Source organism: Pongo abelii, chromosome 13 (genome assembly GCF_028885655.2).
Source record: "Pongo abelii isolate AG06213 chromosome 13, NHGRI_mPonAbe1-v2.0_pri, whole genome shotgun sequence".
NCBI lineage: Eukaryota > Metazoa > Chordata > Mammalia > Primates > Hominidae > Pongo > Pongo abelii.
The window spans coordinates 87435367-87572654 of NC_071998.2; the positions used below are offsets into that span (position 1 = coordinate 87435367).

Genomic DNA, 137288 nt, shown 5'->3' on the forward strand with positions numbered 1-137288 from the left:
AAAAAGCACTATTGAATGATGTGTTTGAGTAGCTATTCAGGGAATGCTTCAAAGAGGGTGTTCAGGAAGGAAGTCCATGAAGAGGTGGTATTTTTAGTTGAAATTTGAATGAAAAGGAGCCAGCTCCACAAAGATGAGTTTCCCCCTCCAGGCTAATGGAACAGATAGTACAATGCCCCAGGTGAGAAAAATTCATGTATTTGAGGAATAAGAACTAGGACAGGCCGGGCGTGGTGGCTCACACCTGTAATCCCAGCACTTTGGAAGGCTGAGGCAGGAGGATCACGAGGTCAGGAGATTGAGACTTACTAAAAATACAATAATTATCTGGGTGTGGTGGAGCACGCCTGTAATCTTAGCTACTTGGGAGGCTGAGGCAGAAGAATCGCTTGAACCCAGGAGGCGGAAGTTGCAGTGAGCTGAGATTGTGCCACTGCACTCCAGTCTGGGCAACAGAGCAAGACTCCATCTCAAAAAAAAAAAAAAAAAAAAACAACTAGGACAACACAGCAGAGGGACTGGCCACAGAGAGCAAGGGAGGAAAAGGCCAGAGCAGGAGGGAGGAGCCATGCCCTACTGGTGAGTGTGGACTTTCAGAGCAACCAGAAGCCATTGCACAGATTTAGGAAACAGAGTTCTATACTCTGAATTATGCTTTTAAAAGGCCACTGGATGCTGAAGGAAGATGTCCTTCTAGGGGTGGGATGGAGGGTGGGTGTGACAACTGAAGCAAGGGCAGCCAGGATGCTGAAGTCATCCATGTAGAGGCCACAGGATCAGTCCTTGGCCTTCTCTCATTTCTGCCTGTGCTCACTCTCAGCTCACTCTGTGCTGCAATCAACAGCCTTGCGCTCACCCTAGAAGCAGAATTGCTGGCCAGAACATAGATTCATACGTCTTTATGCTAGATATTGTCAGATTTGCCTTCATTTTGCGTTCACGCCAACAACGCGTGAGCGTGTTGGTTTTCCCACTGCCTTAGCAGTAAAGCATGTTGTCAAGCTTTGGGACTTTTGCCACCCAGTAGGTAAGAAGTAGCATCCAATGTTGTTTTAAGTTTAAATTATCTTATCAGCCAGGTTGGAGAGATTTTTCATAAGCCTAGGGGCTATTTTCACTGTTTTCTTTGTGAATTTTCTCTCTCCTGCCCGTTTTTCTATGTGGTTTTTGGTCTTTCCCTTCTCTGTATTTAGAGATGGTTTCAGGAATCTATTAGTCAGAAATTCGAGCTGCTCGCTCTGTCCTTCATGGTCATTGATTATCCCTTCAGGTGTGTCTGATCATTGTTAAATCAGCCCATTGTGGTTTTTATTTTAATGACCTTAACTTCATTTCTGAAAGTTCCTTTTCTTTTTTGCAAAACTGAGGCTTTTCTTCTTATGGTTTTCTGCTCCATGCAGATATTTTTAATTTTGACTTTCTTTACCTCAGCATAATTGTCTTATGATCTGGCTTTAACAATTCCAGTACCTACATCAGCCTTTCTGTTTCTGTCTCCTCTCTCTGGTAAGTCTCACTCATGGTGCCCTGTTTCCTTGCGTGCTTGATAATTTTCACCTGTGCACATCCCATTTTGCTTGGAAATTTCTCTGTGAGGTTTTCTGATGAAGCTGTATTCCTCCGTAGAGGAGGTGATTTTGCTTCTACCAGATACCTAGAGGAACTTCCAATTTGGAAAATTAAATTCATGGCTAAATTCATAGTTTTTTAAACCATGCAGGTGAAGTGAATTTGGTCTGCCATGACACCCCACCCTGGCCTGTGTTGACAAACCCATAGGACGGTTCTCTGGCCATCTCCACCCACCACCACCTCCTCTGCTCAGTGCCAAGGTGCATTTCCTTGTAGTCCAGGAGCATGTTTCTTCTGGACCACGGTTACCCTGAGGATGTAGAAATCTTTTGGGACCCCGGCCTTATGGAATGTTCATCTATTAGACTCTTCCTGACCTTCATTTCTGTCCCATACCATCACCACTGAAGCTCCCCATCACCCCATCCGGCAAATGCAGGGCTTATGTGGCTTCAGTGCTCAATTTACTTCTCTGTATTGCTGCTTTCTCTTATACTGAAATTTTTGACTATCTTAATAGGTTTTATGCTTTTAATAAGCTCTTTGAGAATATCTCTTCTTCTACCCACAAAAACATGGATAAATCATATTTTGTCAAGCAAAAGAAGTCACAGAAAAGTACTGCGTTAGTTATCTATTCTGTATAACAAATTAACCCAAAACTTAGTCGCCTAAACAATGCCATTTATTATCTCATGATTTCTGTGGGTCAGGAATCCAGGCATGGATCAGCTGGATCCTCTGGCTCAAGGTCTTTCACAGGCGGCAATAAAGTCCAGCCAGGTGGCCGTCATCTCCAGGCTCACCTGGGGAAACAGCAGCCCAGTCACTTGTTTGTTGCAGGATCTGGTTGCTCCTCCTTTGTTCCTTGCTCTGTGGGCCTCCTCACAGGGCAGCTCCCAAGAGCAGCTTACTTCATCAGATCTAGCCAGTGAGAAGAATCAGAGAGACAGAGAGAGACGGCAGAAGCCACACTCTTGTAATCTGATCTCAGAAGGGCCATTCCATCACTTTAGCTGCATTCTGTGCATTAGAAGCAAGTTCCTAGATCCACTCCATATTCAAAGGGAAAAGATCACACAAGGGAGTGAACATAGTGGGCGGGGATCATTGAGATCCATTATAGAAACTGCCTTCTACATATACATACTATAGGATGTTATTTATAGGAAGTTAAAGAACAGGTAAACATAATCTTTTTTAATAGAATCTTTTTTAATAAAATCAGAACACTGGTTGCCTGGTAGAGGTGAAGGGATTGGCTGGAAGGATCATAGGGAACTTTTCTGGTTGATTAAGATGTTCTATATTTTGATAAGCAATGTGTTCGGAAGGGCATGCCTTAATCAAAACTCACTGGACTGTATACTTTTAAGCTCTGTGCAATTTATTGCATGTAAACTATCTGGAAACTTCAAACAAATTTTATCCTGCAGTTATTCTTTGGATGGTGGATAATTTAGACTTCCATTACCAGAATCGTAAGCAGCAATTCATTTGTGTGCTTGGTCATAGACCAAGATTTCCCCACTTTTACTTTTCAGCATCAAAAACTATATCCAACCCCATGTAATAGATTGAGAAATTACATACCAATATCTGACTGAATTCAGCAAAGCTTTTAAATAAATGTGTATTTTTCTATTTGCAAGATGCTATGACTTGTATCCCCTACCCCCTGGCCGCAGCCAAAATTCATGTATTGAAGGCCTAACCCCCAGTGTGATGATATTTGGAGATAGAGCATTTTGGGGGTGATGAGATCATGAGAGTGGGGCCTTCATGGTAAGATTAATGCCCTTAAATGAAGAGACACAAGGCTGGGTGCGGTGGCTCACACCTGTAATCCCAGCACTTCGGGAGGCCAGGGTGGGTGGATCACCTGAGGTCAGGAGTTCTAGAGGAGCCTGGCCAACATGGTGAAACCCCGTCTCTACTAAAAATACAAAAATAAGCCAGGCATGGTGGCGCCCGCTTGTAATCCCAGCTACTCGGGAGGCTGAGGCATGAGAATTGCTTGAACCCAGGAGGCGGAGGTTGCAGTGAGCCGAGATCGCACCACTGCTCTCCCAGCATGGGTGACAGAACAAGACTCCATCTTAAAAAAAAAAAAAAGAAGAGACACAAGAGATCTCCCTCTCTCGCTCCACCACATGAGGGCACAGCAAGCAGACCAGCAGACCACTGTCTATAAGCCGGCAAGAGAGCCCTCACCAGGAACCAAGCGGGCCACCACCTTGATCTTGGACTTCTCAGCCTCCACAACTGTGAGAACAAAAATTCTGCCATTTAAACCACTCGGTCTGTGGTATTTTGCTATAGCAGCCCGACCTGACACAGAGTACATGGGAGCATTTAAAAATTAAATTCTTCAACGTGGAGACATGTTATTTCCCCAGCATATGTTTGCTGTTGTTTTCTGCTCCACTTGAGAAATGCAACTGAATGACTGATATTATTATAGCAATAACATTAATACCAATGTAAAACTTCTAAATACATGATTTTCAAAACTCAATAAATAGTAACCAGAAAAAAAAATTATTACCATACATCTAGCAACTCTGCATAGTTGCTAGGCAGAGAAAAACAGTTTGAGAACTGGGTCTCTGAAACAGGGATCATAAACTGAGATGCTCACAGTGGTGGAAGGCAGGTGATATAAGTCCATGAAACAGGGCAGGGACTTTGTGCTGTACTTTTTTTTTTTTCTTTTCAAGACAGAGTCTTGCTCTGTCACCCAGGCTGGAGTGCAGTGGCGTGATCTCGGCTCACTGCAACTTCTGCCTCCCGGGTTCAGGCAATTCTCTTGCCTCAGCCTCCTGAGTAGCTGCGATTACAGGTGCCCGTCATCGCGCCTGGCTAATTTTTGTATTTTTAGTAGAGACGGGGTTTCACCATGTTGGCCAGGCTGGTCTCAAACTCCTGACCTCATGATCCGCCACCTCGGCCTCCCAAGGTGCTGGGATTACAGGCGTGAGCCACCGTGCCTGGCCTTGTGCTACACTTTTCCCTACAGACACAGAGCAGGTATGATGTTCACTTCCACAGACAAATGCACTCTCTTTCATTGTCTTTGAAATCTTGTCTCTCTTGATTTAGCTTTTATTTTCTTGTTTTCCTCTCAACTCTACTTTAGGAAATGACACTACAAACACCCTGAAGGATAGAGACTGACCCTAAGCCTCCACTCGTGGGACGGAGAGAACAGGGAACGTGGAGAACATGAAACAGAAACTGTCCACTCCACCCAGCTCCAGCTGTCCTGTGGAACTGTGGCCTAGTTGGCAAATTGTGATTTTTTTTTAAGTGATAAAAAAATCGTTTCTAATATGACATTTCTCCATTTTTATAAAAAATATTATGAAAATAACAACTGGAATATAAAGCAACAAACTCCAAAACCATGTTAACACGGCATAGACAAAATAAAACACATCTGCAGCCCTCCAAGGGCCCGTGGATGAAAGGTCTGAGGCTTCAGATTAAGGAGGTGAATTAACTTAGTTAAGTGCAGTGTGCATGTACTTGGTGGGGCAGTGGGGCTGGGATTGAAGCGGGTGAGGAGACAGTGAACAGAACGCAATAACCAAGTTCACTGAGTACCCTCTCCACAACATTACAGTAAAGCTAGGAGGAGCAGAGGCAAGAACAAATATGGAAAAGCTGGTAGCACTGAAAAAACACATAAAGTCAGTAAACCAAGCTTGATATGGGTCCAAACAAGGCCTGAGATGCAGGACATAAGGGAGCAACTCAAAGGTCAAAGAACATCTTGAAGTAACAGACATGAGCAGAAAATTGGCCAGGCGCAGTGGCTCACGCCTGTAATCCCAGTACTTTGGGAGGCCGAGGCAGGCGAATCATGAGGTCAGGAGTTCAAGACCAGCCTGGCCAACATGGTGAAACCCCATCTCTAATAAAAATACAAAAGATTAGCCGGGCATAGTGGCGGACACCTGTACTACTCGGGAGGCTGAGGCAGGAGAATCGCTTGAACACGGGAGGCAGAGGTTGCAGTGAGCCGAGATCGCGCCACTGCACTCCAGCCAGGCGACAGAGTGAGATCCCATCTCAAAAAAGAAAAAAAGACATGGGCAGAAAATTAAATGAATAAATACAACTAGTATGCAAATGTGTGGAATGTTTAACCTCATACGTTATTAGAAATGTCAACTGAATGAGTAAAATACTACATACACATAAGCTAGTAAATAGAGCATCAGGCTCGCGTGCAGTGCTCATGACGTTGCAATGGAACTGAGACTCTCCTCTGTGCCTCCGTGGTGTAGATTAAACAGCAGAGGCTTTCTGAGATACACTCTGTACACAGCTTCCCAGGGGAAGGGGAATCTTTTGGGGGTCGTGGAAATGTTCTAAAACTGTATTGGGGTGATGGTTGCACAGCTCTATAAATTAACCCCCAAATCATTAAACTGTACACTTACAATTGCTGGTCTTTAAGATATTTAAATAATACCTCGATCAAGCTGTTTTTTAAAACTGGCAGAGCTAGGATGTGGCCCCAGGCCATCTGATTCCAGAGGCTGTCATCACACAACTTCTGCCCACCTCCACCATCACAACAGGAGAATAAGGCACCTTTAGAAAGTCCAGCCATCCCGATGTCAGCAGCTTCCTTGGTTGGTTTCCTTGATAAAATGCACAAGGACTGGATGATCTTATTCAACTCTCAAGGTGACCCCATCCACCCTGCTCTTCAAGCCAGTACCCCAAGTTTGAGATGAAAATGCAAGAACAACTCAGTCTAGAAGAATTGTTGTGAACTAAGGTTCCCAAATCACTAGAGAGTTCCTGAAAACAAGAATGGCCATCCTCAAGTCATTTGCAGTATCCCCCAAAAGTCAAATTTTCAGAAGACTTTTCTATCACAAAGCTGTAAGGATTAAGACAGTCATCAGCTTTCCGTGCTTTTGGCTAGAATTAACTCCAGTCAGCTGGTTAGTAACATCAGCTATCTCATGTCAACCAGAAATTCTAATTGGGAATCACACAGTTTTGGCAAATACAAAATACAGATTGTGCACAAGTACAATTTTATGTTTTGAAAGTTTTTTCAAAGTGTTGGCCTGAGGGAGCACTAACCAGGGGGTGCTGGGGTTGAAAGAGTGGGAAACCCCCTGGAGGAGAGCACTAAGGGATTGGTTCCTACTTTTGGATCTCACAGAATGGGTACTCGGTAAATAGTAGTTGTCATTAACAGTATTGCTATTGCAGATGTGATCACATTTAACAAAACCTGGAGGAGCAAGCATTTCTATAATTGTGAGTGGCTAGCAATGGCAGAAAGGGTGTGCAGTCTCAGCCCATCAATAAAAAGGGTCCTTCTACCAGCTGATCAAGAACACCCTGGGAGTCTAGAATATTGGGTAAATACTCGCTTCTTGTTCCCATCCAACTACCTTTCAAGGCCTGGTTGGCCTCCGTGCAGCTCACCATTGCTAGCTGTCCCTATCCTACGAAGTCCCCGTTCGTAAACATCCTACACAGAAACCCAACTCTATCTTGCTAATATGCAGGCTCTCTCATGCCAGGGGTGAGCATGTGGAAGGACAAAGAAGAAGACAGCAGGGAACCACACCCTGTCAAATAAACTCTCATGAATGTTCCAAGTTTAGTTTACTTAAGAAGAGAGAACTTCGCCTTCATTTACATTTTACGTTAAGAGAAATTCATGGAAGAAAAACAACATCCTGAAGCCCTTTGATTGTATGGTCTATTCATTCATTCAACAAGGATCTTTCTGTACGCACCGTGTACCAGGCCTTGTTCTACTCAATTTAGAGTTTTTAGAGCCAGCTTTATGGGCATAAACTCCACTTCAGGAATCACAGTGTCTTTCTGTCCCAGAATCAGTGAAAAGCCAAATAGCAACAAGCTTTTTTAGCAAGTGCTTACTAATGTTTCTTTCTATTCTTTTTCAGGGTAATTTATTCTTACCTATATTGAAAATGTTTATTAAACTAAAGCTCACCACACAAAGTAAGCTACATAGTTTACTCGAGAAAGATAACCAGGGGAAAAGAAAGAGGTTTTGGAGCTGCCAGAGCTGTGTTATCCAAATCACTAACCACTGGCCATATGTGGTTATTTAAAGTTTAATTTGATTTCATTTAATTTAAAATTCAGCTCTTCAGTTGCACTAGCCATTCCAGGAGGTCAATAACCACATGTATTGAACAGCACAGATTTAAACACATCCCTCAGTGCAGAAAGTTTTACCGAACAGTGCCGATCAGACCTTTGTGAGCCATTTTGCTTCCAAATGCATACAGTTACCAGAGCTTATAAACCTCATCACTAAAACTAAAATATATAAGAGGAATATTTATGTTTAGAACAAGGTTTCTAGAACTTTATTGATATCACTGGGTTAATAACAGGGTTTTCTCAGATCCTGGGGTAGAGGGAGGAGATGAATATGACTGTGTTCCTTATGTAACTCTTTGTCTACTCTTCTATATGAGGGCATGCCAGATACAGCAGTATTCCTAAGTGTATTAGTCTGTTCTCATGCTGCTAATAAAGACATACCCAAGACTGGGTAATTTATAAAGGAAAGAAGTTTAATTGACTCACAGTTCCACATGGCTGGGGAGGCCTCACAATCGTGGCAGAAGGCAAAGGAGGAGCAAAGTCACATCTTACATGGCGGCAGGCAAGAGAGCGCGTGCAGGGGGATCTCTGCTTTATAAAACCATCACATCTTGTGAGACTTATTCACTATCATGAGAACAGCACGAGAAAGACCTACCCCCATGATTCAATTACTTCCCACCAGGTCCCTCCCATGACACGTGCGAATTATAGGAGCTATAATTCAAGATGAGATTTGGGTGGGGACACAGCCAAACCATATCACTAAATATGCATAATGAAGTCAGTTAGACTTAATGTCATGCCAATAAAACACTCTATTCTTTTTCATGGACTTTCTTTTCAGTACTTTGAATGTTATTCCACTGCCTTCTGGACTCCACTGCTTCTGATGAGAAGTCAGCTGTTAGGCCGGGCACTGTGGCTTAACGCCTGTAATCCTACCACTTTGGGAGGCCGAGGCAGGTGGATCACGAGGTCAGGAGATCGAGACTATCCTGGCTAACACAGTGAAACCCCGTCTCTACTAAAAATACAAAAAATTAGCCGGGCATGGTGGCGGGCGCCTGTAGTCCCAGCTACTTGGGAGGCTGAGGCAGGAGAATGGCGTGAACCTGGGAGGCGGAGGTTGCAGTGAGCAGAGATTGCACCACTGCACTCCAGCCTGGGTGACAGAGCGAGACTTGTCTCAAAAAAAAAAAAAGAAGAAGAAGAAGTCTGCTGTTAATCTTATTGGGGTTCCTTTGTGAGTGATGAGTAGTTTCTCTCTTGCTGTTCCCAAGATTTTCCTTGTGTATTTGGCTTTTAGTATTTTTACATCAATGTCTGGATGTGGATCTCTTTGCATTTGTCTGTGGAGTTTGTTGAGTTTCTTGGATGTGTGAATTCATGTTTCTCAACAGATTTAGGAAGTTTTTACCCATTATTCAATTTTTTTAACTCTTTTCTCATTTTCTTCTCCTTCTGCCCCTCCAATTATGCAAATGTTGATTGCTTTCTTTTCATTTTTCTTCATTCTATTTTCTCCGATCTTTAAATTGAATAATCTCTATTGATCGCTCTTCAAATTTACAGATTCTTTCTTCTGTAGGTTCAAATTTACTGTTAAGCCCCCGAATAAATGCTTGATTTTGGTTTTTACTTTTCGACTCCAGAATATCTATTTGGTTCTTTTTTAATACTTTCACTTTTTGATTTCCCTGTTTGATGAAACATTGTCTTCATACCTTCCTTCACTTATTTAATCATGTGTACTTTGGTTCTTTGAACTTATTTATAATGAAGTCTTTATCTGTTAAATATACCTGGTCCCTCTTATACGCTGTTTCTGTTGTCTGCTTTTATGGGTCACACTTTCATGTTTCTCTGAATGTCTTATACTTTTTTGCTGAATCTGGACATTTTAGGTAATATATTGCAGGAACTCTGGATACTGATTCCCCTCCCTTCTCCCTGGAGCTTGGTTTTGTTGTTTTGTTTATTTTGTGACTTGGCTACACACTAGAATATTTTAGTAAAGTCCATTTTCCCCTTGGTGTCACTCCTTGGAGGCTGAGGCTTGATTGCACACTGTCTCCCTGCAGTGACACTGGGTTTAACGGGGTTCTCTTTGCCTCTTTCCCTGATTTATATTTTAAGCTGTCTGCTTGACTTGGTATTACCCAGGTCCATCAGGCCCCAATTACCAGTTGATTGCTCTATTGTTTTTGATAGTGCCCTGGGGCATAAATTGCCCAGCAGTCTGATCCAATTAAATTCTGGCAGGGGTAGTTATTGAGGCCAGTCTTTGAGGTCTGTTCTGACTCCACGAGAGCTCTTCTTTGCTGTCTCTTTCCTGGTTCTCCCTGGTGAACCAGTTGGTCTATGATTTAGCTTGTTGTTCTTAATTAAGAGAGGCGTCATCTTCAAGAGTCTCTTAGACATGCATTTTCCCCACATTCTGCTTCAAATAAGGTCAGTTCCTTTAAGGAGTGCCCTGGAGCTCTTTTTCTCAAGGACTTTGTGTTAATTTGGACAACTGCAATGTTTAAGGGCACACAGCCCCCATGGGACTACCCTCACTTCTGATACTAGCTGCAAGTTTGAGGAGTTCTCAAAAACAGCCTCAGTTTTGATCATTTGGTAGGACTCATAGACCTCACAGAAAGCTGTTATACTTGTGGTTACAGTTTATTATGAGGAAAGAATACAGATTAAAATAAGCCAAGAAAAGCATTGGATTGGACAGTGTGTGGGGAAGTGCCAAATGTAGAGCTTCCATTGTCTTCTCTCACAGAATCAAGACACATCATTACCTTTCCAGCAACAATGTGTGACAATATGCACGGAGTATTGCCAACCCAGGAAACTCAATCAAGCCTCAGTGTTCAGAGTTTTTATTAGGGCTCCATTACATAAACTTCACTGATTGCCCACATGGCTGATGTCTGTCTCCAAACTCCCCAGGTATCACCCAAAGCCTTCACCCTAAACCACACTGTTGGTCTTTCTGGTGTAGCCAGCCCCCATCTGAAATCACATTGTTAGACTATCTAATGTAACCCAAGGTCCTCAGACAAACACACTCCTCTTTGGCATGATATTCCAAGAAGCTTGGGGCAAAGACCAGACATCTTTTTGGGCAAGATTAAATTCTTTACTGCACAGGCTGTGTCTTCCCTGGGCAGCCTCTCTGAGCCACTCCTCTGGGTGCTGGACAGGATAGTGGCCTCTGGTCTTGTCAGATCATCTCCCCCCCATGTGGAACAGCCTTCCAAGTGAGCTGGGGCAAGGGTAATGGGGACCGCAGTATTTGTGGCCTGCTGTACTTGAGGTAGAGCCTGCATCTAATGGATAGGGGCTTGGTAGAGAGGGCCCTAGCCCCTCAACTGCACTCACCAGGAATTGAGCATCTCTGGCTGGGCATGGTAGTTCACACCTGTAATCCCAGCACTTTGGGAGGCCAAGGCAGGAGGATCACTTGAGGCCAGCCTAGGCAACATAGAAAGATCCCATCTCTACTAAAAATACAAAAATTAGCCAGGTGTAATGGTGTGTCCCTGTGGTCTCAGCTACTTAGGAGGCTGAGGAGGGCAGATCACTTGAGCCTGGGAGGCAGTGGTTGCAGTGAGCTGAGATAATGCCACTGTACTCCTGCCTGGGCAACAGAGCCAGACCCTGTCTTTTAAAAAAAATGATGTTTAACAATAAAGATACAAGCATGTGTATGTTCACTGCAGCACTATTCACAATAGCAAAAACACGGAATCAACCCAAATGCCCATCTATGATAGACTGGATAAAGAAAACATGGTGCATACACACCACGGAATACTATGCAGCCATCAAAAGGAACGAGATCATGTCCATTGCAGGGACATGGATGGAGCTAGAAGCCATTATCCTCAGCAAACTAACACAGGAACAGAAAACCAAACACAGAATGTTTTCACTTATAAGTGGGAGCTGAACAATGAGAATACATGGACACAGGGAGGGGAGAAACACACACTGGGGCCTGTCAGGGGGGTGGGGGGAGGGGGAGCATCAGGATAAATAGCTAATGCATGTGGAGCTTAATACCTAGGTGATAGGTTGATAGGTGCAGCAAACCACCAGGGCACACATTTACCTATGTAACAAACCTGCACATCCTGCACATGTATCCCAGAACTTAAAATTATAAATTAAAATTTTAAAAAATAGCATCTTCAACTTAGATGGGATGAGAAATTCAGGTGGTCTTCTCCTCCCAGTTGGATCCAGTTCCCCAGGAACCAAGAAGAGAATGACCCCTTTTTGGCTATGCACACCTGAGGCACAGCTTCCACCAAGTCGAGCTGGTAGAAGGAAAAGAGAGGGGTGGTAGAAGGAAGAGCTGGTAGAAGGAAAAGAAATGCCACAGCTGCCTATCATTCTTACCAAGTGTTAGTAGGTTTACCTGAATCAATGTTTCCTCATTTGCCCTTATAATGTCTGGAGACTAATTACTTGTCTTTTTATAGTTTTTGCCAGCTTTGCTTGTTTCACAGAAGGAGTCCACAGGACTCCTCATGCTGCCATCTGACCTTTTCATAGACTTTTTTTTTAAAGACAGGGTCTTACTTTGTCACCCAGGCTGAAGTGCAGTGGTGCAATCATGGCTCACTGCAGCCTCAACCTCCCAAGGTCAAGTTATCCTCCCACCTCAGCCTCCTAAGTAGGTAGGACTACAGGCATGCGCCACGAGGCCTGGCTAATGTTTGTACTTTATGGTAGAGATGGGGGTCTCACTATGTTGCCCAGGCTGGTCTCAAACTCCTGGGTTCAAGCAATCCATCCGCCTGCCTTGGCCTTCCAAAATGCTAGGATTACAGATATGAGCTACTGCTCCTGGCCTTCACAGACTTTTTTTTTTTGTTTTATTTGAGACAGAGTCTCGCTCTGTTGCCCAGGCTGGAGTGCAATGGCACAATCTCAGCTCACTGCAAGCTCCGCCTTGCAGGTTCACCCCATTCTCCTGCCTCAGCCTCCCGAGTAGCTGGGACTACAGGTGCCTGCCACCACGCCCAGCTAATTTTTTGTATTTTTAGTAGAGACAGGGTTTCACCATGTTAGCCAGGATGGTCTCCAACTCCTGACCTTGTGATCCACTCGCCTCGGCCTCCCAAAGTGCTGGGATTACAGGTGTGAGCCACTGCACCTGGCTAGATCCTTATTTTTCTTTTATGCCATGGACCACAATGGCAGTCTAGTCACAGCCTCCTTCTTTGAATATATTTTTAAATGCACAAAATTAAACACATAGAATTATAAAGGAAACCAATTACCAAAAACCAGATATACACTATTTTTAATGTGATGTACTAAAAATATGCCTCTTTATGAACATATTAAATAACAAGAACTAATGGAGAGTCTAACAACTAGTAAATGACAAGTAGGGTATAAATGGTTTTTCTGTGAAACCCATAATGCAATATGAAAATATCTTTAATTCTATTGGTAACAAAGTTACAGGTACAGCTAATACTACTGTGGTTTCTCCTACATTCAAATGGAAAGAAATGCTAAATGTTGGTTAGAGGTTAGGGAAAATCCGGATGTATTCTTTCCCCAGCTGTGTGCACCAGCTCACTAAATCTTGTCCATGAACTCCAGGTTAAGAATCCCTACTACTTAAAGGATGGTCCAGGCCGGGCACGGTGGCTCACAACTGTAATCTCAGCACTTTGGGAGGCTGAGGCAGGTGGATCATTTGAGGTCAGGAGTTCAAGACCAGCCTGGCCAACATGGTGAAACCCCATCTCTACTAAAAATACAAAAATTAGCTAGGCATGGTGGCACGCGCCTGTAATCCCAGCTACTCAGGAGGCTGAGGCAGGAGAATCCCTTGAACCCGGGAGGCAGAGATCATGCCACTGCACTCCAGCCTGGGCGACAGAGCAAGACTCCATCTCAAAAAAAAAGTGGGGGGAAGATGGTCTGGACCAACAGCCTGGGGTGGCTGGTGTTTTTCAAATCCCCTAGGATAAATGCAAGTTCTGATTCAGTGAATGTACCCTGACACTCTGCATTTCTAAGAGGCCCCAAGTTACCAATGCCACTTCTGGTGAAGGGACCACAAATTGCAGACAAAAGCCTCTGGGCTTATCCTGGTGACGACTTTAACCTGGAGGTGCCTTTTTTGTGTGTGTGCCTGAGGGCACAAAAAAATATATATTTAACTCTTCTCTAAACTAGGTCCTATTATTTAATCAACCTCAGCTGTGAAAAAACTCCAATGCTTGAGATATACTTAATATATATAAAGTATTAAAACAGGCCAGGTGTGGTGGCTCACGCCTGTAATCCCAGTACTTTAGGAGGCCGAGGCGGGTGGATCATGAGATCAGGAGATCGAGACCATCCTGGCTAACACGGTGAAACCCCGTCTCTACTAAAAATACAAAAAATTAGCCGGGCGTAGTGGCAGGCACCTGTAGTCCCAGCTACTGGGGAGGCTGAGGCAGGAGAATGGTGTGAAACCGGGAGGCGGAGCTTGCAGTGAGCCGAGATCCCACCACTGCATTCCAGCCTGGGAGACAGAGCAAGACTCCCTCTCAAAAAAAAAAAAAGTATTAAAACAGCAGGAAATAGTCCAAGTTAACAAATAGTGTAACTGTTATTTGTAGTACCATGGCAAGAAGTGTGCAAAATATCAAGGTAAGTAAACTAATGTTTGTGTCCCGTCCACTAGTGGTTTTAACAATGTTTTTACCAGGAAAAATTATATCTGGAGACCCGGGTCACTGGACCTACATTTTTTCTTCAGCCTCGATGGGGTTTGCAGAGCCTTTCCATATCACTTCTCCACCTCCAGCACCCCCAACTAGCCTTAGTTCAAAAGCCTGATTGGAGCTTCCTTCAACCTCCCTCCTCCCTTAAACCCAAGTTCTTTAGCTGTACAGCAAACATTTCAACTTTCAACCCAGCGCCTAGGGCGGCTGGGCTGCTCTTAGGGTGCCCTCTGCTGGCCACACATGGAAGCAGATGTAAAAATCTTAAAACACATCTTTAAGAATTCCAAGAATAAAAATTAAAGATTAAAAAAAAATTGGAAGAAGAAATTAGTTTTTGTTTGTTTTGCTTAGCATCTTTGGTCTCTGGGATTCAAAAAGTATGTTGATGCAACAGGAGGTAGTTAACAAAAGTTTGGATGGCCGGGTACAGTTGCTCAAGCCTGTAATTCCAGCACTTTGGGAGGCCGAGGAGGGTGGATCACCTGAGGCCAGGAGTTCGAGACCAACCTGGCCAACTGATGAAACCCAGTCGCTACTAAAAATACAAAAAAAAAAAAAATTAGCCAGGCGTGGTGGCATATGCCTATGATCCCAGCTACTCGGGAGGTTGAGACACGAGAATCACTTGAACCTGGGAGTTCGAGATTGTAGTGAGCCGAGATCATGCCACTGCACTCCAGCCTGGGAGACAGAGCAAGACCTTGTCTCAAAAAAAAAAGGTCTGGGAGCTCCAAGTTTACACTCCAGAAGGCTTTTAATTATTTTATCTTACTCTTTGTGCTTGTAGACACAGAATCTTGCCATGTTGCCATGCCCAGCCCTCCAGAAGCCTCTTAAAAGCACATTGAAGGCTGGGCACAGTGGCTCACACCTGTAATTCCTACACTTTAGGAGGCCAAGGTGGGAGGATCACTTGAGCTTGGGAGTTCGAGATCAGCCTGGGCGACAGGGCAAGAGTCCGTCTCTGCAAAAACTATTTAAAATTAGGCAGGCTAATTTTTTAGTAGTGGTCCCAGCTCCTCGGGAGGCTGAGGTGGGAGGATCGCTTAAGCCTGGAAGGTGGAGACTGCAGTGAGCCGAGATCATGCAACTGCACTTCAGCCTGGGAGACAGAGTAAGACTCTGTCTCAAAAATAATAATAATAAAATAAATTAAATATAAAAGCATATTGAAACAGTAAAGAATTCCTACAACTCAACAATAATAAAACAAACAACTTGATTAAGAAATGGGCAATGGACTTGAATAGACATTTATTTAAGAAGATAAACAAATGGCCAACAAGTACATGAAAAAATGCTCAACACCACTAATCGATTAATAGGGAAATACAAATCAAAACCAAAACACAGCCAGGCAGGTAAGCCTGTAGTCTCAGCTACTTCAGAGGCTGAGGCAGGAGGATCAGTTGTGCCCAGGAGTTGCAGACCATCCTGGGCAACATAGTGAGATCCCGTCTCTAAAAACAAAATAAAAATAAATTATTTTTTAAAACATCCATTATGATAGCTACTAGTAAAAATAGAAAATAACAAATGTTATTGAGGTTGTGGAGAAATTGGAACCCTTGATGGCGGGAATGTAAAATGGTGCAGCTACTATAGAAAACAGCATAGCAGGTCCTCAAAAAATTAAAAACAGAAAGACCATAGGATCCAGCTATTCCACTTCTAGGCATATATCTAAAAAAATTGAAAGCAGAGTCTTGAAGACATATTTGAACACCCATATTAATAGCAGCATTGTTCATAATAGCCAGATGGTGGAAGCAAGCCGAGTGTCCATCAGCAGATGACTGGATAAACAGAATGCGGCAAATCCACACCACACATTCAGACATAAGGAAGGACACTCTGCATGCTACAACATGGACGAACCTCAGTGATATGATGCTAAGTGAATAAACCTGTCACAAAAACACAAATACTACATGATTCTACTTATATAAGGTATCTTGAATAGTCAAACTCACAAAAGAGAGTAGAATGGGGGTTACCAGGGGCCGGAGGGATGGGGAAATGGGGAGTTCTTGTTTCATGGGTACAGAGTTTCGGTTCTGCAAGATGAAAAAGTTCTGGAGGTAGGTTGCACAATCAGTATGCTTACTCCTACTGGACTGGATACACTTAAAAATGGTTAGGATGGTAAATTCTGTTGTGTATTTTACCACAATTTAAAAAAAAAGTTTTTTTTTGAGACAGGGTCTCACCCTGTCACTGAGGCTGGAGTGCAGTGGCATGACCACAGCTCACTGCAGCCTCAACCTCCCAGGCTCAAGCAATCCTCCCACCTCAGCCTCCCCAGTAGCTGGGATCAGAGGTGTGCGCCACCATGCCTGGCTAATTTTTTTTGTAGAGATGATGTTTCGCCATGTTACCCAGGCTGGCCTCAAATTCCTAGGCTCAAGCGATTTTCCCACCTCAGCCTCCCAAAGTGTTGGGATTACAGGCATGAGCCACTGCACCCAGCCACATAAAAATCTACACAATGATTCCTTCCTGTGCTGGCCTGCTCCAGATCTGGCTCAGCTTCTCGAAACTCAGAAAGTTGCAGCTTGCAAGGATTTAGACATCTAGTTGAATTTTACAGATTAAAATACTAGAGGCCACGACGGGCAAAGTAACTTGGGAAAGGTCTCCCGAGTTTAATGGTAGAGACAAGATTAGTTAGTCTATGGCTCTATCCCGCACTCCAGTTCCAGTGGGGACACCCGTTTCCACACAGGGAGGGAAAAGGCACCCTATCCATTCGGGCTTCCTTCCCATACACCAGGGGTTGGCGGTAGGTGAGCATGTGAGGAAATGCACCTATGGTAAAAGCTCCTGAACAAACCTGGAGGGAGATGAGAAGAAACAAACAGGTGAGCGCTTAAATGCTAACAGGATTGGCCAGGCTCGGTGGCTCACGCCTGTGATCCCAGCACTTTAGGAGGCCAAGGTGGGCAGATCACCTGAGGTCAGGAGTTCAAGACTAGCCTGGCCAACATGACGGCCAAACCTCGTCTCTACTAAAAATAAAAAAATTAGCAGGGCGTGGTGGCAGATGCCTGTAATCCCAGCTACTCGGGAGGCTGAAGCAAGAGAATCACTTGAACCCGGGTGGCAGAGGCTGCAGTGAGCCGAGATTGCACCACTGCACTCCAGCCTGGGGGATAGAGTGAGACTCTGTCTCAAAAAAAAAAAAAAAAAAATAGCTAACAGGATAAAGCCTGAGTATTTTTTTTTTTCCCATTGAGTTACTTTGTAGCTTTCCCCAACCTCGAGTCATAAAGGAGTTTGGAATTGTCCCTTCAAGGTGACACATTGTTACATTGTGAATGACGGACACTGTTTTCTGCTTCCAATAATATCACGATGAGGCATACATAGAAATGATTTTTTATTTACTTTGATGATTAGGAAAAGATACCAACATAGCTTTCATCAAAGCTAACAAATAACTTTACTGGCAGTTAACTAATTTTATTAGAATAAAGACATGTCTGTTTAAACTGAAACAGCTGGCCCTTTGCTTTGGCTGGGACCTTGGGAATCACGGCCAAGGTGCTGATCAGAAAAGACTCACCATTACATCAACCTCCTCCCCAGCACACAGCACAGAGATGCCACGAAGGCCCCGTAGGTCCCTAGAAGAGCAGCTGGGGCTCCACCTACTGAGTACCAGTGGCTTATTTTGAAAAGATTTGCTTTCTACCAGTAAGGTGTGGCCCAAGTACATTTCTTGAGACTGCCATTGGCTCATCCTGCATATGAGGTAGTTCTCTTTGCATTTTGCAGATGCTCTCACTTGCCCAGGGGGTGGATGTCACGAATCTGAAACCTCTGGCTTCACATTCCTACTGGGAATGCCCCCCCAGACCGCAGTCACAAGTCAGTCTCCAATCCTGCTGCAGACTCTTTAGCTCTTCAAATCCAAACAGATATTTTCTTCATCCACAGGTTTAGGTTTTAACTGGCTGCTCAGTGTTAAAAAGGAATATCTCAAGCCCCCTGCCATGCTGAAAGGAGAAAAAAAAAGTGAAAATAAATGACTGGGAATTTCACAGGGGCTCCAGCAGCAGTTGCTGGCGTTTTCATCAATACACCTGCTTCATGCGGAGGGAATTATTCCAATATCTGTGTTTCTCCTCAAGTTTGTGGATTGCTTAATGAGAATTTCCCCTCTTATTTACAAGCCTTTAGAGGCAGAAAAAGAGTCATCAAATCTAATGCAGAACCTCAGAGAGAAAATAAGCACTTGGTTTCTACTGAATAAACTACATACCCTTAGCCTTAAATAGTATCCCACTGCTGAGACCCCAAATGCCTTTCAAAGCTGGCTTAGTCCACGCCCCCTGCATGCCGAGCCTAGTGGGCACAAAGGTTAACACCCTCCACTAGGAGGAGGGCAGAGAACGCAGGGGCCTGCTGTGAGGAAGACAGGTGAGTTAAATTCCGATCCCAGCCCCGCAAACTGTCATCACACGTGTCCCCATGGATCTGCATGAAGATGAACCCAGTGATGAAGTAAAATTATCTTAGAAATTAGAATGTCAAAACACCTCCTGGCTTAACATGAAAGACTTCTCCAGGCTCTTTTGCTTATTACATATTAATCAAAGTGTTTAAGGTTCTTGTCTTCCCAAAGCGAGTCCATTAAAAATTCCCACTCACCAAATATTTAACCCTACAAAGTTTAACAAAGAGAAAATGTAGTCTCCACCGATTAATATCCCAATGTAGGCAACGGATACATTCTGCAGAAAAAGAGAGAGGATTCGTCATTTTAAAAGTAAAATGTTTAGGGGAAAATATAAATAGTAAAACCTGAAACTAGACATTTTAGTTACTTTGCATAGAGACTTGTACATAGGGATATTCACAGGCGGCTGAACAAAATAAAAACCATTACAGGCCAGGAATGATGGCTCACGCCCGTAATTCCAATAGTTTAGGAGGCCAAAGTCAAAGGATCACTTGAGCCCAGGAGTTTAAGACCAGCCTGGGCAACATAGTGAGATCCCATCTCTACAAAAAAATTTTTTAAAACTAGCTGGGCATGGTGGCACATGCCTGTAATCCCAGCTACTCCACAGGGACTGAAGTGGGAGGACTGCTTGAGCCCAGGAAGTCAAGGCTGCAGTGAGCTATATGCCACTGTACTCCAGCCTGGGCAACAGAGCAAGACCCTGCCTCAGAAAAATAAATAAATAAGCCATTACATATGGGGCTTACTAAATAAATGCAGTAAATTATGGTATGATAACAACAGAAAATTGCATTATTCTCTCTCTTGATCCAGTTGGCATATAGGCAAAAGAGGAAGAGTGGGGCTGTCATCAGCTTGCCAGATTCCTCTTTACTATCATTGGGTAGTGAGGTTTTCTGTTTTTTGTTATTTTTTTTTTGAGACAGAGTCTCCCTCTGTTGCCCAGGCTGGAGTGCAGTGGCACAATCGCGGCTCACTGCAACCTTTGCCTCCCAGGTTCAACAGATTCTCCGGCCCAGCCTCCCAAGTAGCTGGGACTACAGGGCACTCACCACCACGCCTGGCTCATTTTTGTATTTTTAGTAGAGATGGGGTTTCGCCATACTGGCCACGCTGGTCTCTAATTCCTGACCTCAGGTGATCCGCCTGCCTCGGCCTCTCAAAGTGCTGGGATTACAGGCATAAGCCACTGTGCCTGGTTTTTCTTTTTTTTTTTTTTTTTCAACCTTGGGCTCCCACACTACACTGCAATCTGTGGACACACCAGGGCCAAGTAGTGAGCAGAGTGGAGACAGTCAACAAATTCCAGGCCGTGCTCTGCCCAGTGCATTCTAGGAGACCTCTGGGCACCCAGGGGACAGGTAAGCTCTTGAAGCAGGCAGTGTTTTCACACACTCTAGGACTTCATGTGAATAGAAAAATGAAGCAATTATGGAATAGAATCCAGAACACCTCTCCCCCTATTCATTCATGTGCATGTGTGTGTATTCAGATGCATCCACACAAGCAAACACCCACACACCAAACCACCAGCTCATGATCTCATCACACAGCATACACCTCCACAAGGGCTCCACTTCTCAGTGGGCAGGTTCTCCCAGAAAACCAAATTATGGATCACAAGGTATCTTGCTAATCATTGATACCTGGATTGGTTTTATTCTTTTTAGCTTTTTACTTCATTTTCCCAGACCCACCCCCTCCGAGCCACCCCCAACTTAAAAGTTATAATTAATCTCTCCTTTATAAATTAGCAATCTGTCCCTCTATTCTATGCAATAGATTAGAAGAATTAAGATGGGGCCGGGCTCGGTGGCTCACGCCTATAATCTCAGCACTTTGGGAGGCCGAGGTGGGTGGATCATGAGGTCAGGAGTTCAAGACCAGCCTGGCCAACATGGTGAAACCTGGTCTCTACCAAAAATATAAAAAATTAGCCAGGTGTGGTGGCAGGCGCCTATAATCCCAGCTACTCGGGAGGCTGAGGCAGGGGAACCGCTTGAACCAGGGAGGTGGAGGTTGCAGTGAGCCAAGATCGTGCCACTGAACTCCAGCCTGGACAACAGAACAAGACTCTGTCTCAAAAAAAAAAGAAGAAGTAAGATGGGATCACACAGGCCCAGCTGAAAAAGTCACAGCCCTCGTTCTTACACCACCACCAACAACAACAAAATCAAACCCGGCCTCCAATGGAAAATTTGGATTTCCATTCCTTGACTCAGTTGTTCCCTTCCAAGTTTCCATCCACTCACCTTGATGGCTCCAACCACTGCTGTCGTCAGGGCTGAATTGTAATAGCTGCACAGAACCGTGGAGTACATCAGCAGAAACCTGTGACAAGGAAGCAGACACTGGAGTGTGCGCCTCACTACGCTGGGTAATAACAAATAGGTTAAGGCCAGCGGTGACCCCCACACAAGCACTTTAAGCAAAGAAAAAAGAAACACATATCATAAAGGTTTTGTAACCCACACCTTAAGATATGTTGCCATTGGTCTTATGACAGGAAAATGGTCCAGCTGTGAATTAGCTAAACCTTCTACTTAAGGTATCCTTCTCATTTTCTCTGTACATTTCCGATGAATGTTTCCACAACATGGGGGTAAGGAGAACAAGGTTTAAAGACCTGAAATCTCTCATTTATCAGCATGTTAAATGAAGTTAAGAATTGGAATTTTTAATCCTCTGTGCCTCAGAATCACCTGCTGCACTTTTTTTTTTTTTTTTTTTTTGGCAGGGACGGAGTCTTGCTCTGTCACCCAGGCTGGAGTGCAGTGGGGCAATCTCAGCTCACTGCAACCTCTACCTCCTAGGTTCCAGAAATTCTCCTGCCTCAGCCTTCCAAGTAGCTGGGACTACAGGCTCAAGCCGCCATGCCCAGCTACTTTTTTTTGTATTTTAGTAGAGATGGGGTTTCACCATGTTGCCCAGGCTGGTCTTGAACTCCTGAGCTCAGGCAATCCGCCCGCCTTGGCCTCCCAAAGTGCTAGGATTACAAGCGTGAGCCACCGTGCCAGGCCCGCCTGCTGCACTTCCAACACACAACGAACGATGCCTGGCAGAGGTTCTGCTTCACATGGTTTGAGGTGAGGCCCTGACCGTGCACGATATGAATGATCCTCAGGTGATTCTGACCTGCAGCCAGAGCAGAGGACCTCTGGTGTCGGAAGAGAAAATCAGCTGAGCGATTGCTGCCTTCGGACAGAGGAGATTGAAATAGATTCCACTTGTGGATAATGCTCCTGTAACTGTTACCAAAGTTAACTCAGGCACTTAACATGACCGTAGGTATTGATACTTACTTGCCAATAAAATGACTACAGCCTTGTGAACGAGTACCAGACAAGAAAACACATACACAGGTAAAGAATGACAAATCCAGTCAGGTAAAGAAGTGACCTAATTCCAGTCAAGCAGTGATGGAAATTAGCTGCAACCTCACCTAAGCTGCAACTCAGATCAGATGATGGAATGTTGAAAGGAATTACAAACTGGCTGAGAAAGAAACATGGAAGGTACAAGGAGAGTACAAGATGTGTGAGATTTGAAAAGCTAAATCCCAGGTCAGGCTCGGCACGGTGGCTCATGCCCATAATCCCAGCACTTTAGGAGGCAGAGGTGGGCGAATCACCTGAGGTCAGGAGTTCGAGACCAGCCTGGCCAAAATGGTGAAACCCTGTCTCTACTAAAAATACAAAAATTAGTCAGGCGTGGCGGCACATGCCTGTAATCCCAGCTACTGGGGAGGATGAGGCAGGAGAATTGCTTGAACCCAGGAGGCGGAGCTGAGATCGTACCACTGCACTCCAGCCTGGGTGACAGGGCGAAACTCCATTTCAATTAATTAATTAATTAATTAGTCCCAGGTTAAAGGCAGGAGCTTGGATTCACCATTGACAGAGAGAAGTGAACTCAACTCTAGCAAAGGGGTTAGTGCACCTGTACTTGGGTAAGCACAGAATTTATTTAGTTCTAGAATCCTCCTAGAATTTAACACTCGGTCTTGGTCCTAGGCTCAAATCTCTGGTGGAGATCACAGTCACAAACCTTCAACACGATAACCTCTGTTGGCCTGAGTGTGTTTATTACTAGAGGTGGTAGAGGGAAAAAATCAGAATATCAAGCTTTACAAGTTGAAGAATAAACTTAACTTCAAGCTTAAATTTTGTAATCTTTGCAATACTGTGTGCATTGTAATTAAAACAATTTGAAAAGTTAAAGAAACTCTGTGGTTCTAATTTGAAATATATAATTGATATTAGACTTGCAATTTTAATTTGAAAGAAGAGCATCGAAGTCTGCATCAGGATTTGAATGTTTTTAAGAAGCTGATTTACCCCATTTCTAAATTTGGTTTATTAGATTTCAAAGAGTTGCTTAAGTACAGAAAGCAATCTACTAGCTTTGTTAATTGGCCTCGGGGGTTGGAATTGCTGAAGAAAAAGTAGGCAGCTCCCATTTGTAAAAACAGTTGAAAATGCTTAAATTCTTGTAATTCACTAAGTTGTAAATGGAACTGATTTACAGTACATTGTTTAGGGGATTTTAATCAGCTAAACTTGAGTTAATAAGCCATTTATCAAATAATGAAAGTAAATGTTCTTTTATAGAAAAATTGTTAGCCTTCTAAATAAGGCAATAATATTTGTAAGTTGAACTTTAAGGCTTAAGAAAAAATCTAAGTTTTGGCCAGGTGTGGTGGCTCACGCCTGCAATCCCAGCAGTTTGGGAGGCCAAGGCAGGCAGATCACAAGGTCAGGAGATTGAGACCATCCTGGCCAACATGGTGAAACCCTGTCTCTAATAAAAATACAAAAAAATTAGCCAGGCGTGGTGGCATGCACCTGTAATCCCAGCTACTCGGGGGTGCTGAGGCAGGAGAATCGCTTGAGCCCAAGAGGCGGAGGTTGCAGTGAGCCGGGATCGCACCACTGCACTTTCGCCTGGGCAACAGAGCAAGACTCCATCTCAAAAAAAAAAATTCAAGTTTCTCAAATTGTTATAATTTTAATAAATCTAACATTAATTTAGATTCCCAGGAGCTATAAATAATCCTATTTATGCATCAATGAAAAAATTAAAAAACTCAAACTGATGCCACTGAGTGCCTGCTCTGCCAGGCCCTGGCCGTTGGAGGGGACCATCCCATCCACAGCACCTGCCCCGGAGCTGCTCAGACCCAGATCAGAGGAGAGAGCTGCACAGCAGCGGGAGCACAGCACAGGGCCCAGCCCAACGCAGGGGCAGAGAGGAGCTTCCTGCAGGCCGCCTACGCACCAGCACAGCCTTAAACCAAGGACAGCATGGATGTTCTTTATTTCCACTTTTGCTTTAAAATTCCAACTCCAGGGTTCTAATCATGCAACATTTTCTCCATCCTCCATTTTTCTTTTCTTAAAAAAGGGTTGGGGGGAACCTCATCTCTTGACAAGATCTGGCTATATTACCCAGGCAGGACATGAATGCCTGGGTTCAAGTGATCCTCCCGCCTGTCTTCCAAGTAGCTGGGACTACAGATGTGTGTGGTCACACCCGGCTCCATCTTAGTGAAACCACCTCAGCCTGCATTCAGAATCAGAAGACATCACGGATCTAAGATCCCAGCACCCATCTATCATGAGTGTGGGTGACTAGGACATCACTCACCAGCTGGGCTGAGCCAGGGGAGAATCCCTTGCTAACATTCTGGAGTGAGCCTCAATGAGCAGCCATCCTCCTTAGCAACAGATGGCAGCTAGATAGAAGGGCTGTACTTCTTTTTTCTTTTTCTTTCTTTTTTTTTTTTTTTAAAGATGGGGTCTCACTCTTTCGCCCAGGCTGGAGTGCAGTGGTGTGATCATGGTTCACTGCAGCCTCCACCTCCCAGGCTCAAGCAATCCTCCCACCTCAGCCTCTGAAGAAGCTGGGACTACAGGTACACATCACTAAACTTGGCTAATTTTTAAATTTTTTCTAGATACAGAGTCTTGCTATCTTGCCCAGGCTGGTCTGGAACTCTGGGGCTCAAGCAATCCTCCCTACCCGGCCTCCCAAAGTGCTGGGACTATAGGAATTAGCCACCACTCCCAGCTCGCACTTCTTAATATACCCACTAGATGTCCCCAGAGAGGGCAAATATAGAACCATCGGGCTCAAAGTAGCAGTATATTACATTTTTTAAAAGAATCTATTTCTATATGCAAAAAAAATACTTGCATAGTTCTTTGGCCAAAACCAAGACTTTGAACTAAAAGAACCTTCGTTAACTCAGTACTCAGTGCAAGGGAAACCACACCACCTTTATTACTGAAAATATCAACCTCCACATGACTAGCTTTGATTTTACTATCTGTAGATTAATAAAATACAAAGATATTTAAAAGTATTGCTGAATTCTTAGTAACCTTTTTTACCATTCTGTATTTTTTTTAGATAGGGTCTCACTCTGTTGCTCAGGCTGGAGTACAGTGGCACAATCATGACTCACTGGGCTCACATGAGCTCAGCCTCCATCTTCTGGGCTCAGGTGGTCTTCCCACCTCAGCCTCCCAAAGTGCTGGGATTACAGGTGTGAGCCACCACACCCAGCGCGCTCTGTATTTTGAAGTCATGATATTATCTGTGTACATTTGAAATATAACAGCACATATATCTGATGCACATTTATTCAGACAACAGAGGCCAGCTGAGTGTTCTGCTTCTAGGGCCCCCAGGGTGGAGATGCCCAAGTAGAAACTCCTGGACCAGAGCCTCTGCTCAAAGCCTTCTTCTTCCTGTTCTAAAAACAGCACAAAAAGTGACTGCCTTACCCAGCATTGTGGCAGTCACAAACAGAACTCAAATGACCTAGTTTACACCTTGTCACTGGTTACCGTTCCCTGCCCCAACAAATATAGAAACTCAACAAACGTTCAAATATTCACAGGCCACTTTTGCATTCCTTCCACCATCCACAGTGGTACCCAAGCACATCACTCTCTTATAATTCCAGATTTCAAAGAATTCCAAGGAACCTCATCCTCACCATCTCTAGGAAGAACTCACTCCTAAGAACTCACAGAGTGCCAGCCTGGGCAACATGGTGAAACCCCGTCTCTACTAAAAATACAACAATTAGCTGGATTTGGTGGCTGGAACCTATAATCTCAGCTACTCAGGAGGCTGAGGCAGGAAAATCGCTTGAACCCAGGAGGCGGAGGTTGCAGTGAGATGAAATCACGTCACTGCATTCTAGCCTGGGCAAACAGAGTGAGACTCCATCTCAAAAAAAAAAAAAAAGACATTATTTATGTCTTTTAAAGGACAGAAATTCTACACGATTGAATAATTTGGCAGGAGAGATTTACATATATATACACACACATATACATATATATTTTTATATATATAAATACACACTTTTTTATATATATACTTTTTTTAGAGACAGGCTCTCCCTCTGTTGCCCAGGCTGGAGTGTAGTGGTGCCATCATAGCTCACTGCAGCCTCAAACTCCTGGGCTCAAGCAATCCTCCTGCCTCAACCTCCTGAGTAGCTGGAACTACAAGAACATGCCACCATATTTGCCTAACCTTTTTCTGTAGAAATGAGTTCTCATATGTTGCCCAGGCTGGTCTCAAACTCCTGGCCTCAAGTGATCCTCCCACCTCAGCCTCCCAAACAAAGCGTTGGGGCTACAGGCATGAGCCACTGTGTCCGGCCTAGATTTCTAGATTTCTCACCTGCATTTTCACATCTATGATCTTCAAAACACTCCTTCACTGGTACTTGGAGAGTGGCTGTGGCCCACGGATTTTGTAAGCATACGCTGTCCATTTGCAAGTTTGATAATTGCTCAGCCATTGCAATTAAGCAATGTTCTGCTTTTGCGGCACCAATAATAACTAGCTTTTAAACTTTTATCTTTCACAGCCCTTTTGTGAGAGAACATTTTCACGGATCTTTTCTGTTGTGTTGTTACGAATACAGTAAGAAGGAATGATATTTGGCTTCCTCAATAAAGGAATCTATATTAGTCAGGGTTCCCCAGAGGAACGGAACCAATAGAATACACAGGTATAGATATATGAGAGGGGATTTAATGGCAGATGGCCAAAAAGTCCCAAGACAGGCCATCTGCAAGCTGGAGACCCTGAGATGCCAGTAACGTGGCTTAGACCAAGTCCAAAGGCCTGAGAACGAGGGAAGCCTTTGGTGTAACTGTCAGTCCAAGGCCAAAGGCCTCCTGACCACAGACTGCTGGTGGAAGCCCTAGATTCCCAAGGCCAGCGAGGCGGGAGTTCTGATGTCCAAGGCAGCAGAAGAAAGTCTGTCCCGGATTTCAAAGAGGGATGGATTCGCCTCTCTATTTGATCTCTCCATGCCCATGGCCAATTGGCTGGTGCCTGCCAACCATGAGGGCAAATCCTCCCCACCTGGTCCACTCGACTCACAGGCCAATCTCCTGTGGAAACCCCCACACACATACACACACACAGACACACACCTAAAATAAAGCTTCACTGGGTTCCCAGGTATTCCTTAATCCAGTCGAGTTGATACCTGAATTTAACTCCACAACTCCCCCTGCTTGTCAGTTGGCACCCACAGGCGTCGCCTTAAACCATACTTAAGTTTCCGAATGAAGACAGGAACAAAGAAATTTTGTTATTTAGTTGCATCCATCTGACGTGATGCAACATGTATCCTGCATACAACCGAAATACACAATCCCTTCCCCAGAATTCAGCTTTCAAGATTTCAACATTGGAGATTCTACTCTTTCAGGATTATAACTTTTTGAAGTTAGATCTTTTGGGGGTTATGGCATTCAGGATAGTGTTGTAAAAGGAAAATTAAATCTCAGAACCCCAAACTCACGATGCCAAAGGGAGAAGTTAAGTCTGGAAACTGAGTCACACAAAAACTGCCTTCCATTCTGTTCCTCAATAGATAGCTGCAAAGAGAGAGGGCCACACATCTCCCCAGGTGGCCTCCCTCACAAATTGCTCACAAGGAAGTTCCTTGCAGTTCCCAAAATCTTCACCCTAAAACAGTTCCGCTGAACTTCACCCTGATTTTTTTTTTTGTCACCCAGGCTAGAGTGCAATGGCATAGTCTCGGCTCACTGCAACCTCCACCTTCCAGGTTCAAGAGATTCTTGTGCCTCAGCCTCCCAAGTACCTTGGATTACAGGGGCACACTACCACGCCCAGCTGATTTTTGTATATTTAGTAGAGACAGGGTTTCACCATGTTGGCCAGGCTGGTCTCGAACGCCTGACCTCAAGTGATCTGCCCACCTCGGCCTCCCAAAGTGCTGGGATTACAGGCTTGAGCCACCATGCCCATATGATGATGTAAATTAATAGCTTATCTTAAACAGGTACTGGACAAAGACAGAACTAGAAATCATCCCTCTGCCCCCTCCAAGACAAATGCGTGATTGCCTCCTTCTTCTCCTGTATGCTTGCTTTTATCTTATGTAAAATGCAGATTTGCTGAAAGCCAGACAAATGAATAATTATTCCTCAACCCCTCCTTTCACATGTAACATGTAGATTCAGTGAGCACTAATCAAAGTCTTGCAAGAATGTAGGACTCACTCACCTTAAAAGAATGTAACCACTCACTTCCTGACATACCCTCCCCCCCTTTTTTTTTTCTTTCCCTCTGCCCCTCCTGCCACCTTTTCCCCTTTAAATATTGAAGTCCTCAAAATTCTCCTTGGAAAAAGCACAGGCCACAGATCCTACTGTGACTTGTGTTTCTTTTTCCCCAAGTGCATCCTCAACCTTGGAAAAATGAACCTCTAAATAGATTTGAGACCTGTCTCAGACACTTTTTGGTTTACAGCAGGGGTCCCCAAGCCCCGGGCCGCAGACTGGTACCAGTCCACAGCCTGTTAGGAACCCAGGTGCACAGCAAAAGGTGAGCAAGCATGACCGCCTGAGCTCTGCCTCCTGTCAGATCAGTGGTGGTATTAGGTTCTCATAGGAGCGCAAACCCTATTGTGAACTGCGCATTTGAGGGATGTAGGTTGCGTGCTCCTTATGAGAATCCAATGCCTGATGATCTGAGGTGGAACAGTTTCATCCCAAAACCATCCTTATCCATCCTGCATCCATGGAAAAATTGTCTTCCAAGAAACCGGTCCCTGGTGCCAAAAAGGTTGGGGACTGCTGGTTTACAGTGTCTTTCAGGACTGTGGTTGGCACTGGCCCTTTCACCATTCTATTGGCTTCTTAACAAAACATTTCAAAGCGTAATAATTTTTAAATTATATTTTCAACTAGGAATAGAGGTTTGGTGGCTGAAAAGAGTAAGTCCGAAATGCAAACCTGAAAGCGATGAAAGCAGGTAAGAGGCTGAGTGGGCTCGCCTGGAGTCTGGAGTTGCGGTGTGCGTGTTAACCCTAAAACATCCCTTAGCACCGGTCAGGAGAGAAGAGACAGCCCAAGTCCAGCACCAGTCCCCAAAGCCAAGGATATGCTGGGAAGCTTACTCTGGAGATGCAGATGATCAGATCCTAGCATACTTTGACTGAGAAACTGCAAGAAAGCAGGATTCTGAAAAAGCCACCATGCCAAAATGGAAGTCTCCTTGCAGTGCGGTTTCCAACTTAAAACTTTACCATTAAAGGTAAAGTTCATGTTGGCCAGGCTCGGTGGCTCACGCCTGTAATCCCAGCACTTTGGGAGGCCAAGGCAGGCAGATCACCTGAGATCAGGAGTTCAAGACCAGCCTGGACAACAAGGTGAAACCCTGTCTCTGCTAAAAATACAAAAATTAGCCAGGCGCAGTGGTGGGTGCCTATAATCCCAGCTACTTGGGAGGCTGAGGCAGGAGAATCGCTTGAACTCAGGAGGCAGAGGTTGCAGTGAGCCGAGATCGCACCACTGCACTCCAGCCTGGGTGACAGAGCGAGACTCCATCTTAAAAAAAAAAAAAAAAAGACCCACTTTGGAAACTAACATCCACCTTGTTTCATCAAACTTGAGTAAACCTGAAATGTTAATGATTTCATCATTTTTACTGTTTTACTTATAATAACTACACCTTTATGAATTTTCTTTTTTTTTTTTTTTTTTTGAGACAGAGTCTCGCTCTGTCGCGAGGCTGTAGTACAGTGGCGCGATCTCGGCTCACTGCAACCTCCAACTCTGTGGTTCAAGTGATTCTCCTGCCTCAGCCTCCTGAGTAGCTGGGATTACAGGCACATGCCACCAGGCCCTGCTAATTTTTGTATTTTTAGTAGAGATGGGGTTTCACCATGTTGGCCAGGCTGGTCTCAATCTCCTGACCTCGTGATAAAATAATATATTAATAATTCTTATCAAAAGGGCATTTGTTTTTAGGAAACACATTATTAAATGGAGAAAAAAAGTATGGAATTGTAGGCTGGGCGCGGTGGCTCACACCTGTAATCCCAGCACTTTGGGAGGCCGAGGTGGGTGGACCATGAGGTCAGGAGATCGAGACCATCCTGGCTAACACGGTGAAACCCCGTCTCTACTAAAAAAAAATACAAAAAAATTAGCCGTGGTGGCAGGCGCCTGTAGTCCCAGCTACTCGGGAGGCTGAGGCAGGAGAATGGCATGAACCCAGGAGTCGGAGCTTGCAGTGAGCCAGGATCGCGCCACTGCACTCCAGCCTGGGCGACAGAGGGAGACTCCGTCTCAAAAAAAAAAAAAAAAAAAGTATGCAATTGTAGACAGATGGGGTCAAGCCTCTCATGGGCAAGCCCTGGAGGGTGACAGCTCACAGCGAGGCTGCCCGCCCTCACCCACTGAGGACAGCTGACCTCAGAGGGTCCACTTCTTGGTTTCCTTCATGGAATGGTTAAACGGTGAAGTGCATGTTAAAAACAAAACACAAACCAAAAAAGCCAATATCTCATCAAGTTTACAATGACATGAGAAGACTTCGAACCTCTGCTGAAGACTTCGAACCTCTGCTCTCCTGTTCACAGAGGAATATGGGCTTAGCCAGGGAAAGGTGCTAGTCTAAGTTTGTGTACTAAGGGTTGACTTCTTATTTTTCGATTAGAGAGAAAAATAAGAGATGGTTTGACAAAGGGTGACTCACAAGCATGGCTTAGATTTTTTTTTCCAGGTTAAATGTTCTCACTCAACAACTGGGAAAACTACAGGTATTTTACTAAACTTATGCTTCCAACAATGGCTAAGTGCTCTGAGGCAGCAGTCCCCAACCTTTTTGGCACCAGGGACCGGTTTTGTGGAAGACAATTTTTCCATGAATGGGGGGCGTGTTTGGCTTGGGGCCAAACTCTAGGGGGAGGAGGGAGTACTGAGCCCAGACTCCCAAAAGGCCTAAAGGGATCAAGGTCTGGGGCAACCCCTGGCTACCAGCAGAAGCAAATACAACTTGTCCCTATAGAAAAGTGTCTCAAATTCCCAATTTCAGCTCATGGGACTGATCAAGATTAAGCAAAATGGGCCGGGTGTGGCGGCTCATGCCTGTAATCCCAGCACTTTGGGAGGCCGAGGCAGGTGGATCACCTGAGGTCAGGAGTTTGAGACCACCCTGGCCAACATGATGAAACTGCGTCTCTACTAAAAATACAAAAATTAGCCAGGTGTGGTGGTGGGTGCCTGTAATCCCAGCTACTCAGGAGGCTGAGGCAGGAGAATCACTTGAATGCAAGAGGCGGAGGTTGCAGTGAGCCAAGATCGTGCCCCTGGACTCCAGCCTGGGCGACAAAGTGAGACTCCATCTCAAAAAAAAAAAAAATTTTTAAGCAAAATGCTCACAATCACAGGTCACCAAACACAGAAGAAAGCAAACCACAATGAACATCGCCTGAAACAAAAAAACTGCATGCTTAAACCCTTAAGAGCTCCAGATGCTGGGATTGTCAGATACAGAATATGGAATAGCTGTGTGTGACACCTAAAGAAATAAAAGGCACAGTCACAAGGATCACCAGTGAGAGTATTCTAAATGAACAGATACCTTTGGGAAAAAACTGTGGAACTTTTACAAATAAAATATAAAATTGTTAAAATCAAAAACTCCATCAACATTGAATCATTAAATCAGACACAGCTAAAGAGAGAACTAATGAATGGAAGATAGAAATGTTTTTACTGCATGTGAGTACATCGTTGCAATTGAAATCGAGTTTGAGAATTGAAGAGTGTTGATCAAAGAGGTCATGAGTTGTCTTTGTTCATTTACACAGAATGAAAAGTGTGGCAGGTGAGAGGGAATGCATCTTCCTTCACAGGAAAAATCATTTGATGAGTAATTCCCTGCTATAGGAATTCAAGGGCCCCTTCAGTATGGGAGAAGGTACCAATGCCTGTATTGGAATGAATGCCCGCTCAGGGAGGATATTCCCAAGATTTCCAACAGTGTTGCCTCTGGGGAAGAAAACTACAGTGCTGGAGGCGAGGAAGAATGGAGGGGAGTTGGTGTTCCCTATTTATTCTTTTTGTTTGTTTGTTTGTTTGTTTGAGATGGAGTCTCCTCTGTCACCCAGGCTGGAGTGCAGTGGCGCAATCTTGGTTCACTGCAACCTCCACCTCCTGGGTTCAAGCAATTCTTCTGCCTCAGACTCCTGAGTATCTGGGACAACAGGTGTGCATCACCACACCCAGCTAATTTTTGTATTTTTAGTAGAGATGGGGTTATGCCATGTTGGCCAGGTTGGTCTCAAACTCCTGACCTCAGGTGATCCACCTGCCTCAGCCTCCCTATTTATTCTTTTGTACCTTTGTTGCATGTATCACCTATTCATGCGAAGGGATTTTCAAGTCTTTAGAAGATTGAAATAGACACAAACTATATGGTCTCTCAACCAGAAGATATACCTAAAGAAAATTTCAAGAACGGGGCCGGGCACGGTGGCTCACGCCTGTAATCCCAGCACTTTGGGAGGCCGAGGTAGGCAGATCACAAGGTCAGGAGATTGAGACCATCCTGGCTAATACAGTGAAACCCCATCTCTACTAAAAATACAAAAAATTAGCCGAGTGTGGTGGTGCATGCTTGTAATCCCAGCTACTCGGGAGGCTGAGGCAGAAGAATTGCTTGAACCTGGGAGGCAGAGGTTGCAGTGAGCCAAGATCGTGCCACTACACTCTAGCCTGGGCAACAAAGCAAGACTCCATCTCCAAAAAAAAAAAAAAGAAAGAAAGAAAATTTCAAGAACAAAAAAGCCTAACTGTTGGACAATACAACAACCTGGACATCTCTCTTTAGAAGTTTTCCTGAATATAGCAGGTATAGCACTATAGGAAAAGGCTGTCATAGTCACATAATTACGTGAGGAAGGGATCTTGAAAAACTAAGGACATAGTGACAAAGATGAAAACATATTACTGCCAGGCCTGGAAGCAGGAGCCTGTAGTCCCAGCTAATCAGGAAGCTAAGGCAGGAAGATTGCTTGAGCCCAGGAGTTTGAGTCCAGGCTGGGCAACAGAGTGAGACCCCATCTCTTAAAAAACAAAAAACAAAAAATCCTCGGCATCGAACTTGAAATGTCAGCTGACTTCACTTCAGACAAACTTTCAGAAATCAATAGGCAACATCATATTTTGGAGAAGAACAGGACATTAGCATGACTTTCAAAAACAAGAGTTGTATGCTTGCTCCTGGTCTTTCAGGCTGGGTTTCCAGGTATCCTGGGTCCCTGCCACTTCCTTTGCTGCAGGGGTACTTTCCAGAGAAAGTCAGAGAAACACAAAGGAATTCTGACAGAATAGACAGAAGGCATATCTTGATTTGACTTGTCAAGAGATACTGTCGACCAATGCTTCTACTTATCTATGGTTTCTTACCCCAAAAAACAGGAAAGAAGAAACTGTAGGATAAACAGAACATTCTTCCATTGGTTGAATTCAGTAGCCTATTATTAAAAAGAAAAAAACTAATGATTAGGTTAATAATATTGCAGTTTAAATTTACTGGTTTTACCAAACTGCATTTTGATACAGGAACCATCTTCCCAAACAGAAAATATAATGCTAAAAATCCTAGGTGATACTAGTTGTGGGACACTGGGCAAATTTCTTTTCTTCCCTGAACTTCAGATTCATTTTACAAAATCTAGATTATTTAAAAAAAGGAAAGCCTTCCTCAAAACGTTGATATAAGGACTGAAAGAAATTGTTTAGGACTGTGCTGACGGCCAGCACAAAATCGCAATTGCTATTATCGCTGAGGCTACCATTGATTCACTGACTTTATACACCTTTACTAATTTAATTTGCGGTCCCAAATTCAAGGTTGGGTTTACTTTTTATAAATAGTTTTAGAAGAAAGTTGATTATCTCTCTCTTTTTTTCTTTCTTTTTTGAGACCAGATCTTGCCCTGTCACCCAGGCTGGAGTGCAGTGGTGTGATCATGGCTCACTGCAGCCTCTATCTCCTGGGATCAATCAATTCCTCCCACCTCAGTCTCCTGAGTAGCTGGGACTACAGGCACAGGCCACCATGCCTGGCTAATTTTTTTTTTTTTTTAAGTAGAGACAGGGTCTCACCATGTTGCCCAGGCTGGTCTCAAACTCCTGGGCTCAAGTCATCTGCCTGCCTTGGCCTCCCAAAGTACTGGGATTACAGGCATGAGCCACCACACCCAGCCAAAAAGTTTATTCTTCATTAATAATGTAGGCAAGAAAAGTTTAAGGTCATAAACAGTTTTCAGGAACTTGCACATGTTTAGGAAGTATTGTGAACAAATAAACTATTATTTGCTACTTATAAAGCAATCAAGTAATTGGGGTGGAGGAGATGGTAGACAAAGAAGTTTAAGACTTCATTTTTGGCCGAGCGCAATGGCTCACGCCTGTAATCCCAGCACTTTGGGAGGCCAAGGCGGGTAGATCACCTGAGGTCAGGAGTTTGAGACCAGCCTGGCCAACATGGTGAAACCCTATCTCTACGAAAAATACAAAAATTAGCCAGGCGCAGGTGCCTGTAATCCCAGCTACTACAAGGGCTGAGGCAGGAGAATCGCTTGAACCCGGGAGGCAGAGGTTGCAGTAAGCCAAGGCCGCACCATTGCACTCCAGCCTGGGCAACAAAAGCGAAACTCCACCTCAAAAAAAAAAAAAAAAAAAAAAAAGACTCAATTTCTGCTCTCCAGGAATTTAATCCCTAGCTGAGAAAATAAAATTAACCCTCTTGAGGTGACAGGTGACAATAAGGAGTATTTTATTCATGGTTGGCCCCTGCCTGTATCCAAAAACGATTTGAAGATGTCTGAAGACTGCCCATAAGTATGTGCTCAATAACATGATCGAATATAAGTTCTACTCACTTTCTATTAAGCAATACTTTGTTAGCCAAGTTTTAGAAACTCAATGTATTTAAAATGAAATCTTTTAAGTTTATAATTCAAATTTTTAAACAATTAAGGTAGAATTCTCTTCTCCAATCAGTACCATCTTGTCACATTTCACTGTCATTGTTTCGTGAGTAATGCTTTGCCCACTTCACTTATCAAAAGGATACACATGACAAAAATTAGCTGGGCATGGTGGTGTGCACACTTGTAGTCCCAGCTACTGGGAAGGCTGAGGTGGGAGGATCACCTGAGCCCAGGAGATGGAGGCTGCAGTGAGCTGTGATGGTACCACTGTACTCCAGCCTGGGCAACAGAGTGAGACCCTGTCTCAAAAAAAAAAAAAAAAGATACACATTAAACGTTCCTAATTGTTGAAACTGGCTGATGGGCATATATGTGGAGTTTGTCATGCCACTCCATCTCCTTCTGTATATGTTTGACAGTTTCCTTGCATCATAACACTTTTTGTTAAGTGTTCACTTATGAAAGAAAAATATAATAAATATAAATCTGTCTTTCCAGCAAGCCCCAAGCTAATCAAAGGAGCAGAAAACTTCCAATAGAATTAAAGCCAAAAAGTTTATGCTTAAGGCAGTCAAAGACCAAAACAAAACAAAACCACAAAAATCATGGGAAACACTTAGTGTCTGAAATTAAAATAAAATTGGGAATAAGAGAAATACGTAAGTTTTAAATTTCAAACCAAGGGTAGAAAACTCTATTCTCTCAAAGAGCTAAAAGTATTTATGCAAACAGTAAAATATCAATCAATCCATTAATAAGAAATAAATAAAAACTCTATATGTGTTCCTGATACTACAAAATCCATTGAGTGCTATTTTGTGACTCTCATAAAATATTTAGATTCTTCACCAACCTAAATTTTTTTTGTTTTTTTTTGAGACGGAGTCTCGCCCTGTCGCCCAGGCTGGAGTGCGGTGGCACGATCTCGGCTCACTGCAACCTCCACCTCTCGGGTTCAAGCGATTCTCCTGCCTCAGCCTCCCAAGTAGCTGGGACTACAGGCACTCGCCACCACACCCAGCTAATTTTTGTATTTTTAGTAGAGACAGGTTTTCACCATGTTGGCCAGGATGGTCTCCATCTCTTGACCTCATGATCCGCCCGCCTCAACCTCCCAGAGTGCCGGGATTACTGGCGTGAGCCACTGTGACCAGCCCCAACCTAAATTTTTATAGATTTTAGTTTTATTTCCTTAATAATGATGAGACTGTATTAGTGGCATTTTAAAAATAACGTAGCATGACATTTATTTTTAAAAAGAAATAATTAAAGGTAAATAACAATAAAGCCCTTCTTTCTTTAGACTTACTGTTGGAACGTGAGTCTTTTTCACTTTGCACTCAGGGTTTTTTAATCAGGGAAAAAAAAGTCCTATTACTTATCCCTATTCATCAACTGTAATATACTAGATGTACTTCGAACCTATTGCAGTGATTCAAATACTAAAGAAAGTTCACCCGCTGAGTATTTTCCAAGGGCCTAATTTGTTAACAAGAGAAGCTGTCATCTCTGACTTTGTTCATCAGAGAGAGAATTGAGGCACTGTTAATGATCTATTGACTGTGTAAGTCCAAAGTCTGGGCTTGAATTCCCAGAGGAATGAGTCACACACACACACACACACACACACACACACGTTTACCACAATCTCTGATCCTCTCCATTGCTCCTAGTCCCAGTTAACCAGGGAAAATGACTCATCAAGTTTCTTTCCATTAACAAGAGAAGTTAACGTTTTGCTCTAATTCATTAATCAGCTTTCAGAACACTCAAACCAAACTTGGTAAACAAAAAGCAATTTTATATTACAGGCTAACACACCTAATTACATAAATTCATTTCTTTCTCCTATTTGGTTTACAATCTAAAATGAATTCCGCCACAGTCAAAAGGGACCAATGGGAAGAAATCTGCCCTGATTCAGTGAATACAGAGCAATGTTAGTAGGGGAAATCTCACTGTTGTTTTTTGTTTTTTGTTTTTCTATGGGGTTGATGGCTTTTTTCTTGCAGATTACAGTGAGTGTCTCATATATTTTGGCATCTCTTGTCATACAATACTTTTAAAAACTAGTCAAACTTGGCCGGGCGCAGTGGCTCACGTCTGTAATTCTAGCATTTTGGAAGGCCAAGGAGGGCGGATCACGAGGTCAGGAGTTCAAGACCAGCCTGGCCAACATGGTGAAACCCTATCTTTACTAAAAATACAAAAATTAGCCGGGCATCATGGTGGTGGGCCCCTGTAGTCCCAGTTCTCAGGAGGCTGAGGCAGGAGAATCGCTTGAACCCAGAAGGCGGAGGTTGCAGTGAGCCGAGATCGTGCCATTGCACTCCAGCCTGAGTGACAGAGCAAGACTCCATCTCAAAAAAAAAAAAAAAAAAAAAAGTCAAACTTTTGGGGCCGGGTGCAGTGGCTCACACCTGTAATCCTGGCACTTTGGGAGGCCAAGGCAGGTGGATTACCTGAGGTCAGGAGTTCAAGACGGGCCTGGCCAACATGGTGAAACCCCATCTCTACTAAAAATACAAAAATTAACTGGGCATGGTGGCACGCACCTGTAATCCCAGCTACTCGGGAGGCTGAGGCAGGAGAATCACTTGAACCTGGGAGGTGGAGGCTGCAGTGAGCCGGTATCATGCCACTGCACTCTAGCCTGGGCAACAGAGGGAGATTCCATCTCAAAAAAAAAAAAAAAAAAAAAACACTAGTCAAATTTTTAACTCCATGACTTGAATCGTACTTTGTCATTTTATAGAAGGCCTTTTATTATGGTTATAACTATACTCTATATCTTCTAATTATAATTTTTCTTATAGGTTTTGAAAAACAAATCTATATAGTTAGCACTTTGGTCCATCTGGAATTTCAATGATTAGCAGTCACTCTGGCGGCTCGAAGGTACTTACAGACTTTCTAAAGGAACTTCTGTTTGAAATCTTTGAAGTCTGGTCAAATAGAAGAGGCTAAACAGGGTAAATATTGGGATATTCCAGTACCACAAGCCAGAACAGGAGGAGGATGTTCTCCTAGAGCATTAGGATTTAATAAAGTATATGTTAGCTGGGCGCAGTGGCTCACCCCTGTAATCCCAGCACTTTGGGAGGCTGAGGCAGGTGGATCACTTGAGGTCAGGAGTTTGAGACCAGTACGGCCAACATGGTGAAACCCTGTCTCTACTAAAAATACAAAAATTAGCTGGGTGTGGTGGTGTGCTCCTGTAATCCCAGCTACTCAGGAGGCTGAGGCAGGAGAATTGCTTGAATGTGGAAGACAGAAATTTCAGTGAGCCAAGATCACGCCACTGCACTCCAGCCTGGGTGACAGAGTGAGACGCTGTCTCAAAAATATAAAATAAAATAAATAAAAATAAAGTATATGTTAGGTCTCTTGTACTTTCTATAAGGGAGGGATATGTTTTCACACATGAAGGAGAAAACAAACACTTTTCATATACAAATAAAGTAAATGAGATGACAATGGAGGATGTGTTTCTAGAGTCAGAGTGCCTGGACTGACTACCTGCTATCCTTGGGAAGGTATTTAAGCGCGATGCCCTAGATGCTTTGCCTATACGATAGGGAATAGTAACAGGACCTTCTCTTCTGTTGTGGAAATGCAGTGAGATAGTTCATGAACAATGCTTTGAAAAATGTCTGACATAATAAGCCCTCAGCAAGTATTAGCTATTATTATTATTACATGAGAAAGCAGAAGATTCCGCATGATAATCATTACAGGCAGAGGGCAACTTCTGAAAACACCATGCTACAAGTTTACAAGTCAATGACTTTGATATAAGAACACATATTTCTTCTGAAACAATGTTATACATTATTAACATAATACACCTAATCTATTTTACTCATAAAGTACCTAAAATTCAGTTTCTGGTTACTATGCCTTTCATAGTGTTGTTGCCATGGGGAAATATGCTTTTAGCCCCAATGAGATGTTTTAACAATTTTTAGGAGTTTTAGATTTATATTTCTGGAAAAAATATATATATATCTAAAATACCAGAATTTCAGAACAGATAAACTCCGCTGATTTAAAAAAAAAAACAACCCTCGTTTCTATAATAATGAAAGGAGACAAGCCTCTAGGACCACTTCATTAAGAGTTCATAATTTTTCTTTTTTTCTTTTTTTTGAGACGGAGTCTCGCTCTGTCACCCAGGCTGGAGTGCAATAGCGCGATCTCGGCTCACTGCAACCTCTGCCTCCTGGGTTCAAGTGATTCTCCTGCCTCAGCCTCCTGAGAAGCAGGGATTACAGGCACCTGCCACCATGCCTGGCTAATTTTTGTGTTTTTACTACTAAGAATACTCTCTACAAACGGGGTTTCATCATGTTGGCCAGGCTGGTCTCAAACTCCTGACCTCAGGTGATCTGCCTGCCTCAGCCTCCCAAAGTGCTGGGATTACTGGCGTGAGCCACTGCGCCTGGCCAAGAGTTCATAATTTTGTTTTGTGTAATGTTGGGGCACTGACTCAGTTTAAAATTGATTGATGGTAGCTGAAAAACAAATACTGTGTTTTCAGATATCATGCCCTGCTCATTCTTACTAGAGAGGTGCAGGTGCCCGCTTTATCTTCCAACATGGAATTAACAGGGAGGCTCAGGTTCACAACGTTCTAAATAACCCGAAACAGTGAGCTCTTTATCGAGATTGGTGCCACATGGTAGTTTTCCATATAAACCCGTGGAAATGACTGTTTGTGCCCGGGGACGAGGTTGCTAAGCCCTTCTGCTGATCCCTCCTTCTGGGAAGAGAATTGGACAAGTGAGAAAGTCCAGCTGGAGAAAGAACAAGGAGCCGCCCAGGAGTCCACAGCAGCCTGCACCCTTTAAGAGTCACTCAGACCCTAAAAGAGCTGCAAATGGGATTGACTTTCAACTGGTGGGCAACATACACCCATGCTGATTGCTAAATATGGAAACACTGTCCTGTCCATGGGTAAATGGGTGCTGCCCCAGCCCCAGGCCAGCAATGACGGGGTTATCGCCTGGCTGGTCAGGGCTGTGTCCGGAGTCGAGTCTGTGGGTGGAGGTCCCGCTGAGGAGGGTTTTGCCCATCGCATCTCGTTTCTCACAGTCACTTACACATCAGCAAAGTTCTCAGAGGCTGTGTGGCCCGCGACTTCCTGAAGAAGTCTGGGCTTGCACCCTTCAGGGTGGCCACTGGAGCTCTCACCATGGAGAATGTCCACACTTCCTGAGAGACTTGGCCTCCACCGCTCCACTGGGCCTCAGATCTGACCACTAATTCACCATTTTATTTGCCTCTCACCAGCAGCAGATAGAGTTTCAGGGCAAATGCTGAAAGAACAACACCTTCCCAAAATTCAAATGTGGATCCTGGAATATTTAGAGGTAAAATGGCGTGATGGCTGGGATAGGTTTTAAAATACTCCAGAGGAACAAAAAACTGGGGGTGGATGAGGAAAGATAAAATAAGATGGCAAAATGCCAAAGTGTTGAAGCTAGGTGGTGGGTCCCTGACAACTCACTGAATTATTCTATTTTGTGCATGTTTCAAAATGTCCGTAATAGAAAGTAACAAATAAATAAATACACCTATGTTTTAAATTGATCAAAATCCCCTTCTAGGGTAAGTAGCTCTCCCAAGGTCCCCACATTATCAAAGGGGGATAAGGAACTCAAACTCAGATTTGTATTGTTGTTTTCCAAAAAGCACCAAGTCCAGAGTTCTTGGCTCTCCTTGATATGTGGCTAAGGATAAATGCCAATGCAAGGGTAGTGCCAAAAGGTGTTACTAGGGATATCAAACATCTTGTTATCATGTACCCTCCTGGTAGTCCTAGCTAACTTTACACTTTTTGTTTCAGTGCATAACAAATGTTAAATATTAAATTTTTTAAAGCCAGCTAAGGAAAACTGTAATGATAGTCATCAGCTCACCTGTCGCAGGTCTCCAGTGGAGACACTAATAATAAGAGTTGGGATAATCATGAAGCAGGCATTGTAGAAAAGCACTCCGTATTTCCCTAGCTCCTGCAAAAACAAAAACGTAAAAACCACTCAGTTTCAGAAACGTGAGGCACAGATTTCCTGGAGCCATTTATACAACTGCATATTCATGCGAAGTTAGAATGTGCATTCTGAGCAACCCTTTTGGGATATTTTCAGCAGATTTCTGACATAAAATGCTTTGGTTTGAGGATACTGAGATTTTGGAATAAACATTTGTTTTACACCAAAACTACAGAGAAAACGCATGGCAGTGGGAAGCCTCTAGGGTTCCATTCATCTCCAGCATTCTAATTATGTGGGGTTTTTTTTAAAGCATGTTATTCAAAATGGGAAATCTGGAACAAAATAAAGAACATTAAAAATGTTAATATAAACAAAACTCTTTTAAAACATCTGCTCTTTCCATTAAAGGACAGCAGCATTATATATTTACTTTCATTAAAGTGGCCACACCACTTCACCATTTTCAAAAAAGGATGACATATTGTGATTCTCAAAAGACAACAAACCTGTTTTTGTAAAACTGCTACTGTTAAAAAAAAAAAAAAAAAAAAAAAAGGCCATGCAGGGGCGAAAAAAAAAAAAAAAAAAAAAAAACAGTGCAGATAAAAAAAAAATAGCTCATGGAAATAAGCCTGTTGGTCAGAGTGAACTCCCTCATCCAGCACAAAGAGCTTGGAACAAAGAAACATATGCCTGACTCATCCTCAGGGCTTCCTGTAACAGCTGGGGGTGGGGGAGGGATGGGGCCTCCACGTGACAGGCAGCCACACAAAAGCAAAGCTCCTCTGCCCCAGCCCCTCATCATCAGAAGCAGCAGCTATTGCTGGACAAGACCTTACAAATTATCCATTGCAGTCATTTCATTCCACAGATAAGGAAATTGAAGTTTGGAGAAGTTAAGGTTCAAAGTCACAACAGTCAGTAAGTAGAAAAACTTGTGTCTGTAGCCCACATCTCCAGACTCCAAACTAGCGCTCTCTGAACAAATATCGTGACCCCTGACCTTGTCTTGGTCATTGATGATGCTGGTAAAAAAATTAATTTGCCTTTCAGAATAATCCCTTTTTATATGTTCTGTGTGTGCATCTAAACTAGTGGCTTTTCCCATCATATCTCATTTTCACCCAAAATTTTGCAAATAATAACTTATACAGACAAGATAATTGAAAATAAGTAATTTACAGGTCATATTATACAAATTAAATTACATGCCAACTGTACACATTCATTTTTGTTTTTCATATAATTCTAGGGGCCAGATGACAAAGCCAAAAAGCCATAGGCAAGGTCTGGTACCTTTGGGTCCATTTTCTGTTTGGTATAAACTCCATTTGCTGCTGTGAAGATATCATTCAGGAATACAAAAATATAGCCTTCTAAGTTAAAAGCAAGGTCGGACCTGGGAGGGAGACCACAAAGGGAAAATGATTACTCAAAAACTCAAAAACTCACAACTTGGCCTCCAAGCCCGCCTGATCTACCTTTCCCTAATCAAACCCACTTTTCTGTGGCACACTTTCCCCGCTTTGTGGTAGTGAATGGTTAGTTCCTCTGCTTTGCCTCCAGACAAAAACCAAACCAGCCCATCAGATGGCTTCAACTCAATCGTGAATGGCTTAAAACCAGAGCGACATTAAGCATCTTCCTTCAAGTGCAACTCCTTTCTTTCGCTAGCTGATGAATCCACATAATAACTGGTGAGCCCTGACTTTCCTAAGGGGAGTGATTCGCCCCGATCCACCCAGGGACTCTGCTTATTGTAGTGAACAGGGCCACCTCCAGGGTGCAGCCAGTGAGGGGCAGCTGGGCAGAGACTGGGTAAGAGGGGTCGCATGAGGCAGCCACACCTCCATCTGGTGCCCAAACCACAACCTGTCCATCAAAATGGCAAGGCAGGTATCCATCCTTCTATGTGACCCCTCTATGGCTCCTTTCTTTCCATTCTTTTGAAACAGCTTCTCTTCCATTTCCATTATAAATAGCACCAGCATAAAAACGTTTGGGGATCTATGACAGGAACAAGAGGAAGAGCAATAGCTGAGCCATGATGTGGCCCACCCACCTGCACTTGATCGTTGCAGACAGTGCTAGGCCATGTCATAATTCAGAAATACACATTGCCAGGGAGGAAAACCTTTTCCTGTACCCTCTTAGATTCAGTGTCTGGGGGCCTGCTAATTTAACTGATAAAAGACAGATTAACAGGAGAAAGAGAATACAAATCTTATTAATATGTTCCCTAAAGTTCACAGAAAAGAAGTGAAACTCAAAGAAACAGTTAGACTTGGGGACTTACGTTTTAAAAAGGAAAGAGGATTTGGGCTTCAAGGAACAAATAAATTGTGTAATTGTTAGAAAGTAATTAGGAAATCTATGGTGGAAATGATGAACGAGAAGGGTTATTTTAGGGTTTGTTTATGCAGACGCATCTCAGGGCCGACCCTCCGTCCAGTGATAGGAATTGCTCTCCTCTTCCTGGGATGGGAGAAGTGGTCCTCTTCACAATGGGAAATTGATTCCCTGTTTTTTAGGCAGAAAGGAGAAGGCAGCAAACTTCCTGATCTGTTGATTCTCAATCGTCCTTGGCTCAAAATAATCCTGATCTCACAGTGGCACAGTTTGCAGTGGCATACCCTGAATCTTCTTCAATGTCAAAATAAGATTATTTCTAACCAAACAGAATGAAACAGAGAGCAAAAATTCTACCAAAATCTGAATGCAAATTAAATTAGATTTTTACTTGACGCCTCCACACATTATTATCTACAAATATATTTGTGAGAAGGGAAATTAATTTTAGTCATCATAAGTCAGAATTCTCTCTCAGTCACAATTTTTAAAAAAAAAAAAGGATTTTTGGCCGGGCGTGGTGGCTCCTGCCTGTAATCCCAGCACTTTGGGAGGCCAAGGTGAGTGGATCACCTGAGGTCGGGAGTTGGAGACCTGCCTGACCAACATGGAGAAATCCTGTCTCTACTAAAAATACAAAATTAGCTGGGCATGGTGGCACATGCCTGTAATCCCAGCTACTCGGGAGGCTGAGGCAGGAGAATCACTTGAACCAGGGAGGCAGAGGTTGCGGTAAGCCAAGATCGTGCCTCCAGCCTGAGCAACAAGAGCGAAACTCTGTCTCAAAAGGATTTTCTTCAAAATAAGGGTCTTCCAAATTTCTTACCTACCCACATGTGATTCAGCGTGAAGAAGAGCAGAGTCTGCCGCCCCCTGAAACAGCAGAGCCGAGTAAATGGAAAGGGGATGAGGGGAGATGCTGCCCACCTCCTGGGAGAGCTGCAGGGGAACTCCTACTCAGGGGACCAAGAGTTCCCAGAAGTGCTGTTCCCACTCCCGGAAGCCTGGGCCACTGTCAGGCGGCTTACCCACTGTTTGTTTAGGCCAGTGGTGACAGCACTGACATTTCTGCAGAATTTACTTGTTTAATCAATTAGAGCAGATTCATGTAACCCTTGCAGTTGTTCAAGCGATCCTCCCATCTCAGTCTCCTGAGTAGCTGGGACTACAGGCATGTGCCACCATGCCCAGCTAATTTTTTTACTTTTATTTTTGTAGAGACAGGGTTTCATTATGTTGCCAGGGCTGGTCTTGAACTCCTGGGCTCAAGCAATCCCGTCACCTGGGCCTCCCAAAGTGCTGGGATTGTCAGAGGCATGTGAACCAGAGCAACTCCATCTTAAATAGGAGCTGGGTAAAATGAAGCTGAAACCTACTGGGCTGCATTCCCAGGCGGTTAAGGCATTCTAAGTCACAGGATGACATAGGAGGCTGGTACAAAATACAAGTCATAAAGACCTTGCTGATAGGCCAAAACCCACTGAAACTAAAATGGCCACAAAAGTGACCTGTGGTCATCCTCACTGCTACACTCCCGCCAGCGCCGTGACAGTTTCCAAATGCCAGGGCAATGTCAGGAAGTTACCCTATATGGTCTAACAGGGGAGGAATGAATAATCCACCCCGTGTTTAGCAAATCATCAAGAAATAACCATTAAAAATGGGCAACCAGCTGCTCTTTCTATGGAGTGGCCATTCTTTTATTCCTTTACTTTCTTAATAAACTTGCTTTCAGGCTGCACTGTGGACTCGCCCTGAATTCTTTCTTGCACAAGATCCAAGAACCCTCTCTTGGGGTCTGGATCAGGACCCTTTCCTGTAACAGGATTATAGGCATGAGCTACCACACCCAGCCTAGATGTTGTATTTTAACTTTTTCTGGCCATGTGACTTGTTTTTGAATAAAATGTAAGAGAACCTTTAAGAGCCAGTGCATAATTCCCCACATTCCCTTTTCCTGCTTGTTTGGCAAAGGAAGTACCCTCTGAGGCAGGGATTTCATCAGCCTGGATCTCTGAGTGACCACATGGAGCAGAGCCCTTGCACTAGCACTGCCTAGTGTTGGGCGGCATGTATGGCGTGGATCGGGTGCATCTGGTGAGTGAAGCTACTGCCGTGTGGAGGTTGTTTGTTACAGCAGCATCACCTGCTCATCCAACAGTCTGATCTGCCACTGCTTGCATCTGGATGCGCTAATGTAAGAGGAGAGCAGGATAGGGTCACTGCTGGTCTGTAGCTAAGCACTCACTGCTGATCTGTAGCTAAGCACTGTGGCTAAGCACTATGAATGCCAGCGGCCAGGTGGGGATCCATTCTGTCAGTGCCAGAGGAAGAGCCAGGCTGAGCATGGCTACTCCAGGCTGGCTCTTGGTTGAAAGTTAGATGCTTTTGGAACCCCGATTTACCCTTTCAGATTGTTTGTAGACTGTCCTTACATATGTGAAGCACGGGCTGGATTTCTGATCACTGGTTCTGGAAACACGCCTGCATACACATGGTAACTGAAGGGCCATTCCTCACCAAAGACTTACTACAGTTTTATAAACCATTTTTTGCAAAAGTCTTTAACTGGCTGTAAGTCAGTGGTTTTGAAAATGAGCCCTAAGGAAGCTAGAAGAGAGGGGCTGTGCTGGGGAGACCTCAGAGTGCCGTGGGAGAAGCCCAGGGAATTTCACCCCAAAAATATGGTACCCTGGCATACAGATTATTTTACATGGAAAGCCCTTGAAGGGCAGCAGATGCTGAAGAGGGTTTTCTTGGATACTCCCTTTTCAATCTTAAAAGACTGCGCCCACCCACAAGAACACACTTGCTTTCCATCCCCCTCTCTGAAATCTACTGCAGAGAAGAAGACGAGGAATGCAGCCACATCTGGGCAGACTTTAAAAATATAATGTCTGCCTCTCAGGTGCAAATTCCAAAGAGAATCAACCCTTTACAATTTCTGTCTCCCAGGTCCATTCATTCTCTCCAGGCATCATTTCTGACTTTCCAAAAGCATCGTCTCCATTCCCTGCCCTCCCGTGAAGGATATAGAAGCACCTGCACCCCACTGGGTCACTGGGTGGCCGCTCTCCTGTGATCTCTACCCCAGGCATGGGAAGGTAAATCTGTGTGTCTTTCTCTCCTCTCAATCTGCTCTTTTGTCAGTTCCTTTTTTTTTTTTTTTTGAGATGGAGTCTCACTCTGTCGTCCAGGCTGGAGTGCAATGGCACAATCTCAGCTCACAGCAACCTCCACTTCCCAGGTTCAAGCGATTCTCCTACCTCAGCCTCCTGAGTAGCTGTGATTACAGGCACCTGCCACCACACCTGGCTAATTTTTGTATTTTTAGTAGAGATGGGGTTTTGCCATGTTGGCCAGGCTGGTCTTTAACTCCTGACTTCAGGTGATACACCCGCCTGGGCCTCCCAATCGCTGGGATTACAGGCGTAAGCCACCACGCCCAGCCTGTCAGTTCCTTTTTTAATGAACCTTCAGAGAGTAGAAGGGGAAGCTGTCTCCCTTAGCCCCTGGAGCATCTTCCACAGAACTCCTCCATTTTTAAACTACTTTACTCATAAAATTTCATTCCAAAAAAAGCCTGTCATGACTAGACCAGGCTCTGAGAACTGCTGTCTAATGGGTGCTGGCACTATACCCGTGGTATGAATTGGAACACTGAGACCACAGAGCCAGCTTTCAAGGAGTAAAACTCAGCCCGTGGCTACGACCAGGGGAGAGAAAGGTACAGATGACACGTAAGTAATAAACCTTAGTCTACACAATGGACTAAATACATTTATAATAACAATAAGCATGATTTGTTTTTCTTAGAGACAGGATCTTACTCTGTTGCCCAGGCTGGAGTGCAGTGGTGCAATCATTGCTCACTGCAACCTCTAACTCCTGGGCCCAAGAGATCCTCTTTCCCCAGCCTCCTGAGTAGCTGAGACTCCAGGCACACACCACCACGCCAGGCTAATTTTCTTTCTTTTTTTTTTTTTTTTTTTGTAGAAATAGGTTCTCACTATGTTTCCCAGGCTTATCTCAAACTCATGGGCTCAAGTGATCTTCCCACCTAGGCCTCCTACAGTGCTGGGATTATAGGGGTGAGCCACCACACCCAGCCTGGAGCTAAGTTTTGAACCCAGGGAATGTAACTATTCACATGCACTATCCACCATGCTATAGCAGAAATCTGAGCACCTGCCTGCCCACGAAGACTTGGAGTCCTCGTTATTCCTTTTGCAAAATAATTATTAAAGTAGTAGTCGTGCACCAGTGTTGGCTCATATCCCAAACATACAAATATATTTAGCATTCTACCATCGGAAATAGCAACTGCTAAGGTATCATGGAATAATAAAATAAATCAGCACACAAAGGCTTTGTAATTCTGTTACTATTAATCAAATGCCTAAGAACTTCTCAACTAAAGTTGTTATAATGAAGACAAACATTCAGTAAGAAATGTAAACAGTTCACTGCTTTTTGTGAAGAAAAGCTATATTAATATCTTGCAATGCTCTCTTCATATATTCTCAGATATTTTCTGGCCAATGTGGGACCCACTTTGACTTTCACAGGAACACATGGGGATTCCACTAACTTCAACAGATTTGTCTCTTGGCTGCTCAATTCAACAGCAGCCAGATGGAAAATGAAAAACTGAGGATGGGGCTGGGCCTATTGTCAAAGACACAAAGAAGTTATTGAGTAGAAACAGTCCAAAGTCTTACCCAGCTGCTATGAAAGCCCCGAGAATAATGGCAAAGACACTGAGGATGATGTTGAGTGAATACTGCTTCCTGTAATAAATACACAAATAAGAAAGGAAAGGGAGTGGAGAGGAAACATTGAAATATGATTATATTTTTTAAACAAATTGAAAATAGACATCAGCAGTTTTATAGCTAAAATCTAGCAGACAATGCTTGATATAGAGAAAGCACTAAAAGTGTTTCTAAGTCAGACTAAATTTACATTATTTCTTAAGCAGTTTTCTTAATCTAATTACAAACTGATTTCTCTGTTCTCACTAGAGAGATACTGGGACAAAATACAGAAGCACTCCTGCTGGTGGATCTAGTTTGCATGGACTGATAGTGAGTATTCAAAGATTATGATAAAATTCAATACAAGCGCTTAAAACACTGAACCACCAACCAAAATTCATTTCTAAATAATCCCCCCGGCAAAATCAAGAATCAACTTTTTGGATATCAGACTAAACAGCCTTATGAAAAATTTTATACCAACAATATAAAAATTAATTTCTTCTGATATATTATAATCACTGTGTCAGAATTGATATCCCTCATACCCTGCACAACTATCCTATATGTATACGTAGACAGTTTCTCTTCTGTATTCCAAAATTGGTATATATTCCATCTGGCTCAGGAAACAGGTTTACATCCTTTTTGGAATGTTTCTTTTACTTTCTTACGATTTTCTACCACAAACATGCATTATTTGTCTATGGTAAAATTACGACTTTTTAAAAATCCCTCATTAAGTTCTTAGGGAATCACAGAAGCACAAAACTACTTTTAAATGAATAAACCATTTGTCCTTAAATTATTGCAACTAGCAATGGCTACTAGAATTTGCTGGGTAAAAGAAATGCAGTGGGTGGGAGACACACTGGAAGAATGGAGGAAAAACAAAATCACCCAAGTATGATGGTTTCCAGAAGTAAGGTAAGTGGAATGGTGAATTTCCTGAGCACGGTGAACATCGGTAGGCTGCCAGGAAAAGAGTGAAGCATGTCAGACACCAAGGGTTGGTTGATTGGTTTTATTTTTACATGTTTTACATTTTTAATTAAGCTTACTAATTTTCCAAATCAATTTTCACATTTACCATTAACAAATCACATTAAATAATAAAAATAAATGGAGATTAAATAATATCATACCACTTTCACTTAGCAATTTATTTACTTATTTTTTATTTATTTATTTATTTTTTTGGAGACAGAGTCTCGCTGTGTTGCCCAGGCTATAGTGCAGTGGTGCAATCTCGGCTCACTGTAACCTCTGCCTCCCGGGTTCAAGCGATTCTCCTGCCTCAGCCTCCCAAGTAGCTGGGATTACAGGCATGCGCCACAACACCCGGCTAATTTTTGTATTTTCAGAAGAGACAGAGTTTCGCCATGTTGGCCAGGTTGGTCTCAAACTGCTGACCTAAGGTAATCTGCCCGCCACAGCCTCCGGAAGTGTTGGGATTACAGGCGTGAGCCACTGCACCCAGGCTTCACTTGGCAATTTAAGACACCGTTCTGTCCATCCATTCTAAAGGTTGTGCTGAAACTACTTCATGATGTGAACCAATACATCCTTTGACAAATCAAGTCAGACCTATGCGTCATCATTAAATAGTCCTGACCGACTGGGCACGGTGGCTGTCGCCTGTAATCCCAGCAGTTTGGGAGGCCGAGGCGGGCGGATCACTTGAGGTCAGGAGTTTGACACCACACTGGCCAACATGGTGAAACCCTGTTTCTACTAAAAATACAAAAATTAGCCAGGCATGGTGATGTGCACCTGCAGTCCCAGCTACTCGGGAGGCTGAGGCAGGAGAATTGCTTGAACCCGTGAGGCGGAGGTTGCAGTGAGCCAGGATCGCACCACTGCAACCTCTGTCTCAAAAAAATAAAAAAAGGTTCTGACCTTGGACCTAATTACTTCTTCTTGGGAAACTTACATTTTAAGGTAATAATCGAAAGACAGAAAAAAAAACCACACACGTAAATGTGTTCACTGTAGTGTCTGTGGGAAAAACATCAGAAACAACCTAAATGTCAGACATCACAATAGTTAAATAAATTATGATACATTCAGTTGAGGTAACATGATACTATAACTCTGTAATACAAATACTATTAGAAAATGAATATTAAATAAAACAAATGGATACAAAACCATGTAGGATCTACAACTGTAACAAGATACATTCTGTATATAGAAAAGGGCTGCAAAGGATTATTTATTTATTTATTTATTTATTTATTTATTTATTTATTTTGAGATAGAGTCTCACTCTGTCACCCAGGCTGGAGTGCAGTGGCGCGATCTCAGCTCACTGCAATCCCCACCTCCCGGGTTCAAGCGGTTCTCCTGCCTCAGCCTCTCGGGTAGCTGGGATTACACCACCACGCCCAGCTAATTTTTGTATTTTTAGTAGAAATGAAGTTTTGCCATGTTGGCCAGGCTGGTCCCGAACTCCTGATCTCAGGCGATCCACCTGCCTCAGCCTCCCAAAGTGCTGGGATTATAGGCATGAGCCACCGCACGGGGCTGAAAATGAGTATTTAAAATTGTGTGTTAAAAGGTCGATTATGGGTGGTTTTCTTCCCCAAATGTTATGTAGTAAGGCTAAACTGCCTTAAAATATATAGTTAAGAACCTTCTACCCACTCCTAATACCCAGAGATTCCAGGATGCAGCTCAGTGCATAGTCAACAGACTGCCAGGGCTGCCAAATGCCATGCCAGCCCATCTCCACCTGCTTCTAGATGCGACCCTGAGCGGCCGATGAGCTAGGGAAACAAAGTCAGAGCTGGAACAGCAGCACAGGAGGAGAGTGGCAGCTCAGCCAACCATACCCCAGCACAGGCTTCACATCATCAACCACACTGCATCCAGAGAGCAGCTGCAGAAAGAATGTTCAGGAACTTTATATTCACACCTAAAGATGTCTTACGAGACTGGCTGGACCTACATTTTTCAAAGCTGCAACAACAACAAAACGTTTTATATTTTCAATTGCATTCGAAAAGTATTCTAGATTATGCCTTTTAAAAGCAAATAAGGTATACTTGATGGTTAAAAGGTGAATGTTTTCCCCCTATGATTAGGAACAAGACCAGGAGGTTCACTCTCACTATTGTATCTATTCAACACTGTATTTGAGGTTCTAGACAGTGCAGTTATTAAAAACAAACATCTCATTTGGAAAGGAAGAACTAACGCTATCTCTATTTGCAGAGAACATCTTCTATACAGAAAATCCTAAGGGATCCACTTAAAAATTATTAGAACCACAATAAGTGAATCAAGCAAATATGCAGGAAACAAAACGAATATACAAAAGTCAACTCTCAATATACGCTAGCAATGAGCAATCCAAAAATGAAATTAGGCTGGGCACAGTGGCTCACGCCTGTAATCCCAACATTTTGGGAGGCCAAGGTGGGTGGATGAATTGAGGTCAGGAGTTCAAGACCAGCCTGGCCAACATGGTGAAACCCCACCTATACTAAAAATACAAAAAATTAGCTGGACGTAGTGGTGCATGACTATAATCCCAGTTACTCGGGAGGCTAAGGCAGGAGAATTGCTTGAACCTAGGAAGCAGAGATTGCAGTAAGCCAAGATCGCACCACTACACTCCAGCCTGGGCAACAAAGCGAGACTCCATCTCAAAAAAAAAAAAAAAAAATTAAGTTACCAAAGCAATTTCATCTAAAATAGCATCAAAAAGAATAAAATTCTTAGACACAATTTTAACAAAAGAAGTGTAAGACTTGTGTGCAGAAAACTACAAAACATTGTTTAAAAAAATTTAAAAAACCAGGTGCAGTGGTTCATGCCTATAATCCCAGCACTTTGGGAGGCTGAAGCAGAAGAATTGCTTGAGGCCAAGAGGTTGAGAGCAGCCTGGGCAACAGAGCAAGACCCCGTCTTTACTTTGAGACAGGGTCTTGCTCTGTTGTCCAGGCTGGAGTGCAGTGGCATCATCTTGGCTCACTGCAACCTCCGCCTCCTGGCTCAAGCGATTCTTGTGCCTCAGCCACCTAAGTAGCTGGGATTATAGGCGTGCACTACCATGCCTGGCTAATTTTTGTATTTTTAGTATAGGTGGGGTTTCACCATGTTGACCAGGCTGGGTCTCAAACTCCTGACCTCAAGTGATCCACCTGCTTTGGCATCCCAAAGTGCTGGGACTACAGACGTAAGCCACCACGCCAAGCTAAAAAAAAATATGTTTTTTAAATTCACAGTAGTGAATGTCTGCAGTCTCAGCCACTTGGGAGGCTGAGACAAGAGGATGGCTTGAGCACAGGAGGTCGAGGCTACTGCAGTAAGCTATGATCATGCCACTTGTACTCCAGTCTGGGCAACAGAGTGAGATATTGTCTCTAAGAAAAAAAAAAAATTTTTTTTTTTTGAGACGGAGTTTTGCTCGTCACCCAGGCTGGAGTGCAATGGCGCGATCTTGGCTCACTGCAACTTCCACCTCTTGGGTTCAAGCAATTCTCCTGCCTCAGCCTCCCAAGTAGCTGGAATTACAGGTATCCACCACGACACCCAGCTAATTTTTGTATTTTTAGTAGACACGGGGTTTCACCATGTTGGTCAGGCTGGTCTCGAACTCCTGACCTCAGGTGATCCACCTGCCTCGGCCTCCAAAGTGCTGGGATTACAGGCGTTGAGCCACTGTGCCTGGCCTTCTAAGAAAATTTTTAAATTAAAAAAAGAAAGTAATGAAGACCTAAATAAACGGAAAGACACTCCATGTTCATGGATCAAAAGACCTTATGTTATTAAAACCTTACGTTATTAAAAATACTCTTCAAATAGATACACAGATTGCTACAGTTTGGATATTTGACCCTTTATGCCTCATGTTAAAATTGGATCCCCATGTTGAAGGTGGAGCCTGGTGGGCAATGTTTAAGCTGTGGGGGCTGATTCCTCATGGATAGATTAATCAACTGGGGCAGGGGGAGTGAGTTCTCACTCTGTTAATTCCCATGAAGGTTGATTGTTAAAGGAGCCTGATAGCATCCCCTCTCTTGCCACGGGATCTCTGCACGCACTAGCTCCCCTTCCCCTTCTGCCAGGAGGGCCTGAGGCCCTCACCAGATGCAGATGCTGGCGCCATGCTTCTTGCACAGCCTGCAGAATTGTGAAGCACACGAACCTTTTTTCTTCATAAATTACCCAGCCTCAGGTAGTCCTTTACAGCAACACTAACAAACTAAGTCACAGATTCAACACAATCCCTATCAAATCTTACCTGGCTTTATTTATTCTTTTTTTTTTTTTTTTTTGCAGAAATTGACAAGCTAATTTTAAAATTAACAAGGAAATGCAAGAGAATTAAAAAATCAAAACTATCTTGAAAAAGAAGAACAAAGTTGGTGTACTTACACTTTCCAATTTCAAAATTTAATACAAAGTTACAATAATCAAGACTAGCTAGTACTGGTTTAAAGATAGAAGATAGCTAGCTAGCTAGCTAGCTGGCTGGGCACGGTGGCTCACTCCAATAATCCCAGCAATTTAGGAGGCTGAGGCAGGCGGATCCCTTGGGCCCAGGAGTTCGAGACCAGCCTGGGCAACATGGTGAAATCCTATCTCTACAAAAAATTAAAACAATTATTAGCCAGGTGTGCTGGTGCTCACCTGTGGTCCCGGCTACTTGGGAGGCTGAGGTGGGAGGATCGCTTCAGCCTGGGAGGTCAAGGCTGCAGTGAGTGGTGACTGTGCCACCACACTCCAGCCTGGGTGACAGAGCAAGACCCTGTCTCAAAAAAATAATAATAAAGATAGATAGGCTGGACGTGGTGGCTCATGCTTGTAATCCCAGCACTTTGGGAGGCCAAAGCGGATGGATCACCTGAGGTCAGGAGTTCGAGACCAGCCTCAACATGCAGAAACCCCGTCTCTACTAAAAATACAAAATTAGCTGGGCGTGGTAGTGCATGCCTGTAATCCCAGCTACTCTGGAGGCTGAGGTAGGAGAACTGCTTGAACCTGGGAGGTGGAGGTTGCGGTGAGCCGAGATCGCGCCATTGCACTCCAGCCTGGGCAACAAGAGCGAAACTCCATCTCAAAAAGAAATAAATAAAAAATAAATAAAGATGACATACAATCAATAGAATACATTCTTAAAATTATGATCAATTGATTTTCTACCAGGATGCCAAGACAATACAATGGAAAAAGAACAGTCTTTTCAACAAATGGTGCTGGGACAACTGAACATCCACATGCAAAAAAAATGAATTTGAACTTCTATCTCATACCACATATAAAAAATTAACCCAAAAGCTGGGTACGGTCACATGTGCCTGCAGTCCCAGGTACTCGAGAGGCTGAGGTGGAGAATCATTTGAGCCCAGGAGTTTGAGGCCACAGTGAGCCATGATTGCACCAGTGAAAGCTACTGCATTTGAGTCTGGGTAACACAGCAACATAGAAAGACCCCATCACTTAAAAGAAAAAAATTTTTAATTAACTGAAATGTATTAAAGACCTGGACATAGGATCTAAAACTATAACATTCTTAGAAGAAAGTATAGAAGTAAATCTTTATGACCCTTCGGTTAGGCAAAGCCTTAGATAAAACATCAAAAGTACAAGCAACAAAAGAAAAACATAGAAAAACTGGAATTCATCAAAATTAAAACTTTTACAGGCTGGGTACAGTGGCTCATTTCTGTAATCCCAACACTTTGGGAGGCCGGAGCAGGCAGATTGCTTGAGCTCAGGAGTTCAAGATCAGCCTGGGCAACATGGTGAGACCTAGTCTCTACAAAAAATATAAAAATAAGCCAGGCGTGGTGGCACACACCTGTAGCCCCAGCTACTCAGGAGACCGAGACAGGAGAATCGCTTGAGCCCAGCAGGGTGAGGCTGCAGTGAGCTGTGATCGCACCACTGCACTCCAGCCTGGGTAATAAAACAAGACCCTGTCTCAAAAAATAAATAAATAAATAATATTTTTATAAATGGATAAACAAAACATTATATATATATATATACACACACACACACACACACACACACACACACACACATATATATACCTGCAATGGAATATTAATCAGCCTGAAAAAAGAATTAAATTCTGATACCTAATATAACATGGATAAACCTTGAAAATATGATGTAAGAGAATAAACCAGACAAAAAAGGCAAAAATATTGTACGATTCTACTTGTATGAGATGTCTAGAGTAGGCAAATTTGTAGAGACCTAAATGTAAAATGTAAACTATAAAAATTCTGGAAGATAGCATTTGGGTAATCTTGGTTTGATGATGAGTTTCAAATTCAAAACCAGAAGTATAATCCATGAAAGAAAAAAAATGATTGTGAACTTCATTAAAATTAAAAACTTCTGCTCTGTGAAAGACAGTGTTAAGAAAATAAAAAGATAAGCCACAAACTAGGAAAAAAATATTTGCAAAACACATATTTGATAAAGGACTTGTATCAAGTAAATGAAAAACCATGAATCCATGATAGGTAAAAACAACAACAAACAAATAAAAAACAACCCTTCCTGGTCACTATTGAAGGTGTCAGGACACTAATTTATTAGTCTGAACATTAATAAAGGAAGCTTTTATCCTGCTTTTCCTATATGAAGTGGTGAAAATTTGTCCTTATCGAAAAAGTTTAGGTTGGGTGTAGTGGCTCATGCCTGTAATCCAAGTACTTTGGGAGGCCAAGACAGGCAGACTACTTGAGGTCAAGAGTTCAAGACTAGCCTGGCCAACATGGTGAAACCCCGTCTTTACTAAAAATACAAAAATTAGCTGGGCATAGTGGCAGGTGCAGAATCCCAGCTACTTGGGAGGCAGGAGAATCGCTTGAACCCAAGAGGTGGAGGTTGCAGTGAGCCAAGATCACACCACTACACTCCAGCCTGGGTGATTGAGCAAGACTCCATCTCAAAAAAAAGATAAGATATCAACCCCTTAAAATCATTAACAGTGGCCGGGCATGGTAGCTCACGCCTGTAATCCCAGCACTTTGAGAGGCTGAGGCGGGCGGATCACGAGGTCAGGAGATCGAGACCATCCTGGCTAACATGGTGAAACCCTGTCTCTACTAAAAATACAAAAAATTAGCCGGGCGTAGTGGCGGGCGCCTGTAGTCCCAGCTACTGGGGAGGCTGAGGCTGGAGAATGGCTTGAACCTGGGAGGTGGAGCTTGCAGTGAGCCAAGATTGTGCCAACGCACTCTAGCCTGGGCGACAGAGCGAGACTCCGTCTCAAAAAAAAAAAAAAAAAATCATTAACAGTGAAACTGATCCATTTAATAGCATTCCAAGAAGGATAAGGTATTATGTGCCCCATAATCAAAAAACCCTGAAAGAGGCCAGGCGCAGTGGCTCACACCTGTAATCCCAGCACTTTGGGAGGCCGAAGCGGATGGATCACCTGAGGTCAGGAGTTCAAGACCAGCCTGGCCAACACGGTGAAACCCCGTCTCTACTAAAAATACAAAACTTAGCCAGGCGTGGTGGCAGGCGCCTATAATCCCAGCTACTTGGGAGGCTGAGGCAGGAGAATCGCTTGAACTCAGAAGGTGGAGGTTGCAGTGAGTCAAGATAATACCACTGCACTCCAACCTGGGAGACAGAGTGAGACTCCGTCTCAAAAAAAAAAAAAAAAAAGACCCTGAAATAAATGCAGATGCAAATTTCAGAAGTTTATAGCACACACTTGAAAATGTCTGTCATTATTTTTCCCTGCACCAAACCTGGTCTACACCAAGGCTGAGGGGATGTTCCTGCTCTTATAAAACTGAGATGAAACCAAAAGTCACACAAAATCATATTCATACCAAGAATCCTACCTGGATAAATCAGACCTTCTCTACCTTAATGTCTACAGCTCTCATATTCTATGATCAGGCTTGAATATAATTAAAAAAATAAGCTTTTTAACATTCCTAAAATCATTGGCCAATTAAACTCAAAACTCCACCTTACTTCCTTAAATTACTAAATATTATTGTCTTCTATATATGGTACAAGCACTATCAATGGCAAAAATCAGTCTTGGTCTTTGTACCACTGGCAGCACAGAGGTGAGGAACTTTCCACCAGCCATTATCCTGTACTCTACCTTAATTTACTTGTGCTTGATAATCCACTTATGTGATTTCCAACGTAGAGGAGAGGCAGAGGAAACAGCTTCCATTAAAAAAAAGAAGAAATATTTGGTTAGAACTCCAATAAGCATTTTCCTTCACATATAAAAATGGTGACAGATACTTCACCAGAGAGGATCTTCAAACAGGCATTAAAAAAATGATTTTGGTGGGGCGTGGTGGCTCATGCCTGTAATCCCAGCACTCTGGGAGGCCAAGGTAGGCGGATCATGAGGTCAGGAGTTCGAGACCAGACTGACCAACACAGCAAAACCCCATTTCTACTAAAAATACAAAAATTAACTGGGCATGGTGGCACACATCTATAGTCCCAGCTACTCGGGAGGTTGAGGCAGGAGAATCGCTTGAACCCAGGGGGCAGAGGTTGCAGTGAGCCAAAACTGCACCACTGCACTCCAGCTTGGGCAACAGAGCAAGACTTCATCTCAAAAAAAAAAAAAAAAAAAGAAAAGAAAAGGCGCTCCTCCTCACTAGTCATCAGGGAAATGCAAACTAAAGCCCATAAGATGTCATGACACATCCATCAGATTAGCAAAATTTATTAATTTTTTTTTTGAGACAGAGTTTTGCTCTTATTGCCCAGGCTGCAGTGCAATGGTGTGATCTTAGCTCACTGAAACCTCCACCTCCCAGGTTCAAGCAATTCTCCTGCCTCAGTCTCCCGAGTAGCTGGGATTACAGGCACCCGCCACCATGCCCGGCTAATTTTTTGTATTTTTAGTAGAGATGGGGTTTTGCCATGGTGGCCAGGCTGGTCTCGAACTCCTGGTCTCAGGTGATCTGCCTGCCTCAGCCTCCCAAAGTGCTGGGATTACAGGTGTGAGCCACCACGCCCGGCCCAGACTAGCCAAATTTAAAATGACTCACATACCAAGAATATGAAGCAACAGGGACTTTCAGGCACGTTTGTCAGAAGGTGAATTGGTATAGCCACCATGAAGAACAGTTCAACGATACATATTAAAGCTGAAGATATGCACGCCCCAGGGGCCAGCAGTTCCACTCTGATAGACATATTCCTCACTCATATGCACGTTATGAACTGAATCTTGTTTTTCCCCACATTCATATGTTGAAGTCCTAATCCCCAATGTGACTGTATTTGGAGATGAGGTCTTAACCAAGGTCATTCAGGTTACATGAGGGCATAGTGGTACAGCCCTAGCCCAACAAGACTGGTGTCCCTGTATGAAGAGAAGAGGCCAGGCACGGTGGCTCACACCTGTAATTGTAACACTTTGGGAGGCCAACACAGGAAGATAGCTTAAGCCCAGGAGTTCAAGACCAGCCCTGGCAACATAGTGAGACCCTGTCTCTACAAAAATTTTTTAAATTAGCAAGGCATGGTAGCGAATGCTTGTAGTCCCAGCTACTTGGGAGGCTGAGGCAGGAGGATCACTTGGACCCATGAGTTCGAAGCTGCAGTGAGCTGTGGATGTACCACTGCACTCTAGCTTGGGTGACAGAGCTAGACCCTGTCTCAAAATAATAATAAAAATGAAAACAAAAACAGAAAAAAAAAGGAAGTGGAAGAGATACGAGGAGTGCACACACAGAGGAAAGGCCATTGAGGACACAGTGAGAAGGTGGCCATCTGTAAGCCAGGATGCAAAGCCTCACCAGAAGTCAACCCTGCCAGCACCTTGGTCCTGGACTTCCAGCCTCCAGAACTGTGAGATCCATTTCTGTTGTTGAAGCCACCTGGCTGGGGGTATTTTGTTACGGCAGCCCCAGCTAACACATGTACGCCAGGGTCCAACTAGAAGCATGTTCAGAGTGGTACTTTTTATTTTTCTAGCCCCCAAACTGGAAACATCCAAATTACTATGAACAATAGAACAGATAAGTAAATTGTGGTATATTCATAGAATGAAAATAAAAGAATACAGCCACACACAACACAGATGAATTTCACCATCATAATATTAAGTGAAAGAAGCAAGAGACCTAAGAACATAGATTTAGATTCCCTTTATCTCAAGTTTAAAAGCAGGTAAAACGAGACTACAGAATTTAGGGATGTGGCTGGGTGTAGTGACTCAAGCCTGCAATTCCAGCACTTTGGGAGGCCAAGGCAGGCGGATCACCTGAGGTCAGGAGTTCGAGACCAGCCTGACCAACATGGAGAAACCCCGTCTCTACTAAAAATAAAAAATTAGCCAGGCATAGCAGCGCATGCCTGTAATCCCAGCCACTCAGGAGGCTGAGGCAGGAGAATCGCTTGAACCCAGGAGGTAGAGTTTGCAGTGAGCTGACATTGCACAATTGCACTCCAGCCTGGGCAACAAGAGCAAAACTCCGTCTCAAAAAAAAAAAAAAAGTAGGGATGCATCCAGATTTAGAATAATTACAAAGAAAGCAAGAAAATTATTGTTAGAAAAGTTAGGATAGTGGGTAAGGAAGACTTTGTGATCACATTTCATGACCTAAATAATGGTTTACAAGGGTAATTATTCATTCAACTACACATTCAAATAGGATGCTTTTTTCTCTATGTATAGATTAGATTTTACCATTTTAAAATGTTTTAAAATTATACTATACCATAAAGTAAGAGTAAGTAAGCCCAGTAATATTCTGGTTTTTCTCATGATGATTAGGTTGACAGCTTTCATATACTTCAACCTTTTATTTTTCTCTTTTTCTGGACATCTCTGTTTTTTTTGTTTTTGTTTTTGTTTTTCTTGGAGATGGGGTCTCACTCTGTGGCCTAGGCTGGAGTGCAGTGGCGTGATCTTGGCTCACTGCAACCTCTGCCTCCCGGGTTCAAGCAATTCTCCTGCCTCAGCCTCCTGAGTAGCTGGGACTACAGGTGTGCACCACCATGCCCAGCTAATTTTTTTGTATATTCAGTAGAGATGGGATTTCATCATGTTGGCCAGGCTGGTCTCGATCTCTTGAACTGGTGATCCACCTGCCTTGGCCTCCCAAAGTGCTGGGATTACAGGCATGAGCCACCCCACCTGGCTTTTTTTTTTTTTTTTTGAGACAATGTCTTACTACGTTCCCCACACTGACCTCCAACTCCTGGCCTCAGGCGATCCTCCTGCCTTGATCTCCCCGAGTCACTGGCATTATAGGCGTGAGCCACCACACTGGGCTTCCCTAATTACTGAGGCTGTAAGCATGTGCTTCTTTGGTCTGTCTGACAAATAATCCAGTGCTAGATGCTACCATTTTTCCAAGCACTAGAGAAACAGCAGCAAACCAGCCACATGAGGTCCTCACCCTCAGGGAACTGACAGTCTGATTTAAACCTAAATGCTGTCATATCCATAAATACCACCTGTTGTATGGGACTGGTCTAAGAATTAAATGCCTGCCCTAATGTCTGGAACCCAGCAACTGTTCAACAAACGTTAGTTCCATCCACAGTCCAGGAAGGAATGGCGGATTTTATGTTTCTAGTTCCAGGACGGAAAAAACTGCGTATTTCTATGTATATCAAATTGCGTTCTTGATTCCACTCACAGCTTTTGTCAGTTCAGGATAAAAATGAAAACTGAAAACAGAAATCAGTAAACTAGGGCCCAAATCCAGCCCAGCTCTTGTTTATGTAAATAAAGTTTTATTGGAACACATGGACATCAACCCATTTAAATGTCATCAAGGGCTACTTTCATGGTACAGTGGCAGAAGTGAATAATTACGAGAGATGGTCTGACCCTTTACCAAAAAAGTTTGCCAATGCCTAATTTAGAGTTCTCTCACTTCCCAAGACACACAGCATTCATTTATTTGATGTCAGTTGTTAAGCACATACTTTTACTACTATTGCATTACATAAATGGACAACTAAATGATATATGGTCTTTATTAAAATTTCTTGGCCAGGCACAGTGGCTCACATCTGTAATCCGAGCACTCTGGGAGGCCAAGGTGGGTGGATCACTTGAGGTCAGGAGTTCGAGACCAGCCTGACCAACATGGTGAAACCCCATCTCTACTAAAAACACAAAAACAAAACAAAACAAAAAAAATTAGACGGGAATGGTGGCAGGCGCCTGTAATCCCAGCTACTAGGGAGGCTGAGGCACGAGAATCACTTGAACCCAGGAGGCGGAGATTGCAGTGAGCCAAGATCGCACCATTGCACTCCAGCCTGGGCGACAGAGCGAGAGTCCATCTCAAACAAAAAAAGAAGTTTCTATCCAGTGTAGGCAGAAAGTACAGTGTGTATAGAAATTGACCTGTACTCTAAAATCAATGTGTATTTTCACATCTTCTATCACAGTCATACATACTTTTCATTACTTACCTTTACAGGAATTTTCTTATCAAAATCAGGGAAGTGAATGATTTTGTTTAGCTTGGACACATATAGTATCATTATGGTGGCTGCCATCTGAAGAAAAGGGGAGAGAGAAACTTCAGCAAAACATCTGCAAAGATTGCTTGAGGTACAATGACATCATCAGAAGAAAACACATTCATCAAAAAGAAATATAGCAAAAAATTCATTTTCTAGGTTCCAGAAAAAAATAACTATTTCTTAGAATATTAACATTGTTTTCCTTGCCACAGTACAGATTCCATCAGAACTCTAGGCAAAAAAAGTAACGTCGGGCAGGGCACAGTGGCTCACAGCTATAATCACAGCACTTTGGGAGGCCAAGATGGGTGGATTACTTGAGGTCAGGAGCTCAAGACCAGCCAGGCCAACATGGTGAAATCCTGTCTTTACTAAAAAACAAAAATTAGCTGGGCATGGTGGCAAATGCAGAATCCCAGCTCCTCAGGAGGCTGAGGCAGGAGAATCGCTTGAACCTGAGAGGCCGAGGTTGCAGTGAGCCAAGATCACACCACTGCCCTCCAGAGTGAGACACCACTATCTCAAAAAAAAAAAAAAAAAAGGTAATATCGGCTGGGTGCCATGGCTCATGCCTGTAATCCCAGCACTTTGGGAAGCTGAGGCGGGAAGATCACTTGAGCCTAGGAGCTCCAGACCAGCCTAAGCAACATGGTGAAAACCCATCTCTACAAAAAAATACAAAAAATTAGCCAGTCTTGGTGATCTGTGGTCCCAGCTATTCAGGATACTGAGGTAGGAGGACCACCTGAGCCTGGAAAGTCAAGGCTGCAGTGAGTCCAGTGAGCCATGATCATGCCACTGCACTCCAGCTTGGGAGACAGAGCAAGACTCTATCTCAAAAAAAAAAAAAAAAGTGTAATATCCAATAGACACACATACACATTATCTCACGGGGCTCTAGGAATGAACTGTGGCAGAGGGAGAAAGGGAATGGTCTCTCTGACAGTGACAAATGTGCAAAAGTGATCACAGCCAGTGAGGTGACACATTGATCCTGGACCATAGTTACCATATACTAAACATATGGCATCCTCCCCCATAAAGGCACGGGAACATTCTTTTAAAAGAAACTCCACACCTAAGCACATTTTTTAAAAAGTCCATTATTTCCATAAAACAGAAGACCAACAAAGAGGAAAAAAAGTTCTTTAAACTTTAAAGATTTACTTTTCAATCTAGCTGGTATAGCAAAAATGTCTCCTTCAAATCCTCTTAATCTGGAGTACCCTAGGTATACTGGAAATACTCCATATCATTATTATGAAATAAAAATTTAACGTCATCTTTCATGCAAGTTTTAGAACTTACTAATTCTCTCCATTTTAGGATGCGAAAATTTAAGACTCCTTCAACATGATTATAATCCTATACCTCGCTTCTGAGTTTACAAACTTAAAACTTATAATATATTTATGTAATTAAGCCCATCCTGAATTATAACTGTACTTTGTACTTATGCCTCACTTTATAATTCTTAAAGAAATACAATAACATTGGCCAGGCACAGTGGCTCACGCCCATAATCCCAACACTTTGGAGGCCAAGGTAGGCAGATCGCTTGAGCCCAGAAGTTCAAGACCAGCCTGGGCATCATGGCGAAACCCTATCTCTACAAAAAATACAAAAATTAGCCAGTGTGGTGGTGATGCATGCCTGTAGTCCCAGCTACTTGAAAGGCTGAGGCAGGAGGATCACTTGAGCCCAGGAGGTGAAGGGTACAGTGAACCAAGATCACACCACTGTACTCCAGACTGGGCAACAGAGCCAGACACTAAAAAAAAAAAAAGGAAAAGAAGGAAGGAAGGAAGAAAATAAAAATAAAATAAAATAAATATACTAACACTTAAATGTAATTCAGACTTTTAAAATTAGGTCTAACTGGCCTCTTCCCTCAACAAATTGCAAATCAGAAAGGCTTTACCTTTGAGTATAAGCCACTGGGTTAAAGAGTAATGAATTTATTTCACTTAGAGACTACATAGGGTACCTTATCACTGATTATTATTTTTTTTTTTTGAGACGGAGTTTTGCTTGTCACCCAGGCTAGAGAGCAGTGGTGCAATCTCGGCTCACTGCAACCTCTGCCTCCCAGTGAATGTTCAAGCAATTTCTGGCTAATTTTTGTATTTTTAGTAGAGACTGAGTTTCACCATGTTGTCCCGGCTGGTCTCAAACTACCGACTTCAAGTGATCCACCCACCTCGGCCTCCCAAAGTGCTAGGATTATAGGCATGAGCCACTGTGCTCGGCCTGATCTTTTTTTTTTTTAAACGTGCTTTTTTCTAATATTTTTACATTGAAATATAAAAATAATTTTTTTACTGTAAGAAAATTCTTGTTATAATTGTTTCTCCCTAAAATGATGTTGCAAAGAAGTATTTATTAGCAAGACATTTAATCAGAATGATGTTTATTTGGCCAGGCACGGTGGCTCATGCCTGTAATCCCAGCACTTTGGGAGGCCAAGGTGGGTGGATCACAAGGTCAGGAGCTAGAGACCAACCTGGCCAACATAGTGAAACCCTGTCTCTATTAAAGATACAAAAAATTAGCTGGGCATGGTGGTGCGCACCTGTAATCCCAGCTACTCGGGAGGCTGGGGCAGAAGAATCACTTGAACCCAGGAGGCAGAGGTTGCAGTGAGCCAAGATCACACCACTGCATTCCAGCCTGGGCGACAGACTGAGACTCAGTCACAAAAAAAAAAAAAAAAAAAAAAAAAAAAAAGAATAATGTTTACTCACATAAACGACAGGCTTTTCCAGATTCACAATTAAAAATTTAGTTAACAGGTACTATTTTCATAATGTTAAGCTTTTCCCTCTATGAATTAAATCAAAATCAAAACAAACAAACAAAAAACATTGGTGTCTGTTACTATTTATTTATCTGGAAATCACCAGTATACAACCACAAGAATAAACAAGCCACAAATTAACATAAATGGGAAATTTCAGAAACTGCCAAATGGGCGTAGTTTGAAAGCTTACCCAAGCTCATCCTTGTACTTGTAATCCCAGCACTTTGGGAGGCCAAGGAGGGTGCGGATCGCCTGAGGTCAGGGGCTCGAGACCAGCCTAGCTAACATGGCGAAACCCTGTCTCTACTAAAAATACAAAAATAGCTGGCCACGGTGGCAGGTGCCTGTAATCCTAGCTACTTGGGAGGCTGAGCTGGAAGAATTTCTTGAACCTGGGAGGCAGAGGTGGCAGTGAGTCAACATCGTGCCATCACACTCCAGTCTGGACGACAAGAACAAAACTCCGTCTCAAAAAAAAAAAAAAAATCAAACTCTCTTTCTCTTGAAAAGCTTCTGATGCTAATAATAAGGGCAGCATGGTGGGTCCCACCCCATCTCTCAACCCTTTTCCTGTCAGGCACAATGGCTTAAACTAAGTATCAAGCTGACACTTTGAGTGGGACAAGTATTCTCTCTCCCACCCAGTCCTCAGTCAACTCATGTGTTACCCTCCAGGCCTTGGAGGCTTTGAGTCTTGTAGCCCCCTGCTTTAGAGTAATTAAATTCAGTTAAGGAACTTAAAATAAGAAGCTGTTTTTCCCATAAATACAATTGTTCCTAAATTGTAGACTGAAATAAAATAAGTGTCAATATGTCCTGTTGTCTCACCAGGAGTTCCATGACCCTCTGGTCTTCTGCCAGCTGAATAAATTTGCAAACCACAGCTTTAAACAAAAGGACTTAAAATGTCATTATGAACACTGATGACAAAATAAGAGGTTAATTCTATTTTTTTTTACTCACCTGTCCAATTCCGAGGAAAATTGGTGACGGGAAACTACAAAGAACACAGAACAAACAAATCAGTTGAGCAAATATAAAACTCTGAAGATAGTACATAATAAATAATGACAAGTTATTAAACAATCTAAGAAAATGAAAATTTATCAAATTGTTCACTTTTCATTTAATTCTTTTTTTTTTTTTTCTTTTTAAGACAGTGTCTTGCTCTGTTACCCAGGCTGGAATGCAGTGGTGTAAACATGGCTCATTGGAGTCTCAACCTTCTGGGCTCAGAAGATGCTCCCACCTCAGCTTCCTGCCACCCAGGCTGGAGTGCAGTGGTGTGATGGCTCAAGCCATCTTTCCACCTCCGCCTCCCTAGTAGCTGGGACCACAGGGGACATGCCACCACACTCAGCTAAACATTATATACACACACATATATATGTGTGTATTATATAAATATATATTATACTCCCTCTCTCTCTCTACATATATATATACATATATGTATATATGTATATATGTATATGTATATACGTATGTATATACGTACATATGTATATACGTACATATGTACGTATACACACGTACATATGTGTACATATACACGTACATGTGTGTACATATACACGTGTACATATGTGTGCATATACACATGTACATATGTGTGCATATACACGTGTACATATGTGTGTGCATATACACGTGTACATGTGTGCATATACACGTGTACGTGTGCATATACACGTGTACATATGTGTGCATATACACGTGTACATATGTGTGCATATACACGTGTACATATATACATTGAGATGGAGTCTCACTCTATCACCCAGGCTGGAGTGCAGTGGCACGATCTCAGCTCATTGCAACCTCCGCCTCCTGGGTTCAAGCGATTCTCCTGCCTCAGCCTCCCGAGTAGCTGGGACTATAGGCACGCACCACCATGCCCAGTTAATTTTTGTATTTTTAGTAGAAACGGAGTTTCATCATGTTGGCCAGGCTGGTCTCAAACTCTTGACCTCAAATGATCTGCCTGCCTCGGCCTCCCAAAGTGCTAGGATTATAGGCGGGAGCCACTGTGCCCAGCTAAACATGATATATTTTTAATTTGCTTCAAAATACTCTGGGGGGAGATGGTGGAGTGAGTGGGAGATGGACACAAATGCAGCAAGGTTGTGGACACTGGGTAATGGCTACATAGTGATTCATTACACTAGTTTTAAAAGATAATAACCCAGGAACAAATCTAATCAAAGATTTGCAAGAAAGGCATCTGTATAAAAAATTACATATCAATATTCTCAAAATTAAAGATCTAAACAAAGGTCATGGGTTAGAAACTCGATATTGTAGTGAGGTCCATTATCCCTGAACTTATTTATAGAATCAGTGCAATCTAGCAGAAATATCAGCAGATATTTTGTGGAAACTGACAATCTGATCCTAAAGCTGAATGGAAAGAAAGGCAAAGAGCACAAACATATCACCCAAGACAATTCTGAAGATAAACAAAGTCAGAGGAATGACTCTAATGGATGTCAGGATTCATTTTCAAATTACAATAAATGAGATTGTGTGGTATTTGCACAAAGATAATCCAATGGGACAATGGAAAAGAACAGAGGTCAAGACAGGGACACGCATATACGGACACCTGGTTTATGACATAGATGATGCTGCAGAGCTGTGGGGAAAAAACGATCTTTCAGCAAATGGCACTGAGTGATTTGGATGCAGACTTCTGACCCCTACCTCACATCATATTTTAACAAGGCAGGACCGCACCTGCACTGGCTCAACCCTTCACTGGCTCCCAGTCATTTCTCAGGCTACTCACAAAGCTGGAATACCCCACAAAACTCAGCCCTCAATCTGTATGTCGGAAGGGAAACACACCTGTCTCAGACAGGCTAAGAAGAGAATAAAGAATAAACCTACCTTATCAGAGAAAACAAAATGAATGGCTGGACAGTACCACCATGCAAATAAAATTAACTCTACTGAGTGCTGGGTCATGCCACCCATACCCTCTTCCACACAGAAGCAATCATTCCCCAGCTGGGTCCTCTGCTGCAGAAAGCTGCCTGATAATAGCATGTCCACTCCCTGAGCATGGCCTGCATTTTAACTGTTGGTCTCTACAGGGGTATAACGGCTACACCCCTGCCCCAATTCAGGACAGCTCTGCAAAGCCAGTACAACTCAAGAGCCCCTGGGATGAGGCCTTTGCTGTGACTGCCTCAGAGCCCAACCTCTCCCTCTGCCTAAGTCTGCTTCCTGGCATCACTTCCCAACATATTTCCTACGCCTCTGAGAATACAACCTGTAACATGAAGCAAAATCACAAGGCAACAATATAAACAAACAGTAAAACAACAACAAAAAGGGTCACCCGGCTGGGAGTTGTGGCTCATGCCTATAATCTCAGCACTTTGGGAGGCCAAGATGAGCAGATCACCTGAGGTCAGGAGTTCGAGACCAGCCTGGCCAACATGGTGAAACCCCGTCTCTGCTAAAAAATACAAAAATTAGCCGGGCATGGTGGTGGGCGCCTGTAGTCCCAACTACTCAGGAGGCTGAGGCATGAGAATCACTTGAACCCAGGAGGCAGAGGTTGCAGTGAGCCGAGATCGTGCCACTGCACTCCAGCCTGGGTGACAGAGCAAGACTCTGTCTCCAAAAAATAAAAAATAAATAAATTTTAAAAAATAGTAAAATAACAACAAAAAGGTTCACAGAAGATAAGTCAAAGAGCCCAGCCTAGAAGAAAATTTAATGCATGGAAGAGAAGGAAGTCTTGCTAATTGCTTCAGGCCATAGAACACCTCAGAAAGAATAAAACCAATAAAACAAAAGCTCAAAATTGAGTTGATATGACAGTCAAAGGAGATTAAAAGAAAGCATGCAGACCTAAGGAAACCAGCTAAGACCAAACAACCTAACTGCCACATAAGGAAATACCTTTAGAAACACCCAGGAGCTACATGGCGACTGCTGAAAATGGAATGACCAACACCTGAGATGATCATAGTGCATGCAGAGGAAAACAACCCTAAAAGATAAATTGATCTGGAAGACAGAAAACCACCACCATACAGGGCTAGTTAGTAGGCCTGGAATTTAGAAGACTATATTCCATAACTTTATATTGAATTCCATTCTATAATTTAAGTTAAACCACCTGAGTTATTAAACTACTCAATAGGCCAGATGCAGTGGCTCACGCCTGTAATCCCAGCACTTTGGGAGGCCGAAGTGGGTGGATCACCTGAGGTCAGGAGTTCGAAACCAGCCTGGCCAACATGGTGAAACCCCATCTCTACTAAAAAATACAAAAATTAGCCAGGCGTTGTGGCACGCACTGGTAATCCCAGCTACTTGGGAGGCTGATGCAGGAGAATCACTTGAACCTGGGAGGCAGAGGTTGCAGTGAGCTGAGATCACGCCACTGCACTCTAGCCTGGGTGACAGAGCGAGACTCTGTCTCAAAAAAAAAAAAAAAATTGAAACATTGGGTCTAAAAGAAACTCAATAACTTTAGCTTTTTAATATTTTTTATTGATCTTAGACCTCTTATATTTAGAGGGATCTTTTAAGACTTTTAAGACATATTAATCCTTGTAGTGAAGAAATATATATCTTTGAAAGTCAATAATTCTTTCAGTTGAAATTCTACTTCTCTTTTCTCCATTCAGTTCAGTTAAAACTAAATTTCACACATGCATGCTATGGCGATACCCATCTAAATAACTCTTCAAGTGCAGCCAGCATGACCCGAGTTGTGGCCACTCCTGACACGGTGCGAGACGACATTCCCAGGGTAGCTATCAAGTATTCTTGCCAAAAATGTTTAAACCAAATGAAATGAAGTCTTTAGATCTAACTTTCAGTTAGAAAATGAGGAAGATAAGTTGAGACTTCAAAAGATGAACTGGACAATCCAAAATATGGGACATTTTACAAAACAACTGGTCCAGGCTTTTCAAAAAGTCAATATTACGGGGAGGGAGTGGGATAGGGAACTTATCCACATTAAAAGAAACTAAAAAGACAAACCTGTATGTATTGCATGAGCCTTGATTGGATCATAAAACCATAAAAAACATCTTTGGGACAACTGGGATTGTGGGGGGAAAAGAAGAAAAGAAACTTTTTATCTAAGGAATTATCAGGTCCCAGAGAGGCCCTGGAATGTAACAGCATTCATATTGCTCCTCTTTGAGCTAAATAATTAAATAATTACCTCTTTTTTTTTTTTTTTTTTTTGAGAAGGAATCTCACTCTGTTGCCCAGGCTGGAGTGCAGTGGCATGATCTCAGCTCACTGCAACCTTCGCCTCCCAGGGTCAAGCAATTCTCCTGCCTCAGCCTCCGGAGTAGCTGGGATTACAGGCATGCACCACCACGCCTGCCTAATTTTTTGTATTTTTAGTAGAAACGCGGTTTCACCATGTTAGCCAGGCTGGTCTCGAACTCCTGACCTCAGGTGATCCGCCCACCTCCGCCTCCCGAAGTGCTGGGATTACAGGCATGAGCAACCACGCCCAGGCCTTTTTTTTTTTTTTTTTTTTTTTTTTTTGAGACAGAGTTTCGCTCTTGCCCAGGCTGGAGTGCAATAGCACAATCTCGGCTCACTGCAACCTCTGCCTCCTGGGTTCCAGCAATTCTCCTGTCTCAGCCTTCCGAATAACTGGGATTACAGGCACCCACCACCACGCCTGGCTAATTTTTGTATATTTAGTAGAGATGGGGTTTCACCATGTTGACCAAGTTGGTCTTGAACTTCTGACCTCAGGTGATCCACCCGCCTCGGCCTCCCAAGTGCTGAAATTACAGGCATAAACCACAACTCCCGGCCCAATAATTACCTCTTAAAGCCACTTGCTATGTGGGAGCTAGAACAATACCAAGTAGCCATAAAATGCCATACACCCTATAGTTCAACAATGTGTAGCCAATCACTAACCAATATTATTTCTGCAAACAATGAGAATTCCTGACAAACCACTTTTGTAATCACCCCTCCCCTGATATGTCCTTTTTTTCTTTAAAAACTTAAGCCTCTCGGCCGGGAGTAGTAGCTCACACCTGTAATTCCAGCACTTTGGGAGGCCAAGTCGGGCGGATCACGAGGTCAGGAGTTCGAGACCAGCCTGGCCAACATGGCAAAACCCCATCTCTACTGAAAATACAAAAATTAGCCGGGTGTGGTGGCGGGTGCCTATAATCCCAGCTACTCGGGAGGCTGAGGCAGGAGAATTGCTTGAACCCGGGAGGCAGAGGTTGCAGTGAGCCGAGATCATGCCATTGCACTTCAGCCTGGCCGACAAGAGCAAGACTCTCTCAAAAAAATAATAATAATAATAATTTGAGCCTCTTTTGTTCTCCTGAGCACTCCCCAAGGAAACCCGGAAGTGTTTCAAGTGTCCCAGGCTGCAATCTTCAACCTCAGCCCAAATAAGCTCTGTACATTAATTTTCCCTCAGCTTCTTCGCTTTAGGGGGACCAGATGATTATAGATTTGGTAGTAGATTATTTTAGGAAGTTATTGTTAAGTTTGTTAAAAGTCAAATGATACAATGTAGGAGAATATCCTAAGATCTCAGGAGAGGCAAGCTGAAGTATTTCGGAGTGCAGTGCTGTGATGCTTGCAACTTACTTTCAAAGGCTGGAGGGGAATCCTAGTACTGTGTGTGCCGTGTTCACTCCTTTGCTTTCCCGTTTTCAGTATGCTTGAAACTTTTCAAAATAAAAAGTTTGGGAGAGGAGGAATCTAAGTAATCCTCATAAAATTAAATAATTAAATCAAAGGCCCCATTTCCAACTCCTTTTTGGATTAAAGAAAATAATTTATAAATGAATAGCTTCTATAATATGAATCCATCTTTATAAAAAGTAATTCATTGGCCGGGTGTGGTGGCTCACGCACGCCTGTAATCCCAGCACTTTGGGAGGCCAAGGCGGGCGGATCACGAGGTCAAGAGATAGAGACCATCCTGGCCAACATGGTGAAACCCCGTCTCTACTAAAAATACAAAATTTAGCTGGGCATAGTTGCTTGCGCCTGTAGTCCCAGCTACTTGGGAGACTGAGGCAGGAGACTCGCTTGAACCTGGGAGGCAGAGGTTGCAGTGAGTCAAAATCATGCCACTGCACTCCAGCCTGGCAACAAAGCGAGACTCCGTCTCAAAAAAAAAAAAAAAGTAGGCCGGGTGCGGTGGCTCACGCCTGTAATCCCAGCACTTTGGGAGGCCGAGGTGGGTGGATCAACGAGGTCAGGAGATCGAGACCATCCTAGCTAGCATGGTGAAACTCTGTCTCTACTAAAAAAATACAAAAAAATTAGCCGGGCGTGGTGGCCGGCGCCTGTAGTCCCAGCTACTCGGGAGGCTGAGGCAGGGGAATGGCGTGAACCCGGAAGGCAGAGCTTGCAGTGAGCCAAGATCACACCACTGCACTCCAGCCTGGGCAAAAGAGCAAGAGCGAGACTCCACCTCAAAAAAAAATAATAATAATAATTCATTTATGTTTCTATGTCTCCACCTATTTATCTATATCCATCCATCCAAAAAGATGTCTGAAATTGTTGCCTCATGTTCATTACAGTAAATTTTTTTTAAATTTCACCCTAATCTTTCTATTTTGTTGGAATTCTTTTTTTTTTTTTTTTGAGATTGAATCTCGCTCTGTTGCCCAGGCTGGAGTGCAGTGGCTCAATCTCAGCTCACTGCAACCTCTGCCTCCCGGGTTCAAGCCATTCTCCTGCCTCAGCCTCCCAAGTAGCTGGGATTACAGGTGCCCACCACCATGCCCGGCTAATTTTTGTATTTTTAGTAGCGATGGGTTTCGCCACGGTGGCCAGGCTGGTCTTGAACTCCTGACCTCAGGTGATCCGCCCACCTGAATTCTTTATAATAATCACAACAGAATAACTTTTCTTAAAAAAGGTACTGACAGCTGGGTGCAGTGGGTCACGCCTGTAATTGTAGCACTTTGGGAGGCCAAGGTGGGTGGATCACCTGATGTCAGGAGTTCGAAACCAGACTGGCCAACATGATGAAACCCCGTCTCTACTAAAAATACAAAAATTAGCTGGGCATGGTGGCTCATGCCTGTAATCCCAGCTACTCAGGAAGCTGAGGCAAGAGAATCACTTGAACCCAGGAGATGGAGGTTGCTGTGAGCCAAGATCATGCCATTGCACTCCAGCCTAGGAAACAAAAGCAAAGCTCCATCTCAAAAAAAAAAAAAGGTATTGATTCTAGGTAGTGGGAATTATTATTGTCTTCTTTTCTCATTTCTGTATCCCCAATGTTTTAACTGAGTTCTTGTAGATATGAACATGAGGAAGTGAAGATCATGTGGGCAGAACTCCTTCAAGAGTCTTCTGATTCTGGCTGGGTGTGGTGGTTCACGCCTGTAATCGCAGCACTTTGAGAGGCCAAGGCAGGTGGATCACTTGAGGTCAGGAGTTTGTGACCAGCCTGGCCAACATGGCAAAACCCTGTCTCTACTAAAAATACAAAAATTAGCCGGGGAGTCAGGCGCAGTGGCTCACTCCTGTAATCCCAGCACTTTGGGAGGCCGAGGCAGGTGGATCACTTGAGGTCAGGAGTTCAAAACCAGCCTGGCCAATATGGTGAAACCCCATCTCTACTAAAAATACAAAAATTGCCTGGGCGCAGTGGCTCATACCTGTAATCCTAGCACTTTGGGAGGCTGAGGCAGGCGAATCACGAGGTCAGGAGTTTGAGACCAGCCTGACCAACATGGTGAAACCCCGTCTCTACTAAAAATACAAAAAAATAGCTGGGCGTAGTGGCAGGCACCTGTAATCCCAGCTACTCGGGAGGCTGAGGCAAGAGAATTGCTTGAACCCGGGAGGTGGAGGTTGCAGTGAGCCTAGATTGAGCCACTGCATTCCAGCCCAGGTGACAGAGTAAGACTCTGTCTCAAAAAAAAAAAAATACAAAAACTGGCTGGGCGCAGTGGCTCACGCCTATAATCTCAGCACTTTGGGAGGCCAAGGCGGGTGGATCACAAGGTCAGGAGTTCGAGACCAGCCTGGCCAAGAGACCAGCCAGGCCAATATGGTGAAACCCCGTCTCTACTAAAAAAAACATAAAAATTAGCCAGGCATGGTGGCGGGTGCCTGTAATCCCAGCTACTTGGGAGGCTGAGGCAGGAGAATTGCTTGAACACAGGAGGTGGAGATTGCAGTGAGCCGAGATCGTGCCATTGTACTCCAGCCTGGGCAACAGAGAGAGACTCTGACTCAAAATAAATAAATAAATAAATAAGCCAGGAGTGTTGGTGGGCGCCCATTAATCCCAGCTACTTGGGAGGCTGGGGCAGGAGAATTGCCTGGACCCAGGAGGGAGAGGTTGCAGTGAGCCGAGATCACACCACTGCACTCCTGAGTAGCTGGGATTACCAGGCCCGGCTAAAAATTTTTGTATTTTTAGTAGCGACAGGGTTTCACCATGTTGGCTGACCAGGATGGTCTCGAACTCCTGACCTCAAGTGATCCACCGGCCGCGGCCTCCCAAAGTGCTAGGATTACAGGTGTGAGCCACTGTGCCCAGCCATGGGGTCAACAATTTAAAAGTAAACCAGCCAGCCAGATGTGGTTTTCGGCTCACAACACTCAGAGCTGCTCAAGTGCTGAAAGAAGCAAGCAGAAGACAAGTGCATGCCAAAGTGAGAAGAAAGGAGTCTCACGTGTCCCTCCTAGAGTGGCTCTCAGCGGACCAAGCAGGGAAACAATGCCAGGAGGCACAGTCACAGCAGCAAGAAGGGAGTGACGACGAGGCCTGGGGAAGCCAAGAGTGGACAGCCTGCAGGGGAGATCTCGGAGAGGTGCGGTTACTCGCGTTACCACTGATCATCCGAAACGGGCCACTCTTGTCATACCAAACTAAAACAGTAGCCAGGTAGGAAAAGCATTCAGGGTACAAAATGTGGCTCCAAGAATGTAATTCTCTGCAAGCCCAACTGCTGGAACTGCTTGTTGTAACCTGAAACCAGTTTTATCTCTAGCTTCTGAGACCACTTGCTGCAACTCCAGGACTAATTTTGTCCACCACCTTTGCTCACCAGTCATTGCTCGCCAGCTCTCCAAACACTGACAGTGCCAATAAACTTTCTCCCAGCGCAGTATGTAACATTTCTTCTTTTTCAGCAAAACCTCGAACCTTCTCTTTGTTCTTCAGACATACCAAAGATCACCCAGATTGTATGTATGACTCACATGGCAATTCTTTCTTCCCAAATAAAACATTAAATTTACAGCCTTGTCTCCACATTGTTATTTTGACTTTGACACTTGTAAGGAGAGGATCCTGGCAGCAGTCATGGGAAGCAAGGTTCAGAAGAGTTTGCTGGAGACCAGAGTAGACTGTGACACTTCAGTGTGTGGGCTCTGAAGCCACAGGAAGGGTGACCTGAGCTAGGTGGAGAGGAAGGCTAAGACTTAGACAATCAGTCAGCAGAAGCTCAGGCAGCATTCCACAGGGGACAGAAAGGATGGCACATCCAGAGTCTCAACAGAACATGAGCAGCTGGGAGCTAGGAGGACCCAATCCCATCTCCTGGCCCAGGCCTAGTGGTTGAGGCAAAGATCCAGCTCCATCAAGGGGGATGAAGGAAGCAACATCTTCAGGACAGAGTCAGGTTCTCATTAAAGTAAGAGCACATTAGGAGTTGCTTTTGGTTTGGGATACAGAATTCCAGTTCCCACCACTGAGGATTCCAATTCAGTACCTTTTATTAAAAAAAACCTCTCCAAGTGATTGAGACTACTGGGCAGGTTTGGAAATTACTGTGTCTAAACCAGGCACGATGGCTCATGCCTGTAATCCCAGCACTTTAGGAGGCCAAGCCAGGTGGACCACTTGAGCCCAAGAGTTCGAGACCAGCCTGAGCAACATACTGAGACTCCATCTCTAAAAAAAAAAAAAAAAACAGCTGGGCATGGTGGTGTACACCTGCAGTCCCAGCTACTCAGGAGGCTGACTTTGGAGGATTGTCTGAGCCAGCAGAGGTTCTAGTGAGCCGAGATTGCACCACTGCACTCCAGCCTGGGTGACATAGTAAGACCCTGTCTCAAAAAACAAAACAAACAAACAAACAAAAAAAACCTCAAAGCCTTTGGATGCATACTAAACATATATAGCAAATAGTGAGCAAATATTTGTTGAAATGAATACAGTAAAGTTAGATATTTTTATTAAGCATCATTAGCAAATTCTTCCATGTCATAGACTAGGAGTATAATATTATATAATGTTAAGGCAGAAAAGACCAGCTTGGTGTGGTGGCTCACGCTAGTAATCTCAGCACTTTGGGAGGCTTGAGGCAGGAGGATCACTTGACTCAGTCATTTGAGATCAACCTGGGCAATAGAGCAAAACCTCGTCTCTACAAAAATTAAAAATTCAAAAAAAAAATTTTATTTCAAAAATGATCCAGGAGTGGTGGTGCATACCTGTAGTCTCAGCTACTCAGGAGGCTGAGGTGAGAGGATCACCTGAGCCCAGGAGGTAGAGGCTGCTGTGAGCCTTGATCACGCCACCGCACTCCAGCCTGGGTGACAGAACAAGACCCAGTCTCAAAAGAAAGAAGAGAAAAAACTGCACAACTCCAGAACAACTGTACAACCCTTATGAACTTGATCCCAAAGGACCAAGAGTATAACCAAGCCAGGCGCGGGGGCTCACACCTGTAATCCCAGCCCTTCAAGGGGCCAAGGCGGATGGATTGCTTGAGCCCAGGAGTTCAAGACCAGCCCGGGCAACATGGCAAGAACCCCTCTCTACAGAAGAAAAAAAAAAATGCAAAAATTAGCCGGGTGTGGTGGTACAATCCTGTAGTCTCAGCTACTCAGGAGGCTGAGGTGGGAAGATCACTTGAGCCCAGGAGGTAGAGGCTGAAGTGAGCTGTGATGGTGCCACTGCACTTCAGCCTGGGTGACAGAGTGAGACCCCGTCTCAAAAAGAAAAAAAAAAAAGACATAACCAACTGGCCACAAACTCTGAAATGCCCTTATTTTCCCCTCTCGCCCCAATAGGTTCTCACAGTTCACAGCCTTCAAAGGCCTCTCTGTCCAACCAGGTAAATCTGGCATTACAATGAATTATAAAACTAACAAATCACTAAGATCACCCATACATTTTGTACCCTGACCAGAAACAATCTGCCCAAAATGAAAGAGGAAAAAGCATCCCGTGAGCTACATTCCCATGACCCTGTGAATTAGGTAACTACCAAAAGGTCCTTTCTTCTATCCTACAACACAACGTTCTATCCTCAGACAGCTCATACTTGGATCCGATTTCTACGGTTTATTGTTGTAACCACATCAACCCAGTCCTCCTCCCCTCAATAATGTGTGCTTAAGGCATTTTGAGAGGAAAGAATGAACAATGTTATGTGAACAGGGTTCTCCAACTGTATATTACATTACAGAAATGTGGAATGTTTATTTAAAAGGATTATGAGGGTTTTGGCCTTCCTAAGGCAAGAACTCTGTTTTCTCCTTCAATCATGAAACTCAATAATTTAAAGATAGAAAGGCTAGAGTCTTTTTTTTTTTTTTTTTTTTTTTTGAGACAGAGTCTCACTCTGTCACCCAGGCTGGAGTGCAATGGCGTGATCTCGGCTCACCACAACCTCCGCCTTCCAGGTTCAAGCGATTCTCTGCCTCAGCCTCCCGAGTAGCTGGTTTTGCAGGCGCCCGCCACCACACCCAGCTAATACTTGTATTTTTAGTAGAGATGGGGTTTCACCATGTTGGCCAGGCTGGTCTCAAACTCCTGACCTCAGGTGATCCACCCACCTCAGCCTCCCAAAGTGCTAGGAGTATAGGCGTGAGCCACCGCGCCCGGCCCTTAGAGCCTTTCTTAGGAGGTGTCTTATATCATAAGTCTTCCTGGTTAAATACTGCCCTTCATCTTCAAAGCACTGACCATGGTTTGCTGGTGCCTGCTTCCAATAAGAGGACTTGGGTTTTGGAGGTGTTGACTGCCATGGTCAGTCAGCACCCTGCTCACTCAAGTGCACAAAATGAAGACTTATCTTCAACCATCATTGACATAATGACTGGCCACTCCCAAACAAGCCCATCAATAGCATTTTCATTTTCTGGTATTTTTTCTTTTTTTTTTTGAGACTGAGTCTCGCTCTATTGCCCAGGCTGGAGTGCAGTGGTGTGATCTCAGCTCACTGCAACCACTGCCTCCTGGGTTCAAGTGATTCTCCTGACTCAGCCTCCCAAGTAGCTGGGATTATAGGTGTGTACCACCATGCCCAGCTAATTTTTTTTTTTTTTTTGTATTTTTAGTAGAGACAGGGTTTCACCATGCTGGCCAGGCTGGTCTCGAATTCCCGACCTCATGATCTGCCCACCGCAGGCTCCTGAAGTGCTGGGATTACAGGTGTGAGCCACCACGCCCGGCCTTTTTTCTTTTTTTTATCCTAAGTGTTTAAGTTTTCTTTTTCCTTCATTAGCTTCCATGTCAAATGCTCCAGGTTTAGGTACAGTATGTCCATGTTCATTTCCTTGAGGCAGGGCTGTGTTTCCCATGGACACCAGGCAGCAGGCTGCAACACACTGGAGAGACCTTGCCAAGAATACTGACGGCCACAAGATCACCAAAAAATATCCCAAATCCATCCATTCCTTTTACCTCCGCTGCTATGCCCTGCCCAGTCCATGCCGTCTTTACCTGCAGCCCTGCAGTGGCTTCTAGCCCCTCTCCCTGATGCCAGTACTGTCAGTTCTCCACCCGCCTGCCAGCCAGAGAGATCTTTTTAATCACACAAATTGTGTCAGGTCACTCCCATGTCAAAACCTTCCAAGGGACTTCTAATTGCATTTAGCATGAAACTACAACTATTTATCCAGTCTCATCCTTCCACCCTGGTCCCCAGATATTGGCTCTCAACAAAGCAGCCAGAGTGATTTAGATCATGTAATTCCCCTGCCCAACACCTTGCGTGGCTCCCATCTCATTCAGAGCTGATGCCAGAGCCCTGGTGGTGGCCTCCCAAGGCCCCACACAGGCCAGCAATCCATTACTCTCAGACCCCATCTGCTACCATTCCCATTCAAACTCTTCACTCCTCCAGGCCTGGAATGCTCTTCCCCCATCCCCCAGTGTGGCTTATGTCCCCACCTCACTCCGGTCTTGGCTCCAATGCCACCTCCTCCTGAGGCTCCACTGATCATGCTCACACTGCATACTCTCCCCTCCCTCTCTCCCTTTCCTGTTTTATTTTTTCCCCAGCACCTTGGTCACATCTGACATAATGTTAATGTTACTGGCTCATTTATTGGTCCACAAGGATGCAGCTCCATGAAGTTAAGGATTCTGATCTGCTCTCTTCAATTCTCTTTCCCAAGAACAGTGGGAAAACACTGTTCTCCTCGAACAGTGCTGGTACATCACAAGTGCTTAGTGAAAGCTATCGAAAATGAGAGAAAGAGCTGACTCCTGCCTTCCCTGCCTACCTCCTCACCCAGGCACAGTGACCTTCTCTCTGTTCCTCCAGCAGCCAAGCTCATGCCCACTTCAGCACATTGTACACTTGATGCTCACTTCTACCTGGAATGTTCTGTGACAGCTACTCCAGCCCAGGCACTCTCACATCAGATCTGAAAGTGTCTCGTTTATTCATGAACCTACTTGTTTATTTTCTGTCTCCACCACTGAAGCAGAATCTCCAGAGCAGAGACTTTGTGCTGTTCACAGAGGCTTCCCTGGTGCTTGCAATGGGCTCAGTATTTAGTAGGTGCTTAATAAATATCTGTCGGAGGTACAACCAATCGAGCTTATGTGGGTCTCAGTTTTCTTGAATATAAAATAAGAAAGGTGAGGCTGGATGAGATAGTTTGCACCTGTAATCACAGCACTTTGGGAGGCCAAAGCAGGCCTAGACCAGCCTTGGAAACACACTGAGACCCCACCTCTACAAAAAATCAAAAAAATTGCTGGTGCGGTGGTGCACACCTATGGTCCCAGCTTCTCTGGAGGCTGCAGCAGAAGGATTGCTTGAACCCAGATAGTCGAGGCTGCAGTGAGCCATGATTGTGTCACTACACTCCAGCCTGGGCAATAGAGTGAAACCTTGTCTCAAAAAAAATATTATACACACACACACACTATATATATATATATATGCCTGCCTTGGCCTCCCAAATGCTGTGATTACAGGTGCAAACCACCTCAGCCAGTCTCAGCTTTCGTATTTTATATTCGAGAAAACTGAGACCCACATAAGCTGAATCTGTATATATATATATATATATATATATATATATATAAAATAAGAAAGCTGATACTCTAAGATACTCTCTAGCTAAGATACTCTCTAGGTCTCTTTGGGCTCTAAAATGTTGATGGCACATTCTTGTAACATAGTAGAGTTTACAAAGAGCCTTCACATATAACAGCTCGTGCAGAGCCCTGGAAGGTAATTAACACGATTGTAATCATTCAGTTTTTCTGCATCTGAAAAAAATTGCTGACTGTGAGACTGGTCCAAAGAGACAGCTGTTAACCGGTGGAGCTGGGTCTAAATCCACAATTTTGTCAGTGCCGCTACAATGGTAGCAGAATTAAGCAGAATTTTCTAGTCCTTACAAATAGGTTCAAGGCAGCACAAATTTGCTGGTTTACTTCACACTAATCCAAAAAAGTACTTCATATGAACTTCCGATTGTTTTCCCGAGTTTTCCATGAACACGCTGGTCATCTTGAGAATGAATAGTCAATCAATACAGACTTACTGGCTCAGGAATACCTGACCGTTGAACATGGAGATCTGTGTAAGGAATTGCGTCCTTTGAAGCAGGCATTTGAATCCCTGTTTTCAGCTCGCTGGGTGTGTGAAAGAATCTGTCTGAGCTCTACCAGCCCACTTAGGACACGGCGCCTCGCAGCAGGGCAGGAGCGCTCAGGAGGAGAACGACTTTCTCAGGTTGTGGCCTGAGTGTAGAAAGCTGAGCGAGTTCTGGAGGGCGCCTGGGAAACTCGACCAATGTGCCCAGCTGAGACTCGAGGGTCCCTGTCCCCACCCGCCCTGTCCCGGGCGCCGCTGAAGCGCACGGAGGACAAGGGCAGCCCCGCACTCCCGCAGACCCCCCCGGCCCCGGGCCCCGCCTCACCCGTAGGTGGTCAGCAGCGCCTTGTTGACCAGCACGATGAGGAAGGAGCAGGTCCCGTAGAAGAGCGCCGACAGCAGCCGGGCCACCCGCGAGGGCAGCCGCGCCGCGCCGGGCTCCCCGCCAGCGCCCTCGGCCTCGGCCTGGCTGCCGGCCGTCATCTCCTGCAGCCCCGCGGACCCCGCCGCCCGCCAGCCCCGGCTGCGCACTGGTCCCGCCCGGCCGGGCCGGGGAAGAGGGCGCGGCAGGAACAGGAAGAGCCCGGTGCAATCCCAGGTCCCGGCCCGCCCCCTGCGAGCGCCCGAGGCCGGCGCGGGAGGACTCTGCGCGCTGGACTTCACCGTGGTTCCAGGCACCTCCTTCGGTCTCCAGGGCCGGCAATGCGTTGGGGAGTTGAAAAGCGCTGCCTTCCTCCAGGCTTTCCCGGAGAGAAACGCTTCAGTAAGTCTCAGGGCTTGTTCTGCTTTTTTTTTCCCTACAACTTTTTTGTTTAGTGTATAATTTACATACAGTGAAGTGTACACATCTTGCCAGTCCATAGTTTGAGATGAGCTTCGACAAAGGCATCCACCGGAGTAACTACTCAAAACAGAACATTTCCATCGCCCCAAAAATTCCCCTTACTGCCCCTTTGAAGTTAACGCCCGCATCTCATCGATGACTACTGCTGTAGGTTAGGTTTGCCTTTTCCGGAATTTCAAATAAACAAGGTGCTTTCTGGAATTTATGAATGAGCATGTGGTCTCAGGGGTTTTCACTACATGCTTTGGACTCGACCATGTGGTTTGTTTAATCGTTGAGTAGTATCACAAATTGTGTATCCATTGGTTGTTTCCAGTTTAGGACCATTAGGAAAAATGCCTCCATGAAAATTCGTGGGCGTTTGTGGGACTTCTGTTTTCACTTCTCTTAAATAAATATCTAGGAGTGGAGTGGCTAGGAGTAAGGTGGGTGAAGCCTTGGGACTTGGGTCTCCTCTGGGTGCTTTGTGGCAGGTCCACTCCTCGCGGAGGGCCCTTTGCCTTCGGGTCAGGTCAGTTGAAGGACAGCTTCCCAGAACCACCTAGTCTTGTCAGTCTTTAAAAAACATGAACTTTTGGCCAGGCGCAGTGGCTCACGCATGTAATCCCAGCACTTTAGGAGACCGAGGCGGGCAGATCACGAGGTCAGGAAATCGAGACCATCCTGGCTAACACGGTGAAACCCCGTCTCTACTAAAAATACAAAAAAAATTCGCCGGGCGTGGTGGCGGGCGCCTGTAGTCCCAGCTACTCGGGAGGCTGAGGCAGGAGAATGTCGTGAACCCGGGAGGCAGAGCTTCCAGTGAGGCGAGATCGCGCCACTGCACTCCAGCCTGGGCGACAGAGCAAGACTCCGTCTCAAAAAATATATATATTATATATTTAATATATAATGTATTATATATATTATATATTTAATATATAATGTATTATATATATTATATATTTAATATATAATGTATTATATATATTATATATTTAATATATAATGTATTATATATATTATATATTTAATATATAATGTATTATATATATTATATATTTAATATATAATGTATTATATATATTATATATTTAATATATAATGTATTATATATATTATATATTTAATATATAATGTATTATATATTATATATTTAATATATAATGTATTATATATATTATATATTTAATATATAATGTATTATATATTATATATTTAATATATAATGTATTATATATATTATATATTTAATATATAATGTATTATATATATTATATATTTAATATATAATGTATTATATATATTATATATTTAATATATAATGTATTATATATATTATATATTTAATATATAATGTATAATATATATATTATATATTTAATATATAATGTATAATATATATATTATATATTTAATATATAATGTATAATATATATATTATATATTTAATATATAATGTATAATATATATATTATATATTTAATATATAATGTATAATATATATTATATATTTAATATATAATGTATAATATATATTATATATTTAATATATAATGTATAATATATATTATATATTTAATATATAATGTATAATATATATTATATATTTAATATATAATGTATAATATATATTATATATTTAATATATAATGTATAATATATATTATATATTTAATATATAATGTATAATATATATATTATATATTTAATATATAATGTATAATATATATATTATATATTTAATATATAATGTATAATATATATATTATATATTTAATATATAATGTATAATATATATATTATATATTTAATATATAATGTATAATATATATATTATATATTTAATATATAATGTATAATATATATATTATATATTTAATATATAATGTATAATATATATATTATATATTTAATATATAATGTATAATATATATATTATATATTTAATATATAATGTATAATATATATATTATATATTTAATATATAATGTATAATATATATATTATATATTTAATATATAATGTATAATATATATATTATATATTTAATATATAATGTATAATATATATATTATATATTTAATATATAATGTATAATATATATATTATATATTTAATATATAATGTATAATATATATATTATATATTTAATATATAATGTATAATATATATATTATATATTTAATATATAATGTATAATATATATATTATATATTTAATATATAATGTATAATATATATATTATATATTTAATATATAATGTATAATATATATTATATATTTAATATATAATGTATAATATATATATTATATATTTAATATATAATGTATAATATGTATATTATATATTTAATATAATGTATAATGTATATTATATATTTAATATAATGTATAATGTATATTATATATTTAATATATAATGTATATTATATATTTAATATATAATGTATATTATATATTTAATATATAATGTATATTATATATTTAATATATAATGTATAATGTATATTATATATTTAATGTATAATGTATAATGTATAATGTATATTTAATGTATAATGTATAATGTATATTGTATATTTAATGTATAATGTATAATGTATATTGTATATTTAATGTATAATGTATAATGTATATTGTATATTTAATGTATAATGTATAATGTATATTATATATTTAATGTATAATGTATAATGTATATTATATATTTAATGTATAATGTATAATGTATATTATATATTTAATATATAATGTATAATACATATATAATATATAATGTATAATACATATATTATATATTATATATAATGTATAATACATATATTATATATTATATATAATGTATAATACATATATTATATATTATATATAATGTATAATACATATATTATATATTATATATAATGTATAATACATATATTATATATTTAATATATAATGTATAATATATATTATATATTTAATATATAGTGTATAATATATATTATATATTTAATATATAGTGTATAATACATACATTATATATTTAATATATAGTGTATAATACATATATTATATATTTAATATATAGTGTATAATATATATTATATATTAAATATATAGTGTATAATATATATATATAAACTTTTAGCTTCTTAGAAAAGCTGGATTTCAAGTTAAACAAAAGTTGGGGCCTAACTATATAGATGCCCAGATAATTGTTTTTCTACCTGTAGGCACTAAACAACCAGGAGAATGAAAACTGGGAAACATTTTCAGCCCTGATAAGAACTAAAGCAGAACTCGTGAAAATTAGCTAGCATTAAAAAGACCAGAAGTGCCCAAGTTACCCAAAACAAGAAAAGAAAAGACATGTTAAGTCCGTTTTAAAAGAGAAAATGAATCCATATTCAAGTTAAACAGGAAATCCGTCATTTTGGTTAATTTCCTCAGAACATTCAATTTTCTTCTGAGTCTCCAAATGTTTTGACTGAAAAAAGAATATTTTAAAGTCACTTTTAATGATGACCTTCATCACAATTGCATTTAGTTTGCTTGTATATACATACTTCCAGGACCTTACCTCGCTGTCAAAATCCCATCCTTACCCTGTTTAAACAGCAACTCACACTAAGGAGTTGCTTGTGATATTCTTCTGCACAAGGGTAGGACAGGCTGACCCTTGCCATTGCAAATACACAACTAAAGATCTACCAAAAATAACTGATGAAAAAAGAAAACCAATTTGCTAGACTCTTAGGAAAGTACACAGGCTTTAAATGGATTCTTGAGGAGGTGACCCCAGAGACAACCCATCCTAAATGTAAGTGAAATGAAATCCCTTTTCCTTATTACGCTAATTTAAGGCCTGGAAATGGGGTGGCAATAGTTCAATACTTATCCACAGCAGTATATTTTTAACACTGTAATAATGAACCAGATAAGGAAGTTAAATATCTATAACCTTAAAGGCCATAATTAAGGTAAGAAAAAGCAATCCACACTGTACTTACAACTACGCAAACATGTACTGAAATAATGATGGCTGAACATAAGGCTGTAGGTGATGTTTCTATCTTTTAAAATTTTTTATATCATGGTTATTATATTTTTGATAGGAAAACAAATGATAAAGGCTTTAAGAATGACCGTGTACTTTAAATTTTAAATTAAAATAAATTTTTATTCAAAGCATCTTTTAAAATTACAGCATGTTTATTCTTATGCTGTTAACTCTGCCAAACTACAACTTAGCCATATGAAGCATAAAACACTTCAAAAATTTGAATGTAAACCACATTTTTTAAAACAAAAAGCAGTCTTAACACACCTCGAATTTTAGATGCCAATGTATTTTTCCAAGTATATAGCTTATATCAAAAAGAACATTTTAAATGTTTCTAAATAGTTGTGATAATTTCTTAAACTGTTGCAATTATACAAATAAAAAATGTTTATGAAAAAACTATTAGAGTTGACAAAAGCTGACTGGAGAAACAAGGAAAAACCCTTACTTTTGAAGGCCTTAAATGTTATCATCTGTGAATTGGCAAATATTTGTATTTGAAAAATTCTTACTACCCTTCCTTCTTTAGTTAAGTTGATCAAAGTTCAAATTTCCCAAGACTGATGAGTGTTGTTTTTAGTTCATTAAATCACATATTTGAGAGCAAAAATTCTAGAGGAAATGCTGAAACATAAACCAAGATAATTCAGATGCTATAGTCTCTCTTACCAGCTTATAAGTGCTCCAAATTAAATTTCTATATACCACATTACAAACAAAATTCTTAGACCATTACAAATATAAATTCTCTTATTACAAAAAAATCCCTAAAGATTTGTAATTTACTGTACAGAGGAATTACATTTTTAAAGTATGTCCTCATCATGCACATTATTCGTAACTATCGTTATCTTCTTTCATACTTTTTCTCCTCTTCAAGACATTTACATGCCTCCCCTTCCCCGTGGCTACATATTTTAAACTATCTGTGTACTATGACACATTGGGATTTTTGGATAAAGAAGCCTACTTTGTAATGTTTAAACTACATCTGTAGGAACCTCTTCAACTCAAAAAAGCTAAAAAGGCACTGAAGAGCCCATATTTCCCTCTATTACTCTTGAGTTTTACTCCAATTAAGCAATCTGTGAATTACCATGCTATGCATGTCATTTAGTTCTGTTTAGAACAAAAGCCAAAATGATGGAAGTTTTGCCTACATAAAGGAGGTGGTCTGCTCAGCTCTTGATTTTTCTGTTCATGCTTCAGTACATAAAGTGGTGTTTAATAACTTTATTTGGAAAAATGGCTTCAAACCACCACACAAGTTAACACACTTGCAGTTAAAACTATTTCAGAAGCCTACTTATTTGAGTAGCTAATATTTTCTGCAGTGTTTAACTGATAGCTAAATTTAGTGAACACAAAATAGCTTGGCATGTTACTCTGAAGTAAAGCAAGAAGGTGGCTTTATGCACTGAAAATATAAATATGGAGGCTTCCATTTGCTAATAATTCTAAACAAGCAGTACAATTAAAATGTAGTGTTTGCTAACAAAAGATCTAAAACATTTCACTACAAAATAACCCTGTAGGTGTCCCTTTAGTAAAAATCCAAGTGCCAAATCTCATTACAGGGCCCTTAATATGTATTTTTAAAATTACCAATTACTATGTTACCTAGACTTTGCAAGATTAATCACTCAATTTCAGCAAATGAGAAATATGAAATGTGCAAAAGTTCCCAAGTTAACATGCTAGGGATGACAAGTGCTTTTCAAACTTAAACATTTTACTGAGTTGTAAAGCCCCAGAAAGATAGAATAAGACTGATTTTGCTCCAATTTCAAAAATTCTGAACTATTGTGCATCTTACCAAGAGCCTCAAATATCTATTTTCTTCTAAGTCCGTTACTTAGAACATCTTCCAAAATAGTCAGCCTCCCATTTCTCTAGCCTTAGTGGGCACAGTATTTTGCAATTAAAATTATTTATCTTACATATTTTATACTTTCTTGCTTGCTTCAGTGTTTACAGTATTGTTAAACATACTAATATATATTGTTAAAAATGATCTTATAAATAATCTGTTTTAACTTTCTTTGGCTATTTGTACCATTCTGTTTTTCAAACAAGTGTCTTATTCAGAAAGTGCTTCCTGTGAGAACTGCTTCCAATGAATGCATTAAACTTGCAAAATCTAGCTTCCCACAATATGTAGTTTTCTACCCTGTACTGTGCAGTCCATATTTACAAAATACTTTAAACTTTACAACGAATTCATTTCCATATAAAAAAAGTGCAGTTCTCTCTCACCCCATATTCTGGGGCAATAACATTCTTCATAAATTTCTACAGAATAGCAGCCTATGATAAGCAAATAAGGTGCTTAGCTTATGCCCAAGGATCTACTTTTTAAGTACGCTGGGCAGTACTTTTGTACAGTGGAAGAGTCAGTGTCCAAACTACTGTCGGAGTGGCGCCCCAGTCAGGTTGGCAAGCTCTATGAGCGCGAGGGCTCCGTGCAGGCGCTCCCGCTGCTCCTGCAGCCGGCGCTGGGCCCCTCTCTTCTCGTCGTCCTCTTCATCAGACTGAAGGTATTCCAGAGGGTCCTGCTGCTCCTGATCAGCCTTCTGAACCAGCTTGCCTTTCAAAGTGGGGGTGCGCTGCTCTCTCATTTCCCAATACCTATGTGAAATGCAGCCACATTAGTTACATGGCAGACATGAAATTTCCAAATGTTTACTTTTCTTTTAAAAAGTTCCGTACCATAATATTACTTTTATGTGGTTCAGTTTATAAAGTTATAAAGTGATTTAACATACATTTCCTATTTATAGAAGAAAGAAACTGAAGTTCAACGAGGGTAAGAGACGTGCTCAGGTTTCCATAATAAACCTGGCAGTTCTAGATCTTCTACTCACTCTCAAATCACGTTTTTGCCATTGAACTATCACCGCCTTAAAAAGCCTGTGTGAAGTGGAGTTGAGTAAAATACAGAAATAGTAGAAAAAACAGTCCTTAGAAACTTATTTATCCTATCTACAGAAGGATGGTAACTTCTGACAGCGTTAATGCTGTAAATATTAAACCCACAAACTATGACAAAGTGATTAACATCTGTGACACAGAGTTTGTTCAAAAACTTAAAAACACTACCCTTATTCTATTACATGGCCAGCTGATAACTTACAAGAGAAAATGCAAATGCTCAACTCTTTGGTAACTAAAGAAATGCGTATTTAGGCTGGGTGCAGTGGCTCACGCCTGTAATCCTAGCACTTTGGGAGGCCGAGGCAGGCAGATCACTTGAGGTCAAGAGTTCAAAACCAGCCTGGCTAACATGGTGAAAACCCCTCTCTACTAAAAATACAAAAAAATTAGCCGGGCGTGGTGGTGGGCACCTGTAATCCCAGCTACTCCAGAGGCTGAGGCAGGAGAATGACTTGAACCTGGGAGGCGGAGGTTGCAGCAAGCTGAAGTTGGGCCGCTGCACTCCATCCAGGGTGACAGAGCGAGACTCCGTCTCAAGAAAAAAAAAAAAAAAGAAAAATGCATTTTAAATGACAGTAACAGATCATACAAAACTGTCCATACAAAGCCTTGTATATTAATGTTCGTAGTAGCTTTATATGTAATAGCCAAAAATAACCCAAATGCCCATCGAGTGAATAAACAAACTACATTTGTATAAAACTACTATTTTATAGTGACAGCAGATCAGTGTTGTATGGGGGGAAGGGGGACAGGGAGGAATGTGTGGTTCGGTTCACAACGAGGGCACAAGGAAACTTGGAAATGATGGATATGTTCACCATCTTGATTGTGGAGATGGTGTCACAGTATATACATGTCAAAAATGTATCAAATTGTATACTTTAAAATGTATCAAACTGTACACTTTAAATGTATCATAATTTCTTATATATTACTTATATACCAACAAAGCTGTTTTTATTTATTTTTATTTTATTTTTTGAGACAGAGTCTCACTTTGTCACCCAGGCTGGAGGGCAGTGGCACAATCTTGGCTCACTGCAACCTCCACCTCCTGGGTTCAAACTATTCTCGTGCCTCAGCCTTCTGAGTAGCTGGAATTATAGGCGCCCACCACTATGCCTGGCTAATTTTTTTTTTTTTTTTTTTGGAGACAGAGTTTCACTCTTCTTGCCCAGGCTAGAGTGCAATGACGGGGTTTTACCATGTTGGCCAGGCTGGTCTCGATCTCCCGACCTCAGGTGATCTGCCTGCCTAGGCCTCCCAAAGTGCTGGGATTACAGGCGTGAGCCACCGCGCCGGGCCTGTATTTTTAGTAGAGATGGGGTCCTGCCATTTAGCCAGGTTGATCTTGAACTCCTGACCTCAGGTGATCCATTCACCTCGGCCAAAGTGCTGGGATTACAGGCGTGAGCCACCGCACCCAGCCCCAACAAAGCTGTTTTTAAAATTACATACAAAAAAAAAAAAAAATACAACTACCAAATTTCAGGAAATCCAGACTACTTAAAGTGGAAAAGTTTTGGCAATGCCCACAGAGGTCTAAAAAAAGAAGTGCAAATTGTTCAGTATGACTTGAAGGATGACTAGAAAAGGAGAATGGCAAAAGATAAGTTCAGCAAGTCAGCAGGAACCAGGTAATGAAGGACTTCGAATTCCATAATAAAGGGTTTAGGCTTTAGACTAAGGATCATACTGACATTTTAGAAAGATCCCTCTGGCAGCAGCATGGAAAATGGACTGAGAGCATTCAAGTGGCTGAATGTGAGTTAGTAAGGAGGTAGATGTCATAACTCGGTCACTGAGTAGACAGGAGAAGACAAGGAGGCGAGGTGCGGTGGCTCATGCCTGTAATCCCAACACTTTGGGAGGCCAAGGTGCGAGGATCACTTGAGGCCAGGAGTTTGAGACCAGCGTGGGCAACGTGACAAGACCCAGTCTCTACAAAAAACTTAAAAATTAGCTGGGCGTGGTGGCACACACCTGTGGTCCCAGCTACTCAGGGGGCTGAAGTGGGAGGATCACTTGAGCCCAGGAGGTCAAGGCTCAATGAGCTAATAATCCTGCTACTACAGTCCAGTCTTGACAACGGAGTAAGACCCTGTCTCGAAAAAAAAAAAAAAAAAAGACAAGGATGACCAGTAAGCTTCTGGCTGGGACACAATTAGAAATAATGGGGCAGTAGGAGCCAACCAGGAGAAACAGGAGGGGAGGAAGTGATGGAGATATTTAGTTTAAGGTACCCCTAGAATAGCCCATCTAAACAATTTCTATGACAGTGCTAACAAATTTCCCTGGATGTGAATAATCAAATAGTATTTCCAGATTCCATTATCTATTCTTATGTATTTTTATCCAAACAAAACAGAGTTTATTCCTTCAAATATTTATCAAGGCCCAGAAGCTATGCTAGGCCCTAGGCTTACCATAATAAACAAGACAAATATCCCTGCCCGGGGAAGCTTTCAGTCTGGCAGGGAAGGTATAAAACAAACAAATAAATGTGTGATGGATGTTTTGAAAAGGAAAATGAAAGCATCTGTTAAGGGGGTCCCAGCCCGTTTGTTGCTGAGCAGGTCAGGGAGGCCTTCCTGAGTAAGAGATGAAGGTGAGCAAGAGGCTAAGCCAAGTGGGGAGTGAGTGCTCCAGGCAGAGGAAGCAGGGTGCACACAGGCCCTCATACAAAGGCACCTGTGTTGAGAAACCCACAGCCCAGCATGGCAGGGGACAGTTGCCTTATCAGAGGAAGGCAGGGCTATGGCAGCACAGCTAGGAATCCTGGACTTTACCCTAAGCAGCCAGTGAGGCCTGGGTGAGGCCTGAGCAGCTGCTGCTGGCTCGTGTACAGCAGACAGGTCCTTCAACCGAAATATCCTTAGAGAAATTCTTTTATACTGGCTGCCTTGTTGCCATTGGAAAAAATTAAATTGGTGTTTTTGGAACCTCACCTAAGAAGAACCACTAACATCTATCCCTGGTGTTTCTTTTGTTGTTTTGTTTTGTTTTGTTTTGAGACAGGGTCTCACTCTGTCACCCAGGCTGGAGTACAAGAGTGCAGTGGGGCCATCTCGGCTCACTGCAACCTCCGTCTCCCAGGCTCAAGCGATTCTTCTGCCTCAGTCTTCCAAGTAACTGGGATTATAGGCGCGTGCCACTACTGCCCAGGTAATTTTTGTATTTTTAGTGAAGATGAGTTTTCACTAAGTTGATCAGACTGTTCTCAAACTCCTGACCTCAGGCGATCCACCCACCTCGGCTGTCTATCCCTGTTTTAATTGGCACATAGCTAAGGCTAACATAAAGAAAATGAAGAAGGTTGCATTCATGACGAATGAAATACAATACATATAAAACATTTTTTCAAAATGGGAAAACTATTCCTTTTAAAATAAACTGTGGTCTGGGCACTCTAATTATATTGTAATTTTCTATCACACACAGATGCTAAGATCCTAATACCACTCATAACAATTTTATAGAAAATCAGGGGTCATTTCTAATTATGTTATAAAATGTGTATAAATGCAGCTTATTTAAAATGAGAGGAGTGTCCAAGTCCCTAACATAGCCCAAGCCCGCGCTGTGCATCTTCACGGTGGACTAAAGGCAGCATTCCTGACCTCGCCAGCCACTCGGCCGCGGCCTTGTTGTCGGCAGCCTGATGTTTGCTGAGTGTGTCCGTGGGCTCCTCTCTCTTCAGCCTGGCGTAGGGGTGCTTCGGACAGTGGCGGTTTGCATGGGTGAATCTGCTCAGGCAGCCTTCAAAACACAAGGTTAACACCTGTTAGGATCTGGACATCCAGCACACAGACATATGGAAAACATTCAGTTTCACTGGTATCCAGAAAAGTAAATTAATATGGTGAAATTTAGGATCTATAATTTGGAGGAGAAAACAAACCAGCACAGTCTCATCAGTGCTAGAGCGGGGACAGGAAGACAGTCACATTTTGGTCGTGGCCATGTGTGTCCAACACCATTGGAAAGTGATTTATTAGCATGAGTTCAAAATGTTCAAAATGGCAGGGCGTAGTGGCTCACGCCTGTAATCCCAGCACTTTGGGAGGCCGAGGCGGGCAAATCACTTGAGATCAGGAGTTAGAGACCAACCTGGCCAACATGGCAAAATGCCATCTCTACTAAAAATACGAAAATTAGCCAGGCGTAATGGTCTCTGCCTGTAATCCCAGCAACGCAGGAGGCTGAGACAGGAGAATAGCTTGAACCCAGGAGGCAGAGGTTGCAGTGAGCCGAGATCACGCCATTGTACTCCAGCCTGGTGACACAGCCAGACTCCATCGCAGGGGTGGGGTGGAGTTCAAAACCTCAGACCCGAGAATTCCATTTGTGGATTCCAACGTAAGGAAGCATCCCAAAAGATGAACAAAGCTACAAGTATGAAAACATTCCCCTCAGCTTTGTTGGTAACAAGAACATTTAAAAAACAAATTAAATATTCAGACCAGGCGCAGTGGCTCATGCCTGTAATCCCAACACTTTGGGAGGCCGAGGCGGGTGGATCACCTGAGGTCAGCAGTTCAAAACCAGCCTGGCCGACATGGTCCCCCATCTCTACTAAAAATACAAAAATTAGCCGGACATGGTGGCACAAGCCTGTAATTCCAGCTACTCTGGAGGCTGAGGCAGGAGAACTGCTTGAACTCAGGAGGCGAAGGTTGCAGTGAGCCAAGATCGTGCCACTGTACTCCAGCCTGGGCGAAAAGTGAGACTCCATCTCAAAACAATAAAAAATAAATAAATAAATGCTGGGCGCAGTGGCTCACGCCTGTAATCCCAACACTTTGGGAGGCCAAGGTGGACAGATCACCTGAGGTCGAGAGTTCAAGACCAGCCTGACCAACATGGAGAAACCCCGTCTCTACTAAAAATACAAAATTAACTGGGTATGGTGGCGTATGCCTGTAATCCCAGCTACTCGGGAGGCTGAGGCAGGAGAATCGCTTGAACCCAGGAGGCGGAGGTTGCGGTGAACTGAGATGGTGCCATTGCACTCCAGCCTGGGCAACAAGAGCAAAACTCCGTCTCAAAAAATAAATAAACAAATATTCATTATTCAACATAGAGGAAACCATTGTGTATAGGCTTAAGCAAACTTGATAGATGAAAAGTTTGCAGACCTTTGCAACATTTGTAATAATCAAGAAAATTACAGAGCAACAGGACAGACTGCACTGAACTTCAAATATACTGTAACTGCATAAAAATGTGCATCTTTAGAAACTGATAAAAGATTAAGAAAATCACATAGGATAATATGCTTACTTCACTTTAATAATTAAAAAGTTTAAAATGTTGCTCCAAAGGCTGTAATTACTTTTACAGATTTTTCTACTGTCTACAACTGGATATAGTATCTTTAATTGTCCTTTAAGGTTTCATCAAAAAGGATTACTTTATTTAAAAATCAATCATTTCTTAAGCCAGGCACAGAAAGACAAACATCACTTGTTCTCACTTATTTGTGGGATCTAAATATCAAAACAATTGAACTCATGGAGATAGAGAGTAGAACAATGGTGCCCAGAGGCTAGGAAGGGGAGCTGGGGGATGAGAGGCAGGTAAGGATGGTTAATAGGTACCAAAAATAGAAAGAATGAATAAGACCTAGTATTTTATAGCACAAGGTGACTATAGTCAATAATAATTTAACTGTACATTCTAAAATAACTTAAGAGTATAACGGGATTATTTGTAACACAAAGGACCCATGCTTGAGGGGATGGATAGCCCATTTACCATGTGATTATTATGCATTGCATGTCTGTATCAAGTATCTCATGTACCCTGTAAATATGTATACCTACTATGTACCCACAAAAATCAAAACCAACAAATTTTTAAAATCAATCATTTCTGAGAAATTCAGCATATATCACAATTATCAAAGAAAAACTTTATAAAGTTTTATAAAATTTATATTAAAAAATCTTTCCCCTCAAAAAAATTCAAGGAAAAGATATTTTAACTGTTAAGTCACAACTAGTTATTTCATAAACTTAACTTCTAACACCATACCATTTTCTGAACAAACAAAAGGTTTCTCTCCGGTGTGAAGACGCTGATGTGTTTTGAGCTGTCCACTTTGAACAAAGGCTTTTCCACAGTCTGGATAGTCACACAGATAGGGCCTCTCACCTAAGTAGACAGATGTTAGATATTATATCTGAGATAATAAGGCCAGAAGAGGAGGGGGATGGGGAGAGAATCAGCCTTTATATAGGTCATGACTCCCAATAACAATAAAACATGTCATGGCCCCCACTGAGCTGCAGGTGGAAATGGCATCAATGACTATCTGCTGGGGAACACAATCTATTCTTTAGGCCTTGAGGTTATCATCTTGAGCTTATCCCGTACTTTTTCTCCCTCATACTCCAAATCACTAGATCTTGCTGATTCTTCACTATGTCTTCCACCCACTCCTGCCTTCCCACTCAGCTTCCCCTGGTCAGACGGGCAGCCCTCCCACTAGGATGAACCCTCCGACAGCCTCCTGGCCGGCCTCTCGTTTCTTCCCCTGCACAGCACTCCCAGAGTAGCTGGCATAGAAGTCTGCTTTTGTCATACCAACTAGCCCCTGAACCACCCCCAAATCCTATTACACCCCTTGGACAACTAAAAATTATCTGCTGACTTAAATGGTCCTCTAAGATCGGCACTCTAGGCAATCTCACCAACCTCATTAGCTATTGGGGTTAAGGGGCAGAGTTTATTACTTCCCTCCTGGAGAATCATTCCAGCCAGGAGGCAGTTCCTCATCTTGTTCCAATCCTTGAAAATCCTATTTTCTCTGCCCATTCAAATCTTCCCAATCCTGTGGGCTCTCAGTGAGATTCTTCCTATCTCCCCAAATAACTGAATTCTTCCTATCTACCTCCAAATAATTGAACTTTGTATACCTTCATTAACCTGAGGTCCTGTGTTGTTTATGTGTCATGGTAGTCTCCTGCAAAGATTCCTAGTACCTTATACTTCACTTAAATTCCTATAGACAACACAGTGCCAGGCTCAAGTGCTGAAAAATTTGTTCAATGATAATTAAACATTATTTATTGAAAAAAACATTATTTAATCAACAATTGTACATTAGTTTGCATTTTCCAGTGTAACTCAAAGAACAATAACAAGTCCTCCCTAAATTTCTCATTATTTAGAGACATAATAAATGGTTGTGATAGTTGAATACAAGTTAAAATAAAACACATATATAGATGGATTGTTTAAAATAGTAAGGGAAAAGCTTTTTACAAAATATGCTAATAGGGCTCAACTATCCCTTAGGGATCCTCCTTTCAGTTCCTTGATGTACAGACATCTAGGCTCATGCCTGGGGTATCAGGTGACACAGTGAGGTAGTGGTGATCAGGACGGCACTCAGCCCTTTCTTCATTCTGCCACAGTCTTGAATCTTACCCATACTGGCAACTCTATGGCCTGCAAACCAGTTATCCAGGGGATATTTTAGAATATTTAGATTGAAAAAAATATATAAAAATTCTCAAAATTAGAATGTTTCATTAAGTAATCATTTTACTAATGGTATCTAAAGTCAAAACTTCTAGACACCTTAGTTTATAATGATTTAAAATTCAAACATTACCCCTTTCCAGGGATTTAACTTAAAAAACCCTCTATTCTATCATATCATTTAAATATATATTTTCAAAAACCACAAGTTAAAAAAAGTGAGAAACAGGTGAGCACCGTAAACATGGTGGAAAAAAATAGGGGACTGAGGGTTACAAGCTTAAGTTCTAAACCAGTACTGCCCAATGAAAGACAATATGAACCAGTTCTAGAAGGCACATTAGAAAAAGTAAAGAGAAAGAGGTGAAATAAATTTTTTTTTTTTTTTTTTTTGAGATTGAGTTTTGCTCTTGTTGCCCAGGCTAGAGTGCAATGTCACGTCTCGGCTCACCGCAACCTCCACCTCCCGGGTTCAAGTGATTCTCCTGCCTCAGTTTCCCGAGTAACTGGGATTACAGGCATGTGCCACCACACCTGGCTAATTTTGTATTTTTAGTAGAGATGGGGTCTCTCCATGTTGGCCAGGCTGGTCTTGAACTCCTGACCTCAGGTGATCCACCCACCTCAGCCTCTCAAAGTGCTGGGATTACAGGAGTGAGCCACGGCACCCAGCCGTGAAATTAATTTTAATGATGTATTTTATTTAATCCAATTTATCTAAAAGTGTCATTTCAATACATAATCAACAGTAAAAATTATTGTTTACTCTTTTTTTCATATTAAGTATGTTTTATATTACTGCCCATCTCAATTTAGACTACCCACATTTCAAGTGCTCAGGAGTCACAGTGGCTACTGTATGGGGCAGTGTAGCTCTACCTTTAAAGGTATGAGAGACTGATTGTAAGCCGGTAGTAGTTGGATTTTTGGCACTTCAGTTTCCTCACCTGTAAACTATTAGATGAACTATAAAGTTCCTTCCTTTGGGGCCAACTTTATAGCGAGAACAAGGGCCCTCTATACTTTTTTTTTTTTTTTGGCTCTCTAAATGATATTTAAAATGCAAATATAATTTCCATATGCAAATAAAGATGTACCATAATCTTGAGATGGCTGCCTACCATAGTTCACCACAGATTTAATGCTTAGGTCAAATGTCCTGATAGCACAGTGAGGACTCTAAACATTCTATTAAAAACTTGACAATTAATGTTTTTGGCCTACAGATGAATTTTAACAATTACATAGATAAAAGTATATCAAGTACAATTTGGGCAAGTAGGGGGTAAAACTAAATTTGCCAATAACATGACTATGACATCTAGGTTAATTACCATGATAACTTTAGAAATCACATGTAACCAGTATTCACAAAACCACCACTCTCCACCAAAAAGAAACTGACTATACTGCCTTTTTTAAAAACTTCACAACTAATAATGGTAATAAGAAAATATAAAGCAACTAAAAAGTTAATTTTTACTCAATATCAAATCAGCGTTCAGTTAAGTGTTACTTCTGGCCAGGCGCGGTGGCTCACGCCTGTAATCCCAGCACTTTGGGAGGCTGAGGCAGGCGGATCACAAGGTCAGGAGTTCGAGACCAGCCTGACCAACATGGTGAAACCCCGTCTCTACTAAAAATACAAAAATTAGCTGGGCGTGGTGGTGCACACCTGTAATCCCAGCTACTCAGGAGGCTGAGGCAAGAGAATTGCTTGAACCCAGGAGGCGGAGCTTGCAGTAAGCCGAGATCGCGCCATTGCACTCCAGCCTGGGCAACAGCGCGAGACTATCTCAAAAAAAAGAAAAAAGTGTTACTTCTGGCAGTCTCTATAAAATTTGCTCAACTTACCTGTATGAGTCCTTTTGTGAGCCTGGAGAGATTTCTCCCGTGGAAACACCCTATTACAGATGTTACAACGGATTCTGCTGGATGAGTGCTCTCCTTCGTTTATTAAATCGCGGACAGTATCTGCTCTGGGCCTACCACGTCGGATTCCATCCTGTTGATAATTTTTATAAACATTAATATAATTTATTTAACTCTACTCATTAAAGCAACATATCATAATATAACTTTTAAAAATCTTTCTTGGGAGCTGGGCACAGCGGCACACACTTATAGTCCCAGCTATTTAGGAGGCTGAGGTAGGAGGATCGCTTGAGGCCAGGAGTTCGAAGCAACATAGCACAAAACATTTTTGTTTTGTCTCTAAAAACAAAGCAAAAGTCTTTCTTAAGGGACATCAGTAAAAATGGTGAGGCAGGTAACTCCAATGGCCCATCCCTCCACAGATGACTGAAAAATCAAGCAAAAACTGTCAGATCAGCTTTGTCACAACTCCAGAAAATACATTTATAGCAACTAAGCAAACTGAATCAATAAAAAAGCAACTTGAAACAGTAGAAAAGCTTTGCAGCATTTTGACTTGCCCTCTCTCTTTCCCTTCCCCAGTGGCAGTCTTGAAGACAGCAGCCTGCATTCTCAGTCTGGGAACCTACTCCTTTAGTCCCTGCTTCCAGAGGGAGAAATTCTGAAAAAATTGCATTTGCCTGTTTTGAGCCTGCGGGTTACCTGAAGGACTGACACAAGGCATTGGTCTTTGCTTTCCCTAACTTGGAACAGGGCAGAGAGGTGTCTCTTCAGAGGGTATTGCTCAAAAAACTTGTAAGACAAATAATCTGCAGCCACCTGGGGCAAAAGATTTCAGTTGAGGCAAACAGACACACCAACAGCCTGAGAGGAAAAGCTGGGAGAAAGTTTCTTTTGGAAATTAGGGCATTCAACAATGTCCACTTATACTAAGGTTAGGAATTTAGAAAGTCATGCATATATGCCCAGGGCAGGAAGCATGCTCAGAAAAGATCTGAAAAGACCCTTTAGCTGAACTTTCGGCTCAGCACAAGCAGGAAATGAGGCTAGAGTAGAGTTGTAAACAGCAGGGCTAAGCAATGACAGTGTCCCCCAACACAGCCATTCTGCAAAGACTGGGAGAAGGTGGTTGTCCTCCTTTCTTTCTACTCTTTTTTGGGGGATGGTGGAGGGAGGCTCTAGGTATTCAAAAAAGTCTGGCAAAACACTAGTGGTGGCTCAGCCTATAATCCCAGTGACTCAGGTGGGAGGATCACTTGAGCGAAGGAGTTCAAGGCTGCACTGAGTTATGATGCCCCTGCACTGTAGCCTGAGTGACAGAGTGAGACCCCATCTCTAAAAAACAAAAAACAAAGTGCCGGGCATGGTGGCTTACGCCTGTAATCCCAGCACTTTGAGAGGCTGAGGCCAGTGGATCACCTGAGTCAGAAGTTCAAGACCAGCCTGGCTAACATGGCGAGACCCCGTCTCTACTAAAAATACAAAAATTAGCCAGGCATAGTGGCACACACCACTAGTCCCAGCTACTCAGGAGGCTGACGCAGGAGAATTGCTTGAACCTGAGAGGTGGAGGTTGCAGTGAGCTGAGATCGCGCCACTGCACCCTGGCCTGGGTGACAAAGCAAGACTCCATCTCAAAAAAACAAAAAACAAACAAACAAAAAAAGCATCAGCTGAACACAGGCTAAGAAAGAGACTTTAGAGAACAAACACAACAAAGAACACAGAATTTAGAAAGAGTTTAAAACAATCACTAAACAACTAACTACAACTCATAGCAAACAACAAAAACTCAGAAGGAAGGGTCTGATTTCCGGAGTCACCACGTTATAATATTCAAAACATCCAGTTTTCAACAAAATGTTACAAAGCATGAGAAGAAATAAAAAAACAGTATGGTACATACACTGGAGAAATTAACACAAAGAGACTGAGAAGAAGAACAGACACTGGACTTACTAGACAAAGATTTTAAATCAACTGTCTTAAATGTGTTCAGTGAGCTAATGGAAATGATGGACAAAGAATAACAAGAAGCCTGGGTAACATAGCAAGACCCCCTCTCTAAAAGGAAGAAAAATAAATTAGCCAGGCATGGTGGCACTTCTCCCAAGCTACTTGGGAGGCTAAGGTGGGAGAATTACTTGACCCTGCAAGGTCAAGGCTGCAGTGAGCCATGATTACACCACTGCTCTCCAGCCTGGGCAATAGAGCAAGACCCTGTATTAAAAAAAAAAAAAAAAAGGAAAAAGAAGGACAAGAAACCAGGAGAACAATGTCTCAACAAACAGAAAACCAACAAAGAGACAGAAATTATAAAAAAGAATCAAATAGATATTCTGGAGCTGAAAAGTACAATAACTGAAAAAAAAAAAACTTCACTAGAGGATTTCAATGGCAGATTTGAACTGACAGAACAATCAGCCAACTTGAAGATAGATCAGTTGAATTTATCCAGTCTGAAGAACAGAAAGAAAAAAGAAGGAAGGGAAATCAACAGAGTCTAAGATGCCTATGGAACACCATCAAGCATACCAACATACATATAACTGGAGTTGTAGAGGCAAGAGAGAAAAGGGAAGAATATTTGAAGAAATAATGACGGAAAACTTCCCAAACTTGATAAGACACAAATCTAAACATCCAAGAAGCTCAATACACTTCAAGAAAAATAAAGAGATCCACACCAAGACATTTTGTAATCAAACTGTCAAATGACAAAAAGAATCTTGAAAGCAGCAAGAAAGTAGTGACTTGGATAAGCACCGTGGCTCAAGCCTGTAATCCCAACACTTTGGGAGGCCAAGGCAGGAGGATCACTTGAATCCAGGAGTTTGAGACCAGCCTGGGAAACATAAGGAGACCCCATCTCTACAAATAATTTAAAAATTATCCAAGTGTGGTGGTACACGCCTGTGGTCCCAGCTACTCAGGAGGCTGAGGAAGGAGGATCAGCTGAGCCTGGGAGGTCAAGGCTGCAATAAGCCATGATCGCACCACTGGACTTCAGCCTGGGGACAAAACAAGACCGGGACTCAAAAGGAAAAGAAAGTGGTTCATCATGTAAAAGGGGTCCTCAATAAGATTAACAGCTGATTGGGAGGCCGAGGTGGGCAGATCACAATGTCAGGAGCTCGAGACCAGCCTGACCAACATGGCGAAACCCCGCCTCTACTAAAACTACAAAAATTAGGCCGGGCACAGTGGCTCAAGCCTGTAATCCCGACACTTTGGGAGGCCAAGGCGGGCAGATCACCTGAGGTCTAGAGTTCGAGACCAGCCTCAACATGGAGAAACCCTGTCTCTCCTAAAAATACAAAATTAGCTGAGCGTGGTGGTGCATGCCTGTAATCCCAGCTACTCAGGAGGCTGAGGCAGGAGAATTGCTTGAACCTGGGAGGCAGAGGTTGCGGTGAGCCGAGATCATACCATTGCACTCCAGCCTGGGCAACAAGAACGAAGCTCCGTCTCAAACAAAAAAAAAAAAAAAAAAATTAGCCAGGTGTGGTGGCGCACGCCTGTAATCCCAGCTACTCAGGAGGCTGAGGCAGGAGAATCGCTTGAACCTGGGAGGTGGAGGTTGCAGTGAGCCGAGATTGCGCCCCTGCACTCCAGCCTGGGAGACAGTGTGAGATGCCATCACAAAAAAAAAAAAAAAAAAAAAATTTAAAATTAGCAAGGTGCAGTGGTATGTGCCTATAGTCCCAGCTACTCAGGAGGCTGAGGCAGGAGGATCACTTGAGCCCAGGAGTTCAAGGCTATAGTGAGCTATGATCACACCACTGCACTCCAGCCTGGGCAACAGAGCAAGACCCTATCTCTTAAATTCCAGCACTTTGGGAGGCTGAGGTGGGCAGGTCACGAGGTCAAGAGATCAAGACCATCCTGGCCAACATGGTGAAACCCCGACTCTACTAAAAATACAAAAATTAGCTGGGCATGGTGGCACGCACCTATAGTCCCAGCTACTCAGGAGGCTGAGGCAGGAAAATCGCCTGAACCCAGAAGGCGGAGGTTGCAGTGAGCCGAGTTCGCACCACTGCACTCCAGCCTGGCGACGGAGCTAGACTCCATCTCCAAAAAAAAAAAGAAACAAACAAACAAAAGAAAAGAAGAAAGAAAGAAAGAACTGTGAAAGGACAGAAAAACTTATAACTTTCAGAAATACATATACACCTAAGAACAGAGCCCCCTGCAAAAGGTGACAGAATTAAAAGGAGAAATAGTTCAAAAACAGCAGGAGTCTTCGATACCCTACTTCCTTTACTTCTTTCTTTTTTTTTTTTTTTTTTGAGACAGGGTCTCACTCTTGTTGCCCAGGCTGGAGTGCAGTGGTGCAGTCTCAGCTCACTGCAACCTCCATCTCCCAGGTTCAAGTGATTCTCCTGCCTCAGCCTCCCGAGTAGCTGGGATTACAAGTGCCCACCACCACGCATGGCTAATTTTTTTTTTTTTTGTATTTTTAGTAGAGACGGTTTCACCTTGTTGGCCAGGCTGGTCTTGAACTCCTGGCCTCAAGTGATCCGCCCATCTCGGCCTCCCGGAGTGTTAGGATTACAGGCATGAGCCCCTGTGCCCAGTTAATACCCTACTTTCAATAATGAATAAGACAACTAGGCAGAAGATCCACAAGGATATTCTCCAACACAGACCTTATGTTAGACCACAAAAAAGTCTCAATAAATTTTAAAAGACTGAAAGCATTCCAAGTATCTTCTCTGACCTCATGGAATGAAACTTTACAGAAGGAAAACAGGAACAAATATATAGAAATTAAACAACACACCTTTTGTTTTTTTTGAGACGGAGTTTTGCTCTGTTGCCCAGGCCCGAGTGCAGTGGCATGATCTCAGCTCATTGCAATCTCCACCTCCCGAGTTCCAGCAATTCTCCTGCCTCAGCCTCCTGAGCAGCTGGGACTACAGGTGTGCGCCACCACACCCAGATAATTTTTGTATTTTTAGTAGAGACATGGTTTCACCATATTGACCAGGCTGGTCCTGAACTCCTGACCTCGTGATCCACCCGCCTTGGCCTCCCAAAGTGCTGGGATTACAGGCGTAAGCCCCCGTGCCCGGCCCAACACACTCTTAAATAGCCAATGGGTCAAAGAAGAAATCACAAAGGAAAAAAGAAAATACCTTGACACAAATAATACCAAAAACACAACATACCAAACTTATAGGATACAATTCAGGAATTAGATGACTTAAAATTGATAAGAGAGCAATGCTATCCAAAGCAATCTTACAGCCACAGTGCAATCTCTATTAAAATTCCAGGGGGTTTTTTTCTTTTTTTTTTTTTTTTTTTGCAGAAATGGAAAAGGCTATCCTCAAGTTCATATGGAATTATAGGAGGCTCCAAATAGCCAAAATAATCTTGAAAAAGAGAACAAAACAGGAGGACTCACACTTCCCAATTTCAAAACTTACTACTAAGCACTGGCAATTAAGACAGTGTGGTAATGGCATAAGGAAAGACATATAGACAAATGAAATAAAATTTAGAGTACAGAACCTAACCTATACATGAAAGGCCAATTGATTTTCAACAAGGGACCCAAGAACATTCAACAGAGAAATAATAGTCTCTTTAACAAATGGTTCTGGGATAACTGGATTTCCATATACAAAAGGATAAAGTTAGACCCCTGCCTTACACTATATACAAAAACTAACTCAAAATGTACCACAGAGCTAAATATAAGAACTAAAACTATAGAGCTCTTAGCTGGACACGGTAGCCCATGCCTGTAATCCCAGCACTTTGAGAGGCCGAGGTGGGTGGATTGTTTCAGCCCAAAAATTCGAGATCAGCCTGGGCAACATGGTGAAATCTCATCTCTACCAAAAATACAAAAAGTTAGCCGAGCAGGGTGGCACATGCCTGGAATCCCAGCTACTCAGGAGGCAGAGGTTGCAGTGAGCCAAGATCACGCCACTGCATTCCAGCCTGGGCAACAGAATGAGACCCTGTCTCAAAAAAACAAAAACAAGGCCGGATGCGGTGGCTCACGCCTGTAATCCCAGCACTTTGGGAGGCCAAGGCGGGCGGATCACGAGGTCAGGAGATCAAGACCATCCTGGCTAACACGATGAAACCCCGTCTCTACTGAAAATACAAAAACTTGGCTGGGCGCAGTGGCTCACGCCTGTAATCCCAGCACTTTGGGAGGCCGAGGCGGGTGGATTACGAGGTCAGGAGATGGAGACCATCCTGGCTAACATGGTGAAACCCCATCTCTACTAAAAATACAAAAAATTAGCCGGGCGCAGTGTCGGGCGCCTGTAGTCCCAGCTACTCGGGAGGCTGAGGCAGGAGAATGGCGTGAACCCGAGAGACGGAGCTTGCAGTGAGCCGAGATCACGCCACTGCACTCCAGCCTGGGCAACAGAGCGAGCCTCCGTCTCCGGAAAAAAAAAAAAAAAAGACTGTAATGCTCTTAAAGAAAAACATAGGGATGACTCTTCTTGACTTTGTATTTTTTTAATGGATTTTTAGATATGGCACCAAGAGCTAAGCAACAAAAGAATAAATTGGACTGAATCAAAATGTAAAACTTTTGTACATCAAAGGACATTATGAAGAAAACGAAAGGCCAACCTACAGAATGGGAGATAATTATTTGCAAACCATACATCTGATAAGGGCCTAGTATCAAGGATATAAAAAGACCTCTTAGAACTCAACAACAACAAAAAACACAAAAAAACTCTATTAAAAAATAGGCAAATGATTTGAACAGACATTTCTCCAAAGCAGTTATATGGCCGACAAATGCAGTTATATGGCCAGCAAATACATAAAAAGATGCTCAAAATCAGCCACATGCAGTGTATCACGCCTGTAATCCCAGCACTTTGGGAGGCCAAGGTGGGTGGATTACCTGAGGTCAGGAGTTCAAGACTAGCCTGGCCAACATGGTGAAACCCCGTTTCTACTAAAAATACAAAAATTAGTCGGGCATGATGGCGAGTGCCTGTAATCCCAGCTACTCAGGAAGCTGAGGTGGGAGAATCGCTTGAACCCGGAGGTTGCAGTGAGCAGAGATCACACCACTGCACTCCAGCCTGGCCAACTGAGCGAAACTCTGTCTCAAAAAAAAAAAAGCCTCAAAATTATTCATCATTTAGGAAAATGCTAATTGAAACCACAGTGAGATACTACTTTGCACCAACTAGGTTATACTATACTGGGAGAAAAAAAGGAAAATAAGTAGGAAATAGTTTTTTTATAAAAAATGTAGAGAAATTGGAACCATCATATACTACTGATGAGTATGTAAAATGGCTCAGCCACTGTGGAAAAGTTTGATAGTTTTGTATCGATATCATATATATACATATACATACACAATGGAATATGTATACATATATAATGAAATTATTCAGCCATGAAAATAATATGTGCTACAAAGTGGATGAACCTAAAAAACAGTATGCTAAAAAAAGAAGCCAAACACAAAAGGCAACATATTGTGTGACTTCATTTAATGAAATATCCAGAATAGGTAAATCCATAGAGACAGAAAGTAGGTTGTTGGTTTCCAAGGTCTGCATGTAGTAGGGAACAGGGAAACATGGCCTAACAGATCAAGTTTTCTTTACAGGTGATAAAAATGTTTTGGAACTTGTAGAACATTATGAATGTACTAAATGTCACTAGATTGTACACTTTAAAATGATTAATTTAATGTTATGTAATTTTACGTTGATTAAAAACCTAAGGAAATCTGAATATGCTATGGGCTTCAGTTAATACTAGTGCATCAGTATTGGTTCATTAATTTTTAACAAATGTACCACACTAGTGTAAGATGTTAACGGGGAAGCTGGGTGTGCAGTTTATGGGAACTCTCTGTACTACCTTCACAGCTTTTCTATACAGCTAAAACTAATATAAAATAAACATTTACTTGAAAGAAACTTTGTTTCCCAGTTAAGTGAACTTTCACACATACAAGTTACATGAAAAAAAAATCATAAAAGGATCATATACAACTACATCTAAAACGAAGATGCTTTTAGGGCTTTCAGTATCAAAACTCAAAGCCTTCCAAAAGCTTAAACATCAGCCTGAAACCTTGAAGGATAGTAATAAGCTACAGCAAAATTCCTTTCAATCAAATTTTCACATTGAAAGAAAAGTTCAATCCCTACATGGATGAGTTCTCTTCTAGGATAAATCATGTTTTAAGAAAATCCTTAGATATTAAAATCTATATTCAGCACAACTTAATGACCTGATTTCAGTCTTATACCATGAATATTCAAATTAGTTGTACATTTACTACTTTTATTCTGAAAGTCCACAGAAAGTTTTCAAAAGATTTAATGAAGTCTTTACCTATTTTTCCTTTAGTCTTTAGATACAGGCAGCGTAAAACAGGAACACCTAAAAATTATTAATAACTGAAGAAATATGTTTTATGTTGGTAAATTCTCATTAGCCATTACAGTTAACTTTTTTAATGATTAAGACCGTGGGGGCCAGGCGCGGTGGCTCACACCTGTAATCCCAGCACTTTGGGAGGCCGAGGCAGGCGGTCAAGAGATCGAGACCATCCTGGCTAACACAGTGAAACCCCGTCTCTACTAAAAAAAATACAAAAAATTAGCCGGGCGTGGTGGCGGGCGCCTGTAGTCCCAGCTACTCGGGAGGCTGAGGCAGGAGAATGGCGTGAACCCGGGAGGTGGAACTTGCAGTGAGCCGAGATGGCACCACTGCACTCCAGCCTGGGTGACAGAGCGAGACTCCACCTCAAAAAAAAAAAAAAAAAAAAGAACGTGGGGGTCAGGCACAGTGGCTCACATCTGTAATCCCAGCACTTTGGGAGTCTGAGGTGACAGGGTCGCTTGAGGCCAGAAGTTAGAGACCAACCTGGGCAACATAGCAAGACCCCATCTCTATTATTAAATAAATAAACAGCTTTCCTGTCCTGGCCTGCGTGGCGTGGGCTTGTGGGTCTTTGAGACCCGAAAATTGAGAGCATTTTCGCACCCCAGGGGCTGCTCCTGGCGGCTCTGCGGCCGTCACCATGCCACAGAACGAATATATTGAATTACACCGTAAACACTATGGATACCGTTTGGATTACCAACAGAAAAAGAGAAAGAAAGAAAGTGGAGAGGCTCATGAACGTTCAAAGAAGGCAAAGAAAATGATTGGTCTGAAGGCTAAGCTTTAACATAAACAGCGCCATGCTGAGAAAATACAAATGAAAAAGACTATCAAAGATTCATGAAAAGAGAAACACCAAACACAAGAATGATGAAAAGACTCCACAGGGAGCAGTACCTGCCTATCTGCTGGACAGAGAGGGACAATCTCGAACTAAAGTACTTTCCAATATGATTAAACAGAAACGAAAAGAAAAGGCAGGAAAATGGGAAGTCCCTCTGCCTAAAGTATGTGCCCAGGGAGAAGCAGAAGTATTAAAAGTTATTCGAACAGGAAAGAGAAAGAAGGCATGGAAGAGGATGGTTACTAAAGTGTGCTTTGTTGGAGATGGCTTTACAAGAAAACCACCTAAATATGAAAGATTCATCAGGCCAATGAGACGGGGTTTCACCGTGTTAGCCAGGATGGTCTCGATCTCTGTAATCCGCCCGCCTTAGCCTCCCAAAGTGCTGGAATTACAGGCATGAGCCACCGTGCCCGGCCAGCGTGAGTAATTTTTAATAGATTAAAATATTGGCAAATAGCCTGTTTCTGTAAATGAAGTTTTAATGGAACACAAAATAAATAAATAAACATTGGACACAGGAAGGGGAATATCACACACCAGGCCTGTAGCGGGGTTGGGGGAGGGGGGAGGGATAGCATTAGGAGATATACCTAATGTAAATGACGAGTTAATGGGTGCAGCACACCAACATGGCACATGTATACATATGTAACAAACCTGCACGTTGTGCACATGTACCCTAGAACTTAAAGTATAATAAATAAATAAATAATAAATATTTTTTTAAAAACAGAATGTGGAAAGGCTACATATCCAAAAGAAATGAAAACAGAATCTCAAAGAGATATTTGCATATCTGTGTTCATTGCAGCATTATTCACAATCGATAGCAACCCAAATGTCCACTGACTGATGAATGGATAAATAGTGCTATATACAGTTCAGCCTAAGCAAACTCAGTGTGTTATAGTAACAATGGAGTACTACTCAGCCTTCAGAAAGATGGAAATCCTGCCATATGCCATAACATGGATGAACCTTTAGGAAACTATGCTAAGTAAAACAAACCAGTGACAAAAAGGCAAATACTGCATAATTTTACCTATATGAGGTATCGGAGGTCATCAAACTCTTAGAAGAGTGGTGATTGCCAGGGACTAGAGAGGGGCGGGGGAAAGGCAAGTGCAGTAAGTATAGAGTTTGTTTTACAAGATGAATAAATTCTAGGGACTTGTTGCACAACCGTTTACATATAGTCAGAACTACTGTACTGTATACTTAAAAATGGTTAAGGTAGTAAATGTTATGGGGTTTTTGCCACAATTTTAAAAATGTTAGAAGGCACTGTGGCAGATATTATTGCAAAAACATTCACTGCCCCTTTCACTGTGGGTCCAGAGTACAATTTAGCCATATGACTTGCTTTGGCCAATAAAATGTGAGTGAAAATAGCATGTGTAGTTTGGATGTTTGTCCCCTCCAAATCTCATGTTGAAATTTGATCCCCAGTATTGGAGGCGGAGCCTAGTGGAACGTGTCTGGGTCATAAAGACAGATCCCTCATGAACATCTAGATGCTGTCCTCGCTCATATTGTTACCATGAGATCTGACTGTTAAAAAAAGCCTGTCACTTCCTCCCCTCCCTCTTGTTCCCTCTCTCACCATGTGAAACCTGCTCCCCTTCGCCTTCTGCCATGATCAGAAGCTCCCTGAGGTCCCTCACCAGAAGCAGATTCTGGTGCCATGCCTCTGGTACAGCCTGCAGAACTACAAGCCAAATAAACCTATTTTCCTCATAAATCACCCACCTTCAGATATTCTTTTTATAGCAATGCAAAATGGACTAATACAACATATGGTTCTGCCATCTCTGTTTTCTCTCTGCCTTAAGACCCATCTGTCCCAGCTTAGAGAGATTCCTTCAGGATCCTAGAATGAACAGAATGTGGAGCACACCAGTGGTCAACCCTCCCAGGACACATAACATGAGCCATGTTGAGGCTGAGATTGCCATCTTGAAGTTGCATTCTGCAGCCTGCTTTTTAGCCTGAGCTAACTGACTCAGTAGGTTAGTAACAAATATCTGTTGAGGAAACAAAAAGCTCATCAACCTTACTTAATTACTCAAGAAATTCCCATGCATAATGAAGCAGGAATTAGCAAGATCCTAAATGGACCATGACTTGTTAAAGTGCAAATTAACAAATCAACTTGTGGCCATGATTGGTGGTCATCAAATTCTTTCATCTTCTTTACTCCTTGGCTGTGATCCTCAGTAGCCACATATAGCTCAAGTCTTGCTTGCTAAAATTATTAACCCAGAGTCAGACAGAAGGAGCTACACAGGAGTGAAATCTTTATTGCCATCATTTATTAAGCCACAATAATTTCATGGATTATTGCTGGTTATGGTCATATCATGAATAATTGTTTTAATAAGTAAAAAATAAATATAAAAGAATATAGCATCTGTGATCAATAAAAATAGCAGCTGATTCTGTTAAGGAAGAAATAGAACATGAAATCAGGTCCATTAAAAACCACAGGCCGGGCGTGGTGGCTCACGCCTGTAATCCCAGCACTTTGGGAGGTCGAGGCGGGTGGATCACGAGGTCAGGAGATCGAGACCATGGTGAAACCCTGTCTCTACTAAAAATGCAAAATAATTAGCTGGGCGCGGTGGCGGGCGCCTGTAGTCCCAGCTACTCGGGAGGCTGAGGCAGGAGAATGGCGTGAACCCAGGAGGCGGAGGTTGCAGTGGGCCGAGATCGCACCACTGCACTCCAGCCTGGGCGACAGAGCGAAACTCTATCTCAAAAAAAAAAAACAAAAAAAAAAACCATAGGCCTGGCTGGGCATGGTGGCTCACGCCTGTAATACCAGCACTTTGGGAGGCCGAGGCGGGTGGATCACGAGGTCAGGAGATGGAGACCATCCTGGCTAACACGGTGAAATCCTGTCTCTACTAAAAATACAAAAAATTAGCCGGACGTGGTGGTGGGCGTTTGTAGTCCCAGCTACTCGGGAGGCTGAGGCAGGAGAATGGCGTGAACTCAGGAGGCGGAGCTTGCAGTGAGCCGAGATGGCACCACTACACTCCAGCCTGGGCGACAGAGCTAGACTCCGTCTCAAAAAAAAAAAAAAAAAAAAAAAAAAAAAACATAAGCCAGGCACGGTGGCTCACGCCTGTAATCCCAACACTTGGGGAGGCCGAGGCGGGCGGATCACAAGGTCAACAGATCGACACCATCCTGGCCAACATAGTGAAACCCCGTCTCTACTAAAAATACAAAAAAAATTAGCTGGGTGTGGTGGCACGTACCTGTAGTCCCAGCTATTTGGGAGGCTGAGGAAGGAGAATTGCTTGAACCCGGGAGACAGAGGTTGCAGTAACCCGAGATTGCGCCACTGCACTCCAGCCTGGCGACAGAGCGAGACTCCGTCAAAAACAAAACAAAACAAAACAAAAAACCCATAGTGGCTGGCCACAGTGGCTCACGCCTGTAATCCCAACACTTTTAAGAGGCCAAGGCAAGAGGATCACTTGAACTCAGAATTCAAGACCAGCCTGGACAACATAGTGTGACTCCATCTCTACAAAAAAAAAAAAACATAGCCAGGTGTGGTGGCATACACCTGTGGTCCCATACTCAGGAGGAAAACTTGAACCCGGTAGGCCAAGGCTGCAGTGAGCCATGATTGCGCCACTGTACTCCAGCCTGGGCAACAGAGTGAGACCTTGTCTCAAAACAAACAAACAAACAAAAAAACCTTAGTGATACAAGTCCTCTGCCATAAAAGGATCCCTTTCCTAGTATTTTTAAATATGTAAGAAAGGCTGGGCACAGTGGCTCATGCCTGTAATCCCACTGCTTGGGAATTTGAGGCGGGAGAATTGCTTGAGTCCAAGAGTTTGAGATCAGCCTGGGCAACACAGCAAGACCCTGTCTACAAAAAAAAAAAAAAAAAAAAAAAGGCCAGGTGTGATATACACCTGAAGTCCCAGCTACTCAGGAGGCTGAGGTGGGACGATCGCTTGAGGCTGAGGTGGGAGGATCGCTTGAGAGTGGGAGTTCAAGGCTGCAGTGAGCCCTAACAGTGCTACTGCACTCAGCCTGGGTGAGAGTGAGGCTTTGTCTGAAAAACATAAAAAATAAGTAAACAAATAAATATGCAAGAACATATTGCTAACTTTTGCAATTTGAAATAACTGATAAGTTAACATAAAAAAAAAAAAAGTTAACCATATGGCTGCCTCCCAGCAACTCTAAGAGACTGTTTCTGCCACCAGCAACACACTTATATTTTCCAAATGAGAAATGGAGTATGAGTGCTGAAATATACAGCATAATACAACATACTGGCCATATACAGGGAGGGGTTCACTAAGTGCATTCTTTTGGGTTTTTTTGTTTTGTTTTTTGTTTTTTGAGATGGACTCTTGCTCTGTTGCCCAGGCTAGAGTGCGGTGGCGTGATCTCAGTTCACTGCAACCTCCGCCTCCCGGATTCATGCGATTCTCCTGCCTCAGCCTCCCGAGTAGCTGGGACTACAGGCATGCGTCACCATGCCCAGCTAATTAATAAGTGCATTCTTTTAGCTCAGAAATAAGACAAAACAAATAATCATATAATGCCCTAAATAAATGAATAAAGACCATCTTTTAACAATACATATTAAAATAAGCAATGTTACTTAAAGAGGACCCTCTTCCTTTTGGCCTTAACAATGAGAAAACCATGTTTCTAGGCATCTTCGGACAATTACAGAGTGTTACACTCAGCAGCCAAGTGCACCTGGAGGCTAAGGACAGATCTTGTCAAGACTGTTGACGATTCGCAACACAAAATTATTAAATTGCCAAAAACTTTTGCTTACCTTAGTAATTATAATTTTAAAAACAATCTCCATATCTCTAGAAGGTTGATTAGTGATTTTGAAAGTGTTTAGTCATGTGATAACTAAAAAACCTGAAAGTCCTTGACACATTTTTATAAGTAGAATTCAAATAAAGGGAACAAGCACAACCTAGAAGGAAAACAAAAATAGGTCTCAGAGGGAGGCGTGTGAACCTTTTCACATTCAGATTTAGATACAAACTTCCCATGACTTGCATACATGCTTCCTAACTTGTAACTTCCTACTTCCCATCCTGATCTATCTTCACAACTTCCCAAGTTTTAATTCCAGTTTATTGAATTGAGTGCACTCTTATAAAGCATCTCAACTGAGACACAGACAAGCTATACATAGTATGTATTTTTCTTTTTTTTCTTTTGTTTTTTTGAGACAGAATCTTGCTTAGTCGCCCAGGCTGGAGTGCAGTGGCACAATCTCAGCTCATTGCAACCTCTGCCTCCCGGGTTCATGTGATTCTCATGCCTCAGCCTCCCAAGTAGCCGGGACTATAGGTGTGCACCACCACGCCCGGCTAATTTTTTTGTATTTTTAGTAGAGACAGGGTTTCACCATGTTGGCCAGGCTGGTCTCAAACTCCTGGCCTCAAGTGATCCATCCACCTTGGCCTCTCAAAGTGTTGGGATTACAGGCATGAGGCAGCATGCCCAGCCAATAGTATGTATTTCTTATGTCTACTTATCTCAGCTTAATATTTAAAAAACAAAAATAAACCCCTGAAGTCCATTTACATGTGATAGTCCCAGGAGCAGTGTGGTATAGGGACTAAGAACAGGGACTCTAGAAGGTTCCGATCAGTTCTGCCACTTACCATACAATCTTAACTAGACTTTGTCTTGGGGACTCTAATTTCTCATTCCTCATCAGGTAAACAGGATAAAATGAATTAAAGAATTCAAAATGATCAACACAGAGCCCAGCAGTTTGCTGCTAACATTATGAAATGCTTACCCTGTGCCAGGCAATAAATAGTGCCTACTATGTTAACATGATGTTAGGTTTAACATGGTGCTCAAACATTACTATTCATAAATAATATGAATTTATGTATTATGTATAAAGTATTTAAAAATCAGCTATTCGTAACAGTATGTACAGTCTAGGTTTTGAAGTGTTCAGGTGACACAGAAAGGGGAAGCAGGATAGGCAGCCGGTAGATCCTGCAGGGTGAATAGTATCTGAGAAGCCAGACCCCACCAGCCCCAGTGAAGAAGTAACTTCAAATGCAGTCTGAGTAGAGGGCACAGGGACAAGGTGGGGAGCCTTGGAACAACTTGTGGCAGAAGGCAGTTAGACCTGCTTTCTTCCCTCTCAGAATTCTACAATCCAGAAGAAGATAATATATAATTATATGCCAACAGTGATAAGCACGTGTGATGAGCAGCCAAAATAAGCTGGTAGATGTTCCCACAGGCGAGGGAGGCAGTGTTGGGCAGGAACAAACAAAAGAGCAAGAGAAAGCTGACACAGGGTGTGCAGGACTCAGATGCTGACACCTCCCCTGGGAGCAGTGGCAAAGAATAGATAGTAAATGAACGCAAATGTTGTTCTCAAACCCACAGCTGTTAGTGCCTGTATGTGGCATATTAAGAGCATGTTATTGGCACTGGCTACATTACAAACTTGTTTCCTGTCTTCCCCAAAAATGAGCAGACTCAGCACAATTCCCTGATGATGCACATGGAGATAAAGAACTACAAGTACTTTAAAGAAGCAAAACAGTAAAACAGGCTGGGACTCTCTATCTTTGTAGTTCAGTGTATTGACCACAAATCAAACTAAGCAACTTCCTTTTCTTTTTCTTTCTTGCCCCCACAAAGCTTAGTCTAGCAACTTTCTTAAATAAAGGTGTATTCCAGACCCTTCTGTCTTACGGTGGGAAAGCTAAATAAATGAATTTTTGGAGCTGCATGTGGATTGCTTCATCAATAGAAAGACATATTCAAATCAATTTACCAAATAATTTATGAAAGTTACAACACGAAAAACTACATGAGAAAGGAAAAAAGCAGAAATACAAAACAGCCATTTCACTTTTACATGTTTTTTACAACTGTTGGTATACTTTACCTCTGAAAAGAGGTGTACAGCATGGAAATACAATTCAAGCCCATGCATCTTGTTAGCAATTTTTTTTTTCTTTCAGAGGGAGTCTCACTGTGGCCAGGCTGGAGTGCAGTGGCCCGATCTCCGCTCACTGCAACTTCCGCCTCCAGGGTTCAAGTGATTCTCCTGCCTTAGCCTCCCGAGTAGCTGGGACTACAGGCGTGTGCCACCACACCCAGGTAATTTTTGTATTTTTAGTAGAGACAGGGTTTCACCATGTTGGCCAGGATGGTCTCCATCTCTTGACCTCGTGACCAGCCAGCCTTGGCCTCCCAAAGTGCTGGGATTACAGGCGTGAGCCTCCGCGCCTGGCCACAGTTAGCAATTTTTATAAAATGTCTGGGTAAGGATAAGTCTGTTTTAGGCCAAAAACAACATACCTATAGATTTCATCTATATAACATTAATCTTCTTGGGTGATCCAGAACTAGATTAATCTATAAGAATAAAACCATAAAGGCAAAATCTTACACAAGAACTTATGAATGTATGCCTTTATATTGTTCAACTACATAATCTAATTTAGTGTTTTTTTAAAAAGACTAAAACTTATAAATGGTTAACACAAAAATATCTAGGATACCCATCCAAAATTTTTTTTTTTTTTCTGAGACAGAATCTTGCTCTGTCGCCCAGGCTGGAGTGCAGTGGCACGATCTCAGCTCACTGCAAGCTCCACCTCCCGGGTTCACGCCATTCTCCTGCCTCAGCCTCCCAAGTAGGTGGGACTACAGGCGCCAGCCACCACCCCTGGCCAATTTTTTTTTTTTTTTGTATTTTTAGTACAGACGGGGTTTCACCGTGTTAGCCAGGATGGTCTCTATCTCCTGACCTTGTGATCCGCCTGCCTCGGTCTCCCAAAGTGCTTGGATTACAGGCGTGAGCCACCGCGCCCAGCGGATACCCATCCGTCTTACATCTCACTAGGGGCTACCTAGAGGCAGCCCAACAGCAACTGTAGCCTTTAGTAATACTCAGCAATACTATCAACAATTCTATCGTTAGTTTCTTCATTTTTTTTTTTTTTGAGACGGAGTCTAACTCTGTCCCCCAGGCTGGAGTGCAATGGTGCAATCTCGGCTCACTGCAACCGCCGCCTCCCGAGTTCTAGCAATTCTCCTGCCTCAGCCTCCCGAGTAGCTGGGATTATGGGCGCTCGCCACCACGTCCGGCTAATTTTTATATTTTTAGTAGAGACAGGGTTTCACCATGTTGGTCAGGCTGGTCTCGAACTCCTGGACCTCAGGTGATCCACCCACCTCAGCCTCCTAAACTGCTGGGATTACAGGCGCGAGCCATCGCACCTGGCAAGTTTCTTCCATTTTTGTTAAAGAGTTGAGGTCTTGCTTTGTCACCCAGGCTGAAGTGCAGTGGTGCTATCATGTCTCACTATAGCCTCAAACTCCTGGTCTCAAGTGATCCTCCTGCCTCAGCCTCCCATGTAGCTGGGAATATAGGTGCAGGCCGCCAGATGGGGTCTCACTATGTTGCCCAGGCTGGTCTTGAACTCCTGGTCTCAAGTGATTCCCCAGCCTCAGCCTCCTGAAGGGATTATAGGCATGAGCCACCTCACCAGGCTCTGTTATTATTATTATTTTTTTTGTTTTTGAGACGGATTCTGGCTCTTTTGCACAGGCTGGAGTGCAGTGGCCTGATCTCAGCTCCCTGCAAGCTCCGCCTCCCGGTTCACGCCATTCTCCAGCCTCAGCCTCCCGAGTAGCTGGGACTACAGGCGCCCACCACCAAGCCCGGCTAATTTTTTGTATTTTTAGTAGAGACGGGGTTTCACCGTGTTAGCCAGGATGGTCTTGATCTCCTGACCTCGTGATCCGCCCGCCTCTGCCTCGCAAAGTTCTGGGATTACAGGCGTGAGCCACCGCACCCGGCCCAGGTTCTGTTCTTTCAAATGTTTACTGAGGTGCAGTTTCAAGAGCTGAAGTGTATAAAAACCTATAGTTTTATAACTTTATAATTATTTAATAATAACGCCACATAAAATGTATCAATTTCCTCAAAACCCAAACAATGTAGTTTCAACATCCTTGTGACTGCATGTAAAACGATCAAACTCGTTTCAACTTACACATTATGTGCTGGTACAGATGCAGTTATCCACTATGTGATTTACTTGTTATCTCTTGCAAATTGCTTATCTTATACAGCCACTTAACAAATGGAACCTGGATGTTAACCCTTCTGTTAGCACCATTCATTCATTACACAAATATTTCTTGAGCACCTTTATTAAGCATTTACAGAATGTAAGGTAGTAAAGTCATATAGTCTTCCAGACAGAAATACTCCTGGCTCACCTGGAGCTTACAGTCTACAGAGTTCAGTATAAGTCAGCAGAAAGTCACCCCAAACACATGCAGGACTAAAAGCCACAAAACCTCGACCTAGTCCCCGCTTTTCCACTACTGAGCTGTGCGATCGTGGGGAGGTCGCCTCACTAATCACTGTAAGCCCCAGCTGCCTGATCTGTAAAATAGGTTTGAACCAGTGGTAACAACCTTCCCAGCTTTAAGCAGTCGGAGACTGCAAGCAATTTTAGCGTCCCATTCCACTATGTGCTCTCAACACCTAGCAAGTAGTATGCTGGATAAATGAAAGGCAGCGAAGGCTCAACTTCAGCCGCAGAACAGGCCCAGAAGTCCTTTCTTGCTCTTCGGCTGTCTCTGCAGGGCATTTTTAACAGGACCAGGGCGATCTGCAGTAATGTGCGCTCCCTTCCCTCTCGCAGTCGGTGGAACAACTCAAGGCCCTCATCCCTCTCGTTTCCTCTCGGAACTGAGGACTCGGCAGCCCGCCAGGAGGATGGCAGTGGCCGTTGACCCGGCATCCCCAGCGACCCCGGGCCGCGCTCCCGCCCACTGCACCTGCCGCAAGGACGGTCTCCCGCGCCGCTCCCGCCTGTCACGTGACAGCCCCCCCCTTCGACTGGGGCCGGTTTTTGGCGCGCGGCAGTGACGTCAGCATCCTGTCAGCCGCAGCCCCCGCCGTGGCCGGATCGACCTCGCGTTTTCAACTCCGCCCCGCCCGCCGCGCCGTTAACGGGCCCCGGCTGCCCCGCGTCCCGCCCGCCCGCGCCGCTCACCTTGAGGTGGCCGCTGTCTGGGCTGCTCGCTTCCTCCTCGTCCTCACCTCCCGAGGCGGCGGCGGAGGCCGAGGCGGCGGGCGGGGGCGCGCCCCGGCCACGAAGCCCCGAGTGCTCGGCGGCTGCGGCAGCAGGCAGGGCGGCCGAGGCGGCGGCCCCCCCGGCCCCAGGGCTGAGCGTCACGTTGTGTGCGTTCTCGCCCCAGCGCCACGGGTACACCATGAAGTCGCTGAAGCCGGGGCTGGTGGGGATGAGCGGCGGCGGCGGCTCCGGCTCCCCTCCACCGCCGCACGTTGGCTTGATCGGGGTCGTCCTGATGACCGACACCAGCACCCGCTTCGGGGAGTCGTGGCAGAAGATGACGGGCGGTGGCGGCGGCGGGTTCTCCGCCATGGGCGCCTCGACGCCCCGGATCATCGCCCGGCCCGACCCGCAGCTCCGGCGGCCCCGGGCCGCACTCCTGAGCACCGCTCTGCCCCTCGCTCGCTCTGCTCCGAGTCGCAGGCTCAGTCCTGCCGGCTCATGGCAGACTGACGTTTCCCGGAATCCTGCGCAAGCAGCCACCTAACGAGTTGAGCGGACGGCACCGGCGGGCAGGGCTGGACCCCAGCCCCAGGTCAAGCGCGCCCTCCGCTCTTTGTACTCCGCAGCGCAGGCTGCAGCGGGCGGCCCGGCCCTTGCGGTGACAGGAAAGCAGGACGCGCGGCGCTGAGCCCCCAAAAATAACAACCTGCCGCCGCGGTGCCTGCCCCGGCTTTTCCCGCGTTACATTTCGCGCCTGGGCGGAACCAGTCACCGCGAGGCCGCTGCCCGCTGGCCGCACCGGCGAGTGACAGGCGGCGCGAACCAATGGCCAGGCCTGGCCTTCTTTCCAGCCGGCCGGGGCGGGGCCGGGTCTGCGCGCGGGTCCTTCCCACCTCGCCATTGGCCGCCGCTCTTATATTTTTTTCTGTCTGGAGGGCCAACAGCGTTCGAAACTCCAGTGGAGCGCGCGGCGTCTGCACTCGCCCGGACACACCCGCCTGCCGCCCCGCCCCGCCGTCCCTCCGCGTGGTTCGTCCCGGCCAGGGAGACGGGGGTGGCGGGGAGGGCGGCTGATTGGACAGCGGCGGGGCGGGGTCGGGGGTGATCGTTGGGCGGTGGAGGCGCGCGCTCCGCTCGGCCCCGCCCGCCGTTGGTTGTTGGGCCGCGGTTCCCGCGCGCAGGGAGTTTAAAGGGCTGGGGCCCTTCCGCCCGCCCCGCCCTCGGTCCCACCACCCGCCCGGCGGCTGGAGTCTCTGCTGCCCGAGGTCCTGATGGGCACCCGGCGTGCCTGGTTTCTTAATCGTGTTCCGTCTGCTCAGCTGTTGCACGCTCTGTGAACCAGCCCCGTCAGCACCGCCCTGACTCCCCCGGGCCGATTGTGGGCCTCCCGTTCCCCATTTGTGGAAAGGGGAGAGTTCAGGAAGTGGCCTCCGAAGTCCCTGCGGGCCGCTCGCGGCGCGGAGACCACAAGAGCTGGGCGAGTGTCCACTCACCCTGGACTGATGCCCCGAAGTTGCCTCGGGGATCCCCCCACCCCGGCGACCCCGCTCTACCGAGCGGCTGCTCCGGGGGTCGGGGCAGCGCCCCACTTTGCTCGGCCCCCACCTGCCCCGGCCGCGTCCTCGTACTAGCCCCGGGACGCGCGGAGCCCCAACGTCCTCTGCCCGCCCCGCCCCAGCCCCGCCTGGCTGGCGCCGACCGCTGCCCGGGTGGGGCTCGCAGGCCGCAGAGGAAGGACCGGGCGGAGGGGGTACCCAGCTTCCTACCCGCTAGATGTGGCCTGGGGAGCTGCGTTTTGTTCTTGGGAATACAGATTCCCAGGCACCGCCTGACTCTCAGTAGGGGCTCAATAAATATTTGTTGAATGGATGAGTGAATATCCATTGGTTAAGGGTTAGAATTGGTAATTATGTTAGAACACGACTGCATAATAGTAGATAACTAAGCTGAATAGCTTTTCTTTCTGTGAAAGACACACACACAAATGCACAGCTATGCCTAAATTAAGCCACAATTGTTTAAAAACAAATAAAGGAAACTCTTTGTGTACTGATATGAACAATTTCAAAAATGTATTTTTATTTTAAAAGGCAAAACAAGCAATAGTGTGATTTTATGTAAAATTGTTAAAGTGGGGAAAATGTACGTTTTTACTTTTAGACGTACATAAAATATCTGGCAAGATGCAAAAGAAACATGGATCATGGAGGGAAATTATGTGGCTGGGAACAGAAGTGAAAAGATTTCAAGAAATACAACATATAACTCTTTGTATCTTTTGAACTTTGAACCAAGTGAAAGTATCCTTTTAAGAAATGAAACATTATATAGCCTCCATTTTCTGGAGGCCTACTACAAAAATAGCATATATGTACTGATACACAATAATACATGTGGATGTTTCACAGTTCACTCAACAATTGGGTAAGGAAGATATTTTTCCCATTTTATAAATGAGAAAAGTTGAGGCTTGTACAAGATTGCATAATAAATCCTTTGGAAGAGTAAGTCTGTACTACCTGTGGATTATACTTCAGTGTCTGCTGAGCAAAAGGAGGAAAAGGCTGAAAAATGGGACTCACACATTTCTCAGTCCCATTTCTCATATTCCAAAACTTTCAGGGTTTAGGGGCACATTTCATATTGTAATGGTTGATCTAGAAAGCTGAAAGTTCAGCCCTACTTTCACCTAATTTAGTAAACATTCATTTTGTTTTTACAGTTTAATACCAAAAAACATATTTTTTCTGAATCAGTTGGAAGGGAAATGTTATCCACCTATTTTATACTTGACAAGTAGTGTAAAGAAAAAAGTGATCTATCCATCATGGACACTCGAATTAGGAGTTGAGCAAAATCCAACAGATTAATCACCAACAAATAGTTACTGTTTAACATTCAGAGCATGCCCCAGAGGGCAAGATGAATCATCCAGCACAGGATGCTGACTTTCTGCTTCTAAAAATTGCCCTTCATCAACAGTAACCTGGCAACTCCACTTGCTCTCTTCCCCAAGAGAATGAAAGACATGCCAGGAATGCGTGAACTGGGCAGAGGGTGATTCCAGGAGCAAAGCTGAGGTCATACCAGATCTTTGCTTGTTTGGCTCCATTTTCATGCAATGAGGAAGCTGTCTGAAGTGTGTGGATCATATTCCTGATGTCTTTATTCTGTCTCAGATATTAACAGCCCATACTGTCAGAGGCCTGTGAACCAGAGCAACTCCATCTTAAACAGGAGCTGGGTAAAATGAGGCTGAAACCTACTGGGCTGCATTCCCAGATGATTAAGGCATTCTAAGTCACAGCATTAGATAGGAGGTCAGCACAAAATACAGGTCATAAACACATCGCTGATAAAACAGGTTGCAGTAAAGGAACCGGCCAAAACTCACCAAAACCGAAATGGCCATGAGAGTGACCTGTGGTCGTCCTCACTGCTACACTCCCACCAGCGCCGTGACAGTTTACAATGCCATGGCAATGTCAGAAAGTTACCCTATATGGTCTAAAAAGGGGAAGCATGAATAATCCACCCCTTGATTAGCATATCATCAAAAAATAACCATAAAAATGGGCAACCAGCAGCCCTCAGGGCTGCTCTGCCTGTGGAGTAGCCATTCTTTATTCCCTTACTTTCTCAATAAACTTGCTTTCACTCTGCACTGTGGACTCGCCCTGAATTCTTTCTTGTGTGAAATCCAAGAGCCCTCTCTTGGGGTCTGGATCAGGACCCCTTTCCGGTAACAACAATACATACTAACTCTGAAAAATACTGAAACCTATCTCAGGATACTTACTATATTACTAAAGTAGTCTTTTCAACTCTTAAAAATATAGGCCCCTTCGGCCGGGCGCGGTAGCTGACACCTATAATCCCAGCACTTTGAGAGGCCGAGGCGGGCAGATCATGAGGTCAGGAGATCGAGACTATCCTGGCTAACAGGGTGAAACCCCATCTCTACTTAAAATACAAAAAATTAGCCGGGCGTAGTGGCGGGCGCCTGTAGCCCCAGCTACTCGGGAGGCTGAGGCAGGAGAATGGCGTGAACCCGAAAGGTGGAGGTTGCAGTGAGTGGAGATCACGCCACTGCACTCCAGCCTGGGCAACAGAGCGAGACTCCAACTCAAAAAAAAAATATATATATATATATATGTGTGTGTATATATATATGTATATACATGTATATATGTGTGTGTATATATATATATGTGTATATACATGTATATATATATATGCCCCTTCTGATAAAGATATAAACCTCAAACCCCCTTTTAAAAAAATGTATTTTAAAGTTTCAAGATAAAATTGAAGTAAGACAAAGCGCAGTTATTAAAGTCTACGTAAAACATAGCAGGCCAGGGGTGGTGGCTCACGCCTGTAATCCCAGCACTTTGGGAGGCCAACGCAGATGGATCAACTGAGGTCAGGAGATCAAGACCATCCTGGCCAACATGGTGAAACCCCACCTCTACTAAAAATCCAAAAACAATTAGCTGGGCATGGTGGCATGCGCCTGTGGTCCCAGCTACTGGGGAGGCTGAGGCAGGAGAATCATTTGAACCCAGGAGGCAGAGGTTGCAGTGAGCAGAGATCGCGCCACTGAATTCCAGCCAGGGCGACAGAGTGAGACTCCATCTCAAAATAACAACAACAACAACAAATAGCAAGGTTTTTTGTTTCACTTTGTTTTTTATTTTTAATTTTATATATATAATATATATATAATATTATATATATAATATATATTATATATATATTATATATATAATATATATTATATATATATTATATATATAATATATATAATATATATATAATATTAATATTATATATAATATATATAATATATATTATATATATAATATATATAATATATATATAATATTTTATATATATATATATATACATATTTCTTTTTTTTTGAGATGGAGTCTCGCTCTGTCGCCCAGGTTGGAGTGCAGTGGCGCGATCTTGGCTCACTGCAAGCTCCGCCTCCCGGGTTTACACCATTCTCCTGCCTCAGCCTCCTGAGTAGCTGGGATTACAGGCACCTGCCACCATGACCGGCTAGATTTTTTTGTATTTTTAGTAAAGATGGGGTTTCACTGTGTTACCCAGGATGGTCTCGATCTCCTGACCTTGTGATCCACCCGCCTCGGCCTCCCAAAGTGCTGGGATTACAGGCATGAGTCACTGCGCCTGGCTCATTTTTATTTTTTATTTTTTTGAGTGGGAGTCTAGCTCTGTCGCCCAGGCTGGAGTGCGGTGGTGAGATGTCAGCTCACTGCGGCCTCTGCCTCCTGAGTTAAAGCTACTCTCCAGCCTCAGCCTCCCGAGTAGCTGGGACTATAGGCATGCGCCACCACACCCAGCTAATTTTTGTATTTTTAGTAGAGATGAGGTTTCACCATGTTGGCTAGGCTGGTCTCCAACTCCTGGGCTCAAGTGATCCGTCCACCTTGGCCTCCCAAAGTGCTGGGATTACAGGCGTGAGCCACGTGCCCAACCCCAGCATTTGGTTTGATTGATGAGAGATACAATGCAATCTCAAATGAGGATCAAGTGATCCTCCCACTTCAGCCTCTTGAGTAGCTAGAACTATAGCCACGCATCACCACACCTGGCTAATTTTTTGTAGAAATGGGTACCACTATGTTACCCAGGCTGGTCTCCACCTCTTGGCCTCAAGCAATCCTCCTCCCCCAGCCTCCCAAAGCACTGGATTATAGGCAGTCCTCAATCTAATTCTCATTTCTCTCCCACTTAACTAGGACTAAGGATGCATTCCTAGCAGCTTGCTTTACGTCAGCTAACATCCCATTGGCCAAACAAGCCACATGGCTCAGCCCAAGACTGGAGAATTATGCCCTGACGTTACATGGGAGGACACTGCAAAGTTACTTGGCTGAGGGTGTGGATACAAGGGAGGGTGAAGAATCGGGCCATTAACACCCTCACAGTCTGGGTGTGTGAATGCCCTCCTGTGGTGCCAGGCTGTTAACTCCAGTGCCACATGTTGAAGAGATGCTGAAAGACATGTTCTCCAGGGCACAGGTTTGCAACCCCCGGGCTGTGGACTGTGTGGCCTATTGGGAACCAGCCACACAGCAGGAGGTGAGCAGCGGTAAAGAAATATTACTGCCTGAGCTCTGCATCCTGTCAGACCAGCGGTGGCTTTAGATTCTCATAGGAGCACAAACCCTGTTGTGAACTGTGCATGTGAGGGATCTGGGATCTAGGTTGTGTGCTTCTTTTGAGAATCTAATGCCTGGTGATTTGAGGCGGGACAGTTTTACCCCAAAACCGTTCCCTTTCCCCTCTCCATCTGTGGAAAGGTTGTCTTCCACAAAACGAGTCCCTGGTGCCAAAAAGGTTGGGGGCCGCTGCTCCAGGGCACAGTTGCAAGTTTGCACAGGCCCTGCTATGTGACTGAGTCCCACAAAAGACATTTTGTAACAAGAGGACTACAATATCACACAAACTTTAAACTTGGGGCCCACATAAACCTCAGATAAGATAGTCTTCCCCTCATGGGAGCACGGTAAAATGCTTCTTGGCTAACAGATAACTTGACTAACTATAAACAAATCATTTTTAGCTGCTTAACCACATTAGGGATAACCTACCAAACCTCCTTCAACCTGAGATCACCACATTCCTAATAATACAGGGACTTTGGGCCTCCAGAATTGTCAGTGAGACAGCTTGGGAATGACAGTCCGATTCAGAAGGCCGTCCCAAGGACTTGCCTTGAAACTATCTTTCCATAGCAAGTATATATATATATACACACACATATATGTATGTATGTGTGTATATATGTACATATATATATATTTTTTTAATTTAAGAGATGAGGACTCACTATGTTACCCAGGCTTGAGTGCAGTGCCTATTCACAGGCACATCATAGCTCCCTGCAGCTTCAAACTCCTGGCCTCAAGCAATACTCCTGCCTCAGCCTCCTAAGTAGCTGGGACTCCATGGAGCCTAACTACAAGCACAATGTTTTTACTTAAAGTATAAGTTATGTATCAATACAAAATAGTAAATAGTAAATACTTTTGCAAAACTTACACAAGATTGAGAAAGTTTGTTACTCCTACAAATGAATTCTACTATTATTGCTCACCTCTGGAATTGCTTTTGGTGACACAGGTGGTGATTTGGGGGACTGACCCATCTTCTAAGCATTCCTTGACACCCCCACTGTCATCAAGGATCTGGAGGTTTGACCGTTTGACCCTTCTGTAATCTTGAAAGTGACTGAGTGGGCCAGGTGACTCTTGCCTGTAATCCCAGCACTTTGGGGCACCGAGGCAGGCTGATCACATGAGGTTAGGAGTTCAAGACCATCCTGGCCAACATGGTGAAACCCTATCTTTACTAAAAATACAAAAATGAGCCAGGCGTGGTGGCGCACACCTGTAGTTTCAGCTACGCGGGAGGCTGAAGTAGAAGAATCACTTGAACCCAGGAGGCGGAGGTTGCAATGAGCCGAGATTGCACCACTGCACTCCAGCCTGGACAACAGAGTGAGATTGTCTCAAAAAAAAAAAAAGAAAGAAAAAAGAAAATGAGTAAGTGACTGAGTGACTGTGAGGTACTAATATTGGTTCTCTTATGCTCCACAAAAACATCAGTTTCGTTATCTTAGACCCACAATGATCAATTATCAGCTGGATATGGAATCAACTTTAAAATGATATGTGGCTCTACACTGTAAATTATACCAATTTGACTTGTTAGAATAAAATCCAAAGTAGATTTAAATGAAGCAGTTTAATTAGGGCAGCAGATTCATAATACTTTCAAGAAGCACTTAAGTCTTATGAGAGGTCATTGAACTGACTCTTGGGACAGCTTCCCGTTTTATCACACTTAGGATCTGCGAGTATCTCGAGTGCCCTAGTTGTAAGCTTGTGCCAAAGTAGTCAGTACATTTTACATCCAGGAAGACTTTCCACTGTGGTATTTCATCATGTTTATTGCCATTTAATTAAGGTAAGTAAGGACATACACATTTTTAGTTTAAATTCTGTTCCTCCTCACTTCTGTGTGTCAGAGTTCAACTTTGGAGAGTGGGTTGTCAGTACAATTATTGTTGTTTTTCTGATATTCTGTCTTTTACTTTTTACTCTGAATTATTTGGGGCTTACAGAAAAGTTGCAAAAATAGTAAATTTTTCACGCATACCTCACTCAACTTCCCTTAATGCTAGCATCTTATATTACCACAACCACGTATCAAAACCAGGAAATTAACATGTGTACAATATTATTTATTAAACTACACTCCTTATTCTATTTTAATCTTTTTCTTTTTTTCCACTAATGTCTCTTTTTCTGTTCCAAGATCCTGTCTGGATCTTACATAGCATTTAGGGATTATTTGTCCTTAGTTCCCTGCAGTGAGTAACAGTTCTTCAGTGGCTCAGTGGCTCCTTGTTTTTCCTTTTTTTTTTTGAGTCAAAGTCTCAGACTATTGCCCTGGCTGGAGTGCAATGGCGCCATCTCGGCTCACTGCAACCTCTGCCTCCCGGGTTCAAGCGATTCTCCCGCCTCAGCCACCCAAGTAGCTGGGATTACAGGCACCCATCACCACGCCCGGCTAATTTTTTTGTATTTTTAGTAGAGACGGGGTTTCACTATATTGGCCAGGCTGGTCTCGAACTCCTGACCTCGTGACCCGCCTGCCTCAGCCTCCCAAAGTGCTGGGATTAGAGGCGTGAGCCACCACACCCAGCCCCTTGTTTTTCATAATTCTGAATTGGTCAGAATTATGAAATTGGCTGGGTGCCAATGGAGAATCCTTTCTCCATTCTACGGAGAAATAATATTTCATTGTATAGCTATACTATATTTTGCTTATCTATTCATCAGTTGATGGATATTTAAGTTGCTCCCACCTTTTGGCTATTATGAACAGTGGTGCTGTGAACACTCGTGTGTCTGTTTTTATGTCGATATATGTTTTTATTTTTATTTTTGGTTATACCTAGGTGTGGAATTGCTGGGTCATAGAGCAGCCGTGGGTTTAACATTTTGGGGATCTGACTTAACTTTTCCAAAGCAGCTGCACTCACTCTGTTGCCCAGGCTGGAGTGCAGTGGTGCAATCATGGCTCACTGCAGCCTCAACCTCCCGGGCATAAGCAATCCTCCCACCTTCGCCTCCCAAATAGCTGGGACTACAAGTGCACAACACTATGCCCAGCTAAGTTTTGCATCTTTTTTGATACAGACATGGTCTCGCCTTGTTGCTCAGGCTGGCCTCAAACTCTTCAGCTCAAGCAATCCACCCACCTCAGCCTACCAAACTGCTGGGATTATAGGCGTGATCCACCGTGCCAAGCTGTCTCTTAATTTTTTTTAAGAATTCTATATATATGAGAACATTGCCCTTTTGTCTGTAGTATATGTTGTGAATATTTTCTCCCAAGCTGTCATCAGTTGTCTTTTGACTTCATTCATGAAATTTTTATCACATGACTTTATTTAAAAATTTATCTTTATCCTTGTGATCTGAAATGCCACCTTTGTCATATACTAAGTTTCCATATGTATTTGGGTCTAACTGCATTCTGTTCTACCAGTCTGTTTGCCTGGGTTTTTGTTTGTTTGATTTTTGTTTTTTGTTTTTTCGAGACAGAGTCTTGCTCTGTCGCCCAGGCTGGAGTGCACTGGTGCGATCTCGGCTCACTGCAAGCTCCACCTCCCAGGTTCAAGCGATTCTCCTGCCTCAGCCTCCCAGGTAGCTTGGGACCAGAAGTGTTTGGGATTTCAGATTTTTTTGGATTATGGAATTTTTGCATATACATAATGAGATATCTTGGGGATGAGGCTTAAATGTAAACATGAAGTTAATTTACATTTCATGTGCACCTTATACACGTAGCCTGAAGGTAATTGTATACAACGTTTTAAATAAAAGTAAAGGTGTGTGTATGTTGAACCATCAGAGGCGAAGATGTCACTATCTCAGCCACCAATGTGGACATCCCCATGCTTCCCGACTCTGCATTTATATGATACCAATAAGCAATCATTTTCTTAAACTCACACATACGTACTTACCAGTAAAAAATATGACATTCCATTAATGCAGTGAAAAAATAATGCGTTCAGGGCACCCAAGATAGCATCACCAGATACCTGCATCAGTGGCTAAACAACAGCAGCTTCTGGTCTCCACCTACGATACTACGTTTTGATTGAAAGGCTATTGTATACTGTATCTTCTTTTTTTCAGTGAAAAAAAAAACATCAGTAGCAGTTAAAGGATCAGGAAGTGGGTCCCATAGGAGTGAGGAGGCATCTGCTGGATGGCTTTTCAAAATGTTTCCTCCAGCATCATCTGCCTCATTAACAACAGTTTCTGTCTTTTTTTTTTTTTTTTGAAATGGAATTTTGCTCTTGTTGCCCAGGCTGGAGTGCAATGGCGCGATCTTGGCTCACTGCAACCTCCACCTCCCAGGTTCAAGCAATTCTCCTGCCTCAGCCTCCCAAGTAGCTGGGATTACAGGCATGTGCCACCATGCCTGGCTAATTTTGTATTCTTAGTAGAGATGGGGTTTCACCATGTTGGTCAGGCTGGTCTTGAACTCCCAACCTCAGGTGATCCACCCGCCTCGGCTTCCCAAAGTGCTGGGATTACAGGCATGAGCCACCACCCCCGGCCAGTTTCTGTCTTAGACGTCTCTCTTGATTTTTATGAACTGACATGATTTCTTGTTTGGTTGTGAATGCACACTGCTCTAGTTTTCAATAAGCCCATCACACATTTTCACCGGGTCCTCTATAGGTGCTTTTTCCATAGTGTTAACATCATCATCTTCACTGTCACGGTTATCACGATCACCTTGGTTCAGAAGCAACTCAGATATTTCACCCTCAGTTAGTGAAGGAACAAGGCTCATTACTGATGTTAAAAACATCTTCAATATCCACTTCTTCCAGCTCTGACACAGACTACATATATATATATGTATATATGTGTATATATGTATATATGTATATATGTATATACACACACACACACACACATATATATATATATTTTTGAGACGGAGTCATGCTCTGTCGCCCAAGCAGGAGTGCAGTGGAGCAATCTCGGCTCACTGCAACCTCCACCTCCTGGGTTCAAGCAATTCTCCTGCCTCAGCCTCCCAGGTAGCTGAGACTACAGGCATGTGCCACCACGCCCAGCTAATTTTTTTGTATTTTTAATAGAGATGGGGTTTCACCATGTTGGCCAGGCCGGTCTCGAACTCCTGACCTCAGGTGATCCACCTGCCTCGGCCTCCCAAAGTGCTGGGATTACAGGTGTGAGCCACCGCACCCGGCTGACACAAACATTTTTGATGAAAATTTCAGCTGGGGAATGAGCAAAATAGGTATCAAGGAATAACAAAATCTTACAGTCCTCATTCAGTTTAGTTTCTCTGCAATGAGCACATGCCACTAGTACAAAATGTTTGTGAAAACAATTAGAAAAGCTGTCCCGGATGATCCCTGCCTTTTTGTTAGCAGAACAATGGATCAGTAAAAAATTCACTCCTTGAAAACAGCAAGCTTTTTCACTTGCCTGTTACAGTAAGTTTACATTTATGTGTGCCTGCTGCATGAGCACATTGCAACATAGTTATTCTGTCCTTGGCATCCCTAATTCCTGTAGGGGCTGTCTCACCAGCTGTAGTCAATGTATTTCTGGGGTAATAACAGCAAAACAATAATGTTTCATCAGCATTATAGACTTGTTCTGCTGTCAGATTTTCATCAGCAATGACCTTGGCACACTAGTTAGTGATTTTCTCTGCTGCTTCATGATCACCACGAATCTTTAAAAAAATTTAATGCTGTGTCTTCTCTTAAATCTGCACCTAGCCTGCTGAATATTCACAGTTCCCTTCAATTTTCAGTTCATCGTGATAGATCTTTGCTTGTCTCATGATAAGCAGGCCATTAAGTGGCATATGCTCACTGCTATGCTAATGGATCCACTCTTTCAATACATGATCAAGATCTTCATTTTCAGCTTTGCAGTGTTTTTCTATTTTTCATTAACTTCTATTCATCACTTTTAGCACAGAAGTTCAACAGTTTATCCATCTGTTTCTTCAGGTCACATATGGTGGTCATTCCAACACCATACTGTTCTGTAAGGCATTTCACACTTCCACCGCCATCCAATTTTTCCAACAGCATGACTTTCTGTGCTATAGATAAACATAAGTGCTTCTTTTTTTCTTATCACTGTTACCCACAGGGGTATCTTTTTGGCATTTCCAACAATATCTTTAAACACAGAGCAGAGAATAAGCAAAAAAAAAAACACAGTGAGCAATGCACATAGGTCTTGGCCCTATATGGGGCATTGTGGGGAAACTGTCATTAGTGCATCCAGCTGCATATGTGCAATTTTATTACCCTTTACATGCACGCTTGTTGGTGGGTAATCTGGGCATGCACAGAAAAGATATACCACAGCTGAAAGGGACCGGGAGGGTCTTTTTTTTCTGTTGGGGATGCTGAATAAACCATGTTGTGCAACTGCATTTTGATTGCAACCTATCACATGAGGTCAGGTGTGGAATGTTCCATTTCTGGCATCATGTGAGCACTCAAAACGTTTCAGATTTTGGAGCATTTTCAAGTTTGGATTTTCAGGTTAGGGATGCTCAACCTGTCATTGATTTCTGTCATCTAATCATAGTAGTTAATACCTCCAATACAATGTTGAAAAGTAGTGGATAGTGAACATCCTTGCCTTATTTTCAATGCTAGAATTCCCTATAGTGTATCCCCATTAAATAAGAAACTAATTTTCAGAATAAGGCATATACATTCAATTATGTTAAGAACATATTTTTTAATTCCTATCTTCCTGAGTGCTTTATGACAAATGTATGTGGATTTTTTTCCAAAGGCTTTCTCTCCTTTTAAGGAGGTAATAATATGATCTTTTTTCTTTTTTCTTTTTTCAAGATGGAGTCTCGCTCTGTCGCCCAGGCTGGAGTGCAGTGGCTCAATCTCGGCTCACTGCCCACTCTGCCTCCCGGGTTCATGCCATTCTCCTGCCTCAGCCTCCCAAGTAGCTGGGACTATAGGCGCCCACAACCAGGCCTGGCTAATTTTTTGTATTTTTAGTAGAGACGGGGTTTCACTGTGTTAGCAGGATGGTCTTGATCACGATCCTCCTGTCTTGGCCTCCAAAAGTGCTGGGATTACAGTTGTGAGGCACCGCGCCCGGCTTTTTTTTTTTTTTTTTTTTTGAGAGGAGTCTTGCTGTGTCTCCCAGGCTGGACTGCACAGGCGCAATCTCCGCTTACTGCAAGCTCTGCCTCCTGGATTCACACCATTCTCTTGCCTCAGCCTCCCGGGTAGCTGGGACTACAGGTGCCCACCACCACACCTGGCTAAATTTTTGTATTTTTAGTAGAAACGGGGTTTTTGTAGTTTTAGTAGAGACGGGGTTTCACTGTGTTAGCCAGGATGTTCTCGATCTCCTGACCTCGTGATCTGCCCGCCTCGGCCTCCCAAAGTTCTGGGATTACAGGCTTGAGCCACAGCACCTGGCCTATATAATTTTTGAAAAGCAAGATGGACAAAAGAATAAGACCCAGAGGGGATACACACACATACACACAAAAAAGGGTAGTCTCTAATTGGTAGGTGTCTAGTACATAGGGTCTATGGTTCAATCTGTCCCTTTTGGTATAAATTAGCATGCCAAGATACAGTTTGAGTCAGCCAGTTCTCAAGAATTACATTTTTATCTGAGGTACATTTTAGAATCTAATGTAGCGTCATTAGATACATGTGCAAATTTTTTTTTTTTTTGAGATGGAGTCTTGCTCTGTCACCCAAGCTGAAGTGCAAGGCATGAACTTGGCTCACTGCAACCTCTGCCTCCTGGATTCAAGCCATTCTCCTGCCTCAGCCTCCTGAGTAGCTGGGATTACAGGTGTGCGCCACCACATCCAGCTAATATTTTGTATTTTTAGTAGAGACGGGGCTTCACAATGTTAGCCAGGCTGGTCTCGAACTCCTGACCTCAAGAGATCTGTCTACCTTGGCCTCCAAAAGTGCTGGGATTACAGGCGTGAGCCACTGTGCCGGGCCAAGATGTGCATGTATTTTATGTGCATACTGTTCACCATTCCCCCCAACTACATGGAAAGCTTGTCTGGGAGTTTAGATAAAGATGGCTCCAGAGCTCTTGCCGAATTCCCTGGCTATATCAGGTGCTCAAAAGTTGATGACTTACTATTATTTTGATATAATCATAACCCTTCATGATGCTTTTCAGGTGTTGAAAGCACTTCTGTGTATTTTCTTATTCGACCCTCACAACATCTCTTATCAGGCTGACTTAGCAGAGTATCTGCATTTTATAGCTAAAGAGAAAAATATCAAAGAGATTTAAGTGGCTTTGCTAAGGCCATATGGCTCACATGGGGTAGGGCTAGGACTGGCACAAGTCCACTCTTCTTTGCTTTATGCCATAGTGCTCATCAGAGCCTGAATTTCTCTTAAGACGTGTTTTAATGATATGTCCCATCACAGTGTTTGATAAATGATAACATCAATAGCAGAGATATCATGTAGGCAAAAACAATTTAGGAATTGCATTTTTAAGTGCTCACTCAGCCTTAAGAGGGTAATTATATAATGAATTTAGAAAACCCAGCCACTTTTAAAGACTTACTGTAATGACAGAAATGATCTTGGATGCTAAGCAAAAGAATCAAGTACACTGTATTGCTCAGCATTTCTATTTAGTTGGAAGCAAGAGTTTTCAGATATTTCACCCCCTATTCATTCAACAAATATTTATTAAGTGTCAGTTGCATGTCAGCTCTGTTCTCCTCACTGGAAATACAGCAGTGAGCAAAACAGTCCTGCTCTCAGGAAGCTCAAACTCTTGTGGCAGGGACCAGGAAACAAACAAATGCATATACACAGTGGACAATGCGATGGAGGAAGAAAAGGTGGAAAATGGGGCAGAGAGGCTGGTCAGAAGCTGGGTGTGGTGGGGCGTGCCTGTGGTCCCAGCTACTAGGGAGGCTGAGGCAGGAAGATTCCTCGAGCCCTGGAGTTTGGGGCTGCAGATTGTGCCGCTCCACTCCAGGCTGGGCAACAGAGCAAGAACCCATCTTTTTTTTTTTTTTTTTGAGATGGAGTCTCGCTCTGTTGCCCAGGCTGGAGCGCAGTGGTGCGATCTTGGCTCACTGCAACCTCCGTCTCCCAGGTTTAAGCAGTTCTCTGCCTCAACCTCCCAAGTAGCTGGGATTACAGGCGAGTGCCACCACACCCAGCTAATTTTTGTATTTTTAGTAGAGACGGAGTTTCAAACATCTTGACCAGGCTGGTCTTGAACTCCTGACCTCATGATCCACCCGCCTCGGCCTCCCAAAGTGCTGGGATTACAGGCGTGAGCCACTGCGCCCAACCGAACCCATCTCTTAAAAAAAGAAAGAAAGAAAGAAAAGAAAAGCTAGTCAGGGAAGTTCTCTTTGATTAGGTGACATCTGAGCAGGGACTTAAAAGAATTTAGAGAGTGAGCCATCTTAGGGAAACTTGGCTCTGAGCAGAGCAAACAGCAGGTAGAAACATCCTTTAACAGTAGAAAGGCCCTGGGGTAGGAGAAAAAATGCTCTCATTCTCTCTCTCTCCCTTTCTCTCTTTTTTTAAAGAGGCAGAGTTTCGCTCAGAGTGTCGCCCAGGTTGGAGAGGAGTGGCATGATCACAGCTCACTGTAACCTTGAACTAGGCTCAGGCAATCCTCCCACCTCAGCCTCCCGAGTAGCTAGAACTACAGGCATGCCCCACCACACCTGGCTAATTTTTACTTTTTTGTAGAGATAGGGTCTCACTGTGTTGCCCAGGCTGGTCTCGAACTCCTGGCCTCAAGCAATCCACGTACCTCAGCCTCCCAAAGTGCTGGAATTACGGGTGTGAGTTTCATTCTTAAAAGTGTAGAAAACAGCTGGGCATGGTGGTGGGCACCTGTAATCCCAACTTGGGAGGCTGAGACAGGAGAATCGCCTGAACCCGGGAGGCGGAGGTTGTAGTGAGCGGAGATTGTGTCATTGCACTGCAGCTTGGACATCAACAGCGAAACTCCGCCTCAAAACAAAAGTGTAGAAGACAAATTCTCTCATTCCCAAGTGATCCAGAGGAGGGCCAATAACTTTCAACTTTTCCCCCAATATTAAAGGTAGTGAGAAGAATGTCTTATATTTACGTGATTACTTTTATTTAAAATAATATTTCTAATAAATAGTAAAAGCTACTATGCCTCTGTTACCTAAAGAATGTCAAATATTTTTAAGAATAAAATATTGATCACTTTATTTATTCATTCTACTTACTATTATGTCTTCACCATGCAGACAACTTTGTCTTTCTTCTTTAATAAATTGAAGTTTTACCTAAAGGGCTTACTTAAGCTACACATCATGAAGCGCTTGAAAAATTTAGTTGGCCAGGGAAGAACAACCAGAAGAGATGGCTTTCTAGCTGGACATTTGTTGAACTGAACTGCCTTCTGTGTCACAGCAAGCACACTTCTCGCTCAGGATGTTCATCTCCTGTCCTCTTGGATTTTTGCCTATGCTGTGGAAATATCCAGGATATTGGGTATCTTCGTGTTACTGACTTCCCAGCTTAATGATCTGTAAGGCCAAAACTTAGTGACTTAAAACAACCACCATTTCATTTTCTTATAATTCCATGGGTTGACTGAGCTCAACTAGGCAGTTCTGCTGGTCTTGTTTTGTATGTCTCTGGCAGTTGCAGTCAGATGGCAAATGGGGCTAAAGTGATCTGGAAGTTTGCCAGTAATAAAGGAATGGCTGAGTCTTTCTCCTTCCCCATATAGTTTTAGGGCTTCTCCTCTCCAAGTGGCCTTTCCACGTGGCTGCTTGGGCTTCCTTACAGAATGGCAGCTGGGTCCAAGGGGAATCCCAAGAAAAAGAAAGCAGAAGCTGCCATTTCTTTTAAATGCTAGGTCCGGAATTGGCACAGCATCATTCCCACTACATTCTATTAGGTAACACAAGTCACAGCCAGTCCAGATTCAATGAGGGAGGTGACTGCACAAACACACGAGAACTGCGAGGTGTACCTCATTGTGAGCCATCTCTGCAGAACAGTCCTAACACCTTCTCATTTGCATTATCTTTATGTATATTTACTTTTGTTGGATAATCAAACAGAAAGCCCACAGGACATGCTGGTAAAAAGTATGAGGCAGAGTAAAAGGAAGGACTAACACTTTCTGGTGGGGGAACGAACAACCTTGAAGTAAAGGTGGCTTCCAAGCTTCCTCTGGAATGGTGAATAGTCTCCCTGAGGAGCTCAGGGAGGGTAAGTCAAGCAGAGGAAACAGCATATGTGAGGTCACTGAGGCATGAAGGAGCCAGGGATGTTTGCAGAACATAGTCCTGTAAGGATCATACGAGAGAGTGGAGAAGGTGGTGGAAAAAACTGGAGAGGAAAGCTGGCATATGATTAAGAAAGTATAGCTAGGCATGGTGATACATGCCCGTGGTCCCAGGTACTTGAGAAGCTGAGATTACTTGAGCCTAGGAGTTTAAGACCAGTCTGGTCAACATAGCAAGACTCTGTGTGAAAAAATAAAATAAAATAAAGAGAGAGAGAGAGAGAGAAAATGAATGAATGAAAACAAGGAAAAAAACAAAAGAGAAAAAAATAAAGAAAAGGTTCTATCTGAAAATGAGTTAGCCAAGCTCGAGGTGAAGGGCACAGTCCTTCAGACTGCCAAGTCTGCCTAAGACTGCAGACAACAGCCACGATGAGTCAGAGCAGATAGGTGCCACAAGAGTGTCCTCAAGTCAGACACCAGCCTCAAGTTTGGGGGCTCCCTGGGCCACCCTCATTCAGACCAGCTAGCTGCAAATTAGGGTTCCCATGACCACCCTCAGGTCTGATAATTCACTAGAATGACTCACAGAACTCTGGAAAGTGTTATATTTATGGTTATAGCTTTGTTATAGTGGAAGGCTACAACTCAGAACCAGCCAAAGGAAGAGACATCTCAAGCGAAAACCATAGTGGATCCCCATGTGCAGCGCTCCTGTCTTCAGGAATGGTTACTGGCCTGGTGTCCACGTGTGGCAATGCACTGGAGGACTGCCAGCCCAGGAAGCTCAGCTGAGCCTCTGGTGTCCTCGTTCTTACTGGGGCTTGATCACACACTGTTTTCATGGCTGACCTTTTTAGTCTCCGCCCCTCCGGAAGTCGCAACTGATAGGGCATGTCCCAAAGCCCCCACCAGAAATCACATGATTACGGTTGTCTGATCACAAAAGCACTCCAGACAAATAAATAAATATAAGGCAGGATATTCCAGGGACCCCCAAGTCACCTCCCAGTAGCCACACGCACAAAGGCCAGGCCTCTCTTCAGAGGAAGTGAATTCTGCATCGCACAGCACCCTGCTGTATTGTGAATACAGGTTAGGAGTGCAGGCTTTGGAGTGTGTCTGGGTTTGCCTGCCGTGTGTGGTCGCCAGTCGCTGTGAGGCCTGGTTCTCCTCTCCTTCAGCACACTTGTGGGACTGTGCTTCCGTGCACCCTTTGAAGACAGGTGTGGTCTCGTGACATGCCTCAGCTGAGCAGCAGAGCTTCAGGAGTCAATGCCAGATTCACCACAGGCCCTTTCCTCTACCTCAGGGAGCGGAGAGGGTGTTGAGATGAAAGCTCCATCAGCCTGGACCCCTGAGTAACCAGGGGGAACATGTGTCCACCCCAACCCTTGCCAGACTTGCTGCGTGCGTGAGAAATAAACCTTTGTTGTGTGAAACTGCTGAGATGTCAGATGTTCTTTGCCACAGAATATCTTTTTTTTTTTCAGATGGAGTCTCACTCTGTCACCAGGCTGCAGTGCAGTGGCGCGATCTTGGCTCACTGCAACCTCCATCTCCTAGGTTCAAGCCGTTCTCCTGCCTCAGCCTCCCGAGTAGCTGGGATTACAGGTGTGCGCCACCACGCCCAGCTAATTTTTGTATTTTTAGTAGAGATGGGGTTTCACCACGGTGGCCAGGATGGTCTCGATGTCTTGACTTCGTGATCCGCCTGCCTCGGCCTCCCAGAGTGCTGGGATAACAGGCGTGAGCCACTCCGCCTGCCCGGCCCACAGAATATCTTACTCTAGCCTGATGTTACATCGCCGGTGACCTTGGGCAAGTTCTTCAGCTCCCCTGCTCCTCAGTTTTCTCACCTGTAAAATGGGGACAATAATGCCAACCTCTCAAGACTCTGGTGAGAAGAACTGAGTTACACACTGTGTCAGTTTGCTCCGGCTGCCATAACAAAGGCCCATAGGCTGGGGGGCTTAACCATGGGAAATTTACTTCCTCACAGTTCTGGAGGCTGGAAGTCCCAGATCAAGGTGTTGGCAGGGCTGGATTCTTCTGAGGCCTCTTTCCTGGGCTTGCTGCTGGCTGTCTTCTCCCTCTGTCTTCACAGAACCTTTGCTTTATGCATGTCTGTGCCCTACTCTCTTCTTATAAGGACAACAGCCATATAGGATTAGGGTTCACCCTGATGACCTCATTTTAACTTAATTTCCTCGAAAGACCCCATCTCCACATATAGTCACATCTCAAGGTACTGGGGGTCAGGATTTCAACATATGAATTTTAGGGGGTCAAATTCAGCCCATAACACACATGGAAAACATTTACAGTGGAACAGCATGTGGTACATAGTGAATGTTCAATCATATTAGCTATTATTATTACTATCATTATATTTTATATACACTGACAAGAAAATATAGCCGATAGTTTTACCTGAAGAAGGTTGCTGAACAATATATTTGCCATTATCTCTATTTAATTAATAATAAGCAAACAAAGAATCATGTATACTTAAGGACAAAAAATTATTTAAAATATGCCAATCTGGGTTAGGCGTGGTGGCTCACACCTGTAATCCCAGCACTTTGGAAGGCCAAGGCTGGTGGATCACCTGAGGTCAGGAGTTCAAGACCAGCCTGGCCAACATGGTGAAACCCCGTCTCTACTAAAAATATAAAAATTGGCTGGCTCCTGTGTAGCTGGGATTACAGGTGCATGCCACCACGCCCAGCTAATTTTTGTATTTTTAGTACAGCCTGATGTTTAGTGTAGCCTGATGTTACATCATGGGTGACCTTGGGCAAGTTCTTCAGCTCCCCAATCTGAAAAGGCTACATACTGTACTAGCCAACTCTATGACATTCTGGAAGGATATGTCCAGAGGTAAAACTATGGAGACAGTAAAAAGATCAGTGTTTGCCAGGGGTTGATGGGGGAGGGTGGGATGAAGAAGCGGAGCCCAGAGGTTACTTAGGGCAGCAGCCCTGCTCTGTGTGATACTATAATGGTAGATACATGTCATTATACATTTGTCCAAACACACAGAATGTGCA

General features: G+C 43.2%; 2 protein-coding genes, 1 long non-coding RNA gene and 1 pseudogene across 10 annotated transcripts; 1 reads left to right on the forward strand and 3 right to left on the reverse strand.

Moving 5' to 3' along the window:
• Positions 1 to 10548: 10548 nt before the first annotated feature.
• On the reverse strand, positions 10549 to 81484 carry SLC35D2 (solute carrier family 35 member D2). Of its 6 annotated transcripts, XR_002916295.3 has the most exons (13): positions 80665 to 80900; positions 65512 to 65545; positions 61695 to 61781; positions 57391 to 57458; positions 49194 to 49265; positions 48258 to 48326; positions 42484 to 42586; positions 41113 to 41205; positions 33660 to 33727; positions 21150 to 21228; positions 19083 to 19165; positions 18084 to 18427; positions 10549 to 12008 (listed from the first exon to the last, which is right to left on the reverse strand). XR_002916295.3 is itself a non-coding variant. In XM_024252752.3 (12 exons), exons 1-12 carry the CDS (start codon positions 80820 to 80822, stop codon positions 18328 to 18330), a joined length of 1014 nt encoding a protein of 337 aa, XP_024108520.2. In that variant the 5' UTR covers positions 80823 to 80900; the 3' UTR covers positions 17796 to 18327. The 6 variants fall into 6 exon arrangements, 5 of the variants coding, with proteins under 5 accessions (XP_024108520.2, XP_024108521.1, XP_054376267.2 ...); XM_024252752.3 differs by lacking the exon at positions 10549 to 12008 and having other exon boundaries at positions 17796 to 18427; XM_024252753.3 differs by lacking the exons at positions 10549 to 12008; positions 33660 to 33727 and having other exon boundaries at positions 17796 to 18427; positions 80665 to 80901.
• A 3822-nt stretch (positions 81485 to 85306) lies between these two features.
• Positions 85307 to 117578, reverse strand: ZNF367 (zinc finger protein 367). The gene is made up of 5 exons (XM_002819997.4): positions 116822 to 117578; positions 97490 to 97640; positions 94184 to 94303; positions 91768 to 91906; positions 85307 to 87838 (listed from the first exon to the last, which is right to left on the reverse strand). The coding sequence occupies exons 1-5, from the start codon at positions 117236 to 117238 to the stop codon at positions 87616 to 87618; spliced, it is 1050 nt and encodes a 349-aa protein (XP_002820043.1). The 5' UTR covers positions 117239 to 117578; the 3' UTR covers positions 85307 to 87615.
• LOC129047937 (uncharacterized) lies at positions 103610 to 116800 on the reverse strand. Of its 3 annotated transcripts, none has more exons than XR_008509849.2 (3): positions 114105 to 116800; positions 111580 to 111729; positions 103610 to 105907 (listed from the first exon to the last, which is right to left on the reverse strand). It is a non-coding gene; the product is annotated as an uncharacterized LOC129047937 (long non-coding RNA). The 3 variants fall into 3 exon arrangements; XR_008509848.2 differs by having other exon boundaries at positions 103610 to 105924; XR_010136557.1 differs by lacking the exon at positions 103610 to 105907 and adding an exon at positions 107493 to 108630.
• LOC103891502 (ribosome biogenesis protein NSA2 homolog) lies at positions 106424 to 107159 on the forward strand (annotated as a pseudogene).
• Positions 117579 to 137288: the final 19710 nt, after the last annotated feature.

What these genes read in the sequence shown, in the direction of transcription:
- SLC35D2 (XM_054520291.2), bottom strand. Translation starts at nt 81,200, where the DNA reads ATGGACTGGCAAGATGTGTACACTTCACTGTATGTAAATTATACACTA. An exon ending in TTTTCCTCGGAATTGGACAG is followed by an intron (nt 61,782 to 65,511) that starts GTGAGTAAAAAA and finishes CCTTTTCTTCAG; the next exon opens with ATGGCAGCCACCATAATGAT. An exon ending in ATAAGAAAATTCCTGTAAAG is followed by an intron (nt 57,459 to 61,694) that starts GTAAGTAATGAA and finishes TTTTAATGGAAG; the next exon opens with CTGTTTCCTCTGCCTCTCCT.
- ZNF367 (XM_002819997.4), bottom strand. Translation starts at nt 117,238, where the DNA reads ATGATCCGGGGCGTCGAGGCGCCCATGGCGGAGAACCCGCCGCCGCCA. An exon ending in TCACAAAAGGACTCATACAG is followed by an intron (nt 94,304 to 97,489) that starts GTAAGTTGAGCA and finishes CTGTCTACTTAG; the next exon opens with GTGAGAGGCCCTATCTGTGT. An exon ending in GCGGCCGAGTGGCTGGCGAG is followed by an intron (nt 87,839 to 91,767) that starts GTCAGGAATGCT and finishes CATTTCACATAG; the next exon opens with GTATTGGGAAATGAGAGAGC.